The sequence below is a fragment of the Nerophis ophidion genome, linkage group LG15 (assembly GCF_033978795.1).
Source record: "Nerophis ophidion isolate RoL-2023_Sa linkage group LG15, RoL_Noph_v1.0, whole genome shotgun sequence".
NCBI lineage: Eukaryota > Metazoa > Chordata > Actinopteri > Syngnathiformes > Syngnathidae > Nerophis > Nerophis ophidion.
The window spans coordinates 17158405-17302583 of NC_084625.1; the positions used below are offsets into that span (position 1 = coordinate 17158405).

The following is a 144179-nucleotide window of genomic DNA, read 5'->3' on the forward strand; positions in this document are numbered from 1 at the left end:
CAATTAAATGCCTGCTACCATGACCTGTTTAACGTGGACCCTGACTTAAACGAGTTGAAAAACTTATTTGGGTGTTACCATTTAGTGGTCAATTTTACGGAATAAGTACTGTACTGTGCAATCTACTAATAAAAGTTTCAATCAATCAATCAATCAATCAAATGCTCAGTGGCCTTGTGGTTAGAGTGCCCGCCCTGAAATCGGTAGGTCGTGAGTTCAAACCCCGGCAGAGTCATACCAAACACTATACAAATAGGACCCATTACCTCCATGCTTGGCACTCAGCATCAAGGGTTGGAATTGGTGGTTTGATCACCAAACAGATTCCCGAGCGTGGCCACCGCTGCTGCTCACTGCTCCCCTCACTTCCCAGGAGGTGGAGCAAGGGGATGGGTCAAATGCATAGGTGGGTAGTAACGCGCTACCTTTACTCCGTTACACCTACTTGAGTAACTTTTGGGATAAATTGTACTTCTAAGAGTAGTTTTAATGCAACATACTTTTACTTTTACTCGAGTATATTTATAGAGAACAAACGCTACTTTTACTCCGCTCCATTTATCAACATTCAGCTCGCTGCTCGCTACTGATTTTTATCAATCTGTTAATGCGCACTTTGTTTGTTTTGATTTGTCAGACAAACCATCAAAGTAGGATCCATCACATGCCTGCGTTTCACCAATCAAATGCAGTCACTGGTGACGTTTGACTCCGTTTCACCAATCAAACAGAGCCAGGCGGTCACATGATTAACTGCTACACTTTTTTTCTTTTTCTTTTTTACAAACCTTTATTTATACATTTCAATATTTACAAACAGTTGAAAATAATATTCAAAATAAGTACAAAAACAACACAAAACAGCGCCAGGGGGTTGTAAATTCAAAGTAACTAAAATAGAATGCAAAAAAAAATATATATATATATAAATATAAAATAAACAAAGTGCAAAGCCATAGGCTCACTCAATCTCAGTAAATAACTTAAATTTGGAACACAGCATCATCGTTTTCACAGCTTTTTGGTTGTTAGAGGTAGAGTGTTTTAATGTAGAGTTCTAGATCTTTTTTAAAGGCACAAAAAACAGGTCGGGTATTGAAAATCTTACATTTATGAATATGAAACTTAGCCAATAGTATAATAAGGTTGCAAAGGTAAAATTCAATTTCCAATTTTTTTTCAATACGGCGTAAAACCAAATATATATTATTTAATATATATTATGCTTTTAGTTGCTTAAGAGATATTCCTGGCTGTGGATTTGTTCATTGCTATTTTTTTGTTTTTGTGCATTATTTGTTGCCGTCATCATTAAACGAACAGTTACTCATCAGTTACTCAGTACTTGAGTAGTTTTTTCACAACATACTTTTTACTTTTACTCAAGTAAATATTTGGGTGACTACTCCTTACTTTTACTTGAGTAATACATCTCTAAAGGAACAGTACTCTTACTTGGCTACTCTACCCACCTCTGGTCAAATGCAGAAGGGCTAATTTCACCACACCTAGTGTGTGTGAGACTATCAGTGGTGCTTTAACTATTTTTCTTTTTCTTTTAAGATACTAGCCTCCTTTCTTACACCCGTTCCGAAACGTTATTTCCTCCACCTTTGTCTAGCTTCCGTTCTTCTACTTGTGTCGAGCCAACGACCTTGTCTTAATTAAGCCGGTGTCCTTCTTCCCTGTGCCACCTGTGTCCATACCTCATTACCCCACTGGCTTATTTTTCCTTGCTCTTTTTTTGTTTCTTGCTCGTTATTTTTTCACACCTGTGTTTTTGCCCGCACTAGTTACAGTCTCTATCAAAAAAAAAAAAAGAAGAGTTTTGCAGCGTCTGTGTCGCTTCTCGTTAGCGGCAGCACTAATGCTTCGCAATCAGGGAATCCAACGCAGAATGTGGCTGATAAGAGGTCATGTCATCGCATTCGCATCGCGGATAAGAATCCTTATCAGTAATGAGTATGGATTATTGTTTTCTCAAGAGTCTAGTGATAATGTGTGTTGACGGCTAATGTTGTGGCGCGATTACACATTCAATGCACACAATGCTTATCAAGACGGATCGTATTTAATTTTATCTTTCTTTCGTCAACCTCGCCATCTTTTCACGCCTGCTGTCCCAAGGCCTGTTGGTTTAGAATATAGCCGTGGAACACGGCCAGCGCCACGTCAGAAGATTATGAATGGATTACAAGCTCTGGGACGATGTTAATTAACACCGGGTTGACTGGATGAATAATGTCAATAATGGCTCTTACCTTGCCCTGCTCACCTCTGTTCTGCAAGGCCGCTCTCGGTGTTGTGTTTCTTTTCCATGCTCATGGACCTTCGCGTTACTTGTCTTCAACGACAAAACTCAATGGAGCATGTTAGTCAACACGCTGTAAATGGAAAACAATTAGGGAAGCAAAGCGCTCCAATAAGTATATATTTTTTAAACACGTCATAACCTTGAATATTGTTCTGCAACATCATAATCATTCACATTGGTAACCATGCGCTTTGTTTAGTAGTTATTGACAGTGTTCATAAAGTCATTATTCATACTCATTACTTTCCCCAAAAAGTAATTGAATTACTCTTTTTAATAAAAGCAATTAATTTCAAGGGAAAGTAATTATTGTGTAACTTTTTTTATTAAAACAACTTAAACTGGCTGGTGTATGCAGTTGAAAGACGTTTCATGAAAGCAGAGTGTGTGCCTTTGAAAGGCGGGGCCTGTTGCTAGGCGACGTGTAACGTCAGCGAGTGAGACAAAACGAGGAACATTAGCTTAGGTGGTTTTGTTAGCTCTTGCGGGATAGTAGCTCCTCTAAATATTTTCACTGTGTTACTGTGTTCAAGGCCTACTGAAACCCACTACTACCGACCACGCAGCCTGATAGTTTATATATCAATGATGAAATATTAACATTGCAACACATGCCAATACGGCCTTTTTAGTTTACTAAATTGCAATTTTAAATTTCCCGCGAGGTGTCCTGTTGAAAACGTCGCGGAATGATGACGCTTATGTTGACGCGTGCTTGTGACGTTATTGGTTGGAGCGGAGATTTTATCCCAGCACCACTCACAGCTAAAAGTCGTCTGTTTTAATCGCATAATTACACAGTATTCTGGACATCTGTGTTGCTGAATCTTTTGCCTTTTGTTCAATTAATAATGGAGACTATAAAGAAGAACGCTGTTGGTGGAAAGCGGTGGATTGCAGCTGCCTTTAGCAACCAAAACACAGCCGGTGTTTCTTTGTTTGTTATGAAGCTTTAATATGGAACAGAGCGGTCAAGCGAACATGTTTCTCTACCACATGTCAACCGGCAGGTTTCGGGGAGAAAATTGTGGTAATAAGTCGGCTCTTACCGGAGACATGAGCGGAGCTTGTCGTTCTTCCTACAGCAGCTGTCAGAGGCAGCTCCGACTTTCAGGTATGACTTCATAGCTCACTAAAACACTAGTAACACAACAAGCAGATAAAGGATTTTTTTGAATTATCCTAGTAAATATGTCTAATAACATCTGAATCGCTCCCACTGCCGTCGCCTTTTTTTTTTCTTTTTTCTAGTGCATTCTCTCTAACTTTCCTCATCCACACATCTTTCATTCTCGCTCAAATTAATGGAGAAATTGTCGCTTTCTCGGTCCGAAACGCTCTTGCTGGTGGTGGCTATGATTAAAAACAATGTGAGGAGCCCTAAAACCCCTGACGTCACGCGCACATCTTCTGCTACTTCCGGTACGGGCAAGGCTTTTTTTATTAGCGACCAAAAGTTGCGAACTTTACCGTCGATGTTCTCTACTAAATCCTTTCCGCAAAAATATGGCAATTTCGCGAAATGATCAAGTATGACACATAGAATGGACCTGCTATCCCCGTTTGAATGAGAAAATCTTATTTCAGTAGGCTTTTAATAAACAGTAACACTATTTCATTGTGTTACTGTGTTAATAAAGAGATTGAATGTGGTTCTATGGCTGTCTTGTCTCCTTTTCGACAAACGAAGTAGAGTAGAAAAGGACGCTTTTCACTTTAATCGTTGATTTGTTGTTCTTTATGTCCACGTAGTAGTAGTAGTAGTAGTAGTAGTAGTAGTAGTAGTGTGTTGTTTTGTCAGGTTCAAACACTGATGACATCTATTAAACAGACAAGAAGCAAGGAACCATGCAGAGACAGAGTTCAATTTAGCTCATGAGGAGAACGCTTGGAGCTGCACACTTAGTCACAGTCTCGCACTACGCTGTGAGGTACAGCTCAGCAAGGGAGACAAACAGAGTAACATTAGCTTAGGTGGTTCTGTTAACTCTTGCGGGATGGTAACTCTTTTAAATCTTTCACTGGATTTTGTTACTGTGTTAATAAAGAGATTGAAAGTGCTTCTATGGCTGCCTTGTCTCGTTTTCGACAAAGGGGGCAGAGTAGAAATGGAGGCTTTTCACTTTAATCATTGATTTGTTGTTCGTTATGTCCACGTAGTAGTAGTAGTAGTTGTAGTGTGTTGTTTTTTCAGGTTCAAACACTGATGACATCTATTACACAGAAAAGAAGCAAGGAACCATGCAGAGACAGAGTTCAATTTAGCTCATGAGGAGAACGCATGGAGCTGCACACTTAGTCACAGTCTCGCCCTACGCTCTAAGGTACAGCTCAGCAAGGGAGACGAACGGAGTAAAATTAGCTTAGGTGGTTCTGTTAACTCTTGCGGGATGGTAACTCTTTTAAATATTTCACTTGATTTTGTTACTGTGTTAATAAAGAGATTGAATGTGCTTCTATGGCTGCCTTGTCTCGTTTTCGACAAAGGAGGCAGAGTAGAAATGGAGGCTTTTCACTTTAATCATTGATTTGTTGTTCGTTATGTCCATGTAGTAGTTGTAGTGTGTTGTTTTGTCAGGTTCAAACACTGATGACATCTATTAAACAGACAAGAAGCAAGGAACCATGCAGAGACAGAGTTCAATATAGCTCATGAGGAGAACGCATGGAGCTGCACACTTAGTCACAGTCTCGCACTACGCTGTAAGGTACAGCTCCCGCGTCCCTCGATTTATTCAGGAGTTTCACAGTCAACATCACTGAGGCCCCCTCTAAAAGGAGTGGTCACATAGATCATACAAAGCAGGTCCAGTACGCACAATACGTGACGGAATGTGCTGGGGCCTTGTGAATACCTTTTTTCTTCTTCGTCTGCGTGCTGTCATCTTATCTTTGTTGTCGTCCTTTTAAGTCCTTGGCTGTTAGCGGGCTAAAACAAAGATAACTTCTGCAGTTGAGGCCACCCCTCAGACAGTAAGTTTTGTCCTTGCACAGATAGAAAAAATGCAGCTTGAGCACAACAGCTAATAACTATAGCAACGGAATTCAAGCATACTAATGTTGTGTGATAATATATATACATGATTATTCTAGCATGTTTGCTATGTGATGTTTTTTATTCCTATTTAATATGTAGTTAATTTTCGTGTGGTGCTGGTTGTTGCTCTGTTTGAGTTAAAGTTTAACTTTAACTTTAACTTTTCATTAGTAAAAATTCCTTTTCTGCATTGAACTTGCTGTCATGTTGGTTAAAAAACACATAAAAAGTAGCGTGCCTTCTTAACATCAATGATATCTGTATCAGTATTTCACAAAACACAACAATTTTAACATGTAACATGCCTTTGACTAAGAAAAACTAACTTTTAGATAAGCAATATTGTTTGGAAAACAATAGAAACTACTACAAACAACTACAGTAGTTTTATGAAATAATGTAATAATAATGTAGCGTATTTACCTCTTCCAGCAGACTGATGTGGACTTTGAAATAATTTGGGGGGTTTTCTGATTGGCGTCTTGCCATTTCATTAGATCAAGCAAGTAAAATGAGCCAAGTCACAGAAGAGGGACAGCTAGTCGATAAGTGCGAGATAGCAGTTAGAAAAACTGTGTACTTAATTCCTGTACAGTACGCATTCAAAATGAAAGATAGGAAGTGTTTTCTCTGTAATCAAATACAAACCCCCTTTCCATATGAGTTGGGAAATCGTATCATCCGGACCAAAGGCTAAGCGAACCATCCAGACTGTTAACGATGCAAAGTTCAAAAGCCAGCATCTGTGATGGTATGGGGGTGCATTAGTGCCCAAGGCATGGGTAACTTACACATCTGTGAAGGCACCATTAATGCTGAAAGGTACATACGGGTTTTGGAACAACATATGGTGCCTTTTAAGCGCCATCTTTTTCATGGACGCCCCTGCTTATTTCAGCAAAACAATGCCAAGCCACATTCAGCACGTGTTACAACAGCGTGGCTTCGTAAAAAAAGAGTGCGGGTACTTTCCTGACGTGCCTACAGTCAAGACCTGTCTCCCATCGAAAATGTGTGACACATTATGAAGCGTAAAATACGACAGCGGAAACCTCGGACTGTTGAACGACTGAAGCGCTACATAAAACAAGAATGGGAAAGAATTCCACTTTCAAAGCTTCAACAATTTGTTTCCTCAGTTCCCAAACGTTTATTGAGTGATGTTTAAAGTAAAGTTGATGTAACACAGTGGTGAACATGCCCTTTCCCAACTACTTTGGCACGTGTTGCAGCCTTTGAAATTCTAAGTTAATTATTATTTGCAAAAAAAAATACAGTTTATGAGTTTGAACATCAAATATCTTGTCTTTGTAGTGCATTCAATTGAATATGGGTTGAAAAGAATTTGCTAATCACGGTGGAAGAGGGGTTAGTGCGTCTGCCTCACAATACGAAGGTCCTGCAGTCCTGGGTTCAAATCCAGCCTCGGGATCTTCCTGTGTGGAGTTTGCATGTTCTCCCCGTGAATGCCTGGGTTCCCTCCGGGTACTCCGGCTTCCTCCCACTTCCAAAGACATGCACCTGGGGATAGGTTGATTGGCAACACTAAATTGGCCCTAGTGTGTGAATGTGAGTGTGAAAGTTGTCTGTCTATTTGTGTTGGCCCTGCGATGAGGTGGCGACTTGTCCAGGGTGTACCCTGCCTTCCGCCCGATTGTAGCTAAGATAGGCGCCAGCGCCCCCCCGCTACCCCAAAAGGGAATAAGCGGTAAAAAAAAAAGGATGTATTCCGTTTATATTTACATCTAACATAATTTACCAACCCATATGGAAACGGGGTTTGTACAAAGTATTTGTCGCGGGAAAGGAGGTCCAGGAGGAGGAGGAGATCCGGTTTGCGGATGACATCCTGCCCCAAGTGGAGATGCTCCAAGTACCTTGGGGTCTTGTTCACGATTGCGGAAACAATGGCTCGTGAGACCAACAGACGGAATGGTGCGGCATCTGCATGCAGACTGTGCACCAATCCGCTGTGATAAAAAGGGAGCTAAGCCAGAAGGCAAAGCTCTAAATTTACTGGTCAATATGTTGGCCGTGTGATGAGGTGGCGACTTGTCCAGGGTGTACCCCCGCCGTCTGCCCAAATGCAGCTGGGATATGCTCCAGCCACCCTCGCGAACCCGAAAGGAACAACCAATAGAAAATGGATAGATGGATGGGATCTACACTCAAGCTCTGGGTTATGTCCTAGAGCAGTGGTCCCCAACCTTCTTGTATCTGCGGACCAGTCAACGCTTGATAATTTATTTATTTATTTATTTTTTTGTCATGAAAAAGGTAGTTTTTTGGGTTGGTGCACTAATTGTAAGTGTAGCTTGTGTTTTTTATATTGATTTATTAGGAAAAAAAAAAGCGACTTGTCCAGGGTGTACGCCGCCTTCCGCCCGATTGTAGCTGAGATAGGCGCCAGCGCCCTCCGCGACCCCAAAAGGGAATAAGCGGTAGAAAATGAATGGATGAATAAAAATAACAAAAAATTAAAAATAATAATTAATAAAAAGATATTCTGCGGCCCGGTACCAATCGAGCGGCCCAGTGGTTGGGGACCACTGTCCTAAAGGACAAGATCAATCAATCAATCAATGTTTATTTATATAGCCCCAAATCACAAATGTCTCAAAGGACTGCACAAATCATTACGACTACATCCTCGGAAGAACCCACAAAAGGGCAAGGAAAACTCACACCCAGTGGGCAGGGAGAATTCACATCCAGTGGGACGCCAGTGACAATGCTGACTATGAGAAACCTTGGAGAGGACCTCAGATCGTGTATACACGCGGCCATAATGCTCTTCCATATCGAGAGGAGCCAGATGAGGTGTCTCAAACATCTCCCATCCTGGGGAGGTGTTTCGGGCATACTTGCCAAACCTCCCGATTTTTCCGGGAGACTCCCAAATTTCAGTGCCCCTCCCAAAAATCCAGAATTTCTCCCGATTTTCACGGGTTCCACAGCGTCCTCTATAACCTGTTGTCGCGTCACCTTTTTCTCCGTATAAACAGTTACCAGTTACATGTAAGTGAATCTAAGGCATACTTGGTCAACAGCCACACAGGTCACACTGAGGGTGGCCGTATAAACAACTTTAAAGGGGAACAGTATCACAATTTCAAAAGGGTTAAAAACAATAAAAATCAGTTCCCTGTGGCTTGTTTTATTTTTCGAAGTTTTTTTCAAAATGTTACACCTCCAGGAATATCCCTAAAAAAAGCTTTAAAGTTCTTGATTTTTGCTATTTGCGATGCGACTGTCCATTTCCCTGTGACGTCATACAGGGCTGCCAATACAAACAACGTGGCGGATAGCACAGCAAGATACAGCGACATTAGCTTGGATTCAGACTCGGATTTCAGCGGTTTAAGCGATTCAACAGATTACGCATGTATTGAAACAGATTGTCGGACTATGGAGGCAGATAGCAAAAACGAAATTAAAGAAGAAACTGAAGCTATTGAGCGAATAGCTATTGACGCTATTCGGCCATAGCAGGGGTGTACCTAATGAAGTGGCCCATAGCATGGCTGCCTTATTAGTAGCATCGCCGGTAAAATGTGCGGACCAAACGATCAGGACTTTTGCATCTTGGGACACTGGAGCAACTTAAATCCGTCGATTGGTAGGTGTTTGTTTCGCATTAAATGTGGGTATCTAGTTTCAAATGTACATACAGCTAGCGTAAATAACATGTTAGCATCGATTAGCGTAGCATGTTAGCATTGATTAGCGTACCATGTTATCATCGATTAGCTGGCAGTCATGCTGCGACCAAATATGTCTGACTAGCACATTGGTCAACAACATCAACAAAACTCATCTTTGTGATTTCGTTGACTTAATCGTTGCAAATGCATCTGCAGGTTATCCATTCATCTCTGTGCCATGTCTGTCATCGCCGGTAAAATGTGCAGACACTCTGGCACATTCAATGGGGGTCTGGCGGCAGATTTCTTGCCAGTGGTGCAACTTGAATCCCTCCCTGTTAGTGTTTTTACACCCACAGACAACACACCGACGAGACAGGTTGTCTCCAAGGTTCCAAAAAATAGTTGAAAAAACGGAAAATAACAGAGCTGAGACCCGGTGTTTGTAATGTGAAAATTAAAATGGCTGTATTACTTCGGTGACGTCACATTCTGACGTCATCGCTACAAGACCGATAAACAGAAAGGCGTTTAATTCGCCAAAATTCACCCATTTAGAGTTCGTAAATCGGTTAAAAAAATACATGGTCTTTTTTCTGCACCATCAAGGTATATATTGACGCTTGCATAGGTTTGGTAATAATGTTCCCCTTTAACACTGTTACAAATAGGCACCAGACTGTGAACCCACACCAAAGAAGAATGACAAACACATTTCGGGAGAAACCTCTGCATCGTAACACAACAGAAACACAACAGAACAAATACCCAGAACCCCTAGCAGTCATAACTCTTCCGGGACGATACTATATACACCCCCGCTACCACCAAACCCTGCACCCCCTCTAAACCCGCTCACCTTATATAATCAGACAGTGGCTCAATTTTTATGGGCCCATTGCACTTAGTAGAAAAAACAATAACAGCAGATTTGTTTTTCCTCCACTTCTTTTAACATCTAGGCATTTATGTGTAAAATATTATTGAATTTCATTGCTATACGGCATGTGTTTAAGGGGAAATTACCCCGCTGGCCTAAAATTGACGCAAGCATATCTGGTTACATAAAGTGGACACTTCAGCCTCATGACATTGGAGGAGTGAACATACCACAAACGTCTCATGAGTTTCTATGAATCCGCCTGCATTATTAATGGGCTTAATTTAAATATTTCTCGCTGTTCTGTTTAATTAATGACGTGGTCCTCGGTGGAGGTGCCAACGTATGACATCTGATATCAAAGCGATGATAAAAGACGTGAATTATGTACACGGCGTCTGAAAAAGTTAACTTCATTTCAACTTTTGTCGCAAATAATAAGAACGGATTTTCCTTGGATGTGTTGCCACATTGATTCGAAGAAGCAATCAGGAGAGGTATCCATTTTTATTCATTGCTTACTGAGAGCTGCAGCTAATATTGTAACCATACTGCAGAAACTGAAATCTAAGTAAGATGATAAATATCTCAAAAAAGGGTGATATTTGCTTATTTTCTGTCTGATAAGATCATTCTTCTCATTAAGCAGATTTTATGTTGGAGTGTTATGCTTGTTTTAAGGGTTTGGGTCCTGAATTATGAGTGAGATATTACAGCTTGTTGCCGAGATTTTATGACCTATATTGAGTAAAACATGCTTGAAATTAGTGAAGTGAAGTGAAGTGAATTATATTTATATAGCGCTTTTCTCTAGTGACTCAAAGCGCTTTACATAGTGAAACCCAATATGTAAGTTACATTTAAACCAGTGTGGGTGGCACTGGGAGCAGGTGGGTAAAGTGTCTTGCCCAAGGACACAACGGCAGTGACTAGGTTGGCGGAAGCGGGAATCGAACCCGCAACCCTCAAGTTGCTGGCACGGCCGCTCTACCAACCGAGCTATGCCGCCCCAATTAGAATGTCAACTCTTTATCGGCCGATATATGCTTTAAAATGTGATATCGGAAATTATCGGTATCGGTTTCAAAAAGTTAAATCTATGACTTTTTAAAAAGCCGCTGTACGGAGTGATACACGAACGTAGGGAAAAGTACGGAGTGATACACGAACGTAGGGAAAAGTACGGAGTGATACACGAACGTAGGGAAAAGTACGGAGTGATACACGAACGTAGGGAAAAGTACGGAGTGATACACGAACGTAGGGAGAAGTACGGAGTGATACACAAACGTAGGAAGAAGTACGGAGTGATACACGAACGTAGGGAGAAGTACGGAGTGATACACGAACGTAGGGAAAAGTACGGAGTGATACACGAACGTAGGGAGAAGTACGGAGTGATACACGAATGTAGGAAGAAGTACGGAGTGATACACGAACGTAGGGAGAAGTACGGAGTGATACACGAATGTAGGAAGAAGTACGGAGTGATACACGAACGTAGGGAGAAGTATGGAGTGATACACGAACGTAGGAAGAAGTACGGAGTGATACACGAACGTAGGAAGAAGTACGGAGTGATACACGAACGTAGGGAGAAGTACGGAGTGATACACGAACGTAGGGAAAAGTACGGAGTGATACACGAACGTAGGGAGAAGTACGGAGTGATACACGAACGTAGGGAGAAGTACAGAGCGCCAATAAACCTAAAAGGCACTGCCATTGTGTGCCGGCCCAATCACAAAATATCTACGGCATTTCACACACATAAGTGAATGCAAGGCACACTTGCTCAACAGCCGTACAGGTCACACTGAGGGTGGGCGCATAAACAACTTTAACACTGCTACAAATATGCGCTACACTGTGAACCCACACCAAACAAGAATCCATCCATCCATCCATTTCCTACCGCTTATTCCCTTTGGGGTGGCGGTGGGGTGCTGCTGCCTATCTCAGCTACAATCGGGCAGAAGGCGGCGTATACCCTGGACAAGTCGCAGACCAAATCAAGAAGGACAAACACATTTCGGGAGAACATTCGCACCGTAACACAACATAAACACAACAGAACAAATACCCAGAACCCCTTGCAGCACTAACTCCTCCAGAACGCTGCAATATATACTCCCTCCCCCCCGCTACTTTTTTTCTACCAAGAAAAGTGCACTTGTTATTAGTAAGAATATACTTATTTTAAGGTATTTTTGGGTTCATTGAAGTTAGCTAATTTTAACTTGTTTTTGGAAAGTCTTGACGAGCTAAATTTTCTTGTTCTATTGGCAGATAATTTTGCTTAGTTCCAGTAAAATACCCCTCATTTTTGTATTTTTTTTTCTTCTTTTTGAACACTGACTTTTTCTAGTGCATACTGTATGTATATTTGCGGTGTACGTTGTTGTTTGCCTTGAACAAGAATGTGAGCGCAGAGACTTAGATCCAGCTGCTCGAAATAACGATTCACTTAAAAAAAACAGTAAGTATTCCCACTGGGTTTAAACATCTGATGTCAAGCGGCGTATGGATTCTCTGCTCCTGATGGCAGCAAAATTTGTGACTTTAATTAAAGTGAAGTGTATTCGGGAAGACTATACTTGGAGATCGAGGAACTATTTGTTTTAATGGTTCATGATGCTGGGAGATACTGTCACTGATCTGAAATACTGAACCATTTTTTCTCAGCATTCACACATCAAAAACATGGGGATGAAAACGGCACAGACAGCAGGGACGTTGTTTTATATATATATATATATATATATATATATATATATATATATATACACACAGACAATAGAATGGAGTGTGACTAATCCACGATATGTGTGGTGTGCGACTATGTGTGAAAATTAACTGTCATGTGTTACGGGTAGTGGGCTTCACGGTGGAAGAGGGGTTAGTGCATCTGCCTCACAATACGAAGGTCCTGCAGTCCTGGGTTCGAATCCAGGCTCGGGATCTTCCCTGCAGTCCCGGGTTCGAATCCAGGCTCGGGATCTTTCTGTGTGGAGTTTGCATGTTCTCCCCGTGAATGCGTGGGTTCCCTCCGGGTGCTCCGGCTTCCTCCCACCTCCAAAAGACGTGCACCTGTCTATCTGTGTTGACCCTGCGATGAGGTGGCGACTTGTCAAGGGTGTACCCCGCCTTCCGCCCGATTGTAGCTGAGATAGGCGCCAGCGCCCCCCGCGACCCCGAAAGGGAATAAGCGGTAGAAAATGGATGGATGGATGTTACCGGTAGTGTTGAGTGAGAGGCGAAAGTCCAAGAGGGGCAAGGCTGACTCAGAGGTCCATGAGCAGGCAGGAAGTTGGGGGCAATAGTCAAAAGTCTGTGTCCAGGCGGGAGGTCGAGATCCAAAAGGGGCAGTCAGAGAACCAGAATGCAACACAGGGAGATGAGACACACGGCTCGTAACGCGGGAACGGAGGAACGCTACTGGAAGACGAGAAGGAGGGCACGAGACCAATCAACACGGAGGGGGAGGAAAACAGAGAGTATGCACATAGCTTGGAGAAGTTTGGCTAACTTTACAGGAACAGGTCGTTACGTTCTGGCACAGGATAGCAGGTTGCGTATAGCTTAAAAGGCAGGAGAGCTCATCAGCGACAGGTGTATGGATTGCCGATTGGCGATTGAATACAGAGGTGCGCCCAGCGCAGTGCACATATGGATGCACACTAAGGTGCGCTCGGGCCGTGACAGAACACAGTTTTTTTTTTAAAAACATTTTACTCAACAGAACAGCAACAATGCAAAAAAAAAAAAAAAAGGAAAAACAATGTACGAGGGAATGACAGACAGAAATACCCATTTTTTGATATACATATATATATATCCATCCATCCATCCATTTTCTACCGCTTATTCCCTTTTGGGGTCACGGGGGGCGCTGGCGCCTATCTCAGCTACAATCGGGCGGAAGGCAGGGTACACCCTGGACAAGTCGCCACCTCATCGCAGGGCCAACACAGACAGACGGACAACATTCACACTCACATTCACACACTAGGGCCAATTTAGTGTTGCCAATCAACCTATCCCCAGGTGCATGTCTTTGGAGGTGGGAGGAAGCCGGAGTACCCGGAGGGAACCCACGCATTCACGGGGAGAACATGCAAACTCCACACAGAAAGATTCCGAGCCTGGATTTGAACCCAGGACTGCAGGAACTTCGTATTGTGAGGCAGACGCACTAACCCCTCTGCCACCGTGAAGCCCACATATATATATATATATAGATTTATTTATTAAAGGTAAATTGAGCAAATTGGCTATTTCTAGCAATTTATTTAAGTGTATCAAACTGGTAGCCCTTCGCATTAATCAGTACCCAAGAAGTAGCTTTTGATTTCAAAAATGTTGGTGACCCCTGTCCCCTGGTCTACTGAGTTTCATTTTTTTAAGGATCTTTGCTGGTGGTGTGCCTCCGGATTTTTTCAAAGAAAAACAATGCGCCTTGGCTCAAAAAACGTTGAAAAACACTGCCTGAGAATGTTTTTTATGTAATATTGATGAAATCCAATCCCTCAGCATAAAGCAGTGTTTTTCAACGTTTTTTGAGCCACGGCACATTTTTTGCGTTGAAAAAATCCGGAGGCACACCACCAGCAGAAATCATTAAAAAACGAAACTCAGTTGACAGTAAAATGTTGTCGCAATTGTTGGATATGACTTTAAAGCATAACCAAGCATGCATCACTATAGCCCTTGTCTCAAAGTAGGTGTACTGTCACCACATGTCACATCACACCCTGACTTATTTGGAATTTTTCGCTGTTTTCCAGTGTGTAGTGTTTTACTTCTTGTTTTGCGCTCCTATTTTGGTGGCTTTTTCTCTTTTTGTTGGTATTTCCCTGTGGCAGTTTCTTTTGAGCAATATTTCCCGTATCTGCTTTGTTTCAGCAATCAAGACTATTTAAGTTGTTTTTATCCTTCTTTGCGGGGACATTGTTGATTGTGATGTTCGGATGTAGATTGTGGACGCTGTCTTTGCTCCACAGTAAGTCTTTGCTGTCGTCCAGCATTCAGTTTTAGTTTCGTTCTGCATAGCCTTCCCTAAGCTTCAATGCCTTTTCCTAGGGGCATTAGACCCCTTTTTACCTGCACCGTGCCTCCCGCTGTATCCCACATTTACAAAGCAATTAGCTACCGGCTGCCACCTACTGATATGGAAGAGTATTACACGGTTACGCTACAGCAGGGGTCACCAACATGGTGCCCGCGGGCACCAGGTCGCCCATAAGGACCAGATGAGTCGCCCGCTGGCCTGTTCTAAAAATAGCTCAAATAGCAGCACTTATCAGTGAGCTGCCTCTATTTTGTTTAAATTTTATTTATTTACAAGCAAGCTGGTCTCTCTTTGCTCAACATTTTTAATTCTAAGAGGGACAAAACTCAAATAGTATTTGAAAATCCAAGAAAATATTTTAAAGACTTGGTCTTCACTTGTTTAAATAAATTCACTTTTTTTTTGTACTTTGCTTCTTATAACTTTTAAAAAGACAATTTTAGAGAAAAAATACAACCTTAAAAATTATTTTAGGATTTTTAAACACACATACCTTTTTACCTTTTAAATTCCTTCCTCTTCTTTCCTGACAATTTAAATCAATGTTCAAGTACATTTATTTTTTTTATTGTAAAGAATAATGAATACATTTTAATTGAATTCTTCATTTTAGCTTCTGTTTTTTCGACAAAGAATATTTGTGACATATTTCTTTAAACTTATTATGAATACAATTAAAAAAAAAAATCTTCTGGCAAATCTAAAAAATCTGTAGAATCAAATTTCAATATTATTTCAAAGTCTTTTGAATGTCTTTTAAAATTTCTGTTCTGGAAAATATAGAAGAAATAATGATTTGTCTTTGTTAGAAATATAGCTTGGTCCAATTTGTTATATATTCTAACAAAGTGAAGATTGGATTTTAACCTATTTAAAACATGTCATCAAAATTCTAAAATTAATCTTAATCAGGAAAAATTACTAATGATGTTCCATAAATTCTTTTTTTTATTTTTTCAAAAAGATTCGAATTAGCTAGTTTTTTCTCTTCTTTTTTTCGGTTGAATTTTGAACTTTTAAGAAACTATGTTTCAAAATTTTATTAAAATTTTTTCTCCTTTTTTAAACCGTTCATTTAAGTTTTTTTTCATCATTTATTCTCTGCAAAAAACCTTCTGTAGAAGGAAAAAAAATATACGACGGAATGACGGACAGAAATTGTCATGCCTGTGAATCAGGTCATGTTTGATCATGTTATGTTTAGTTTTTTGGACATTCAGCTTTACCTTTTTGCACATACTGGTTTGTTTTGTTACCATGACAACTCATTGATTTTCACCTTGCCCTCCTAGTTAGGCCCAGTCCCTGAGCTCTCACACCTGTTTGTAATTAGCACAGCCAGTACTTAAGTCATTTGTTTTCTATTCCTCGGCCTGGGAACTTTGCGATTGCATTTTGCCTTCATGCCTGCATGTTGCTTACTGCTTGCTGCACATCCTTCATGCCCTCCATCACCTGCCACGCACCTAGCTGTTCATGCCTCTTGTTTTTGTCACAGTAAGTGTTTTGTTTTAGTTATTTATAGCCATGCCATCATGCTGTTTTTGTTCATAGTTCATTCATGCCATCGTACAAGTGTTTTTGTTTCCTGTTTGTATTTTGTAGTCTAGTATTATACCTCCTTGTGAGCGCCCTTTGTTTAGTTTTTTGTATTTAGTGTATAAATAGATACCATGTACCTGAACTCACGCCTGGCTCATCCAGTATTCCCTCAGCGTCGAAGGAGCAAAACCAATCCATGTCACAGTCCTGACAGAAATACCTTTTTTAAAAATTTTTTTTTTAATTTATCTCTTTCTATGTATATTTATTGTGAGAAATCATTAAGATTTTAATTTAAAGATAATTATTAATTATTAGTAACATAGGATTAAAGGTAAATTGAGAAAAATTATTTTTGGCAATTTATTTAAGTGCGTATCAAACTGGTAGCCCTTCGCATGAATCAGTACCCAAGAAGTAGCTCTTGTTTTCAAAAAGGTTGGTGACCCCTGCTCTACAGAAACTCAACAACAACACTTAATTTGCAGACTATAATTACTGGTTTTCAAAAAATATTTTTAACCCAAATAGGTAAAAACATTGATAATCACCCACGGCACACCAGACTGAATCTCACGGAAAAATAGTGTGCCGCAGCACAGTGGTTGAAAAACACTGGCATAAAGCGCATTATGATTTGTGTCTAACCCAGGGGTCGGGAACCTTTTTGGCTGAGAGAGCCATGAAAGCCAAATATTTTAAAATGTATTTCCGTGAGAGCCGTATAATATTTTTCAACATTGAATACAACTAAATGCGTGCATTTTAAAGTAAGACCAACAGTATCATAAGTCTTGTATTCTATTTAATAACATTGTTATTCTGAAGCTAACCTATAATGAATAATCATTAATTACTGCGTCTTCTTGAACAAATGCGGTAGGAAATGGATGGATGGATTAAAATGCATGAGAATGTTTTCTATTTGGAACGTTATTTTTAGCACTGTGATTACCAGCGGAATTATTCATAATAATCGTGTTAAGCAATGTCAGCTAAGATTTATCGAAAAGCCAGATCATGGGTGTCAAATTCTGGCCCGCGGGCTAAATTTGGCCCGCCGTGTAATTTAATTTGGCCCTTGAGGCAATATCAAATTAACATTACAGCAGCGGTGCCGCTGTAAAACCGCAATTTCTCACACTTGCCAATCCTCTCGAAGTTCAGTGCACCTCCCGAAAATCTCCCGGGGGAAGCATTCTTCCGATTTTCACCCGGACAAAAATATTGAGGGCGTGCCTTAAAGGCACTGCCTTTAGCATTCTCTACAACCTGTCGTCACATCCGCATTTCCTCCATACAAACAGCGTGCAGGCCCACTCGCATCATATATGCGGCTATTACACACACATAAAAGTGAATGCAAGGCATGCTTGGTCAACAGCCATACAGGTCACACTGAGGGTGGCCGTATAAACTTTAACACTGTTACAAATATGCGCCACACTGTGAACTCACGCCAAACAAGAATGACAAACACATTTCGGGAGGACATCCGCACTGTAACATAACAGAAACACAACAAAACAAAGACCCAAAACCCCTTGCAGCACTAACTCTTTCGGGACGCTACAATATATTTTGATATTTACCTGAAGCTAACACATAATAAATGATTAATATGGGGCGGCATACCTCGGTTGGTAGAGTGGCCGTGCCAGCAACTTGAGGGTTGCAGGTTCGATTCCTGCTTGTGCCATCCTAGTTACTGCCGTTGTGTCCTTGGGCAAGACACTTTACCCACCTGCTCCCAGTGCCACCCACACTGGTTTAAATGTAACTTAGATATTGGGTGTCACTATGTAAAGCGCTTTAAGTCACTTGAGAAAAAGCGCTATATAAATGTAATTCACTTCACTTCACCTCAGAAGGCTGCAAATAGAAAAGAGGCATTACATTTGTATTTAAATTTTATTTGAAAAGCCATTGATATTTTTTAATTATTATTATTATTATTTGAAGCTCAATTTTGCATTTCACAATAAAGTTACTGTATATAATCCTTGGTCAACAGCCATACAGGTCACACTGAGGGTGGCCGTATAAACAACTTTAACACTGTTACAAATATGCGCCACACTGTGAACTCACACCAAACAAGAATGACAAACACATTTCGGGAGAACATCTGCACTGTAACATGACATAAACACAACAAAACAAATACCCAGAACCCCTTGCAGCACTAACGCTACAATATATTTTGATATTTACCTCAGAAGGCTGCAAATAGAAAAGAGGCATTGCATTTGCATTTAAATTTTATTTGAAAAGCCATTGATATTTTTTAATTATTATTATGTGAAGCTCAATTTTGCATGTCACAATAAATTTACTGTATATGAGCATTGCTTGTTCAATATTTAATGCAACACTTTTGTCCCACTCTGTATTTGAGTGGGACACCCATGAGCCAGATGCAGTCATCAGGGCATACTTGGTCAACAGCCATACAGGTCACACTGAGGGTGGCCGTACAAACAACTTTAACACTGTTACAAATATGCGCCACACTCTGAACCCAAACCAAACAAGAATGACAAACACATTTCGGGAGAACATTTGCACTGTAACATGACATAAACACAACAAAACAAATACCCAGAACCCCTTGCAGCACTAACGCTACAATATATTTTGATATTTACCTCAGAAGGCTGCAAATAGAAAAGAGGCATTACATTTGCATTTAAATTTTATTTGAAAAACCATTGATATTTTTTAATTATTATTTTTCGAAGCTCAATTTTGCATTTCACAATAAAGTTACTGTATATAAGCATTGCTTGTTCAATATTTAATGCAAAACTTTTGGCCCACTCTGTATTTGAGTTGGACACCCATGAGCCAGATGCAGTCATCAAGGCATACTTGGTCAACAGCCATACAGGTCACACTGAGGGTGGCCGTATAAACAACTTTAACACTGTTACAAATATGCGCCACAGTGTGAACTCACACCAAACAAGAATGACAAACACATTTCGGGAGAAGATCTGCACTGTAACATGACATAAACACAACAAAACAAATACCCAGAACCCCTTGCAGCACTAACGCTACAATATATTTTGATATTTACCTCAGGAGGCTGCAAATAGAAAAGAGGCATTGCATTTGCATTTAAATTTTATTTGAAAAGCCATTGATATTTTTTAATTATTATTATTTTTTGAAGCTCAATTTTGCATTTCACAATAAAGTTACTGTATATGAGCATTGCTTGTTCAATATTTAATGCAAAACTTTTGGCCCACTCTGTATTTGAGTTGGACACCCATGAGCCAGATGCAGTCATCAAGGCATACTTGGTCAACAGCCATACAGGTCACACTGAGGGTGGCCGTATAAACAACTTTAACACTGTTACAAATATGCGCCACACTGTGAACCCACACCAAACAAGAATGACAAACACATTTCGGGAGAACTTCTGCACAACAAAACAAATACCCAGAACCCCTTGCAGCACTAACGCTACAATATATTTTGATATTTACCTCAGAAGGCTGCAAATAGAAAAGAGGCATTACATTTGTATTTAAATTTTATTTGAAAAGCCATTGATATTTTTTAATTATTATTATGTGAAGCTCAATTTTGCATGTCACAGTAAAGTTACTGTATATAAGCAATTGCTTGTTCAATATTTAATGCAAAACTTGTTTGGGTCCCTATTAAAAGGTTAATTTGTTCAACATTAATTTATTCAGTTTTAAATTTTGGCCCACTCTCTATTTGAGTTTGACACCCCTGTCATCAAAAGAGCCACATCTAACCCTATTGTTTCTCAACAATAATGTTTTCACTCACAGACATAAAACTTAATGATTGTCTGTCAGTATTCTTGCTAAATGACAGGGATTAACTGTGATTGGAGTTGTCGGGCGCATGCGCAGACGCTGACGTGCTGCCCAGATGGGCACATTTCTCTCTCCGCGGCGCAGCGGGCGATAAAAGGGCAGACATGCGAGAGGGGAGCGCACCTCTCCTGCTGAGGAGCGCTCGGCGCAGGGTGGGCGGAACCGCCGTGACACCTGCGTGCTCCTCACCCACGCTCAGCTCCCCTCGTCGGCCGCAGACGCAACAATCCGCCTGCCGCCCGTGCGTAAAAGTCTGAGGAGGACGCGCGCCTTCCACCTCCCCCTCGCCGGATGGCTTGAGTGCGCGCTCCGGACAGCTCCGAGAGCCGAATGGTTCGGCTCCAAACTTGTCGGCATGATCGACTCCAACGTCAGCCTGAGCTGCGTACACTGTCCCGAGGGAGGAGCCGCCACCACGGTCAAGTACGAGGAGGTCTCCGGTTCCCTGCCGCCGCCCTCCCTCAGCCCCACCGGGCACCTGGTGGTGGCCGTGTGCCTGGGCTTCATCGGCACCGTGGGGTTCCTCTGCAACTTTGTGGTGCTGGCCATGTTCCTCCGGTACCGGGCCCTGCGCACGCCCATGAACCTCCTCCTGGTGAGCATCTCGGCCAGCGACCTGCTGGTGTGCGTGCTTGGGACACCCTTCAGCTTCGCGGCCAGCATCCAGGGACGCTGGCTGATCGGGCGGGCGGGCTGCGTCTGGTACGGCTTCGTTAACGCCTGTTTGGGTGAGTCCTCAGCACTTTTATATCACCCTTTTTTTTTTTTTTTAGAACAGGCATTGACATAACCAGGTTTCTACATGCAGGCAGGTGCAAGTGTTTTGCATGTAATCTCATCCAAATGTTGTCTTTACTGATTTTCCCTAAATCAAAGTGAGGCTCAGGGGCCATTTGAGTTGAGTTTGTGTTTATTTCGTAACATAATACATCACAATTTACAGTTTCTCTATTCCAGTGTTTCTCAACCACTGTGCCGCGGCACACTAGTGCAGCGGACCCCTGGGGGCAGGGACTCAAAGTCAGAAAAGGGCAGGACATTTTTTTTTGTTTGTTTTTTTTACACTGGTGGTCCCCAACCACCGTGCCGTGGCCCGATTGGTACCGGGCCGCGGAATAATTTCTTAATTCATTTTTATTTAAAAAAAAAAATATATATATATATTTTTTTTATCAAATCAACATAAAAAACCAAATATACACTTACAATTACTGCACCAACCACAAAAACCTCACTTTTTCATGACAAAAACTTCCCTTTTTCATGACAAAGAAAAAATAAAAATAAAAAAATATTATTGTAAACAATAATAATTACATTTTAATTTAATTCTTCATTTTAGCTTCTGTTTTTTCGACAAAGAATATTTGTGAAATATTTTGTTCAAACTTATTATGATTAAAATTCAAAAAAATTATTCCGGCAAATCTATAAAAACTGTAGAATCAAATTTAAATCCTATTTCAAAGTCTTTTGAATTTCTTTTAAAATTTTTGTTCTGGAAAATCTAGAAGAAATAATGATTTGTCTTTGTTAGAAATATAGCTTGGTCTAATTTGTTATATATTCTAACAAAGTGCAGATTGGATTTTAACCTATTTAAAACATGTCATTAAAATTCTAAAATTAATCTTAATCAGGAAAAATAACTAATGATGTTCCATAAATTATTTTTTAAATTTTTTCAAAAAGATTCGAATTAGCTGTTTTTTCTCTTCTTTTTTTTCGGTTAAATTTTGAACTTTTAAGAAACAATTTTTCAAAATTTAATTTTAATTTTTTCTCTTTTTTTAAAACGTTGAATTCAGTTGTTTTTTTTTCATAATTTTTCTCTGCAAAAAACCTTCTGTAGAAGGAAAAAAAATATACGACGGAATGACGGACAGAAATTGTCATGCCTGTGAAGCAGGTCTTATGTTTGATCATGTTATGTTTGGTTTTTTGGACATTCAGCTTTACCTTTTTGCACTTCCTGGTTTGTTTTGTTACCATGACAACTCATTGATTTTCACCTTGCCCTCCTAGTCACGCCCCGTCCCTCAGCTCTCACACCTGTTTGTAATTACCACAGCCAGTACTTAAGTCATTTGTTTTCTATTCCTCGGCCTGGGAACTTTGCGATTGCATTTTGCCTTCATGCCTGCATATTGCTTACTGCTTGCTGCACATCCTTCATGCTCTCGATCAGTGCAGTGGACCCCTGGGGGTACTTGAAGGTATGCCAAGGGGTACGTGAAATTAAAAAAAAAAATATTCCAAAATTAGCAACAATTCAAATATCGTTTATAAATATATTTATTGAATAATACGTCAACAAAATATGAATGTAAGTTCATAAACTGTGAAAAGAAATGCAACAATGCAATATTCAGTGTTGACAGCTAGATTTTTTTGTGGACATGTTCCATAAATATTTTTAAAGGCCTACTGAAAATGAGATTTTCTTATTTAAACGGGGATAGCAGGTCCATTCTACGTGTCATAGTTGATCATTTTGCGATATTTCCATATTTTTGCTGAAAGGATTTAGTAGAGAACATCCACGATAAAGTTCGTAACTTTTGGTCGCTAATAAAAAGAGCCTTGCCTGTACCGGAAGTAGCAGACGATGTGCGCGTGACGTCACGGGTTTGTAGGGCTTTTCACATCCTCACATTGTTTATAATTATAGCCACCAGCAGCAAGAGCGATTCGGACCGAGAAAGCGACAATTCCCCCGTTTATTTGAGCGAAGATGAAAGATTTGTGGATGAGGAAAGTTAGAGTGAAGCACTAGAGGAAAAAAAAAAAAGACAACGGCAGTGGGAGCGATTCAGATGTTATTAGACACATTTACTCGGATAATTCTGGAAAATCCCTTATCTGCTTATTGTGTTACTAGTGTTTTAGTGAGATTATTGGGACAGCGTGGCACAGTGGAAGAGTAGCCGTGCACAACCCGAGGGTCCCTGGTTCAATCCCCACCTAGTACCAACCTTGTCACGTCCGTTGTGTCCTGAGCAAGACACTTCACCCTTGCTCCCGATGGGTGCTGGTTAGCGACTTGCATGGCAGCTCCCTCCATCAGCGTGTGAATGTGTGTGTGAATGGGTAAATGTGGAAGTGAAGTGTGAAGTGAATTATATTTATATAGCGCTTTTCTCCAGTGACTCAAAGCGCTTTACATAGTGAAACCCAATATTTAAGTTACATTTAAACCAGTGTGGGTGGCACTGGGAGCAGGTGGGTAAAGTGTCTTGCCCAAGGACACAACGGCAGTGACTAGGATGGCGGAAGCGGGAATCGAACCTGCAACCCTCAAGTTGCTGGCACGGCCGCTCTACCAACCGAGCTATACCGCCCCACAGTATTACTGCACCAACCACAAAAACCTCCCCCCTTCATGACAAAAACGTCCCTTTTTCATGGTGGTTGGGGACCACTGTCTTACGTGAATGAGCTAAATAATATTATTTGATACTTTATGGCAACGTGTTAACAATTTCACACATAAATCGCTCCTGAGCAGAAGTCGCACCCCCGGCCAAACTATGAAAAAAACTGCGACCCATAGTCCGAAAAACACGGCACATTTAAGTTTGTGAATGGAGGTTCCGCTGTACGGGCACTTGTGGGAAATTATCCCGTAGGAGTCTGTATACTTTTAGAAGAGTTGAATGTTTTGGCGTTGCTTTCAAGTATGACTTTTGATCATCGGTGGAAGTAAACCGAGCCGACCGGGTCGCCGACGCGTCTTCTACGTTGGCTTGCGCGCCGTCTCGCAGGGGAGGGCATTCTCGCACCGGCAGCCGGGCCGGGTGGATCGGTCGTAGCAGCCCTGGCAGACGGCGACGCATCCCCTGAAGTAGTATCAAAGCGCTTTGAGTACCTTGAAGGTAGAAAAGCGCTATACAAGTATAACCCATCTATCATTGAACCCATTTATTATAAAGTCATACCCGAAAGTCGGAGGGCCGCGGTGACCGCCAGTGTCTCTGAGAGAAGCCAATGGAGGAGCCAAGATCACAGCTGCTGCAGGAGGAAGGACGCTAACTCAGCACAAGTCTCCAGTGAGAGCCGACTTAATATCACAATTTTTATCATCCAAAAACTTGCTGGTTGACATGTGGTAGAGAAACATGTTCGCCAAAGCTTCACAACAAACAAAGAAACACAGGCTGTGTTTGGGTTGCTAAAGGCAGCTGCAATCCACCGCTCTCCATTATTAATTGAACAAATTGCAAAAGATTCAGCAACACAGATGTCCAGAATACTGTGTAATTATGCGATGAAAAGAGACTATTTTTAGCCGTGTTTGGTGCTGGGCTAAAATGTCCCCTCCAACCAATAACGTCACAAACACGCGTCATCATTCCGCGACGTTTTCAACAAGAAACTCCGCAGGAAATTTAAAATTGCAATTTAGTAAACTAAAAAGGCCGTATTGGCATGTGTTGCAATGTTAATATTTCATCATTGATGTATAAACTATCAGACTGCGTGGTCGGTAGTAGTGGGTTTCAGTAGGCATTTAAAGATTTTTTTGGTGAAGAAATGTTTAGAATTAAGTTCATGAATCCAGATGGATCTCTATCACAATCCCCAAAGACGGCACTTCTATGTGTAGAAATCTTTATTTATGATTGAATCACTTGTTTGTTTTTCAACAAGTTTTTAGTTATTTTTTTCTTTTTTTCCCCAAATAGTTCAAGAAAGACCACTACAAATGAGCAATATTTTGCACTGTTATACAATTTAATAAATCAGAAACTGAGGACATAGTGCTGTATTTTACTTCTATATCTTTTTTTCAACCAAAAATGCTTTGCTCTGATTAGGGGGTACTTGAATTAAAAAAACGTTCACAGGGGGTACATCACTGAAAAAAGGTTGAGAACCATTGCAGTAGAGATAATGTTTGGTGTGCCATGGGACTGGTGTTGTGACGATACACATTTTTTGTTAGCGGTACCGGTACTAAAATTATTTCGATACTTTTCTAATTAAAGGGGACCACAAAAAATTTCATTATTGGCTTTATTTGAACAAAAAAAAAAAAAAAATAGGGTACTTATTGTTGTTAAGTCCGGAAATAAAATAGTGAACATACATGAGAACTTGTCTTTTAGTAGTAAGTAAACAAACAAAGGCTCCTAATTTAGCTGCTGACATATGCAGTCACATATTGTGTCATTTATCATTCTATTATTTTGTCAACATTATTAAGGACATGTGGTAGAAAATGAACTATTAATCTACTTGTTTACTCACTGTTAATATCTGCTTACTTTCTCTTTTAACATGTTCTATCTACACTTCTGGTAAAATGTAATAATCACTTATTCTTCTGTTGTCTGATACTTTACATTAGTTTTGGACGATACCACAAATTTGGGTATCAATCCGATACAGAGTAATTATAGGATTATACATTGGTCATAATCAAAGTCCTCGTGTGTCCAGGGACATATTTCTTGAGTTTATAAACATAATATATATTTCAATCAATCAATCAATGTTTACTTATATAGCCCTAAATCACTAGTGTCTCAAAGGGCTGCACAAACCACTACGACATCCTCGGTAGGCCCACATAAGGGCAAGGAAAAATTCACACCCAGTGGGACATCGGTGACAATAATGACCCAGTGGGACGTCGGTGACAATGATGACTATGAGAACCTTGGAGAGGAGGAAAGCAATGGATGTCGAGCGGGTCTAACATGATACTGTGAAAGTTCAATCTATAATGGATCCAACACAGTCGCGAGAGTCCAGTCCAAAGCGGATCCAACACAGCAGCGAGAGTCCCGTTCACAGCGGAGCCAGCAGGAAACCATCCCAAGCGGAGGCGGATCAGCAGCGCAGAGATGTCCCCAGCCGATACACAGGCAAGCAGTACATGGCCACCGGATCGGACCGGACCCCTTCCACAAAGGAGAGGGGGACATAGAAGAAAAATAAAAGAAACGGCTGATCAACTGGTCTAAAAAGGGAGTCTATTTAAAGGCTAGAGTATACAAATGAGTTTTAAGGTGATATATATTTAAGGTAATATATATTTAAAAAAAAACAAAAGATGTTGTGATGCCAAAAAATATCAACGTAATCATAGCAGTATCGACTAGATACGTGCTTGTACTTGATATCATTACAGTGGATGTTAAGTGCAGATCCCCCAATGAAGTTTGTTTACATTTTGACGCCGGTGAGCTACGGTGTGTAGTGAAGCATGTTTAGCTATTCCTCGTCCTGCAGGGATGAAACTTGTAAAAACCTTACTTTATTTGTCGCCATGGCGACCAGGATTAATAATTTAGAAGTGGCTAAAACACTGCTGACGGTGGATGGACGTTAGCCGCTAGCTAGCTCGCCATGTCTTAAAGCACCTCTTCCTGAGGGCGTTTCAGTGTTATAACTTCACCTTTATCTTTAGTTTTTAACCTAAAATGCGTCCGTTCTCCCTTTTCTGTTTACACACCGTGTCTGCTTGTAAGTACTCTGTGCGCTGCCGAAGATGCTCGTCTGCTCGTAAACCAGCAATGTGACTTCGATGCGGGCGCTGGGGAGGTGCGGGACCGGTACGTTTCAGAGACGGTATCGTACCGAAAAATTATTCATTAGTGTTGCGGTACTATACTAATACCGGTATACCGTACAACCCTACGTAATTTCACCTAATTGGGTTAAAAATATTTTATGCAAACCAGTAATTATAATCCGCAAATAATTTGCCGTTGTTGAGTGTCTGTACTGTCTAGAGCTCAGCATATCAGCAGGTAGCTAATTGCTTTGTAGATTCTGAGAACAAGGTTTGTTGCGATCACAGTATGCGGGAGGCAGCATACAGGCAAAAAGGTATCTAATGCTTTAACCAAAAATAAACAAAAGGCGAGTGCCGCTAAGAAAAGGCATTGAAGCTTAAGGATGGCTATGCAAAATGAAACTAAAACTGAACTGGCTGCGAAGTAAACAGAAACAGAATGCTGGACGACAGCAAAGACTTACAGCGGGTGGAGCAGATGGCGTCCACAAAGTACATCCGTACATGACAACCAACACTCAAAATAGGAGCGAAAGACAAGAACTAAAACACTACACACAGGAAAACGGCAAAAAACTCCAAATAAGTCACGGCGTGATGTGACAGGTCGTGATAGTACACCTACTTTGAGACAAGAGCTATAGTGACGCATGGTAGGTGATGGTTTGAATTACTATCCAACAATTGCGAGAACGACTTTTTATTGTCAATATCGGCTGCTGAGTTTCATTTTATTATGTTTTCTGCTGGCGGTGGGCCTCGGGATTTTTTTCAATAAAAAATTGTGCCCTGGCTCAGAAAAGGTTGAAAAACACTGCTCTAGTCAACATGTTCGAAAAGGAGTAGGAAGAAGCAGAGCTTATTTAATCCTACCCCTTTTCCTTTACATAGCAGTTGATCAAACTTTTGTTCACTTCCTGTTTTCAATTTATTCACAATAGACTCCATAACTAATATTATTAAACATAAATAAATAATCAGTGACGTAAGTTATATTTCATATGGTGAGATAAATACGATTACCGTATTTCCTTGAATTGCCGCAGGGCATATAGTGCGCGCCTGCCTTGAATTACTGCCGGGTCAAACTCTCTTCGCAAAATAATTAGCGCATGCTTAGTATTACCGCCTGGTCAAAAACTCGTCACGTCACGAGTGACACTTCCGCTGTCATCATTTTTAAAATGGAGGAGGCTGATTTCAATACCGGTAATGTGAAATCGCACAAAGGGAAGAAGATTAAGAACTATTCAGTAGGATTTAAAGTCCAAGCTTACATCACACTCAAATTTGTACTGCATGCCTTTGGTAAGTGCCGGAATGAGAAGAGGTTTTGAAATAATTTCCGCATGCTTACTTTTACCGCATGCCTTTGGTAAGCGCAGGAGTGAGAAGAGGTTTTAAATTAATTAGCGCCCCGGCGGCAATTCAAGGAAATACGGTATCTAGAAATGTTGTCGAAAAAAAAACAAAAAAAACATAAGAATTGATACATAATTGGGGGATATTTTGATATACATATGTATATCAAAACTTAGTGCCTGATTTGTTATGCGACAAATTGTATTATTATTAGTTATTTTCTGTCACTGGATGTATTAACTCATGCTCACGTCATCATTTTGCTCTTTGCTCTATTCACCGCTACACTATAATTTTAAAAGCTGTGCACATGTTATTTATTTAAGTGCTTGTTTGCATTTGTAGTTAATCAATTTTATTTATTGTTTTCATTGAAATAAGAGAGCGCAACTGAACAAGTTCTAGTTTATTAAACATATTTGGCCAGTCAAGCTGATTCTGATTAGTATTATTATCTTGACTGCACTTAAATGTAGAATATATGTAGAATATATTTATAGTATTCATATTTTATATATATCATATATGTTATATATTATACATTATTGTCTATTGTTAGTGAACTGTGGTGCTGAATTTCCCCAAGGTATCAATAAAGTACTTTATATTCTATTCTATTCTATTTTTTTTTGATTACATAAAATTATTTTGTTAATTTTTTTCTTTACATACCTACCCAAGCACCTGGACACCCCTGAAATTACTACAGATTGTACACTTTGTTACCTACAACACAACTCTAACACTAAGGTTTGTCTTTAAACTTATTTAATATCTTTTTCCAGCATTTTTTTAAAAGGGTAACATTATCACAATTTCAAAAGGGTTAAAAACAATAAAAATCAGTTCCAAGTGGCTTGTTTTATTTTTTGAAGTTTTTAAAAACATTTTTACCGGTCCCGGAATATCCCTAAATAAAGCTTTAAAGTGCCTTATTTTTGCTATCTTCGAAACCACTATCCATTTCCCTGTGACGTCATACAGTGCTGCCAATACAAACAACATGGCGGTTACCACAGCAAGATATAGCGACATTAGCTCGGATTCAGAATTGGATTTCAGCGGCTTAAGTATGGAGTATGGAGGCAGATAGCGAAAACGAAATTGAAGAAGAAATTGAAGCTATTGAGCGAATAGCTATTGACGCTATTCGGCCATAGCGTGGGTGTACCTAATGAAGTGGCCCATAGCATGGCTGCCTTATTAGCATCGCCGGTAAAATATGCAGACCAAACGATCAGGACTTTCGCATCTTGTGACACTGGAGCAATTTAAATCCGTCGATTGGTAAGTGTTTGTTTCGCATTAAATGTGGGTATCTAGTTTCAAATGTACATACAGCTAGCGTAAATAGCATGTTAGCATCGATTAGCGTAGCATGTTAGCATTGATTAGCTGGCAGTCATGGCGTGACCAAATATGTCTGATTAGCACATAAGTCAACAACATGAACAAAATTCACCTTTGTGATTTCGTTGACTTAATCGTTGCAAATGCATCTGCAGGTTATCCATACATCTCTGTGCCATGTCTGTCTTAGCATCGCCGGTCAAATGTGAAGACACTCTGGTACATTCAGTGGGGGTCTGGCGGCAGATTTCTTGCCAGTGGTGCAACTTGAATCCCTCCCTGTTAGTGTTGTTACACCCTCCGACAACACACCGACGAGGCATGATGTCTCAAAGGTTCCAAAAAATAGTCAAAAAACGGAAAATAACAGGGCTGAGACCCGGTGTTTGTAATGTGAAAATGAATATGGCGGGTGTGTTACCTCGGTGACGTCACGTTCTGACGTCATCGCTAAAAGATCGATAAACAGAAAGGCGTTTAATTTGCCAAAATTCACCCATTTAGAGTTCGGAAATCGGTTAAAAAAATACACGGTCTTTTTTCTGCAACATCAAGGTATATATTGACGCTTACATAGGTTTGATGATAATGTTCCCCTTTTAAATAAAAAAAATATACAAAAATGGGACCTGTATCCTAAAAGTTAAAGTTAAAGTAGCAATGATTGTCACACACACACTCGGTGTGGCGAAAAAATTCTCTGCTTTTGACCCATCACACTTGATCCCCTCTGAAGGGGTGAGGGGAGAAGTGGGCAGCAGCAGTGACTTTTCGTGATGCGGCCATTGGTGGAAAAAATGTTTGGACATCCCTTTCTGAAATGAAAAAGCAGCCGCCCTTATTATTGATGGGTCTTGGGTCACTTGAACTGAAAACAGACCGAAGGCACCGACCGTGTTAAAATGACAGCAAAAAGCATGCAGCATTTATGTAAGAGAAAATGCATTGGAACTGTGTGTGTGTGTGTGTGTGTGTGTGTGTGTGTGTCTTTAAAAGTCTATTTTACAAGCTATTTGTGAAATCTAACTTGGTGCGGTTTGCAAAATATAAAAATAAACTAAGTTTTCAATCCAAGAGATAGAATTTTGGTTCTGAATATTTAAATAATAAGTCAAAAAAAGCTCCTTCAAAATGTATTTTACACAGAGACCCTAAAGGGACATGGGGCAAAAAATTATTTGGGGGGAACATTTTTTTTTTTTTAAGATATTTTCTCGTGCGCACGAAATACATATCTAAAAAAAAAAAAAAAAAAAGTTCCCTCCCCAATTTTCTTCCCCCTCATGTCCCTTTAGGGCAAGGGTGTTAAACTCAAATACAGAGTGGGCCAAAATTTTAAACGGAACAAAGCTGCGGGCCAAGGTTGAACAAATTAACCTTTTAATAGGGACCCAAACAAGTTTTGCATTAAATATTGAACAAGCAAGGCTTATATAACTTTAGTGACATGCAAAATCCAGTTTCAAATAATAATAATAATAATGAAAAGAATATCAATGGCATATCCAATACAATTTAAATAAAAATGTTGTGTTTTTTTTTCTATTTGCAATCTTCTGAGGTAAATATCAAATTTTTTCCACAGGCAAATAATAAATTTGAAAATAAAATAACAATAATGAATGAACCAAACATTCAAGCCTTGAAGTAGCAAGAGAAAATTCATAAAGAAAACGTTAATTATTGGTCAGTTTGCTGGAAGTTTCCCGGAAGAGTTATTGCTGCAAGGGGTTCTGGGTATTTGTTCTGTTGTGTTACGGTGCAGATGTTCACCCGAAATGTGTTTGTCATTCTTGTTTGGTGTGGGTTCACAGTGTGGCGCATATTTGTAACAGTGTTAAAGTTGTTGAAACGGCCGCCCTCAGTGTCCCCTGTATGGCTGTTGACCATAAAAGCCACAAATATTATGTGACACGCTGTTAGTATGGAAGAAAAGCGGACGTGACGACAGGTTGTAGAGAACGCTAAAGGCAGTGCCTTAAAAGCACGCCCCCAATATAGTTGTCCAGGTGGAAATCGGGAGAAATTCGGGAGAATGGTTGCCCCGGGAGATTTTCGGGAGGGGCACTGAACTTCGGGAGTCTACCAGGAAAATTAGGAGGGTTGGCAAGTATGAGTATTAGCGGTGAATGCAGTGTTACAGCGGCACCGACGCTGTATAACACCGGCGGGCCAGCTCTAATGCTAAATTGATATTGCCTCAAGGGCCAAATTGAATTACACGGCGGGCCAGAGTTTGACACCCATGCCCTAAAGGGACATGGGGCAAAAAAAAATTTGGGGGGAACATTTTTTTTTTTTAAAGATATTTTCTCGTGCGCATGAAATACATATCTAAAAAAAAAAAATGTTACCCCCCAATTTTTCCCCCCCCCTCATGTCCCTTTAGGGCCTCAGTAGGTAAGGGACATTATGAAAATTTTTTGGGGGGGGGGGAACATTTTTTAGATATGTATCTCCTGCGCACGAGATACATTATAGGGACGGCGTGGCGCATTGGGAGAGTGGCCGTGCACAACCCGAGGGTCACTGGTTCAAATCCCACCTAGAACCAACCTCGTCACGTCTGTTGTGTCTTGAGCAAGACACTTCACCCTTGCTCCTGATGGGTGCTGGTTGGCGCCTTGCATGGCAGCTCCCTCCATCAGTGTGTGAATGGGTAAATGTGGAAGTAGTGTCAAAGCGCTTTGAGTACCTTGAAGGTAGAAAAGCGCTATACAAGCACAACCCATTTATTTATTATAGCTAAAAAAAAATAAAATAATGTTCCCCCCCAATTTTTATTTTCTTCATGTCCCTTCAGGGCCTCCGTAGGTAAGCCGCGTACAAAGTCAAAAAAGCTCTTTCAAAGTATAGTCTACAGTATTTTTCTGGAATCCAAACTGGTTAGTTTAACAGAATCTACAAAATAACCTGCATATTCAAACCACAAGACTGTATTTTGGTTCGGAATGAAGTGTATTATATTTATATAGCGCTTTTCTCAAGTGACTCAAAGCGCTTCACATAGTGAAACCCAATATCTAAGTTACATTTAAACCAGTGTGGGTGGCACTGGGAGCAGGTGGGTAAAGTGTCTTGCCCAAGGACACAACGACAGTAACTAGGATGGCACAAGCGGGAATCGAACCTGAAACCCTCAAGTTGCTGGCACGGCCACTCTACCAACCGAGCTATCCCGCCTCACCTCAATGACTGAGTTAAGCCACATAATAGGTCAAAGAAAGTCCTTTCAAAGGATATTTTAAAATATTGTTTTAATGAAATCCTAGCTGGTAAACATAGTACAATATAAAAAAGAACTTTTGTATTAAATCACGAAATATGTCAAAAAAGCCATTTCAAAGTAATTTTTTTAAAAACATTTTTTGTGAAATGTAAACTGGTAAATATAGTTCAAAAATAACCTGCGTACTCAACCCAATAGACAAAATTTTGGTTCGAAGTAATGGCTTTTTTCCCCGATAGTCCAACTCTTAATTACCGATATCAACCGATATCGATATATACAGTTGTGGAATTAACACATTATTATGCCTAATTTTGTTGTGATGCACCGCTGGATGCATTAAACAATTTAACAAGGTTTTCCAAAATAAATAAACCCAAGTTATGGAAAAAAAAAATGCCAACATGGCACTGCCATATTTATTATTGAAGTCACAAAGAGCATTCTTTTGTTTTAACATGCCTCAAAACAGCAGCTTGGAATTTAAGACATGCTCTGCCTGAGAGGGCATGAGGAGGTTGAGGTGGGCAGGATTGAGGTGGGGGTGGTAGCAGGGTGAGTGGGGTGTATATTGTAGCGTCCTGGAAGAGTTAGTGCTGCAAGGGGTTCGGGGTATTTGTTCTGTTGCGTTTATCAATCAATCAATCAATGTTTACTTATATAGCCCTAAATCACTAGTGTCTCAAAGGGCTGCACAAACCACTACAACATCCTCGGTAGGCCCACATAAGGGCAAAGAAAAATTCACACCCAGTGGGACGTCGGTGACAATGATGACTATGAGAACCTTGGAGAGGAGGAAAGCAATGGATGTCGAGCGGGTCTAACATGATACTGTGAAAGTTCAATCCATAATGTATCCAACACAGTCGCAAGAGTCCAGTCCAAAGCGGATCCAACACAGCAGCGAGAGTCCAGTTCACAGCGGACCCAGCAGGAAAACATCCCAAGCGGAGGCGGATCAGCAGCGCAGAGATGTCCCCAGCCGATACACAGGCAAGCAGTACATGGCCACCGGATCGGACAGGACCCCCTCCACAAGGGAGAGTGGGACATAGGAGAAAAAGAAAAGAAACGGCAGATCAACTGGTCTAAAAAGGGAGTCTATTTAAAGGCTAGAGTATACAAATGAGTTTTAAGGTGAGACTTAAATGCTTCTACTGAGGTGGCATCTCAAACTTTTACCGGGAGGGCATTCCAGAGTACTGGAGCCCGAAATAAAAACGCTTTATAGCCCGCAGACTTTTTTTGGGCTTTGGGAATCACTAATATGTCGTGTTACGGTGCGGATGTTCTGCCAAAATGTGTTTGTCATTCTTGTTTGGTGTGGGTTCACAGTGTGGCGCATATTTGCGACAGTGTTAAAGTTGTTTATACGGCCACCCTCGGTGTGACGCGTATCGCTGTTGACCAAGTATGCCTTGCATTCACTTGTGTGTGTGTGAAACACTGTGGATATTATTACGCAAAGGACGTGGCTTTAAGGTTTATTGGTGCTCTGTACTTCTCCCTACATCCGTTTACACAGCGGTGTTTTGAAAAGTTATACATTTTTTACTTTTTGAAACCGATACCGATAATTTCTATTACATTTTAAAGCATTTATCGTCCGATAATATTGGCAGTCCGATATTATCAGACATCTCTATAAATAATGTTTATATTTAACCAAGCAGGTGGCATTTTGGTTTGGAATATTTAGTTACGTCACGTCATATGTTACCAAAGCTGTCCATTTAAGTTGTTGGTTAATGTTCTGTACTGTACATCCCATATGTGGTTGCAAGCTCCGACTATTTTGAGTTGAAAATAGATGATAAAAGTGGTTAATTGTGGCACATTTATTGGACTTCTTTACCCTTTGGAAGCTCTTATAAGCCATTTTGGCCAACAACATGGGAGTGCAGGATAAATAATGAGCCTGCACACCCAAGGTAAGGCGTTAATGGATCGGAGCAAAGTGTTAGAGTGACGAGGATGATGATGATGATGATGTCGTCCATCTGCAGGCGGCTTGAAGCTGATAAAGGTCTAAAAGGTTGTAACCCGCCATCATTTTACCGCGCTTCATAAACCCTAAGCTTCTCCTGCGCCCTGTTTCTCGACGCCCCCCCCCCTCCCACTGGAATGGATTACGTCAGATTCTTGCTGCCGATTCTCGACCTTTATGTGATACCGTTCTCTCTGATTTAAACAAGTTTTTGATGCCAAACTGCAGAAAATAATCCCTCACAGGTTCAAAAAGTCAGCGCTGAATATATATATATATAGGGATGGTTTAGTTCTTTTTGGAACAGGCTTAAGAGTGCTACACCACATGTTTGCACATAAGAACCGGCTTAAAAAAGTAGATGTGTTTCTGTCAGGGGGGTTCATCTGTGGATAATTCCCTAAAATGTTCCAGTTCCTTTCACATGTTTAAAAAACACTTTAAGACCAACGTCTTGGAAAAATATGTCACTCTTGAATCAACACAGTAGTTAAAGGCCTACTGAAACCAACTATTACCCACCAGGCAGTCTGATAGTTTATATATCAATGATGAAATATTAACATTGCAACACATGCCAATACGGCCTTTTTAGTTTACTAAATTACAATTTTAAATTTCCCGGGAGTTTCGTCTTGGAAACGTCGTGTAACGATGACGTGTACGCAAGACGTCACGCGTTTTTAGGAAGTATGAGCACTACGCACACACACAGCTAAAAGTCATCTGCTCTAACGGCATAATTACACAGTATTTTGGAGATCTGTGTTGCTGAATCTTTTGCAATTTGTTCAATTAATATTGGAGAAGTCACAGTAGAAAGATGGAGTTGGGAAGCTTTAGCCTTTAGCCACACAAACACACGGTGATTCCTTGTTTAAAATTCCCGGAGGTGAAACTTTAGTATGGATCACAGCCAGAGGTGGGTAGTAATGCGCTACATTTACTCCGTTACATTTACTTGAGTAACTTTTGGGATAAATTGTACTTCTATGAGTAGTTTTTATGCAACATACTTTTACTTTTACTTGAGTATATTTATAGAGAAGAAACGCTACTTTTACCCCGTTCCATTTATCTACATTCAGCTCGCTACTCGCTACTTTTTTTTATCGATCTATTAATGTTTGTTTTGGATAATGACAGAGCTTCAAAGTAGAATCTACGCATGCCTGCGTTTCACCAATCACATGCAGTCACTGGTGACGTTGGACCAATCAAACAGAGCCAGGCGGTCACATGACCGTGATACGTAAAACCCGACATAAACATGTTGACAAACTTATTGGGGTGTTACCATTTAGTGGTCAATTGTACGGAATATGTACTGTACTGTGCAATCTACTAATAACATTTTAAATCAATCAATCAAAAGTGTAAAGGAAAAAAGACACTTTTTATTTCAACCGTACTTCCCGTCAAAAGCCTAAAGACTGATCGCACAGTTCCTGTCTTCACAATAAAAGTGCCGCTCCATCGCGCCTGCGTTAACAAAATAAGGGGATCTCCGAAAGCCAGCGCAAACAAGCTAGCAAGCTACGGAGTTTGCCGCCAATGTATTTCTTGTAAAGTGTATAAAAACAAATATGGAAGCTGGACAGTTAAGATGCCAAAAACCAACGACTTTCATGTGGTATTAGACAGAAAAGAGGAACTTTTTTTCTCCTCCATTTGAAAACGTGGACGTCTGATTCCAATCAATGCAAGTCATCAGAATCAGGTAATACACCAACTTATATTCTTGTCTTCATGAAAGATAGGAATCTATATGTTAAAGATGCATGTATATTCATTAAAACACCTTCAACATGTCAACAAAAACGGCAAAATAAATAAATATAAATTATATACTGTATATATAAATTTATGTATATATATATATATATATATATATTTATATATATATGATTATAATATTATATTATTTAATATATATTATTGTTTTAGTTGCTTAAGAGTTTTCCTGGCTCTGAATTTGCTCATTGCTATTTTTATGTTTTTGTGCATTATTTGTTGCCGTAATCAGGTTACTCATCAGTTACTCAGTACTTGAGTAGTTTTTTCACAACATACTTTTTACTTTTACTCAAGTAAATATTTGGGTGACTACTCCTTACTTTTACTTGAGTAATAAATCTCTAAAGTAACTGTACTCTTACTTGAGTACAATTTCTGGCTACTCTACCCACCTCTGATCACGGCGGACATGGATCCCGACCGAATGTCAACCAGAAGGTTTCGGTGAGAAAATTGTGGTTAAAAAGTCGCCACTTATTGGATATCAGCTGAGCTTGTGCCGTCCATACAGCTGCCTTCGACACCCGTGAGACATTGGCGTCAAGACAACTGTGGACAAACCCCTCTTTAAACTCACTAAAACACTAGCAACACAATAGAAAGATAAGGGATTTCCCAGAATTATCCTAGTAAATGTGATTAAAAACATCGGAATATGTCCCAATGCTATCGCGTTTTTTTTTTTTTTTTCTAATCCGTCGCTATCAATTTCCTCAAACACGAATCTTTCATCCTCGCTCAAATTAATGGGGAAATTGTTGTTTTCTCGGTCCGAATAACTGTCTTTGTTGGAGGCTCCCATTAAAATCAATGTGAATATGTGAGGAGCCCCCACACTTGCGACGTCATCGTCTGCGACTTCCTGCAAAGGCGAAGCTTTTGCAGGAAGTACCAAAAGTGGCGAACTTTATCGTCGATGTTCTCTACTAAATCCTTTCAGCAAAAATATGGCAATGCCGCGAAATGATCAAGTATGACACATGGAATGGACCTGCTATCCCCCTTTAAATAAGAAAATCTCATTTCAGTAGGCCTTTAATACTATGATCAATGTTAATTCAAAACCAAATGTGGGATATAAATAATAATGGAAGTATAATTGTTTGTATATAGTATATAATTGGTACAAAGGTTTAATTAATTTGTGTACATGGACATTTCACATGCCTTTACTGTGTATATAATTGAACAGTTTATGTTGTGTAAACGGTGTATACATAATATGTTGCACAAAGGAAATTTCATAATTTTTTGGAAGTTCATCTTGTATTTGACATTGTTTATAACAGGCTTGGGCAATTATTTGGGCCACATTTAGAGAAAAAACGTGTCTGGGGGTAGGTGTATATATACATGTTATATATATATATATTAGGGCTGCAAATCTTTGGGTGTCCCATGATTCGATTCAATATCGATTCTTGGGGTCGCGATTCCATAATATATCGATTTTTTGGGGGATTTTTTTAGATTCAACGCGATTCTCAATTCAAAAACGATATTTTTCCGATTCAAAACGACTTTGTATTCATTCAATACATCGGATTTCAGCAGGATCTACCCCAGTCTGCTGACATGCTAGCAAAGTAGTAGATTTAAAAAAAAAAAGCTTTTATAATTGTAAAGGACAATGTTTTATCAACTGATTGCAAAAATTTAAATTTGTTTTAACTATTAAACGAACCAAAAATACGACTTATTTTGTCTTTGTGAAAACATTGGACACAGTGTGTTGTCAAGCTTATGAGATGCGACGCAAGTGTAAGCCACTGTGACACTATTGTTCTTTATTATTATTTTTATAAATGTCTAATGATAATGTCAATGAGGGATTTTTAATCACTGCTATGCTGAAATTATAACTAATATTGATACTGTTGTTGATAATATTCATTTTTGTTTCACTACTTTTGGTTTGTTCTGTGTTGTGTTTGTGTCTCCTCTCAATTGCTCTGTTTATTGCAGTTCTGAGTGTTGCTGGGTCAGGTTTGGTTTTGGAATTGGATTGCATTGTTATGGTATTGCTGTGTATTGGTTTGTTGGATTGATTAAAAAAAAAAAAAAAAAAGAGAGAATAGATTCTGAATTGCACAACATGAGAATCGCGATTAGTATTGGAATCGATTTTTTCCCACGCCTCTAATATATATATATATATATATATACATATATATATATATATGTATATATATATATATATATATATATATATGTATATATGTATGTATGTAATCAATGGCTTTATCCTTTTAACATTGGGAACAGTACAATAATTCTGCCCAGGTTAATCCACATTAAACTGCCTCAAGTTGTTGCTCAGATTAAATAAAATGACCAAACTTATCTTCTACATCAGGGGTGCCCACACTTTTTCTGCAGGCGAGCTACTTTTCAATTGACCAACTCGAGGGGATCTACCTCATTTATATATATCATTTATATTTATTTATTTATGAAAGAGACATTTTTGTAAACAAGTTAAATGTGTTTAATGATAATACAAGCATGTGTAACACATATAGATGTCTTTCTTTCACCAAGACAAGAATATAAGTTGGTGTATTACCTGATTCTGATGACTTGCATTGATTGGAATCAGACAGTAATGATGATAACGCCCACATTTTCAAATGGAGGAGAAAAAAAGTTGTCCTTTCTGTACAATACCACATGAAAGTGGTTGTTTTTTGGCATCTAATTCATCCAGCTTCCATACACTTTACAAGAAAAACATTGGCGGCAAATTCCGTAGCTTGCTTGATTGACATTCACGGCACCCGAGGGTCTTGTGAGATGACGCTGGCTGCTGCCAGTTCATTATTATGAAAAAATGACTGAGAGGAAGGCGAGAAACACTTTTTATTTCAACAGACTTTCGCGCCGTCCCTTCCGTCAAAACTCTAAAGGCCGACTGCACATTTCCTATCTTCACAATAAAAGCCCTGCTTCATGCTGCCTGCGCTAACAAAATAAGAGTCTCGGAAAGCTGGCGTGCACAAGTGATGTGCACGCCAGCTTTCTGAGGGATCGCTTGTGCACGCCAGTTTTCCGAGACTCTGTATTTAGTTAGCGCAGGCAGCATGAAGCAGGGCTTTTATTGTGAAGATAGGAAATGTGCAGTCGGCCTTTAGAGTTTTGACGGAAGGTACGGCGCGAGAGTCTGTTGAAATAAAAAGTGTTTCTCGCCTTCCTCTCGGTCATATTTTAATAATAATGATCTTGCAGCAGCCAGCGTCATCTCACAAGACCCTCCGGTACCGTGAATGTCATTTAAGTGACGTCTTGGTGAAGATTGATGATCACTAATTTTTAGGTCTATTTTTTTTAAAAGCCTGGCTCGAGATCGACTGACACACCCCCCGCGGTCGACTGGTAGCTCGCGATCGACGTAATGGGCACCGCTGTTCTACATATACAAATTTCAACATTAAACAGTTTCAAGTCAACTCATCAGGCTTAATTTATTACAGCATTTGGGAAGCCTGTAGTTGACTTTTATTATGTAAATGTTATATTTTTATCAACATGTGATGGCAGGGTCCCTGCTATCACATTCGTTTATCTTTTAACAACAGCAAGGTATTACATGTAGCGCAGCATTTATATCACAGAGTGGAGGGGAACTTTTCCTCGATTCAATAAACACATAAAAAACAGTCTGATACTGTTACGGTAAATCAAACGTTAGTTCAATCACAACAGTAACACGCAAAATAGTGCAAAGCAATAACAATATATCAATAACTTAACGTTGCTGAAACGTTAACGTCACAATACACAACACACAAACATGTAAAGCTCACTTTATTAAGTTATACCTCATCCACGAGTCCCTCGTATTCTTCTTATTCCATCTTGCTTTGTTCCCTCGGAAACTCAGTTTACTTGGCGCAGGTCATCTTGATGCTTCCTCCGCTTCTGCACCATTGATTGGTTAACGTTAAATTCTCTCGCTGCCGCTCTAGTCCCGTGTTCTACTGTGTGACTGATCGCCTTGAGTTTAAACTGTGCGTCGTAAGCTTGTCTCTTAATAGGAACCATGTTGGGGTCTTTACATAAACACACAAATTGAAATGAAAAAGCACGCTTCGCGTAGTCATATATCCCAGCATGCACCACACGCTTCTTCTTGTACGGGGGAAAGTGAAGTCGGCGGCTTCTTACCGTAGTTACGAGACATGTTGTGGCTCAAAAGTGGTCCATATACAAACCCCGTTACCATATGAGTTGGGAAATTGTGTTGGATGTAAATATAAATGGAATACAATGATTTGCAAATACTTTTCAACCCATATTCAATTGAATGCACTACAAAGGTAAGATATTTGATGTTCAAACTCATAAACTTTGTTTTTTTTTTTGCAAATAATAATTCACTTAGAATTTCATGGCTGCAACACGTGCCAAAGTAGTTGGGAAAGGGCATGTTCACCACTGTGTTACATCACCTTTTCTTTTAACGTCACTCAATAAACGTTTGGGAACTGAGGAAACTAATTGTTGAAGCTTTGAAAGTGGAATTCTTTCCCATCATTGTTTTATTTAAAGCTTCAGTCGTTCAACAGTCCGGGGTCTCCGCTGTCGTATTTTACGCTTCAGACTGCAGGCGGGCCAGGAAAGTACCCGTACTCTTTTCTTTTTTATGAAGCCACGCTGTTGGAACACGTGCTGAATGTGGCTTGGCATTCTCTTGCTGAAATAAGCAAGGGCGTCCATGAAAAAAACAGCGCTTGGATGGCAGCCTATGTTGTTCCAAAACCTGTATGTACCTTTCAGCATTAATGGTGCCTTCACAGATGTGTAAGTTACCCATGCCTTGGGCAGTAATGCACCCCCATACCAGATGCTGGGTTTTGAACTTTGCGTCGATTACAGTCTGGATGGTTCGCTTCCCCTTTGGTCCGGATGACACGGTCGAATATTTCCAAAAACAATTTGAAATGTGGACTCGTCAGATCACAGAACATTTTTCCACTTTGCATCAGTCCATCGTAGAGGATCTCGGGCCCAAAGAAGCCGGCAGCGTTTCTGGATGTTGTTGATAAATGGCTTTCGCTTTGCATAGCAGAGCTTTAACTTGCACTTACAGATGTAGCGACAAACTATATTTAGTGACAGTGGTTTTCTGAAGTGTTCCTGAGCCCATGTGGTGATATCCTTTAGAGATTGATGCCGGTTTTTGATACAGTGCCGTCTGAGGGTTCGAAGGTCAGTCATTCAATGTTGGTTTCCGGCCATGACGTTTACGTGGGGGATTTCTCCAGATTCTCTGAACCTTTTTGATGATATTATTGACCGTAGATGTTAAAATCCCTAAATATCTTGCAATTGCATTTTGAGAAACGTTGTTCTTAAACTGTTTGACTATTTGCTCACGCAGTTGTGGACAAAGGGGTGTACCTCGCCCCATCCTTTTTTGTGAAAGACTGAGCATTTTTTGGGAATCTGTTTTTCTACTCAATAACGTTATCCACCTGTTCCCAATTCCCTGCACACTTGTGGGATGCTCCAAATAAGTGTTTGATGAGCATACCTCTACTTTATCAGTATTTATTGCCACCTTTCCCAACTTCTTTGTCGCGTGTTGCTGGCATCAAATTCTAAAGTTAATGATCATTTGCAAAAAAAAAAAAGTTTATCAATTTGAACATCAAAATGTTGTCTTTGTAGAATATTCAACTGAATATGGGTTGAAAATGTTTTGCAAATCATTGTATTCCGTTTATATTTACATCTAACACAATTTCCCAACTCAAATGGAAACGGGGTTTGTAGAAAGAAAATTGGAGGTTTTTAGGTGCGCCTTATAGTGCGGAAAATACGGTAACAAATGACAGCTGATAGATAATGATGTCATATATAAACCTATCATAAACACAATTTACTAATTTTAGCTCAGTTTTAGACTTCATTGCTCAATGCCTTCCATAATTTTACTCCGCATATTGACTCGGGGACATAAAATGCTTCTTCTGGAAATGTTAGTCTTTTTTTCTCCTTGTCCTACTGACTGATTGTATGCAGTATCGGTTTGGAAAGGATGCCAACTGTGAAAAAAGTGGAAGAAGATTGTTGGGCGGAGGAGTCGTACTGTAATGCTGACGTCAACCGAGCTGGCCTTTGTTACTATGAGGGGCTTAAACGCCACTTTCAGTTTCACTTCCTGGACGTGTGAATCCGTCCCAGTGCTGCGTTTGACCTTCAAGAACAGGCTGGTAGCAGGCTGATGAGACCCCGTGCGCTGCAATTAGTGTAAGCTAGCAATCAAGACTTATCGCCTTTTCCTCGCCAAAATGCTCACTCAAGAAGTCGGTCATTACGAGTCCTTCGGGGAGGTCATAAACACAAAATTCCTTTTGTACCTGGAATGTTTCCTTGAAGAATTCAGCTTCATTGCAGCATGCTGTTGCATAACCCACATCAGGGGTTCCCCAAACTTTTGCCTCCAAGGGCCGAAGTGAAAATGTGCGAATGGCCTGTGGGCCAAACACAGCTACAGTGGGCAAAAAAGTATTTAGTCAGCCACCGATTGTGCAAGTTCTCCCACTTAAAATGATGACAGAGGTCTGTAATTTTCATCATAGGTACACTTCAACTGTGAGAGACATGGCCCCATTCATTCTTTCCTTAACACGGATCAATCGTCCTGTCCCCTTAGCAGAAAAACAGCCCCAAAGCATGATGTTTCCACCCCCATGCTTCACAGTAGGTATGGTGTTCTTGGGATGCAACTCAGTATTCTTCTTCCTCCATACACGACGAGTTGAGTTTATACCAAAAAGTTCTATTTTGGTTTCATCTGACCACATGACATTCTCGCAATCCTGTGCTGTATCATCCATGTATCAATTTTGGTATAAACTCAACTCGTCGTGTTTGGAGGAAGAAGAATACTGAGTTGCATCCCAAGAACACCACACCTACTGTAACGCATGGGGGTGGAAACATCATGCTTAGGGGCTGTTTTTCTGCTAAGGTGACAGGACGATTGATCCGTGTTAAGGAAAGAATGAATGGGGCCATGTATCGTGAGATTTTGAGCCAAAACCTCCTTCCATCAGTGAGAGCTTTGAATGGTTGACCAAATACTTATTTTCCACCATAATTTACAAATCAATTCTTTAAAATTCCTACAATTTGAATTCCTGGATTTTTTTTTCACATTCTGTCTCTCACAGTTGAAGTGTACCTATGCTGAAAATTACAGACCTCTGTCATCTTTTTAAGTGGGAGAACTTGCACAATCGGTGGCTGACTAAATACTTTTTTGCCCCACTGTATTTTAACTAAGAAACATAAATAGCCAATAAGTCCCTCTATTTAGTACAAATAACAATGACAAATGGCAACTACAGTTAACTTTGTCAACATGCCATCAATGATTGTGAAAGCTTCAAGGCCGACCCAAACGTTTTCACTTTCGATGCAGTACTTAAATCATTTTGATCCGGTACGATATCAGCAGCATGCATACACATTTGTATTACTTTGTAGTGTGGAATGATAGAAAGCTTTGATCAAGTGAAAATAGTCAAACAGAGAACAATGTTATGTTTAAAAAAAAAAAAACTTGAAGTAATTGAGAGTTTATTGGAGGTAATTTAGAGGTTGACTGAAGTAAACACACTGCAGTACTGCTTGTAGTAAAACTAGTATTGGAAAGTTTAGATGCAAGTCGATATGATCTGATACTTGTATTTTCATGCTGATATTTGGACCGATATGTGATCTCATTATCCGATCAGGACACTCACAGTGAGCTTAAAAGGTCAGTATGAATTACATTTGTCAAGTCAACCTTTGGCGGTCAATATATATTATTACATTATATATATATATATATATATATATATATATATATATATATATTATATAAAAATGTATTTTGAAGTTTTCAGGTGTATACCAAAGCAACAGGTGGCGCTATAACTCTTGCTTAACGAGATATATGCTGATGATTATCACGCGCAAATTATTGTATAAATATTTGCAATATAAAACATGTAATAGGTTTTAAAGAGGTCGTCTTAAAGTCAACCTCTGGAGATTAATTAAATACAAATAAGTGAGTCAGAGCTTTTTTTTCTGTCACTCCCACAAGTGTTAGAAGACATTTAAATGAATATGTTTTGTATTTTATTTTCCTTGATTCTGTCCTAAAACATTTTTTTTCGCCAAAAAGAGTTTATGAAGAGAGCGAGGGCTGTCTTTTTAGTCAAGGTCAGTATATAGATACAAAATATATAGAATTATAAAAAATATATTTAGTAATATTTTATAAATATATTTAGGAATTTAATATAAGAAAATATCAAGGAAACACTCCAAAAGAAAACAAATTCTCCATAATAATATATATTATGAAATAGTTTATATTATGGATAGGAATGGGAATTGATATTTTTTTCCGGTTCCGATTCTACTTTCGATTCTGCTTAACAATTCGTTTTTTTTTTGTTTTTTTTTTATCGGTTCTCTTCTTGTTTATTTGTAAAAAGGAGAACAAAAAAGGTGGGTTAGCATCAACTTTATTTAGGTTAGAGGTAGCATGACCTTATAAAGCCAACAGTGAGGTTTGTAAGAGGCACAAAGCGTAGAAAAAAAACACTTTTTTGAAAATAAATATTAGAAATAAATATTCCTCTGTAGGATTTAACATTATAAAAATACATAAAAATTACACAAGAATGCAAGATTTAATAACATTTTTCAAGATTTTTAAGAATCTCCCTGTCAGGCTTGTCCCTGACAGTTTTGTTTTGTTTTTCCTCCGTGTGTGTCTTTGTTTCCTGTCAGCGCTCTTATTTTGTCTGTTTCCTGTTTTTCTCCCTGAGCTCTGTTTCCCCTCCAAATGCGGCTGATTGGCACCTGGCCACACCTGGTGTCAAGCAGCCCACTCCTATTTTTACCTGCTTTGTCCTCCAGTCAGTGCTGGAGTATTGTCGTGTCGTGTCGATGTCACCACAACCTGTCAATGTCATTATTACTTATCATTGTAGCTGTGTCTACTTCTGTTCACTCTGTTCATGCCATAGTTCCTTCGTGTTTTTGTTCATAGCCCAGTTTGTCCCCGCCTTTTGTTAGTACCCTTTTGTTCATTCTTGTTTTAGTGTTTGAATTAAATCATGTTTTCTTACTCAAAGCCTGCCTTTCTTCTCTGCATCTTGGGGTTCGTCACCAACATCATGTGACACTCCCGAGAAAATACTTTATATAGGTGAAACTGAAACAAATACAATATTGTGCAAAAGTTTGTGTAGCTTTACAAGCTGAAATTAATATATGGCAAGAGCTCTTAATATGCAACTGGACATATTTAAAAATTATTTTTGATATAATGTTGATGATTATAGCTTAAAAATGATAAAAACCTTAAATTGGAAATTTCTGAATATTCTAATTTGAAAACTGTTAGCCATGATCATCAAAATGATAAGAAATAAAGGCTCGCTATGTCTCACTTAGCATGCAATGAGTTTATAATCACATAAAAGTTTTACATTTGAAGTTACTGCTGACATAAATGGACCTTTGCATTTTCTGAGTTTCCACTGTACATAGTGCCTGCCTGGCTCCAAAAAGGAGTGAAAACAGATCCATTTTTTTCCACATGAATGCAGTAAGAAATCAATTTCATCTAACTAAGCAACATTTTTGGGTCATTCCTGGACGGGGGGGGGGGACGGTCCAGGTTTTACATTGACCGGTGCATTGTGACATGATTAAATTGACAGCTGCATCACAAGACAACAACAGCAGAGTAAACACACCATTCAGTTTGTCATTGGAGACAGTAATGACTACACACCTACTGTATCCCGTACATCATTCTCACTCACAGACCGCTCAGATGTATCGGGACACCTGTCATGACTGGTTACACCAGGCCGTGCCCTTTTGTTGGTGTTCTCCTGTGTTTTGTTTTTGGTCCATTTCCTGTGCTTTTCTTTAGGTGGCACTTCCTTTAGTAATGGTGTTCACAGAGCATTTCCCCTCACCTGTTTTCGGTTGGCAATCAGCTCTATTTAAGTTGAGTTTGACCCACCATCCCTTGTCGGGACTTTGGACATTCTTTCCCCCTGCCGTGAGTTTTGCTGTGTTCCAGCATTCTGTTTTGTTGTTTTGCACCTGTCAAGTTTTAGTTTGTTTTTTTTGAGCTATACTAAATACTTTTTACCTGCACTTTGCTTCCTCGATCTTCTGCATCTTGGGAACACGCCACTACTCGCCGTCATGCGACCCGAGTGTCACGACACCATCTCGTTTTGCTCGAAAATTGGGTTTTTCAGTTTTTCTGCCTCATTTCTTCATTTGTAGTATGACATGTCCTAGGTCGTCTTAGTTAAAGTTAAGTTAAAGTACCAATGATTGTCACGCACACACTAGGTGTGGTGAAATTTGTCCTCTGCATTTGACCCATCCCCATGATCACCCCCTGGGAGGTGAGGGGAGCAGTGGGCGGCATCGGTGCCGCGCCCGGGAGTCAAAGTCTGGAGATAAACACTAACAAGCAGTTGGCGCCCAGGCACTTCTGAGTTAGAGCTTTTTTTCCTGTCACTCACAAACACACAAGGGTAACTCATCATTAAAATGCTAGTTTTGTTTTACTTCATTTAGTTTAAAAAATATATTTGGTCAAAAAGAAGTCTTGAAAAGGAGGGATTGACTTTTCCTCTAGGTCGGTATATACTGTAGATAAAAAAAATATTTTTACCTATTAAAAATATATTATCTTTAAAAAAATTGTTTATTCAAAGTAAGCAAATAACAAGCAAAAACTCGGAAAGAAAACACATTCTGTAATAATGCTACATAATATGAAATAGTTTACAGCTGTTTTAACTGATCATAAATGTAAGAAAATCCCAAAATATTCATAAAATATCTATTTTAATTTGAAGTTTATTTTTTTTAAAAGCACATTCATTTATGGTAAGATTATAATTTTTAATTATAATAAACCATACCTATTTAACTTGATTTTTAAGCACACATTTATATTAAAACAATAAAAATATTCAATCGCAGAAATCGCATATTGATCATAGTTAACTCGTAATTAATCACAAATAGAATTTTTTTTTGTCTTTAATAAATGTACCATAAAAAAATATAAAGTTTTTTTATACTATTATTACTTGATACAGTTCATTTTGAATATTCATACAATGCAATTACAATGTAATGCGTCACATATTTCCAATTGTTTAATTACAGCTCGTCCAAAGAGGAGTAGGAAGAAGCAGAGTTTATTTAACTCTACTCCTTTTCATATCATAGCAGTTGTATCCCATTTCTTTGTTTTCTGTTTATAACAGGACAGTGAATAAAAAAATACATACGTATACCATAAATAAGCAAACCAATACATACATAAATACATTTTGGACACACAATTAAATATACAATATTTTAAATTCTCATAAATAAATGGTTAAGTAACTTATGGTTCACCAACGAGATGAATGAATATTATCTTTCTTTTAAAAAGGTTCAAGATGTCATAATTTTTCTTATTTGTACTTTGTGAACACTTGTAGTTTGAACAGTTTCTTAAACCGAATCATATTAGTGCTTTGTTTAATTTCTTTGTATAATCCATTCCATAATTTAATTCCACATACTGATATGCTAAAGGTCTTAAGTGTTGTGCGTGCATGAACATTTTTTTAAAGTAGAATTTCCTTATAAGGTTATTTTTCTCCTCTTTTGTGGAGAAGAATTGTTGCGCATTCTTGGGTAGCAGGTCATAGTTTGCTATTTATTTTAGCTGTTAGCAAATACACCAAGTCATTGAATTAAAACTTTTTAAATCAATAAATAAATGGTTTGTATGTTTTCCGTATCCAACATTATGTATTATTCTAATTGATCTTTTTTGTAACACCGTTACAGTTCTAGTCGTTTCCCCATTTCTACACAATAACTCAGAGATGGTTACACTAGTGAGCAGTAGGAGTGGACAATGTGCTTTCCTTGTACAGAATCAGAATGACTTTTTTTAATTCCAGAGGGGAAATTAGGATGTATTCAAGGTGTAATTCCCGGGCGTGGCACCGCTGCTGCCCACTGCTCCCCTCACCTCCTAGGGAGTGATCAAGGGTGATGGGTCAAATGCAGAGAATAATTTCGCCACATCTATTATGTGTGTGACAATCATTGGTACTTTAACTTTAACTTTAATTAGGATACAAATGTTTTTTTGTTTGTTTGTTTTTTGTCCTGTCCAGCTTCTCAGGCAAATCATATAGTTCAGGGGTGTCAAACTCAAATACAGAGTGGGCCAAAATTTAAAACTGAACAAAGCCGCGGGCCGAGGTTGAACAAATTAACCTTTTAATAGGGACTCAAACAAGTTATGCATTGAATATTGACATAGTAAGGCTTATATAACTTTATAGTGACATGCAAACTCCAGTTTCAAATAATAATAATTAAAAAATATCAATGGCATATCAAATAAGATAAAAACACAAATTTAATGCCTTTTTTCGGCGGTGGGTTTGAGTTGGGGCGGGGTTTGGTGGTAGCGGGGGTGTATATTGTAGCGTCCCGGAAGAGTTAGTGATGCAAGGGGTTCTGGATATTTGTCCGGTTGTGTTACGGTACGGATGTTCTCCCGAAATGTGTTTGTCATTCTTGTTTGCTGTGGGTTCACAGTGTGGCGCATATTTGTAACAGTGTTAACCTTGTTTATACGGCCACCCTCAGTGTGACCTGTATGGTTGTTGACTAGGTATGCGTGGCATACACTTGTGTGTGTGTATGAGCCGCTTATATTATGTGAGTGGGCCGGCACGCTGTTTTTATGGAAGAAAAGCGGACGTGGCGACATATAGAGAACGCCATAAGCAGTGCTTTTACGGCCCACCCCCAATATTATTGTCCGGGTGGAAATCGGGAGGAATTCGGGAGGGGCACTGAACTTCGGGAGTCTCCCGGGAAAATTGGGAGGGTTGACGAGTATGAGTATTAGCGGTGAATGTGGTGTTACGGCGGCGGGCCAGCTGTAATGTTAATTTGATATTGCCTCAAGGGCCAAATGAAATTACACGACGGGAACTAATTTGGACCGCGGGCCAGAGTTTGACACCCATGATATAGTTGGTGTAGATGCCCATATCGGCTGTTCAGATTTACTTTACAAAAGAGAAGTGTAGGATACTTCTCTTGTTGCCTTATTTGAATTTGACTTTATTAAATGTATTTATATTATCATTTGGTGCAGCCGGGCCGGAGCAGGAGGGGATAGAAAGAGGAAAAAAGGAAGACGGAGGGGGAAATTGGTGAGGATAAGTGGGGGATTAGACAGAGAGACAACAACAACAACAATAGAACAACACCAGCACATACGATATGTACAAGTATGATGGTAAAAGTGATAGCAAAGAAGCAGTTAGTGAAATAAATAATAATATAGAAATGACAATGAGCATGTTTACACTACAACTGGAGCAATACAAATACCAAAAGACAAAGCGCTATTGATCATGAACAATACCAATAGTTTACCTCTATTATCAACAATACAGTTGTTCAAATGCAACAATACGTATACATAATGATAACTAGAGAAAAAAGAAAAAGAAAAAAAAAGGAATACTGAAAGATGGAGGGGAAGAGAGAGAGGCAACCTATATTAATCTTGTAGATTGTTATAGGAACAATGGGTTAAGCTTTGTCAGTATGCCATGTGTTACCCAAATGTTTAATTCTGTTTTTAAACAGCTCAACACAAAATTGCCTTCTATGTATCAAGGTGTAAGAAAAATAAATTTTAACAATTTATATATATATATATATATATATATATACAAAAAAAAACAAAACTCAAGAACCGCTCTTTTTCAAAGGATAGGCAAACATTTGTTCCCACTTACCAACACTGCAAAATAAAATCGAAACAAACGGTGCATAGATTGTCCCAATTAGTTGTGTTTCTTTGCACTTTGGCAGTTGCTCAGAAAGACAAAGGCGCTCACATTTTCTTCAGCACCACATGTCCAGACAGGGAAAATGACCTTTCGCATGGCACTGATGTGGCAGGTGTTGCCAATACTTTTGTGCAACTCACTGCGTGCCCCTTCATGTTCAGACCCACCTCTGCTGGGAACAATCCTCGATGCCAGGCTCTGTCCCTTAACGCCAGAAAAACACGTTTCTTCATCCGGGCCAAATATGAGACCTGATTTTTTTTTTTTTTTGTTGACGGCTCAGACTTGGCTGGTTGTTCCGGATGTGTCGTTCCCTTCCTCTCCCTAAGGCAGTATTAAACGTCACACCCCAACCTTTGGGCAGCACTGTGGAACAGGGGTTAGTGCATGTGCCTCACAATACGAAAGTCCTGAGTAGTCCTGAGTTCAATCCCGGGCCTGGGATCTTTCTGTGTGGAGTTTGCATGTCCTCCCCGTGACTGCGTGGGTTCCCTCCGGGTACTCCGGCTTCCTCCCACTTGCAAAGACATGCACCTGGGGATAGGTTGATTGGCAACACTAAATTGGCCCTAGTGTGTGAATGTGAGTGTGAATGTTGTCTGTCTATCATGCTCTGGCTCTAACTCCAACTCCCACTCAACCCCGTCTCTCCTTCCGGCTGCTGCTTTATAACAGAGCGACAGGGGATTAGATAACCAGGCCCAGGTGGGCCATCCACGCACCTGTCGCTGATTTCGAGACAAGTCCTGGCACACCCGCTTCGCTGCAGGCCCGCAGGCCACGCCCCTTTCCACATTATATATATATATATATATATATATATATATATATATATATATATATATATATATATATATATATATATATATATAGAGAGAGAGAGAGTGGGGCAAAAAAGTATTTAGTCAGCCACCGATGATGCAAGTTCTCGCACTTAAAATGATGACAGAGGTCTGTAATTTTCATCATAGGTACACTTCAACTGTGAGAGACAGAATGTGAAAAAAAAAATTCAGGAATTCACATTGTAGGAATTTTAAATAATTTATTTGTAAATTATGGTGGAAAATAAGTATTTGGTCAACCATTCAAAGCTCTCACTGATGGAAGGAGGTTTTGGCTCAAAATCTCACGATACATGGCCCCATTCATTCTTTCCTTAACACGGATCAATCGTCCTGTCCCCTTAGCAGAAAAACAGCCCCAAAGCATGATGTTTCCACCCCCATGCTTCACAGTAGGTATGGTGTTCTTGGGATGCAACTCAGTATTCTTCTTCCTCCAAACACAACGAGGTGAGTTTATACCAAAAAGTTATATTTTGGTTCCATCTGACCACATGACATTCTCCCAATCCTCTGAGGTATCATCCATGTATCCATTTTGGTATAAACTGGATTTTTTTTTTCACATTCTGTCTCTCACAGTTGAAGTGTACCTATGATGAAAATTACAGACCTCTGTCAAGACATGCACCTGGGGATAGGCTAATTGGCAACACTAAATTGGCCCTAGTGTGTGAATGTCTGTTTATCTGTTTTGGCCCTGCGATGAGGCGGCGACTTGTCCAGTGTGTACTCCGCCTTCCGCCCGAATGCAGCTGAGATAGGCTCCAGCACCCCCCGCAAACCCAAAAGGGACAAGTGGTGGAAAATGGATGGATGGACCTCAACCCTTTTGTTAAGAAAGCGTTTTTTGGACACTGAATGTATCTCCCTGATTTTTTTTGCATCAAATGATGCTGGCTATTTCATTGATAAAATTGTGTGTGTTGAAAAATATGGTTTTTAAAAATTCAGTTAGGAAAAATTGTGACTGCAAACTTGACACCTCATTGGCTGGATCGTTTGCTTCAGTCTTAAAGGGGGAACATTATCACAATTTCAGAAGGGTTAAAACCAATTAAAATCAGTTCCCAGTGGCTTATTTTATTTTATTTTATTTTTTTCAAAATTTTACCCATCATAGAATAGCCCAAAAAAAGGCTTTAAAGTGCCTGATTTTCGCTATCTGTAAATCCACTTGTGACGTCATCTAGTCATGCCAACATGGCGGTTAGCACAGCAAGATAAAGCGACATTAGCTCGGATTCAGACTCGGATTTCAGCGGCTTAACCGATTCAACAGATTACGCATGTATTGAAACAGATGGTTGGAGTGTGGAGGCAGATAGCGAAAACGAAATTGAAGAAGAAACTCAATCAATCAATCAATGTTTATTTATATAGCCCTAAATCACAAATGTCTCAAAGGACTGCACAAACCATTACGACTACGACATCCTTGGAAGAACCCACAAAAGGGCAAGGAAAACTCACACCCAGTGGGCAGGGAGAATTCACATCCAGTGGGACGCCAGTGACCTTGCTGACTATGAGAAACCTTGGAGAGGACCTCAGAAGTGGGCAACCCCCCCCCCAGGGGACCGAAAGCAATGGATGTCGAGCGGGTCTAACATGATACTGTGAAAGTTCAATCCATAGTGGCTCCAACACAGCCGCGAGAGTTCAGTTCAAAGCGGATCCAAGACAGCAGCGAGAGTACCGTCCACAGGAAACAGTCCCAAGCGGAGGCGGATCAGCAGCGTAGAGATGTCCCCAACCGATACAGGCGAGCGGTCCATCCTGGGTCCCGACGAGCAGTCCATCCTGGGTCTTGACTCTTGACAGCCAGTACTTCATCCATGGTCATCGGACCGGACCGCCTCCACAAGGAAGGGGGGGACATAGGAGAAAAAGAAAAGAAGTGGCAGATCAAGTGGTCTAAAAAGGAGGTCTATTTAAAGGCTAGAGTATACAAATGAGTTTTAAGGTGAGACTTAAATGCTTCTACTGAGGTAGCATCTCGAACTGTTACCGGGAGGGCATTCCAGAGTACTGGAGCCCGAACGGAAAACGCTCTATAGTCCGCAGACTTTTTTTGGGCTTTAGGAATCACTAATAAGCCGGAGTCTTTTGAACGCAGATTTCTTGCCGGGACATATGGTACAATACAATCGGCAAGATAGGATGGAGCTAGACCGTGTAGTATTTTATACGTAAGTAGTAAAACCTTAAAGTCACATCTTAAGTGCACAGGAAGCCAGTGCAGGTGAGCCAGTGCAGGCGTAATGTGATCAAACTTTCTTGTTCTTGTCAAAAGTCTAGCAGCCGCATTTTGTACCAACTGTAATCTTTTAATGCTAGACATGGGGAGACCCGAAAATAATACGTTACAGTAATCGAGACGAGACGTAACAAACGCATGGATAATGATCTCGGCGTCTTTAGTGGACAAAATGGAGCGAATTTTAGCAATATTACGGAGATGAAAGAAGGCCGTTTTAGTAACGCTTTTAATGTGTGACTCAAAGGAGAGAGTTGGGTCGAAGATAATACCCAGATTCTTTACCGAGTCACCTTGTTTTATTATTTGGTTGTCAAATGTTAAAGTTGTATTGTTAAATAGAGGTCGGTGTCTAGCAGGACCGATAATCAGCATTTCCGTGTTTTTGGCGTTAAGTTGCAAAAAATTAGCGGACATCCATTGTTTGATTTCATTAAGACACGCTTCCAACTGACTGACGTGTTGGTCAGCTTTAGGGGCATGTAGAGTTGGGTGTCATCAGCATAACAGTGAAAGCTAATACCGTATTTGCGTATGATGTCACCTAGCGGCAGCATGTAGATGCTGAAGAGTGCAGGGCCAAGGACCGAACCCTGCGGAACTCCACACGTTACCTTAACATAGTCCGAGGTCATACTGTTATGGGAGACGCACTGCACCCTGTCAGTAAGATAAGAGTTAAACCAAGACAGGGCTAAGTCTGACATACCAATTCGTGTTTTGATACGCTCTAATAAAATATTATGATCGACGGTATCAAAAGCAGCGCTAAGATCGAGGAGCAGCAACATAGATGACGCATCAGAGTCCATCGTTAGCAATAGATCGTTAGTCATTTTTGCGAGGGCTGTCTCCGTGGAGTGATTTGCCCTGAAACCGGATTGAAAGGTTTCACATAGATTGTTAAACGCTAAGTGTTCATTTAGCTGCTCTGCAACAATTTTTTCGAGGATTTTTGAAATAAAGGGAAGGTGAGACACCGGTCGGTAGTTTACCATGAGGTCAGGATCGAGGTTAGGTCTTTTAAGGAGAGGATGAATAACCGCTTTTTTGAATGCTGGGGGAACAGTGACCGAGGAAAGTAATAGGTTTATAATATTTAGCACTGATGGACCTAATAATACAAAAAGCTCCTTGATAAGTTTCCCAGGAAGTGGGTCAATTAAACATGTTGTTTGTTTTATTCAATTTACACGTTGTAACAATTATTCTAATGTTATTTCATAGAAAAGGAGAGAAACTATTTTGGATATTGCAGTATCCGCCGTATATACAGTTGTATCTGTGTTAATAGAACCCGGTTGTAGCTGAGACGCATCGTTACGTAACTGAAGCTATTGAGCGAATAGCTATTGAAGCTATTCGGCGATCGCCTTCTAACCAACAATCGCATCTTTTGACCACTGGAGCAACTTAAATCCGTCGATTGGTAAGTGTTTGTTTGGCATTAAATGTGGGTGGAGGGAAAGGCTGGATGCAAATATAGCTACAAATATACATAAAGCTAGCCTAAATAGCATGTTAGCATCGATTAGCTGGCAGTCATGCCGCGACCAAATATGTCTGATTAGCACATAAGTCAATAACAACAAAACTCACCTTTGTGATTTCGTTGACTTTATCGTTGGGAATGCATCTGCTTTGAGTGTCGCAGGATATCCACACATTTCTCTGCGCAATGTCTGTCATAGCATCGCCGTACATACAGTACATACTGCCAGCCTAAATAGCATGTTAGCAATCGATGCACACTCCACGTAAATCAACTTGAATCCGTCCCTGATCGTGTTGTTACACCCTCCGACAACACACCGACGAGGCATGATGTCTCCAAGGTACGGAAAACAGTCGAAAAAACGGAAAATAACAGAGCTGATTTGACTTGGTGTTTGTAATGTGTTTGAGAAAATGGCGGATTGATTACCTATGTTCCGAGAGCGAATAATAGAAAGGCGTTTGATTTGTCAAAATTCACCCATTTAAGATGGTCTTTTTTCTGCAACATCAAGGTATATATTGACGCTTACATAGGTCTGGTGATAATGTTCCCCTTTAATGTGTGTCTTTATTACGAAAGCTTTGTTTGGACACTGAATTTACGTAACTGATTTTTTTTGTGTTTGAATTTTGTGGACTGTATTAAGTTTTCTTGAAATGATGCTGGTAATTTATTTCCCGCAATCAGTGTGTGAATGTGTGTGTGAATGGGTGAATGTGGAAATAGTGTCAAAAGCGCTTTGAGTTCCTTAAAAAAAGGTAGAAAAGCGCTATACAAGTAGAACCCATTTACCATATTTGAATAGGAAAATTGTGAGAAAAGTTGGTCTTTAAAAAGTGAGTGTTTAAAAAATCTGTTTTTTATAATTCAGTGTGTTAAACAAAAAATCAGTGTTTCAAAATTCAGTGTGTAAAAAAAAATCGGTGTTAAAAAAAAGCAGTGTTTTAAAATTAAGTATAAAAAAGTCAGTGTATAGAAAGTCAGTGTAAAATGTGAAGTGCAGAAAAATGTTGTGCAGAGGAATTCAATGTAACAAACTGGACTTACAACACAAGCTGTCAAGACTGGGACTCCGACTCGGATTGTTTCATCGACGCAAAGGAAAGGCCAGGCGAGAATGCAAGTACATTTTTATTTATTAAACACTATAACTAACAAAAGGTTAAACAAATGGCACGCACAATGGCGGAGAACAAACTTGACTAATGAAAAAACAAAAGACTAGCACAAAAGCTACAAACTATAAACATGAAACAAACACTTGCACTGTGGCATGAATAACAAAAACGTGGCATGGACAGCCTAATAAACAGAGTAGCATGGCATGAAGGTAGATGAGGAAAATGAAGTTGCCAGCCTGACTACCTTGTAACTGTGGCTTAAATAATAGCTATGATGATTACAAACAGGTTTGAGAACTGAGGACAGCGGCGTGACTTGAAGACAAGGTGGAAACTAATGAGTTGCTATGGAGATAAGAGAAACAAGGAAGTGCAAAAGCGGGAAATAGGTGTCCAAAAAAATAAACAAACATGACAAAAACGAAACATGATCTCATGGGCGTGACACAAGCAATGCCAAACTATTAATCGATTTAAACATTGGGTCTGCTTCAAATATAGAGATGAGGGTCTTTAATTTAGGGTCCGCCAGGCCCATTGCAAAAGGACTCCCTGTGGGAGTCCTTTTGCAATTGGCCAAAGGACCCTATAGAAACTGTAACGTTTTATTTAAACAAGTGAAGACCAAGTCTTTAAAATATTTTCTTGGATTTTCAAATTCTATTTGATTTTTGTCTCTCTTAGAATCAAAAATGTCGAGCAAAGCGAGACCAGCTTGCTGGTAAATAAATACAATTTAAAAAATGGAGGCAGCTCACTGGTAAGTGCTGCTATTTGAACTATTTTTAGAACAGGCCAGCGCGCGACTCATCTGGCCTGACGTTGGTGACCCCTGATTTAAGGACAAACCTGCGATAAATGACAATCAAAAATGAGCTGCAGTGCTCCAACACTGTCTCCGGCTTCTTTAGTTTCTCCAGCTCAGCTGCAGTGTTCTTGGTGACGGCGTTTGCTCGCTGAGCCAAGATATTGTGATTCCTCTGAACACTCTTGATCATCTTCAGGGCGATGTTCCATCCCATTGGCGTGTCTTTCTTGTGGCTTGTGCAGGCAATGTTCAATTTGCGTGAAATGGCCAACGACCTTTCTGCCATTAGTAAATGTGCTGTCAAATGGGCTGCTTTGTAGTGAAACTACGACCGCTCAATGGAGGCTACGTGCGAAGCCAAGGGTGCCTTTACACTGAGGGTAAATCCCACCTAACCTTATCCTGGTCCACACACACACAATGCCACCGTTTAGGACCTCCTCCGTCCTCCGTCCTCCGCCACATCGCGACCGAGTACACCTCATAGTCACCTCCAGTGTTGCTTTGTGTGCAAGTTCTTTAAATTAACTTATTTGAACAATATCCAGTGTTGTGGTATTTCAATTACCTGGAATCCAGTGTGCTGTTGGTCCCCTCTTGTAGTGAATCACACCTGAGACATCATAAATGAATCAAATCTTTAATGGTCGTGTGTAAGTAAATGTGATGAACATTTTACAACAATCAGTCTCGGGATCTAGATATCTGGTCAGGACACTACTCACTAGAGATGCGCAGTTTGCGGTCACAACCGCGGAGTCGGGCGGGTGACCTGATGAAAAAATAGATTTTAAATAGATTCGGGCGGGTGGCGGTTGAACCAATTCGGAAATATATATTGTAATAATCCCAGGAATGTAGGCTCATACAACTTCTTCGTAAGATGTAATACAACCACACAACAGCTCTCATGTCTCTAACGCTTTTCCCGGGACAACTCGAACTCTCACTTCCTGTCGAAAACGTCACTTCCCTATCTCTCCCGGAAGTCCCGCCCCCCAGCCAAAGTCATTGGCTAACACCCCGTAGCCAGCCGCTACATTATACATAGTTAAATATTATGTTGAAGAGGTTCATTTAGCCTACTGACGTGTATTTATAAATGGTTGATTTATATAGGCTAGTAGGTAAAGTGTTGTACCTGACAACTCTTGCTGGTACAATCCATGTAACACGTCACAGACGACGTCACGCTAACATCACGTGACACCTCTGATGAAGGCTGCAGAAACAAGGTAGCCCAAACTTGTCAGATACAACACTTTACCTTACTAACCTATATAAATCAACCATTTATAAATAGTTAAATGTTGTTACCCATTTACGAAAAATGAGCAGCACTCTTTGAAACAGTATGTGAGCATACTTTTATTTTGAAGTGTCTCGTTTGGTCTGTCAACGGATGTAAGGAAGCTACTTCCGGGTGTGGCCAACGAGGTATTTGTCATTTGTTGGTATTTTACTTGGTAAAATGTTTGATCCACATGCTGTGCATGTTATTATTTTTCGTTTGTAACATGCTTTATTTATTACAGTTTTCACGGTGAATTTGAAGGGAAAGTAAGCCTTCAAATAAATCAGTTCAAGAAAGCCATTGTGTCTGTGCTATTTGGAGGGAGTTACACTTTCTAACCTCACTAATGCCTTGCATCATCTATATTTGATATATAACAACGGGCGGGTGTGGCTTTGATGAAATGTTGGTTCGGGTGGGTGGCGGGTGGATGATGACTTTAGTGATGCGGTTGCGGATGGTATAATTGCCTATCCACGCATCTCTACTACTCACTATTTTGTCTTCACCTTCATGGTCCATTCTTGCAATCCGACCTGTGCTTGGAGGCTGAAATTGGCGGTTGACTCACTGACCGTTCGTTTGGCGGCTTCTTCATGACTTTACAGTAGTTAGGTAGTACAAAACTAGACGTTGAGTAATCGCTCGACTTACATGGCAGAAAATAACTGATACAGTCTGCTTTGCCAGTCCAAATGCATTCGCTGTTTTCCGAAGTCTTCCCTGGTCGGCCAAGTAATACAAAGAACACGCTACCTTTTTTAGCCCGCATTCTCGTTGATTCCCCTTCAGCGAATGAACAACATTTTTCGCTAAGTAGAATCACAACGGACCTGGACATTCGAAAGTTCTCTTGCCATTCCTCTGGCACAACACACTCGTCAAAAATATCCCACCAAGCTGCCCTTCTTCCAGGCATTATCCAAAACCGTCGCTCAACATTGCTATGTTGCCGTGAAGAAGTAGCTGAGCCGGAAGGCAAAGCTCTCAATTTACCGGTCGATCTACGTTCCCATCCTCACCTATGGTCTTGAGCTTTGGGTTATGGCCGAAAGGACAAGATCCCGGGTACAAGTGGCCGAAATGAATTTCCTTCGCCGGGTGCTGGGACTCTCCCTCAGAGATAGGGTGAGAAGCTTTGTCATCCAGGAAAAGCTCAAAGTAAAGCCGCTGCTCCTCCACATCGAGAGGAGCCAGATGGGGTGGTTCGGGCATCTGGTCAGGATGCCACCCGAACGCCTCCCTAGGACCCAGGACACGTTGGGAAGACTATCTCTCCCAGCTGGCCTGGGACGTCTTGGGAGCTGGCCGAAGTGGCTGGGGAGAGGGAAGTCTGGGCTTCCCTGCTTAGGCTGCTGCCCTACTGACACTTCCTGACTGTTATACACCCCGCGAGAACCAAACCCCCTCCCTGCGTGGTTGAGGTGGGTGGGGTTTGGTGCTCGCAGGGTGTATAACATAGTCTGGAGTATCATGGATGCAAAGGATTCTGGGTATTTGTTGTGTTGCGTTGATGTTGTGTTACTGTGAGGATTTTCTCCCGAAATGTGTTTGTCATTCTTCTTTTGTGTGGGTTCACAATGTGGCGCATATTAGTAGGAGTGTTAAAGTTGTTTATATCACAACCGTCAGTGTACTCTGTGTCACCCAGTATGCCTTCCAGCCGTGTGCGTGCATCTGCGGAAGCCTCTCACATCTTGCTGAACTGGCAAGCAGTTTGTACATGTTGTAGAAGGTGTTTAAGGCAATGGCTTCATAGCATGCCCCTATTCTTGTCATCTGGGTGACCACCAGCAGATATTGGCGAGAATAATTGCGGCTCTCATTGTCTTCCTCATTTTGTGAAACGGGTCGAAATGGCTCTTTGAGTGGTAAAGGTTGCCGACCCCTGTTCTAGTGGTTACCTCCGAGTGGAAACCGGTTGTTTTGATGCTGGCTGTGGCACGTTGTTCCGGACGTTACTTCCTCTCCAGACTCCGTTTATAAACGATCAATGAGTCCTTACCGAGCAAAGAGTCGGAGACTCAAGAAATAGACGGCGCACTGGCCCGTGTAAAAACATATCCAAGGAGGGGAAACTTAAACGATGGGTTAGTGGGGCTGACACGGGGTTAAGACTAAATAGTTATTCGTTCAAGGCAGACCGAATGCAGCCTGTCGAGCTTTTCAATCTGGCCCGCCGGACATTCCCAAATAATTGTTTTAGATCAACGGTCTCAAACACGCCCGTGATTTTGCGGCCCGCACCTTAATATGAAGATTTAATGTTTGTGCGGCCTGCAAGTTTTACATGAATGGCGCTTTACAGCGTTATACATGTATACCCTTAATATTTCCGTGAGACTCCCAATTTCCAGTGCCCCTCAAGGGGTAATCATTCTCCCGAATTTCACCGAATCAACAACATTAAGGGGGCACAATGGAGACACTGCCTTTAAGCGTCCTCTACAACCTGTACATACAGCCTGCCAGTACAGCCACATGTTGTATTTAGCTTCTGTAGACACAATAAGCGACTGCTAGACATAATTGATCAACAGCCACACAGGTCACACTGAGGGTGGCCGTATAAACAACTTTAACACTTTTGCAAATATGCGCCACACTGTGAACCCACACCAAACAAGATTGACAAACACATGGGAGAACATCCGCACCGTAACACAACATAAACACAACAGAACAAATACCCAGAATCCAATGCAGCCCTAACTTTTCCGGGCTACAATATACACCCCCGCCCCCTATTGTAGCCCGGAAAAGTTAGGGCTGCATTGGATTCTGGGTATTTTTTATGTTGTGTTTATGTTGTTACGGTGCGGATGTTCTCCCAAAATGTGTTTGTCATATTTGTAACAGTGATAAAGTTGTTTATACGGCCACCCTCAGTGTGACCTGTATGGCTGTTGATCAAGTATGTCTTGCAGCCACTTCCGTAGGTCTGCAGAAGCCTCATACAACATGTGACTGGACCGGCACACTGTCTGTCTGTATGACGGAAAAGCGGACGAGACGACAGGTAGCAGAGTACGCCAAAGGCATTGCCATCACGGCACGCCCTTAATATTGTTGTGCGGGTGAAAACCGGGAGAATGTCTGCCCCGGGAGATTGTCGGGAGGGTCACTGATATTCGGGTGTTTCCTGGAAAGATCGCGAGAGTTGGAAAGTATGTTGCGAGGGCGGAAAAGTCATTCAAAGAAGGTGAATTCATTAAAAAGTGCACGTTAGATTTTTTTAAGCAATCTTTACTTGCGGCCCAGCCTCAACCGGTTTCTGCATCCAGTGGCGCCCAGGTAAAGTTAGTTTGAGACCCCTGTTTAAGATGGAAAGGGTAGCTGCCGTTATGATGTGCAGTGATGTTTTCTAATGACCATAAGTCTTGAACTATATTAAGTCTTTCAATGGTTGGAATATGCACTTATGGATGATATACAGTACCGGTTATTATAGTCATCTAATTAGTTACTTTGGTCATCTTATTTATTACTATAGTAATCTGATGAGTTACTATGGTAATCTAATTAGTTACTATGGTCATCTAAGTAACAGCAGCTCAGACGAGGCACCAAGCAGTGTGGGCGGGAAGCGTTTCCACAGACGGGGAAGGAGATTTTACAACAAAGTTCTAAAGCTTTGTGATATATCAGATGTATCAGATTGCAGGTGGGTTTATTTTGTTGCAGTTTTGTTGCGTTTCACTTGATTGTAAAATGTGTCCATCGAAAGTAGGTTAGGCACGAGGCACCGTGTTTTGACTTTTCACTGGAAAAACAAGACTGAATTGTTACACACCTCAATTCAGTATGTCTTCTAAATCTGGAAGAGAGATAAGGGAAGACATATGGACGGGCTTCACCTTTGCCACGGTAGACAACAAGACACGTTGTAATCCCTGTCCTTTGATTTTTTTCTGGTAAAGATACAACTAACGTGAAGCGCCGTCTGCAGGCCAACCATCCAGACAGCAGCGCAACAGTAAGTACACTGCAAAAACTGAAATCTAAGTAAGATAAAATATCTCAAATATGCATACTTGCCAACCTTGAGACCTCCGATTTCGGGAGGTGGGGGTGAGGGGTGGGGTGGGGGGGGCGTAGTTAAGAGGAGTGGTATAATTTACCGACTCAAGTATTTCATATATATTTCATATATATATATATATATATATATATATATATATATATATATATGTATGTATGTATGTATGTATGTATGTATGTATGTATGTATGTATGTATGTATGAAATACTTGACTTTCAGTGAATTCTAGCTATATATATTTATTTTATTTATAAATAAAATAAATACTTGAATTTCAGACGGCACCTATCAAATACACAGTAATAAAAACACAGTTGATCTACTAACTGTACTGGGCTTGCTGGTTACTAAAAAACAACAACAACACTTACCTTTCACTATTTGAGTAACCTTTGTTCTGCCATTTGCGTATTGGCGAGCGATCTCCGAATCAAGGAACATCCTTCACGGATTTGTTGTAGACATCCGCAAATGAGAACGGGATGTTGCTTCCAGCTATCAGCATAGCCATCTTTGTCTCAGCATAAGATACACCATCGGGTCTCAATTTTGCGAGGTAGGCCATAATACTGGGTTGTGAATGATTCTGCGCTGCGGACGCTTTGTGCTTCGCTGACCATTCATGGCTGAATATCCATTCGGCCGCCGTGTTCAATGGAGAAGTCTGTTCTACAAAATTTACAAGCAACACCCCTTCCCCTTCGAACTCTCCTGGATAAACTGAAATTCTTGTTTCCAATCGGTCTGGAACTTGCAAGCGTATTTCTTAATTTTGCTCGTCGACGGTGTAATATATTGGGTTGGAGTCAATAACCAGGCGACGTGATGAATTTACGTCTCTTTACTGTGGGCTTCAGAACAGACTCCCTAATGCATGTTCCTTGACTGCACTTAAATGTAGATTATATTTACATTCTATGTACAATAGATGGCAGTATTGTCCTGTTTAAGAGGGTCACAACATTGAGTCAGGTCTGTCTGCATGGAGCTGGAGGGGGCGTGGCCTCCAGCTACGCTTGAATTTCGGGAGATTTTCGGGAGAAAATTTGTCCCTGGAGGTTTTCGGGACAGGCGCTGAACTTCGGGAGTCTCCCGGAAAATCCGGGAGGGTTGGCAAGTATGCAAATAGGGTGATATTTGCTTATTTTCTGTCTGATAAGATAATTCTTCTCACTAAGCAGATGTTTATGTTAGTGTTTTACTTGTTTTAAAGGTTTTGGTCCTAAATGATCTCAGTAAGATATTACAGCTTGTTGCTGATATTTGATGACCTATATTGAGTAAAACATGCTTGAAACTAGAATATCAAGTGTTGCAAAGCTGTGTGATCAACACTCACAAGTATAAAACTACTTTTTTAAAGTAATCATTTCTTACTTCAAGCATGTAAAAAAAAATTATGATTTTGACACACATGTGTGTTGTAATTAAAACCGCTGACAGCCTAATGGACTTTGCTGTTTTATCTTAAATGAAACAATAGAAAACACGTACTCATATAGTAGTACAGTAAAGGGACAGTTAATATTTAAACATTTAACATGTGACATTTCAAACAATTTTGAACAGAAATAGTTCATGCACATGTAGATAAATTCTTCAAAATTACAATTAAAAAAAAAAGAAATGTGCCGGGCTGAATATATGCGCACTAATTAACTGGAAGAGCATGCACATGGCACGATGATGTCATGTTATTGATGGAAAAATGCATTTTTAGACCAGATGATTTTTGCCTGAGCGGCTAGTAGACCCCGAGAGTAACAAGCGGTTGCCTTGTTGCCTTTCTATTAAGAAAAATACATTCGTTTTTAGTATAAGTTTGCTGGTTTCAAGAAATGTAATGCTGAGAGCATATCATTATGTCAAGATAATGGCACTAGCATTTACTTAATATAAGAATATTTTTCAACATATTGAGCAAAAAAGTCCCTTTTTTTTTCTACCAAAAAAAGTGCACTTGTTATTAATGAGAATATACTTGTTTTAAGGTATTTTGGGTTCATTGAGGTGAGCTAATTTTACTTGTTTTGCAAAGTCTTGACAAACCACATTTTCCTGTTCTAGTGGCAGATAAATTGTCTTAATTCAAATAAAATACCCCTCATATGTGTAATTTTTTTTCGCGTTTTTCAACTCTGACTCTCCAATATTTCAAACGGAATGAGGGTAGAGCAGGAGCAAGACAGCTTATTCTACCGCTACTTTTGTTGTACACCATGGGCGAGCGTTTCCGCTAATATGATAACCAAGATACCCGTACAGTGAAGTCAATTATATTTATATAGTGCTTTTCTCTAGAGACTCAAAGCTTTTTGCATAGTGAAACCCATTATTTATATCTTTAAGCTACATTTAAACCAGTGTGGGTGGCACTGGGAGCCATACTTTCCAACCCTCACGATTTTCCCGGGAGACTCCCAAATTTCAGTGCCCCTCCCGAAAATCTCCCGGGGCAACCATACTCACGAATTTCTTCCGGACAACAATATTGGGGGCGTGCCTTATAGGCACTGAGTATGTCGTTCTCTTCAAACTGAAGTGACGTACGCTTCTCCTCCATACAAACAGCGTGCCAGCACTGTCACATAATATATGCGGCCTTAACACACTAAGTGAATGCAAGCCATACTTGGTCAACAGCCATACATGTCACACTGAGGGTGGCCGTATAAACAACTTTAACGCTGTTACAAATGTGCGCCACACTGTGAACCTACACCAAAAAAGAATGACAAACACATTTCTGGAAAACATCTGCACCGTAACACAACAGAACAAATACCCAGAATCCCTTGCAGCACTAACTCTTCCGGGACGCGACAATATACACCCCCCCGCCCTTCTCCCGAATTCGGAGGTCTCAAGGTTGGCAAGTATGCTGGGAGCAGGTGGGTAAAGTATTTTGCCCAAGGACACAACGGCAGTGACTAGGATGGCGGTGTCAGAGTTACTTTGTGATGAACCCCAAGATGCAGAGATGGAGGCAGGCATAGAGTGAGAAAACATGATTTAATAAAACACTAAGACAAAAATAAAAACAAAAGGTAAAAGCAAAAAGGGCGCACGTGGGCGGATAACAAAAACAAAAAGGCTTAGCGTGGAAGCTAGCAGGTCTCGAGCAGGAAACCGAAGTCGTACATGTAATATGAAAAACAAACTTGGAAGCAGGGAACAAAAGGCAGTAAGCTAAAAACCGCAATCAAATAAAGCTTACCGCAACGCTGCATTGGCAAGACATGATACGACACGACAGGTAGCAGCGACAAGAGCGACATCGACATGACAATAATCCAGCACTCGACTGGAGGACAAAACAGGTTCAAATAGGAGCGGGCTGATTGACACCAGGTGTGGCCAGGTGCCAATCAGCCGCAGCTGAGGGAAAACAGCGCACAGGTAAAAAAACAGGAAATACTAAACACACACCGAGGATAAACTAAAACACAAACAGACTGTCAGTGGCAAGCCTGACAGGCGGAAGTGAGGCTTGAACCTGGATCTGGAATAGATTTTTTTAACTTCAACTTTAGCTTTATTTAAATAAGTGTTGATGTCAGCATGATGTTAAGTCACAGCGGCTGTCAAAGTCCACATGAGACTTGTTTGTCGTTGCCACTTTACTGCTGTTTATAAATAAAAGTAGATTAAAAAAGGACCTTTTTGAAAGTCCTGATTACAGGAAGCACGGTTCCTGTTTGTGTGATGTCTGAAATCAGAATCAAGTGACCCGCTAATTGACTCGCGCCGACAAAGTTGTGATTGTGATTGTCGCTGCATGTGGTGCAGAAAAGGCTTTTTTGGGGGAGAATTAGTGCCATAATGGACTTGAAAAGCAACGGACACTTTCGCCATGATTAGGCCTTCTGCTGACTCAGCTGAGGGGCCGCTTCATTCCGCCACCGGGAATAATCGGGCTTTAGGTGGCGGAGGCCATTAAAAATGGACGATCGCAACGAGACACGTTTGAATCCGTGCCAGCACCGCGGACACCAGCGCTTCCTTAGAGGCTGAACTGAAAAATGGAGGTCATTAGTACAAATGTGTACAAACTATTTCTTTAAAGAAAAAACTGGACTTTTAATGACCTCAAAAAACAGAGAGACGGATTACTCAAAACAGGCTCTTGGTTCCAGAAGCGGCAGAACCGTTTCAGTTGGCTCAGTGCCAGCTTCCTCTCTCAAAGTGTTCAATTAGAGCGTGACCGCACAACGGCATCATGGTGTTGCAGGAAGAAAAGACAACTAATTGCAGACTGACTGGCTAAAAATAGTACCGATGGCATAATTATTGAACAGAAACGCACACTGAGGGTGTTTATTTTAAAACACAGTATTTCCAATGTCTTCTGCTTGCTTGTGAACCTGGATATTCTTCCAGCATTGATCGATTCCAATAAGCCAGGGGTCGGCATCTATCTATCTATGTAGATAGATAGATAGATACAAACCCCGTTTCCATATGAGTTGGGAAATTGTTCTAGATGTAAATATAAACGGAATACAATGATTTGCAAATCATTTTCAACCCATATTAAGTTGAATATGCTACAAAGACAACATATTTGATGTTCAAACTGATAAACATTTTATTTTTTTGCAAATAATCATTAACTTTAGAATTTGATGCCAGCAACACATAACAAAAAAGATAGGAAAGGTGGCAATAAGTACTGATAAAGTTGAGGAATGCTCATCAAACACTTATGCGGAACATCCCACAGGTGTGCAGGCTAATTGGGAACAGGTGGGTGCCATGATTGGGTATAAAAACAGCTTCCGTGAAATGCTCAGTCATTCACAAACAAAGATGGGGCGAGGGTCACCTATTTGTAAGCAAATTGTCAAACAGTTTTAGAACAACATTTCTCAACGAGCTATTGCAAGGAATTCAGGGATTTCACCATCCACGGTCCGTAAAATCATCAAAAGGTTCAGAGAATCTGGAGAAATCACTTCACATAAGCCATGACATTACGGACCTTTTAATCCCTCAGGTGGTACTTTATAAAAAACCGACATCAGTGTGTAAAGGATATCACTACATGGGCTCAGGAACACTTCATAAAACCACTGTCAGTAACTACAGTTGGTCGTTACATCTGTAAGTGCAAGTTAAAACTCTACTATGCAAAGGGAAAGCCATTTATCAACAACACCCAGGAACGCCGCCGGCTTCGCTGGGCCCGAGCTCATCTAAGATGGACTGATGCAAAGTGAAAAAGTGTTCTGTGGTCTGACAAGTCCACATTTCAAATTATATTTTGAAATGGTGGATGTGGTGTCCTCAGGAACAAAGAGGAAAATAACCACCCGGATTGTTATAGGCGCAAAGTTGGAAAGCCAGCATCTGTGATGGTATGGGGGTGTATTAGTGCCCAAGGCATGGGTAACTTACACATCTGTGAAGGCACCATTAATGCTGAATGGTCCATACAGGTTTTGGAGCAACATATGTGGTCATCCAAGCAACGTTATCATGGACGCCCCCGCTTATTTCAGCAAGACAATGCCAAGCCACGTGTTACAACAGCGTGGCTTCGTAGTATAAGAGTGCGGGTACTTTCCTGGCCCGCCTGCAATTCAGACCTGTCTTCCATCCAAAATGTGTGGCGCATTATGAACCGTAAAATAGGACAACGGAGACCCTGGACTGTTGAACGACTGAAGCTCTACATAAAACAAGAATGGGAAATAATTCCACTTTCAAAGCTTCAACAGTTAGTTTCCTCAGTTCCCAAACGTTTATTGAGTGTTGTTAAAAGAAAAGGCGATGTAACACAGTGGTGAACATGCCCTTTCCCAACTACTTTGGCACGTGTTGCAGCCATGAAATTCTAAGTTAATTTTTATTTGCAAAAAAAAATAAAGTTTATGACTTTGAACATCAAATATGTTGTCTTTGTAGTGCATTCAACTGAATATGGGTTGAAAAGGATTTGCAAATCATTGTATTCCGTTTATATTTACATCTAACACAATTTCCCAACTCATATGGAAACGGGGTTTGTAGATGGATGTCTTTATTGTCATTGCACAAGTACAAACATTTGTACGACGAAACTGTGTTTTCAGCACAAACTCGTTCAAGATTAGACAAACAAACAGTGTACAGCAGGCCTGGGCAATTATTTTAACTCTGGGGCCACATTTAGAGAAAAAAAAGTGTCTGGGGGCCGGTATATCTATTTTTATGAACACTAATACAAAACCTCACAATAATGTTTGATTGAATGCTAAAAACGTTATGACAGACCGCCTTAAAAAACTTAATGGAATTTTACATTTTTCTATGAATATTGACAATATATGAACGTCACAAACCATTTTGATCGACACATTTTACAATCAAGTGAAACGCAAAAAACAGTGAAATATGAACGCGAAGGGTAAAAAATGAACCCACCTAAAATCTGATATATCTGATATATCACTAAGCTTTAGAACTTTGTTGTGAAAATATTCTTCCGCGTCTGTGGATACACTATCCACCCACACTGCTGGGTGCCTCGTCTGAGCTGCTGTGACGTAGATGACCATAGTAACTCATTAGATGACCATAGTAACTAATTAGATGACCATAGTAACTAGATTACTTTAGTAACTGGTATATCATCCATAAGTGCAGATTCCAACCAATGAAATACTTTGTATAGTTCAAGACTTACGGTCATTAGAAAACATGACTGCACAACATAATGGCAGCTACACTTTCCATCTTAAAGATCTAAAAAATATATTTGGGAATGTCCAGCGGGCCAGATTGAAAAGCTCAACGGGCCACAAGTGGCCCCCGGGCCTTAATTTGCCTAGGTCTGGTGTACAGGGTTACAGAACGGCGCCCCGTAAAAGATGGGGAAAAAGGTAAAACGCTGGGGAAGGATAAGTAAAAATATACAATCTAGACTGGGCTTCTAAGGGGGCCCAGTCTAGATTTGGAAAAAACCTCCACAGCAAAGCACATATACATATTACAACGTACATCTCGAGATATCTACTGACAGAGGTAAGGGAGAGCGGGGTTATGGCGGTAGGCCGCAGCTCTCAGGCGCTGACCATCCTTTCATGACCCTTATTGGATTTGCGTCGAGGGCGTTGAGTTGGGGGTGCAGGGGTGTGTATATGTGGCGCATATTTTTTGCATGCATGTTCGTGCGTAAGCTTGCAGTGTGTCTCTGTTCCACGGCCCTGATCTTGTGCAGTCGCTAGTCCAAAGTCAACAACAACAGGTGTGTGTCCATGAGAGACAAGAAGGGAGTTTGTTGTGTCTTCGTCGCACTGTCCTTCAGGAGAGTCTTGTAGTGGAATTTCTGACTTTATTTTGATTAATTTATACCATATTTTGTGTCTGTTGAAATCCAAAAGGAAGATCCGTCAAAAAGCTAAGAGGTCTGCTCTTTTCTTTTTTTTTTCTATTCAGAACCAAGGGATATACTGTATGGGGAAAAGTTCAGTTTGTGGCCACTCTGACCATTCTAAGAATTGTTATGACCCTTTGTCATGATTAGGAGATCTACAATTGTGCTGGTGCCAGCAGTGGCAAAAACAACTCGACCTTGACCCATGAGGAATCATATAAAAAAGCCAGTGGACCAAGAGAAGAGAGATGATTTGCATGTTTTTCGTTTGATTCTGCTTCCTCTAGAGCAGTGGTTCTCAACCTTTTTTCAGTGATGTACCCCCTGTGAACATTTTTTCAATTCAAGTACCCCCTAATCAGAGTAAAAATTTTTGGTTTAAAAAAAGAGATAAAGCATTAAAATACAGCACTATGTCATCAGTTTCTGATTTATTAAATTGGATAACAGTGCAAAATATTGCTCATTCGTAGTGGTCTTTCTTGAACTATTTGGGAAAAAAGATATACAAATAACTAAAAACTTGTTGAAAAATAAACAAGTGATTCAATTATAAATAAAGATTTCTACACATAGAAGTAATCATCAACTTAAAGTGCCCTCTTTGGGGATTGTAATAGAGATCCATCTGGATTCATGAACTTAATTCTAAACATTTTTTCACAAAAAAAGAAATATTTAACATCAATACTTATGGAACATGTCCACAAAAAATCTGGCTGTCAACACTGAATATTGCATTGTTGCATTTCTTTTCACAGTTTATGAACTTACATTCATATTTTTGTTGAAGTATTATTCAATAAATATATTTATAAAGGATTTTTGAATTGTTGCTATTTTTAGAATATTTTTTTTAAAATCTCACGTACCCCTTGGCATACCTTCAAGTACTCCCAGGGGTACGCGTACCCCTTTTTGAGAACCACTGCTCTCGAGGACGGTATCCGTCTGCATGGGCAATTTAATCCAACTTACACTATTTTGATTAATGGGTAAATAGACATTTTGTAATAAAACCACTTTGTCTCCAGTTGAGTTTCGGACCATCCCACCACAATCTCGAAGCCAGGGAAACAATCCAAGTTAGAATGTTTTGTACGCGAGTGAAAATACAATTTGCTTTTCACTCTAAATTGTCCAAGTCTGGTCCTGAAAAATCAAATTACAAATCACACAATGTGCCAACTTCACTGGTTTTGTAGAAATGAGTGTGAGTGAAAGAAAGGCTGAAGATGTGTCTAATAAATGCTTAAAACAGAGGGTCAGGGTTAGTGTTTTGCAACTTCCATACATACTGTCATTGATTCCAATCAAAAAGCGACTCCCAGGCGATCCACTTCACTAATTACCGCTGATTGGGCCTGATTTTGTCACTTCAGAACAACAGTTGAGCCTCGCAGGAGAACAATCAGCAGTGGCAGAAACAACGGCAGCATGGCTTTGGTGTCCCAATACTTTTGTCCCTCTCTCGTCCCCAGGCATCGTGTCGCTCATATCCCTCGCCGTCCTGTCCTACGAGCGCTACTGCACCATGATGGTGCCCAACATGGCCGACGGCAGAAACTTCCGCCCGGCGCTGGGCGGTATCTGCTTCTCGTGGCTCTACTCGGCGGCGTGGACCGTGCCCCCACTGCTGGGCTGGAGCCGCTACGGCCCCGAGGGTCCGGGCACCACGTGCTCGGTGGACTGGCGCACGCAGACGGCCAACAACGTCTCCTACGTGGTGTGCCTGTTCGCCTTCTGCCTGCTGCTGCCGTTCGGGGTCATCGTGTTCTCGTACGGCCGGCTGCTGTACGCCATCAGACAGGTAGGAGCACCAAGTGGCGTTCTGAGTGCTGGCGTTTCATTAGCGTGCGTAGGAAAGTATCTAGGTCTTCTTTTCACATTTAAAGGCCTACTGAAACCCACTACTACCGACCACGCAGTCTGATAGTTTATATTAGATTAGATTAGATTAGATTAGATTCGATAGTACTTTATTTATTCCGTCAGGAGAGTTCCTTCAGGAAAATTAAAATTTTCAGCACAATCCCATTCATGTTTAGACAAACATTACAGGGAGACAGAACAAGATCGCTGACGGGTCTGCCGGCTTCCAGCGCCCCTTACAAAAAAGATGAGATAAAGGTAAACAAACAGGGGGGATGGGAGAAAAAAATAGAATATTAAAATACAATAAAAAAATCGGTCTTAGCCTGGGCCCTGGAGAGGAGGTGCAGACTGAGGCCAAGGGAAAAAAAAAAATAATAATAAAAAAATATATATATATATATATCAATGATGAAATATCAACATTGCAACACATGCCAAAACGGCCGGTTTAGTTTACTAAATTACAATTTTAAATTTCCCGCGGAGTTTCTTGTTGAAAACGTTGCGGAATGATGACGCGTGTTTGTGACGTTATTGGTTGGAGTGGACATACTAGCTCTGCACCACTTAGGCTAAAAGTCGTCTCTTTTCATCGCATAATTACACAGTTATTTGGACGTCTGTGTTGCTGAATCTTTTGCAATTTGTTCAATTAATAATGGAGACTATAAAGAAGAATGCTGTTGGTGGAAAGCGGTGGATTGCAGCTGCCTTTAGCACAGACACACAGCCGGTGTTTCTTTGTTTGTCGTGAAGCTTTAACACAGAGCGGTCAAGCGAACATGTTTCTCTGCGTCAACCAGCATGTTTTTGGATGGGAAAATTGTGATATATATCTTACCGGAGACATCAGTGGATTATGCGTCCTCCTGCATTAGCTGTCAAAAAAGGCAGCTGTGAGCTTGGCTCCTCGGCTTCTCTCGGAGACACTGGCGTGTTCACCGCAGCCGTCCGACTTTCAGGTATGTCTTTACAATCTCACTAAAACACTATTAAAACAATAAGCAGATAAGGGATCTTCCAGAATTATCCTAGTAAATGTGTCTAATTACATCTGAAACACTCACACTGCCGCCGCCTTTTCTTTATTTTTCTTTTTTTTCTAGTCCTTCACTATCAATATCGTCATCCACGAATCTTTCATCCTCGCTCAAATTAATGGGGAAATTGTCGCTTTCTGAGTTTGAATTGCTCTTACTGCTGGTGGCTCCCATTATGCCGGTGTTTCTCTCTTTGTTGTGAAGCTTTAACATAGAGCGGTCAAGCGAACATGTTTCTCTACGTCAACCAGCAAGTTTTTGGATGGGAAAATTGTGATATTAAGTCGGCTCTTACCGGAGACATCAGTGAATTATACCTCCTCCTACTGCAGCTCAAAAAGGCAGCTGTGATCTTGGCTCCTCGGCTTCTCTCGGAGACACTGGCGTTCACCGCAGCCATCCGACTTTCAGGTTTGACTTTACAATCTCACTAAAACACTATTAAAACAATAAGCAGATAAGGGATTTTCCCGAATTATCCTAGTAAATGTGTCTAATTACATCTGAAACACTCACACTGCCGCCGCCTTTTCTTTATTTTTCTTTTTTTTTCTAATCCTTCACTTTAAATTTCCTCATCCACGAATATTTCATCCTCGCTCAAATTAATGGGGAAATTGTGGCTTTCTGGGTTTGAATTGCTCTTACTGCTGGTGGCTCCCATTATGCCGGTGTTTCTCTGTTTGTTGTGAAGCTTTAACATAGAGCAGTCAAGCGAACATGTTTCTCTACATCAACCAGCAAGTTTTTGGATGGGAAAATTGTGATATTAAGTCGCCTCTTACCGGAGACATCAGTGAATTATACCTCCTCCTACTGCAGCTCAAAAAGGCAGCTGTGATCTTGGCTCCTCGGCTTCTCTCGGAGACACTGGCGTTCACCGCAGCCATCCGACTTTCAGGTTTGACTTTACAATCTCACTAAAACACTATTAAAACAATAAGCAGATAAGGGATTTTCCCGAATTATCCTAGTAAATGTGTCTAATTACATCTGAAACACTCACACTGCCGCCGCCTTTTCTTTATTTTTCTTTTTTTTTCTAATCCTTCACTTTAAATTTCCTCATCCACGAATATTTCATCCTCGCTCAAATTAATGGGGAAATTGTGGCTTTCTGGGTTTGAATTGCTCTTACTGCTGGTGGCTCCCATTATGCCGGTGTTTCTCTGTTTGTTGTGAAGCTTTAACATAGAGCAGTCAAGCGAACATGTTTCTCTACATCAACCAGCAAGTTTTTGGATGGGAAAATTGTGATATTAAGTCGCCTCTTACCGGAGACATCAGTGAATTATACCTCCTCCTACTGCAGCTCAAAAAGGCAGCTGTGATCTTGGCTCCTCGGCTTCTCTCGGAGACACTGGCGTTCACCGCAGCCATCCGACTTTCAGGTTTGACTTTACAATCTCACTAAAACACTATTAAAACAATAAGCAGATAAGGGATTTTCCCGAATTATCCTAGTAAATGTGTCTAATTACATCTGAAACACTCACACTGCCGCCACCTTTTCTTTATTTTTCTTTTTTTTCTAGTCCTTCACTTTAAATTTCCTCATCCACGAATATTTCATCCTCGCTCAAATTAATGGGGAAATTGTGGCTTTCTGGGTTTGAATTGCTCTTACTGCTGGTGGCTCCCATTATGCCGGTGTTTCTTTGTTTGTTGTGAAGCTTTAACATAGAGCGGTCAAGCGAACATGTTTCTCTACGTCAACCATCAAGTTTTTGGATGGGAAAATTGTGATATTAAATCGGCTCTTCCCGGAGACATCAGTGGATTATACCTCCTACTACTGCAGCTCAAAAAGGCAGCTGTGATCTTGGCTCCTCGGCTTCTCTCGGAGACACTGGCGTTCACCGCAGCCATCCGACTTTCAGGTTTGACTTTACAATCTCACTAAAACACTATTAAAACAATAAGCAGATAAGGGATTTTCCAGAATTATCCTAGTAAATGTGTCTAATTACATCTGAAACACTCACACTGCCGCCGCCTTTTCTTTATTTTTCTTTTGTTTTCTAATCCTTCACTTTAAATTTCCTCATCCACGAATATTTCATCCTCGCTCAAATTAATGGGGAAATTGTGGCTTTCTGGGTTTGAATTGCTCTTACTGCTGGTGGCTCCCATTATGCCGGTGTTTCTCTGTTTGTTGTGAAGCTTTAACATAGAGCAGTCAAGCGAACATGTTTCTCTACATCAACCAGCAAGTTTTCGGATGGGAAAATTGTGATATTAAGTCGCCTCTTACCGGAGACATCAGTGGATTATACCTCCTCCTACTGCAGCTCAAAAAGGCAGCTGTGATCTTGGCTCCTCGGCTTCTCTCGGAGACACTGGCGTTCACCGCAGCCATCCGACTTTCAGGTTTGACTTTACAATCTCACTAAAACACTATTAAAACAATAAGCAGATAAGGGATTTTCCAGAATTATCCTAGTAAATGTGTCTAATTACATCTGAAACACTCACACTGCCGCCGCCTTTTCTTTATTTTTCTTTTTTTTTCTAGTCCTTCACTTTAAATTTCCTCATCCACAAATCTTTCATCCTCGCTCAAATTAATGGGTATATTGTCGCTTTCTCGGTCCGAATAGCTCTTGCTGCGGTGGCTATGATTATAAACAATGTGAGGATGTGAGGAGCCCTCACACCGGTGACGTCACGCGCACATCGTCTGCTATTTCCGATAAAGGCAAGGCTTTTTTATCATGGATCAAAAGTTGCGAACTTTATCGTGGATGTTCTCTACTAAATCCTTTCAGCAAAAATATGGCAATATCACGAAATGAGCAAGTATGACACATAGAATGGACCTGCTATCCCCGTTTACATAAGAAAATCTCATTTCAGTAGGCCTTTAAGTTAAAGCATTATTAGCATTAAACTACTTATTCGGTTCTCCTTTTGGTCTTTTTTGTGAATAAATAGGAATAAAAACAACAACCAATTTGAGTTATTTTTTGCTGTTAGCTTGCGTTAGCCGTTAAATAGCTATCTTCTTTTTGTTGCGTCCTTTGCCATGACATGCCATAAAGACTATATCATTATTTCTGCCTTTTTTTTTTTTTTTTTTTTTACACATATGTCAGTTTATGCTTCAAAAAAGGAGATACATGGGGCGGATTTCCAATTTGTGGTTCACACTTTGCTTGCTTAGCAAGATATGCTAATCCTCGCCGGTTAATCTTCTGTTGCCTCAACAAATACGTCCGACGAGTAAAGACTGTGTGGAAGCAGATTACAAAGGCTTTTGCAGTCTGGCCAACAAACTTCATTGCAAATATTTTAATATTTTGCGGCAATTTTAGCTATGGTGATGCTAGCTAGCGACTAACGCAAAATTATTGGGCGGAAAACGTTTGTCTACTGTAATTGACTGTAAGACTGTTTTGTACTTAAGTAAGTAGAAATAAATTTTCAATTCTGTTGTAACAAGATTAGATTTTTTGATTTAGCGAGTAATCAGGTAAAACACACTTTATCGTCTCAAGGCGTACGTTAGGGAAAATAGGTGAAATGAACCAATATTTTTCTGGTTGCCATAAATGTCAACAGTATTTACCTTCTATTTACTTTCTGTAACTTTTTTTAACCTTCTATTTTACCTGTCTTCATCTTAAATTTGACCTTCCTTTCCCTTCCATTTACACATTTTTAAACCTTTTTTTTAAATTTCTTTTACCTTTTTTGTTTATCTTCTAATTACCTTCTATTTCACCTTCTTTACATTTCGATAACTTGGTGACCTATTTTAACATTTTATTTACCTACCTTTCCTTTTTATGTACCTTCTTTTACCTGTTATTTACCTTCTTCTACCTGTCCTATTTTACCTTGTAATTAGCATTTACTTTTTTTAACCTTGTATTTTACGTTCATTTTCCTTCTTTACCATCTATTTACCGTCCTTTACCTTTTGTCCAACTTATTTTCACCTTCTTGTACCTATTTACCTTCTTTTATCTTCTATTTACGTTCTTTTATCTTTCATTGACCTTTTATTTACTGCGACGAGGTGGCGACTTGTCCAGGGTGTACTTTGCCTACCGCCCGAATGCAGCTGAGATAGGCTCCAGCAACCCCAAAAGGGACAAGCGGCAGGAAATAGATGGATGGATTACCTTTTATTTACCTTCTGTGTAGCTTATTTTACCTTCTATTTGCTGTCTTTCCCTGTTATTTACCTTCTTTTTGCCTTTTTTTGTTTTTTATTTTTACCTCATTTTACTGTCTATTTACCTTTCCTTAACCTTTTTTTTAGTCTTTTACCTTTTTACCTTCTATTTTACCTTCTTTATCTACCATTTACCTTTTTAGTTACTTTATTTTACCCTTTTAACTTTATTTTTACATTTTATTTACTTTCTATCTACCTTCTTTTACCTTTCGTTTATGTTCTGTTGGAGCTAAAATTCTTTATTTGTTTTTATTGTTTTTATTTTGTTTTCCCTAATTGATTGCTGGCCTCGGCTCATGCTGAATTTCCTTTTCGTCAGATTGCTCCGCCCACTTCCTGTTAAGAACCAGGAAGTTGTGAAAGGGATGGGACCGTTGCTATTGTGCGGTTGCCATAGTAGCCTTATTTAATTGGGAACAGGTGGTGGCACTGGGGGGGGGCGGTTGTATGGAGGACAAACAGTTTTTGACCATGTGTGGTCAAGGTCAGCGCACATAATGTTCTATAACCAACATTTGATTTATTTTTTAAATAGCTTGGAATAAATGGATTATCATGTCCAAACACATTTTTACAGTACTGGACATTCAATCATTTGCACGTGTCAAACTGATCAACACAGTCGCTTTAAGTATCAGCCCAAAGGTAAGCGCTGTACACGTTCCTTTACATTTTATCTACATTCTATTTACCTTATTTTGCCTTTTATTTGCCTTCTTTTACCTGTTGCTTACCTTATTTTACCTTCTATTTACCATCTTTTACCTGTTGCTTACTTCATTTTACTTGCCATTTACTTTATTTTAACTTTAATTTAATCTTACTTACCTTTACCCTCTATTTACCTTATTTATCTTCAATTTATCCTTTTTAACATTCTTGTTGTAACGCTTGCTTGGCATAGTGATGCCGGTTAGTTCTTCCGTGGATGCAGTCGGGCAATGGACCCAGTTGGGAGTGAAGAAATGAAGATTTATTTAACTAATAAAACAGACTATGAACTGAAAAACTGGCACAAGGGCACAAAAGGCAAAACAAAAACTACTAGCATGAGAGCTAGAGATAAACGAGGCGTAGCGCGAAAGCTAGCGAGTAGAAACATAGATTAGCAGTCGTCACTTGTTGTATGTAAAGCAAATTAGGATGCGAGTAAGAATGCAGAAAGAGGGCAGGCTTAAATAAGGAGGGTGATTAGCAACAACAGGTGTGCGTCGAAAGCGAGGGGCAGGTGAAACTAATAAGAAACCATGGTAACCAGATAAATCAGGAACTAAGGAAGTCAAACAACAGAATGTGATACAAAAACGGAACAAAACTAGAATATGGCATGATCCGGGCAGCGGATCATAACACTTGTACCGTTTTTATCTTCTTTTGACCTTTTTATTTACCTTCTTTTACATTTGTTTACCTTTTATTTACTTGTTTTATGTATTTTTTTTCATACCTTTCTCATTTATTTATTTATTTTGACCTTTCATTTACCCTATTCTACCTTGTATTCAACTTTTACTTTATTTTACCCTCTTTATTTAGGTCCGGACTTGATCAAGTTTTTATAGTTCTTACTGTAATAATTGTCCTTGTTTATGAGCATTTAATGTGAGGAAAATCAATCTCCTTCACTTGCTCGATCCACTTTTGAGACAAGAATTATGAAGAAGTGTGAAGCTGTGGCTTTTCGTGACATCACTAAGGGGAACAACTTCTCTCCGTACTGACATAAAACTGCCCTGTTATATTTGCACTTAATAGGGGACAGGCTTCGCTACACATCCTAAAATAAATGTCAATAGTTAAACCACACACAAAATTATATATGTCAGCTTTAAAAACCTGACAAGCCTGTGGACAAAATACAAGCTGACATCCGTCGTCTTATCAGTGTCAGGATCAACTCTAAACAGATTTTTACGCCGGATTCCAGCGACTACACATGAACATCTGTGGTCTCTTCTCATTCAAAGGTTATAGGTCCATTTGTCTTCCGTGTGCGCTTTCTGCTGTTTGCACAAGCGTTTCATTTGCCACACCATTTGCTGGCTCATGTGCCTTCACCCAGGGGTTTTCTCCCATGACCGCAAGACTCCGATGACATATTTAGCCCGAGTATTTCCTTAATGAACGTCTCTCATGGAAATGTAGGTTGGCATTTATAAAGACGTTTTTTTATGTAGCTGTAGCAATGTGATATACTTAAACAAGGGAAAGGGAAAGTGAAACAATAGGCCCAGAGAGGCAATAGGTTCCGTTTTGTTAGTCTAGTTATTTTTTCGGTGATTAACCAGTCCTTTGGAAATTTGGATATTTTCCCCAATATCTACTGTTTCTTTTTGTCAAATAATTACAGTATTTTCCCTACCATAGGGCGCACTGCCAATGAATGGTCTACAAACCCCGTTTCCATATGAGTTGGGAAATTGTACTAGATGTAAATATAAACGAAATACAATGATTTGCAAATCCTTTTCAACCCATATTTAGTTGAATGCTCTACAAAGACAACATATTTGATGTTCAAACTCATAAACATTTTCTTTTTTGCAAATAATCATTAACTTTAGAATTTCATGCCAGCAACACGTGACAAATAAGTTGGGAAAGGTGGCAATAAATACTGATAAAGTTGAGGAATGCTCATCCAACACTTATGTGGAACATCCTACAGGTGTGCAGGCTAATTGGGAACAGGTGGGTGCCATGATTGGGCATAAAAACAGCTTCCCAAAAACTGCTCAGTCTTTCACGAGAAAGGATTGGGGCGAGGTAAACCCCTTTGTCCACAACTGCGTGAGCAAATAGTCAAACAGTTTAAGAACAACGTTTCTCAAAGTGCAAATGCAAGAAATTTAGGGATTTCAACATCAACGGTCCATAATATCATCAAAAGGTCCAGAGAATATGGAGAAATCACTCCACGTAAGCGGCATGGCTGGAAACCAACATTGAATGACCGTGACCTTCGATTCCTCGGACGGCACTGTATCAAAAAACGACATCAATCTCTAAAGGATATCACCACATGGGCGGCTCAGGAACACTTCAGAAAATCACTGTCACTAAATACAGTTGGTCGCTACATCTGTAAGTGCAAGTTAAAGCTCTAGTATGCAAAGCGAAAGCCATTTATCAACAACATCCAGAAACGCCGCCGGCTTCTCTGGGCCCGAGATCATCTAAAATGGACTGATGCAAAGTAGAAAAGTATTCTGTGGTCTGACGAGTCCAGATTTCAAATTGGTTTTGGAAATATTTGACATCGTGTCATCTGGACCAAAGGGGAAGCGGACCATCCAGACTGTTATCGACGCAAAGTTCAAAAGCCAGCAGCTGTGATGGTATGGGGGTGCATTAGTGCCCAAGGCATGGGTAACTTACACATCTGTGAAGGCACCATTAATGCTGAAAGGTACATACAGGTTTTGGAACAACATATGCTGCCATCTAAGCGCTGTCTTTTTCATGGACGCCCCTGCTTATTTCAGCAAGACAATGCCAAGCCACATTCAGCACGTGTTACAAAAGCGTGGCTTCATAAAAAATGAGTGCGGGTACTTTCCTGGCCTGCCTGCAGTCCAGACCTGTCTCCCATGGAAAATGTGTGGCGCATTATGAAGCGTAAAATACGACAGCGGAGACCCCGGACTGTTGAACGACTGATGCTCTACATAAAACAAGAATGGGAAAGAATTCCACTTTCAAAGCTTCAACAATTAGTTTCCTCAGTTCCCAAACGTTTATTGGGTGTTGTTAAAGAAAAGGTGATTTAAAACAGTGGTGAACATGCCCTTTCCCAACTACTTTGGCACGTGTTGCAGCCATGAAGTTCTAAGTTAATTATTATTTGCAAAAAAAAAAATGAAGTTAATGATTTTAAACATCAAATATCTTGTCTTTGTAGTGCATTGAATTGAATATGGGTTGAAAAGGATTTGCAAATCATTGTATTCCATTAATATTTAAATCTAACACAATTTTCCAACTCATATGGAAACGGGGTTTATATTTTCAATATTTATATATATATATTGTGCACCGGATTATAGGGCACATTACCTCTAAAGACCTTAGTGGCCACATGCGTGGACAGCACCTTTTAGCTCCTATTTCCAAAATTGTGTACACTACTGAATTGGTGTCTTATGCCGACATATGTACACTTATACTTATATATCTGCTGGTGTCAGAAGAGTATAACATAGAATGGAATTTGGAGGGGAAAAAGTGTAAAAATAAATATTTGCATGTCACTACAATGAAGTACACACTTGTGCACTTATGGACTAAGTACATCATATCAAAAGATGATTTTTAGTTTTTATTTTAATTAGGGTCCAATAAGCCCAAATAGCAAAGAGAAATCAAAAAAAGCATGTAAACAAACAGTTTGGGCCATAAGAGGTTAAAAGAAGTCTTTTGTTTTTTCTCTAAATGTAAAACACTTCCTTGTGGTCTGCATAACATGTAGTGGTGGTTCTTTGGTCAAAATGTTGCATGGATTATGTTTTACAGATCATCTTCAAGTCGCTTTCTGACAGTCGTTTCAGGATGCGTTGTTTTGTGGGCGGTCTTATTTACGTGGCTCACCTTCGACAGGGTCTTCTCCCTGTCATCTTTGTTGTAGCGGTGTAGCGTGCAAGGACGGGAGTGGAAGAAGTGTGGAAAAAATGGAGCTAACGGTTTTAATGACATTCAGACTTTACTTAAATCCATAACGGAGTAGCATCTCCTCATCCGGAAACAACAACAAAAAAACGTCCGACCGGAACTCTCTAATAACTAAAGTTCCTTGGGTAAATAATGTTAACTCACTACACCGGTATGTTTTAACCTTTCATGGTGAGTTTACTAACAGATATAAGTAAGAGCTTTACACAAATTTATATTAGAAATGGCAACAGTGGGGGATGAATGTCACATAACAAGAAGATAGAGAAAAAGAAGAAGCTTATCGACTACGGTGTCGGCACGGACTCAAAGCAAACGCCCGCAATTTTTTAAGGATTTATGCAGATCCCAAATACAGATCAGCAGGTACCAGAAGGTAAGAAAAGTTGCTTTTGCATAATATTGCGAAACAAAACGCCAGATAATATCTTACCTTGTACACACACCGTTAAAATACTCCTATGTTTAATGCGTCAACAATCCATGAAGCGGTGTGGCTTCATAGCTTACCAAATTCGTACTAAAAATGTTGATAGATTTTTGAGCGCCATGTGTAATGTTCTATATTTTCAATGGAACATATACAAGGTTGGTGTTGTTCACTTGAGTCGTATTTCCATCAATTGCAGTCTACACATTTCTCTTATGTTTGACTGTCATTTACTGATCACACTTATCATCACAACATGTACCAAATAAAATTGCTGCAAGGTCGGTAAGCAAAACCAGAATTATTCCGCACAAGATTTTAAGGCTCACTTATAATTTTGAGGAAGTAAATGGATTTTAAGTGTATCGATAAAACGTCATCATGACTACACAGTTTGAATGAATCTTAAATTAGTTGGTGCAACCAAGCTAATACTGTAGCCAAGCTAGTCCTGGTTGACCAGCTAATGATTTTGATTATTTGTTGTATTTGTATGTATACCTTCCTTTGATGGCAGATTAAATGAATGAAAATTCCAAAGATTATTTGGAACTGGTCAACTTTTTGTTGTGCCGGGCCGAAGCTACTTTGCTGTAGTCTAGTTACTAGGACAACCTGCTTGGTATTGGCCTGAGGTCGGCAACCCAAAATGTTTTAAGAGCTATTGGACCAAAAATACAAAAAACAAATCTGTCTACAGCTGCAGAAAATTAGAATCTGTATATAATGAAGGCAACACAGGACGTAAGTGTCTATTTTAGCTATATTATCCTCCCATCAAAATGAATGTGTCACAGGCTGACGCAAATCTTTGTTGACAGAAATGTTGAAATGTAATATTTATTCTACACATTTTTACAACATTAGAAACCATTAGTAAATCAGATGCTACTCACAAGGTGAGATAACTAATGGAAATTACTGGATTTTAATGGCCAAAGGTATAGATGTGCGTGTCCAAGTAAAAGGAAACGGCAGGCTGTCTTCTTTTAATAGGTTTATTACAATCTTAATGTTTGCTGTGGTCTGGAACAACATGGCGCACAAACAACTATCTGAAATGCAGCCAATATTACATACAGATAATGTGTCATGAGACATATAAAACTAAATTATATGCAAAGAGGATAAAAGTAAAGGATATTAAATGAGCTCAAATATACCTACAAATGAGGCACAATGATGCTCGTACATACAGCTAGCCTAAATAGCATGTTAGCATTGATTAGCTTGCAGTCATGCACTGACCAAATATGGCTGATCAGCCCTCCAACAAGTCGATAACATCAACAAAGCGCACCTTTGTGAATTCACGCACAGTATAAAAAGTTTGGTGGACAAAAGGAGACAAAGAAGGAGTGGAAAATTTTACATGTAAACAAACTGTTGCGTCCCTGTCCACACTATGATCAGTTCAAAAACCGCCAAAATTAGTTGGACAAAACAAAGTTCACCAAATACTTTCATCAGTGAAGCATACACACAAACATTAAACTGTGGGCTTTCAAACAATTGGGAATGTTTGTGTCATTTTTGTCCTCAAACAAAAAACATGCTAAAAAAATATATATATTTTTTCCCCCCCTTTTTCTATTTTCAAGCCTTTTTTAAAAATGCTCCAGGGAGCCACTAGGTTGGCACTAAAGAGCCCCATGCTTCTCGAGAGCCGTGGGTTGCGGGAATCAATTGGAAACTACTATAAGATACTCTTGAACGAAAGTTGTGGCTCTCGAGTCGTTAAGGGGGTCTCTGACCAGGTTAGTGACTCCTAGCTCGGTAGGGAAAGTCATGTGACAGCAGTGCAACGACCTATGTATGGTGTTGGAGTTGTCCGACTGTTTTTGTGGCCGTGAATGCATCACTGGCTAAGCCGAGTGTGTCTGTCTTTGGGCGCGAATGAAAGACAGGGGCTGCTTTGTTTTGGTGGGATTACGACAGAAAGCGAGCCGTTTTATTCGAGGGTAGTTTTGTTGATGATGTTGTTTTGGTGCGGTTGTCATTTTTTTCCTCAATAAAAAGATTTTCGATGCAGACCCCCTCCTTCTCCCCTTTAAAACGTCTCATTGTTTTTTCTGTGGTCACACCGCTTGCTGAAAATGGTACATTATAAATGTTTTATTTTGTTTAGAGTTTAGGTTGGATTTGGGATTTGGATTTTGTGCACTGCATAGAATATTATGTGCGCGGAGGACATCTGGAGCCGTGCCCAACTGCACAGGCACGCACTTTAGAGGGAACATTGGTGTGGACCAAAAGGGGCCAAAGGGGTTACTGAAATGATTAAAATTAGAACATTGTCTGACTTGTGGCTTTGTTTTAATTTGATTTCATTCTCATTAATAGTTCAGTGTATGCATAATCCTTTCGTCATAGAGCATGGGTGTCCAACTCTGGCCCGCGGGCCAAATGTGGCCCGCAGTGTAATTTCATTTGGCCCTTGAGGTAATATATCAAATTAAGATTAGAGCTGGCCTGCCGGTATTATACAGCGGCGATGCCTCTGTAACACTGCATTCACCACTGATACTCATACTTGCCAACCCTCACGATTTTACCGGGAGACTCCTAAAGTTCAGTGCCCCTCCCAAAAATCTCCCTGGGCAACCATTCTTCCGGATTTCTCCCGATTTCCACCCGGACAACCATATTGGGGGCGTGCCTTGAAGGTATTGCCTTTAGCGTCCTCTACAGCCTGTCGTCACGTCCGCTTTTCCGCCATACAAACAAAGTATAAATAATACACGCGGCTCTAACACACACAAGTGAATGCAAGGCATACTTGATCAATAGCCATAAGGGTCACACTGAGGGTGGCCGTATAAACAACTTTAACATTTCTACAAATATGCGCCACACTGTGAAGCCACACCAAACAAGAATGACAAACACATTTCAGGAGAACATCCGCACCGTAGCACAACATAAACACAACAGAAGAAATACCCAGAATCCCTTGCAGCACTAACTCTTCCGGGACGCTACAATATACATCCCCGCTACCACCAAACACTGCCCTCCCCAATTTTTATTTAAATTTTATTTGATATACCATTGATATTTTTTTAATTATTATTATTATAATTTTAAACTCGATTTTACATGTGACTATAAAGTTATATAAGCCTTGCTAGTTCAATATTCAATGCAAAACTTGTTTGGGTCCCTATTAAAAGGTTAATTTGTTCAACCTTGGCGCGCGGCTTTGTTCTGTTTTAAATTTTGGCCCACTCTGTATTTGAGTTTGACACCCCAGTCATAGAGGCCACTGGGCTATGTGTGGGCCCTTAGAATTGTCATCACCTTTACCCGCTATTCGATGGCCCAGGTGACAGCTGACAACAAACGGCTATCCTGCTACAGTTCGCATACATGTGGAGAATGCAAATATTTTTAAGCGATCTTTCTTTATTCATAGTAATGTTTAAAGCAGTGTACACTTTGTGCTTTCCCCTTTTTGTTCGCTAGTAAACTCTGTGCTTTACCTTGAAGGCGCTGGAATTTGTATAGGGAGTACAAACCCTGTTTCCATATGAGTTGGGAAATTGTGTTAGATGTAAATATAAACGGAATACAATGATTTGCAAATCCTTTTCAACCCATATTCAGTTGAATGCACTACAAAGACAAGATGTTTGATGTTCAAACTCATACATTTAAATATTTTTTTTGCAAATAATAATTAACTTACAATTTCACGGCTGCAACACGTGCCAAAGTAATTGGGAAAGGGCATGTTCACCACTGGGTTACATCACCTTTTCTTTTAACAACACTCAATAAATGTTTGGGAACTGAGAAAACTAATTGTTGAAGCTTTGAAAGTGGAATTCTTTCCCATTCTTGTTTTATGTACAGCTTCAGTTGTTCAACAGTCCGGGGTCTCCGCTGTCGTGTTCTACGCTTCATAATGCGCCACACATTTTCGATGGGAGACAGGTCTGGACTGCAGGCGGGCCAGGAAAGTACCACGCTGTTGTAACACTTGTCTTGCTGAAATAAGCAGGGGCGTCCATGATAACGTTGCTTGGATGACAGCATATGTTGCTCCAAAACCTGTATGTACCTTTCAGCATTAACGGTGCCTTCACAGATGTGTAAGTTACCCATGCCTTGGGCACTAATACACCCCCATACCATCACAGATGCTGGCTTTTGAACTCTTCGTCTATAAAAATCCGAATGGTTATTTTCCTCTTTGTTCTGGAGGGCACCATGTCCTCTGTTTGCAAATATAAGTTGAAATGTGGACTCGTCAAACCACAGAACACCTTTCCACTTTGCATCAGTCCATCTTAGGTGAGCTCGGGCCCAGCCAAGCCGGCGGCGTTTCAGGATATTGTTGATAAGTGGGTTTGGCTTTGCATAGTAGAGTTTTAACTTGCACTTACAGATGTAGCGACCAACTGTAGTTACTGACAGTGGTTTTATGAAGTGTTCCTAAACCCATGTGGTGATATCATTTACACACTGATGTCGGTTTTTGATGCAGTATCGCCTGAGGGGTCAAAGGTCCGTAATATCATTGCTTACTTGCAGCGATTTCTCCAGATTCTCTGAACTTTTTGATGATTTTATGGACCAAAGATGGTAAAATCCCTAAATTCCTTGCAATAGCTTGTTGAGAAATGTTGTTCCAAAACTGTTCGACAATTTCTTACAAAGTGGTGACCCTCGCACCATCCTTGTTTGTGAATTACTTAGCATTTCATGGAAGCTGCTTTTATACCCAATCATGGCACCCACCTGTTCCCAATTAGCCTGCACACCTGTGGGATGTTCCATATAAGTGTTTGATGAGCATTCCTCAACTTTATCAGTATTTTTTGCCACCTTTTCCCAACTTCTTTGTCACGTGTTGCTGGCATCAAATTCTAAAGTTAATGAATACGTTGTCTTCGTAGCATATTCAACTGAATGTGGGTTGAAAATGATTTGCAAATCATTGTATTCCGTTCATATTTACATCTAACACAATTTCCCAACTCATATGGAAACGGCGTTTGTATATAGACTTAAAAAAGCATTTGATACAGTCAATTATGACATTTTAATTTCAAAACTAACTAAAATATTCAAACAGTCATTGTCCTGGTTTGAGTCATATCTAAAGGGCCGTGAACAATGTGTCACCATTAATAATTTGAGATCTTCCTTCCAAAAAATTGAAACAGGGATACCTCAGGGTAGTGTCTTCTGACCGATACTATTCAGTCTACTGGTATACATCAATGACCTACCAGATGTCTGCACAGATATAGATCTACAGATGTATGCGGATGACACAGTCATATATACATCAAGTAAGACCTGTACTCTAGTTGCTGAGAAGTTAAATGCTAAATTAGACAAAATGGCACCATGGCTGGCATCATCCTGTTTAACCCTAAACACTAAAAAGACTAACTCTGTCTGCTTCTTCATGAAAAAGCTACCTCAAACAAACCTGAATATAAGGAGCTCATTGAACCAGTACCTGAAGTAAAATATTTGGTCATTATCATAGACTATCAGCTGAATTTAAAGAGTCACATTAAAAAAATGTGTAAAACCCTGAAGGCATACCTAGGCTGTTTTAAGATGATACGAAACTGCTTAACTCTTATGAATCCAATGATTTTTTCACACATATCTTATGGCTTAACTGCCGTATTTTTCGGACTATAAGTCACAGTTTCTTCCATAGTTTGGTCGGGGGTGCGACATATACTCCGGAGCGACTTATGTGTGAAATTATTAACACATTACCGTAAAATATCAAATAATATAATTTATCTAATTTGCTGAAGAGACTAAGAAAATGTCAGGAATCGTCACAAACACGTCAACCACTAAGAATTCGGCGGGGTAGGGTCATGGCAGAAGTGCATTGTGGGTCATGGAATGCTAACTGCTATATGCTATATGCTACTGCCGTAGCTATTAAAATGGATCATTTCATCGCTATAAAAACTAAGAAGGGCCGAACAAAAATGGTACCGAAAAGGAAACCATGTACTGCAGATTACAAGCTAGATGTCGTGAAATATGCAGCAGAAAACGACAAGAGGAAGCGGCGTATACCTTTTGGAGTTGGCAGAGTTGTTTAGAAGCGACATCAAGGAAGAAGATTTCATGGGATTTATCGATTAGGAGTGACAGATTGTTAGTTTGGTAAACGTATAGCATGTTCTATATGTTATAGTTATTTGAATGACTCTTACCATAATATGTTACGTTAACATACCAGGCACCTTCTCAGTTGGTTATTTATGCGTCATATAACATACACTTATTCAGCCTGTTGTTCACTATTATTTATTTGTTTTAAATTGCCTTTCAAATGTATATTCTTGGTGATGGGTTTTATCAAATAAATTTCCCCCAAAAATGCGACTTATACTCCAGTGCGACTTATATATGTTTTTTTCCTTCTTTATTATGCATTTTCGGCAGGTGCGATGTATACTCCGGAGCGATTTATAATCCGAAAAATACGGTACTTGGTCCCAGGCACACCAGTCATCAATCAAAGACCATTGAGTGTCTTTATAACTGCGCCTTGAAAGTCCTAGACAAGAAGAATATACGATATTATCATTGCCAAATTTTAACCAAATACAATATTTTAAGTTTTACCAATTTTATTTTGTTACATACAGTCAAACTGGTTTTTACAAGCTTGGATAACTCTGCTCCCCAATTGCTCTGCAAGGCAATTACAAGACTGCAAAGTGGTACCAGATCTACCACCCGAGCAATGTCAAAAGGCAACTGTTGCGTTCCATTCCGGAGAACATCTTTTGCCTTTTCAATAAAATGACCACAACTATGGAACTCTCTACATGATACTTTGAAAAGTATACCTGCACTCGTCACTTTCAAAAAACAGACAAAATTGTGGCAAGGTCAGCAACAATCGTGATCCCATGTTTAGTTTTTACTAATTTTTACGACCGGTAATTGTTTTTTATCTAGTCAAAGTTAAAGTACCAATGATAGTCACACACACACGAGGTGTGGTGAAATTTGTCCTCTGCATTTGACCCATCCCCTTGATCACCCCCTGGGAAGTGAGGGGGCAGTGAGCAGCAGCGGTGGACACGCCCTGGAATCATTTATGGTGATTTAACCCCCAACTCCAACCCTTGATGGAGGGAGGCAATGGGTCCCATTTTTATAGTCTTTGGTATGACTTGGTCTGGGTTTGAACTCCCAACCTACCGATCTCAGGGCGGACACTCTAACCACTAGTCCACGGAGTAGGTCTGCACTTTGTCTGTGTTATTATTATTATTATTATTATTGGCTTTTATCTAGTTTTCACTTTGTCTGTATTAATACTATTGTCATTATTATCGACTCATCTTTGCCTTATTCTTTTTATTTTACTGTTTGAATGATGTTGGATCTGTGTTTTTTTTTTTTTTTGTAAATTAGCTTTGGCTACAAAGACTATGAGGCATACATTGGCGCGGCATAGCTCGGTTGGTAGAGTGGCCATGCCAACAACTTGAGGGTTGCAGGTTCGATTCCCGCTTGTGCCATCCTAGTTACTGCCGTTGTGTCCTTGGGCAAGACACTTTACCCACCTGCTCCCAGTGCCACCCACACTGGTTTAAGTGTAACTTAGATATTGGGTGTCACTATGTAAAGCACTTTGAGTCATTTGAGAAAAGCGCTATATAAATATAATTCACTTCACTTCAACTGTTTCAGATGTCTGTCTGGAGCTTTCCCTATTTCAAATAAACTTTTTTATAATGTACTTCCTTTTTTTACCTTATCAGTTTAGAACAAAAAGGCTGTACATTATAACATCTTTTATTCAGAAAGTATACATTAGGACAAATGAAGATAGAATCATATTAACCGCAACATGGAAGTTTAAAAAAACATTATGATTTGTAAATTTTCAGTGTTTTTTCTATTTTTTAACAAAGAAAACAATCTAAAGTTGTCTTCACTTTTAAGTTATCTTGTCATTATTTTACCATTTCGGCCCACTTGGGAAAAGATTTTCCTCTTAACGGAGCCTGATGTATATCATGGGTTCCACTATGTAAAGCACTTAGAGTCTTTAGAGAGAAAGCACTATATAAATGTAATTACTTTACTTCACAATTCTTTACTTTGGTTAGAAATTGGTTATTGGTATCAATTGTTTTTTTTTGTAACAACAGAATCTTAAGGTTATGAAACCTTTTTTTGTTGTTGTTGCAAATCTTTAGTTTGGTTACAAATCAGGTTATTTTGGCTAAATATCTTTTCTTGGTTACAAATATTTTTTATGTTTAGGTTGATTGGCAACACTAAATTGGCCCTAGTGTTTGAATGTGAGTGTGAATGTTGTCTGTCTATCTGTGTTGGCCCTGCGATGAAGTGGCGACTTGTCCAGGGTGTACCCCGCCTTCCGCCCGATTGTAGCTGAGATAGGCACCAGCGCCCCACGCTATCCCAAAGGGAATAAGCGGTAGAAAATGAATGGTTGGATGTTTACAAATAGTTTTTGGGGGGGTGAAAAATAGTTTTTTGGGGTGACAAATAGTGTTTTTTTAGTTGCAGATCTTTCTTTTTTGGTTCCAAATCTTTATTACCGAATCTGTCCTTTCGCTACCAAGCTTTTTTTTTTGTCTACAAAAAATATTTGGTGATAGAGCCTTTTTTGGTTGCAAATCATGTTTTTTTTACTGTATTTTACGGAGTATAAGTCGCACCTGCCGAAAATGCATAATAAAAAACATATTAAAGTCGCATTGGACTACAAGTCGCATTTTTGGGGGAAATGTATTTGATAAAACCCAACACCAAGAATAGATATTTGAAAGGCAATTTAAAATAAATAAAGAATAGTGAACAACAGGCTGAATAAGTGTACGTTATATGAGGCATAAATAACCAACTGAGAAGGTGCCTGGTATGTTAACGTAACATATTATGGTAAGAGTCATTCAAATAACTATAACATATAGAACATGCTATACGTTTACCAAACAATCTGTCACTCCTAATCAATAAATCTGATGAAATCTTATACGTCTAGTCTCTTACGTGAATGAGCTAAATAATATTATTTGATATTTTACGGTAATTTGTTAATAATTTCACACATAAGTCGCACCCGAGTATAAGTCGCACGATGAACTATGAACAAAACTGCGACTTATAGTCCGAAAAATACGGTAGTTAAAAAGTTTTGGGGTGGACTGGATACAAATCTTTTTTTTCTGATCCAAATCTTTACTTTGGTTCCGAGTCGGTTTTTTGGCTGCAAATCATTTTTTGGTTACGATTAATATTTTTTTGCGACAAAACCATTTTTGGGTTGCATATAATTTTTGTGCTTGAACTAACACGTTGTTCAGAGGAGGCCACGCCCACAAGTTTGCAGTGGTACAAAAAAGAGAATTTGCAACCACAAAAAAAGTAATCGAAAATGAAAAGAATTGCAAACAAAAAATGTCTTGAAAAACTAGAACATGTATGACGGGGTGGAGAGGCAGTCGAAGCGGGTCGACAAGACCGCCCACAAAACCTCCAAAGCTGCTGGAAGATGGTCTGTAAAACATAATCCATGCAACATTTCGACCAAAGAACCACCATTACATGTTATGTAGACCACAAGGAAGTGTTTTAAATGTAAAAAATATATAAAATATAAACCTTTTGACATATTTTTTTTCATTTTTTTCATTTGAAAGGCAAATATTTTACTGAATCCTCGGCAACCCATCTAGGCAGCTAAACAGGTCTGAATTAAAACAATCTCCAGTGTTTACAATAACGTAAAACACAATCTGACTAAGACTATTAATGACATATCTACGCTGGTTTCAGTTCAGAGTATGAAGCTTTTTTTGTCTTTAAATATAAAGCGACCATAAACGTTGTGTGTGTGTGTGTGTGTGTGTGTGTGTGTGTGTGTGTGTGTGTGTCTGTCTGCATTAGCATAGTTCTATGATTGCCTTCGGGGAAGAGATAATCTCAAGTGTACACAACATGGCATTTTCTCCCTAAATACATCCTGTCTACGTGCGTGTGTGTGTGTGTGTGTGTGTGTGTGTGTGTGTGTGTGTGTGTGTGTGTGTGTGTGTGTGCGTAATTCATACTTTCCAATATTTGAATAATGAACTCTCATTTGCAAGCTGCTCAAATCAACTACTACCACTACAAATAATCGGAATAATAGCTCTAAAAATTAATAGAAATATCAATAATATAGTGGTGATGGGGTGGTAATTTGGGGAAACGGTAAAAATTAACATCCAGATAAACAAACAAACAAAAAAAATATATATATATATCCATCCATCCATCCATCATCTTCCGCTTATCCGAGGTCGGGTCGCGGGGGCAGCAGCCTAAGCAGGGAAGCCCAGACTTCCCTATCTCCAGCCACTTCGTCTAGCTCTTCCCGGGGGATCCCGAGGCGTTCCCAGGCCAGCCGGGAGACATAGTCTTCCCAACGTGTCCTGGGTCTTCCCCGTGGCCTCCTACCAGCTGGACGTGCCCTAAACACATCCCTAGGGAGGCGTTCGGGTGGCATCCTGACCAGATGCCCGAACCACCTCATCTGGCTCCTCTCAATGTGGAGGAGCAGCGGCTTTACGTTGAGCTCCTCCCGGATGGCAGAGCTTCTCACCCTATCTCTAAGGGAGAGCCCCGCCACCCGGCGGAGGAAACTCATTTCGGACGCTTGTACCCGTGATCTTATCCTTTCGGTCATGACCCAAAGCTCATGACCATAGGTGAGGATGGGAACGTAGATCGACCGGTAAATTGAGAGCTTTGCCTTCCGGCTCAGCTCCTTCTTCACCACAACGGATCGATACAACGTCCGCATTACTGAAGACGCCGCACCGATCCGCCTGTCGATCTCACGATCCACTCTTCCCCCACTCGTGAACAAGACTCCTAGGTACTTGAACTCCTCCACTTGGGGCAGGGTCTCCTCCCCAACCCGGAGATGGCACTCCACCCTTTTCCGGGCGAGAACCATGGACTCGGACTTGGAGGTGCTGATTCTCATTCCGGTCGCTTCACACTCGGCTACGAACCGATCCAGTGAGAGCTGAAGATCCCGGCCAGATGAAGCCATCAGGACTACATCATCTGCAAAAAGCAGAGACCTAATCCCGTGGCCACCAAACCGGAACCCCTCAACGCCTTGGCTGCGCCTAGAAATTCTGTCCATAAAAGTTATGAACAGAATCGGTGACAAAGGACAGCCTTGGCGGAGTCCAACCTTCACTGGAAACGTGTCCGACTTACTGCCAGCAATGCGGACCAAGCTCTGACACTGATCATACAGGGAGCGGACTGCCAGAATAAGACATTCCGATACCCCATACTCTCTGAGCACTCCCCACAGGACTTCCCGAGGGACACGGTCGAATGCCTTCTCCAAGTCCACAAAGCACATGTAGACTGGTTGGGCAAACTCCCATGCACCCTCAAGAACCCTGCCGAGAGTATAGAGCTGGTCCACAGTTCCACGACCAGGACGAAAACCACACTGTTCCTCCTGAATCCGAGGTTCGACTATCCGGCGAAGCCTCCTCTCCAGTACACCTGAATAAACCTTACCGGGAAGGCTGAGGAGTGTGATCCCACGATAGTTGGAACACACCCTCCGGTCCCCCTTCTTAAAGAGAGGGACCACCACCCCGGTCTGCCAATCCAGAGGTACCGCCCCCGATGTCCACGCGATGCTGCAGAGTCTTGTCAACCAAGACAGCCCCACAGCATCCAGAGCCTTAAGGAACTCCGGGCGGATCTCATCCACCCCCGGGGCCTTGCCGCCGAGGAGCTTTTTAACTACCTCAGCGACCTCAGCCCCAGAAATAGGAGAGTCCACTACAGATTCCCCAGGCACCGCTTCCTCAAAGAAAGATGTGTTGGTGGGATTGAGGAGGTCTTCGAAGTATTCCCTCCACCGATCCACAACATCCGCAGTCGAAGTCAGCAGAACACCATCCGCACCATCCTCTCTGAGCTGCTACCTTACCGTGGTAGAGGAGTTTGCGTGTCCCAATGATCCTAGGAGCTATGTTGTCTGGGGGTTTTCATGCCCCCTGGTAGGGTCTCCCAAGACAAACAGGTCCTAGGTGAGTGATCAGACAAAGAGCAGCTCAAAGACTTCTATGGAATTACAACGAAATGAACCCAGATTTCCCTCGCCCGGACGTGGGTCACCGGGGCCCCGCTCTGGAGCCAGGCCCGGAGTTGGGGCACGATGGCGAGCGCCTGGTGGTCGGGCCTGTTCCCATGGGGCCCGGCCGGGCACAGCCCGAAGAGGCAACGTGGGTCATCCCTCAAATGGGCTCACCACTCATAGGAGGGGCCATAGAGGTCGGGTGCATTGTGAGCTGGGCGGCAGCCGAAGGCAGGGCACTTGGAGGTCCGATCCTCGGCTACAGAAGCTATATATATATATATGTATATAAATAAATACAATAAATGTCACCCCTTTACCATTTTTAACAGTGCATTTCATTTTCCTGCAGTTTGTGATGTGAATAATATGATATAGGATGATAAAAAATGTTTCAAAGGATTTCACACAAATAAATTAAACTCCATTAAAAAAATGAATAAATAAAATAACAAAGTTTTTTCTGAACTATTATGTATTTTGAGGATTTTTTTTATAAAAAAAATAATTAAAAAAAGGTATACAAAAGGTCAGATACCTTTTTTTAAAGGTATTTGACGTTTAGTTCTATTTATTCCTATAAACAATATCCAAATGAAGTGTGTAACTAAACCAAAATTTATATATGTGCGACTATGTGTAGTTATTATATGTTGAGTGTTACTTCCAAAGACATGCACCTGGGGATAGGTTGATTGGCAACACTAAATTGGCCCTAGTGTGTGAATGTGAGTGTGAATGTTGTCTGTCTATCTGTGTTGGCCCTGCGATGAGGTGGCGACTTGTCCAGGGTGTACCCTGCCTTCCGCCCGATTGTAGCTGAGATAGGCGCCAACGCCCCTCGCGACCCCATAAGGGAATAAGCGGTAGAAAAAAAAATGGATGAATGGTGTTACCGGGAGTTAAAAATAAACAAAATAAAAAAAATACGTTTTTTGTGAGCTATTATGTATTTTAAAGATTTTTTTTAATTAAAAAACAAAAAAGTATACACCATTTTTTTTTTTATACAACGGTTTTGTGTAGTTAATCCATCCATCCATCCATTTTCTGCCGCTTATGCCCTTTGGGGTAGCGGGGCGCTGGTGCCTATCTCAGCTACAATCGGGCGGAAGGCGGCGTACACCCTGGACAAGTCGCCACCTCCAAGCAGGGCCAACACAGATAGACAGACAACATTCACACTCACATTCACACACTAGGGCCAATTTAGTGTTGCCAATCAACTTATCCCCAGGTGCATGTCTTTGGAGGTGGGAGGAAGCCGGAGTACCCGGAGGGAACCCACGCATTCACGGGGAGAACATGCAAACTCCACACAGAAAGATCCCGAGCCCGGGATTGAACCCAGGACTACTCAGGCCTTTGTATTGTGAGGCAGACGCACTAACCCCTCCTGTTATAAATTTTGAGCTTCAGTTAAAATGAAGTTCCCAGTTAAACAATTTCTTTTGTAGATATACAGTGGGGCAAAAAAGTATTTAGTTAGTCACCGATTGTGCAAGTTCTCCCACTTAAAATGATGACAGAGGTCTGTAATTTTCATCATAGGTACACTTCAACTGTGAGAGACAGAATGTGAAAAAAAAATCCAAGAATTCACATTGTAGAAATTTTAAAGAATTTATTTGTAAATTATGGTGGAAATAAGTATTTGGTCAACCATTCAAAGCTCTCACTGATGGAAGGAGGTTTTGGCTCAAAATCTCACGATACATGGCCCCATTCATTCTTTCCTTAACACGGATCAATCGTCATGTCCCCTTAGCAGAAAAACAGCCCCAAAGCATGATGTTTCCACCCCCATGCTTCACAGTAGGCGTGGTGTTCTTGGGATGCAACTCAGTATTCTTCTTCCTCCAAACACGACGAGTGGAGTTTATACCAAAAAGTTCTATTTTGGTTTCATCTGACCACATGACATTCTCCCAATCCTCTGCTGTATCATCCATGTATCCATTTTAGTATAAACTTAACTCGTCGTGTTTGGAGGAAGAAGAATACTGAGTTGCATCCCAAGAACACCATACCTACTGTGAAGCATGGGGGTGGAAACATCATGCTTTGGGGCTGTTTTTCTGCTAAGGGGACAGGACGATTGATCCGTGTTAAGGAAAGAATGAATGGGGCCATGTATCGTGAGATTTTGAGCCAAAACCTCCTTCCATCAGTGAGAGCTTTGAATGGTTGACCAAATACTTATTTTCCTCCATAATTTACAAATAAATTCTTTAACATTCCTACAATGTGAATTCCTGGATTTTTTTCCACATTCTGTCTCTCACAGTTGAAGTGTACCTATGCTGAAAATTACAGACCTCTGTCATCATTTTAAGTGGGAGAACTTGCACAATCGGTGGCTGACTAAATACTTTTTTGCCCCACTGTAAATTATAGTATAATTTTGATCCTTTGTTATTTTTGTCTTTCCCTTGATGGCCCAGACAAAAACCTCCAAAACCCATTGAGCGCCTTTTGTTGTTTCCCCGCAGCTGCTGTGTACTTTTGGTTTCTCTCCTTTCAGTTTTGAATCCAACTCCTAAAGAGGTGACTTGAAATTATCCGCCGCTACTTTGCAATCGGCCGCACTTACAGTAACTATTATTTCAAATGAAATTGTGTGGGTCGCTGAATAAACAGACGTGTGCTGACGAGCGTGTAATTAGCCACACTCAGCTGTTTACTTTGCTCGGGCACCTGCTTATTTCAACCACTGACGTCGCCTGTTACTGCCGTCGCCATGGCGACCGAGCCCCATGCGTCACTTTTAAGAGGACAGGCCTATTCTTATGTTAATGATTGTAGTCAATTTTTGACATTTTTGTCGCTCCATCAGAGCATACCCTGACATATTCCGCTGACGACCTCCAGCTGGGGTCTTACCTGTTGCTTTGTGTGCATTTTTTTTTTTCAAAAGTCGATTGTTCTCCGAGTAGGGAACATTTTTGGAGCAGTGAAGTGATGCATGCATAAATCCAGACTTTATAAGTCCACACAATCAGCCCCCCAGACCTTCAAAATGGAATATTTATGATGGCAGGCTTGATTGTTTACACCGCAGCCTCTTTTTCTTCTTTTTATGGGTCCATCTGATGATCCCCTCGCTCGGACTTGGAATGATGTCCGTGACCGTTTCATCGGATTCATCATAGGCCCCCATTTAAGTGGACTTCCGCGGAACGTTTCTAGACAAATTAACCGGAGCGGCAACTGACTGCAAATGGGATCATCCAGATGGAAAACATGGAGGCTGAGGTGCACGAACTGTAAGGTTCTGCTAGCTTAGTCGTGCCGCTTGCCATCTTTACTGATTGCTAAGCTAATGTTCCACATGCGACGCAATACATATTCGCCATATCAGCTGAATTTATATAAATGCGTATTATTTTTGAAGGTATCTGACGTCGTTTAACTTCATTTGTTCATATAAGCAATATCCAAATGAGGCGTGTAACAGAACCAAAATGTTCAAACCCCGTTGCCATATTAGTTGGGAAATTGTGTTAGATGTAGATATAAACGGAATACATTATTTGCAAATCCCATATTCAGTTGAATGCACTACAAAGACAAGATATTTGATGTTCAAACTCATAAACTTTTTTTTTTTTTGCAAATAATAATTAACTTAGAATTTCATTGCTGTAACACGTGCCAAAGTAGTTGGGAAAGGGCATGTTCATCAGTGTTACATCACCTTTTCTTTTAAATACACTCAATAAATGTTTGGGAACTGAGGAAACTAATTGTTGAAGCTTTGAAAGTGGAATTCTTTCCCATTCTCTTTTTATGTAGAGCTTCAGTCGTTCAACAGTCCGGGGTCTCCACTGTCGTATTTTACTCTTCATAATGCGGGCCAGGAAAGTACCCGCCCTATTTTTTTACAAAGCCACACTGTTGTAACACTTGTCTTGATGAAATAAGCAGGGGTGTCCATGATAACGTTGCTTGGATGACAACATATGTTGTTCCAAAACCTGTATGTACCTTTCAGCATTAATGGTGCCTTCACAGATGTGTAAGTTACCCATGCCTTGGGCACTAATACACCCCCATACCATCACAGAGGCTGGCTTTTGAACTTTGCGCCTATAACAATCCGAATGGTTATTTTCCTCTTTGGTGCTGGACGACTCCACGTCATCTGTTTCCAAATATAATTTGAAATGCGGACTCGTCAGACCACAGAACACTTTTCCACTTTGTATCAATCCATCTTAGATGAGCTCGGGCCCAGCGAAGCCGGCGGCGTTCCTGGGTGTTGTTCATAAATGGCTTTTGCGTTGCATAGTAGAGTTTTAACTTGCACTTACAGATGTAGCAACTAACTCTAGTTACTGACAGTGGTTTTATGAAGTGTTCCTGAGCCCATGTAGTAGTATCCTTTACACACTGATGTCGGTTTTTGATGCAGTACCGCCTGAGGGATCAAAGGTCCGTAATATATTGGCTTACGTGCAGTGATTTCTCCAGATTCTTTGAACCTTTTGAAAATTGTATGGACCGTAGATGGTAAAATCCCTAAATTCCTTGCAATAGCTTGTTGAGCAATGTTGTTCTAAAACTGTTTGACAATTTGCTTACAAATTGGTGACCCTCGCCCCATCTTTTTTGTGAAAGTCTGAACATTTTTTGGGACGCTGTTTTTATACCCAATCATGGCACCCACCTGTTCCCAACTAGCCTGCACACCTGTGGAATGTTCCAAATAAGTGTTTGATGAGCATTCCTCAACTTTATCAGTATTTTTTGCCACCTTTCCCAACTTTTTTGTCACGTGTTGCTGGCACCAAATTCTAAAGTTAATGATTATTTGCAAAAAAATAAAGGTTTATCAGTTTGAACATCAAATATGTTGTCTTTGTAGCATATTCAACTGAATATGGGTTGAAAATGATTTGCAAATCATTGTATTCCGTTTATATTTACATCTAACACAATTTCCCAACTCATATGGAAACAGGGTTTGTATTACATTAAGAACAAAAAATGATGATTACATTTTTTTTTTGCAAGTCGGGTGGCATGCACACGCAGAGCAGGCAATTGCGTCGTCCAAACGAACGGTTCTCAACTCAGAATCAAATGTCATCATTTGTCTAAAAGAGCCATTCAAAAGAATTGATTCTTTCGCCAACATCACATCTCTCAGAAGTGCCGAGTTACAGTGTTAAAAGAGGAATCAGTGGGCAAGCGTGACTATAGCACAGGGGCAGGGAACCTGTGGCTATTTTGATGACTGCATCTGGCTCTCGGATAAATCTGAGCTGACATTGCTTAACACGATAAGTAATGAATAATTCCACTTGTAATCACAGTGTTAAAAATAACGTTCAAAATATAAAACATGCTCATGCATTTTTAATCCATCCATCCGTTCCTACCGCACCTGTTCAAGAAGTTGCGTTAAGGGTAAGAAGTCATTTATTGATTAATGGTTAGTGTAGGGCTTGCCCTCCTGGGGGTTCTTCAGACCACCAAGCACCGACATGAGAGCCAGTTTCAGGGTTACAATATTTTTTTATTTTGCAATAAGTCTCTCAGTTGCTTTCCAGCAATTGTCTTTTTCTCTTTCGTTCTCGCTCGCACTCTGGCTCCAGCCCCAATTCCATCTCTTTTCCTGGCTGCTGCTTATAAACAGAAGGACAGGCGATTAGATAACAAGGCCCAGGTGGGCCATCTACGCACCTGATTTCGAGGCCGGTCCTGGCAACACCCCGTTTCGCTGCGGGCCCGCAGGCCACGCCCCCTCAACAGTTAGAATCAGAATAACAAAGTTATTACAAAGAATAAGAGACCTATTATACTCTAGAATTGTTGGTCAATATTAATAAAGCAAGCGTTTAGTTGTGTTCAGTGTTAAAAAAATATATTATATGGCTCTTACAGAAATACATTTTAAAATATTTGGCTTTTTTGGTTCTCTCAGCCAAAAAGGTTCCCGACACCTGCTGTAACATCTCATTCGCATTAAATCTAGAGACTAATCCAAGATGATTGTTATGATATTCAACTGCTACTAAATTTCTGAAGTCGATGGGTTTATTTCATCTTTCATCTTTGTTTTAATACATTTTAATTAATGTTCTTCATCTTAAGTCTTATTATGCTCTATTGTTAAATTAATATGATTCTATGCGAAGGTGTTCATCTGCTGATGACGTTGATTTCTCAAGTGATCACTGTGATATTGACTCGATGTGAAGTGCTATGCATTGCCTCTCTGCTTCTTTTCAATGATTTTGTTTTGTAAAGCACCTTAAAGGCCTACTGAAATGAGATTTTCTTATTTAAACGGGGATAGCAGGTCCATTCTATGTGTCATACTTGATCATTTTGCGATATTGCCATATTTTGGCTGAAATGATTTAGTAGAGAACATCGACAATAAAGTTCACAACTTTTGGTCCTGATAAAAATGCCTCGCCTTTACGGGAAGTCGCAGACGATAACGTCACAAGGGGGAGGGCTCCTCACATCCTCACATTGTTTATAATGGGAGCCTCCAACAGCAAGAGCTATTCGGACAGAGAAAACGACAATTCCCCCATTCATTTGAGCGAGGATGAAAGATTTGTGGATGATGATATTGAAAGCGAAGGACTAGAAAATAAAATAAAAAGCGGCGGCAGTGTGAGCGTTTCAGATGTAATTAGACACATTTACTAGGATAATTCTGGAAGATCCCTTATCTGCTTATTGTTTTAATAGTGTCTTAGTGAGATTGTAAAGACATACCTGGAGGTCGGATGGCTGCGGTGAACACGCAGTGTCTCTGAGAGAAGCCGAGGAGCCAAGCTCACAGCTGCCTTTTAGACAGCTACTGCAGGAGGACCGATAATCCAATGATGTCTCCGGTAAGATATATATATCACAATTTTCCCTTCCAAAAACATGCTGGTTGACGTAGAGAAACATGTTCGCTTGACCGCTCTGTGTTAAAAACTAAGAAACACCGGCTGTGTCTCGGTGCTAAAGGCAGCTGCAATCCACCGCTTTCCACCAACAGCATTCTTCTTTATAGTCTCCATTATTAATTGAACAAATTGCAAAAGATTCAGCAACACAGACGTCCAAATTACTGTGTAATTATGCGATGAAAAGAGATGAGTTTTAGCCGTAAGTGGTATTGAGCTAATATTTCCTGACAGTCCGCGACATTTTCAACAAGAAACTCCGCGGGAAATTTAAAATTGCAATTTAGTAAACTAAACCGGCCGTATTGGCATGTGTTGCAATGTTAATATTTCATCATTGATATATAAACTATTAGACTGCGTGGTCGGTAGTAGTGGGTTTCAGTAGGCCTTTAAATCGCCTCGGTGTATGAAATGTGCTATATAAATAGAATTTGACTTGACTTGATGAACAAATAGACTTCACAATGTTGGTGACGCTGCTTTTCTTTTAGGTGCGCAGCACCAGTTCGGTTGTGACGCGGCGGCGGGAGCAGCGGGTGCTGGTGATGGTGGTCACCATGGTGCTGTGCTACCTGGTCTGCTGGTTGCCCTACGGCGTGGTGGCGCTGCTGGCGACCTTCGGCCCGCAAGACATTCTCACCCCGGAGGCGACCATCATGCCGTCGCTGCTCGCCAAGTCGTCCACGGTGGTCAACCCCTTCCTCTACATCTTCATGAACAAACAGGTGGGCTTTGATGGCGACCTCTTTGGTTAGCTTATTTTTACCCTAGTAAATATATATAATAAATTTGATTTGATTCACATTCAATTCAAAATCTATTTTTAATAACATTAGGTGCCGGTTCTATGATTAACTACATTCCTCCATGAAATAGATAAGCCCTGATAAATTTCTGTATTACTTAACAAACTGGTCTTGTTTAATAAAATTCTACCCAAACATTTAATAAAGTCAAATACAAAAATAAGGCCACAAGAGAAGTAACACTTCGCTTTTCTAAAGAAAATCTGTAGAGCAGATATGATCATCTACATCAGGGGTCTCCAAACTATAAATCCGGCCCGCCAGCAACCAAAATCCGGCACGCAGTAAGTCCGAAGTTTAAAAAAAATAAAATTTCTAGAAATTATTGGATACTCAAGACAGCATTGACATCATCTTCTTTACAAGTGTATGGAAACAAAAACAATATGTGTGTGTGTGTGTGTGTGTGTGTGTGTGTGTGTGCGTGTGTGTGTGTGTGTGTGTGTGTGCGAATGTGTGTGTGTGTGTGTGTGTGTGTGTGTGTGTGTGTGTGTGTGTGTGTGTGTGTGTGTGTGTGTGTGCGTGCGTGTATAAATGTGTATGTATATATATATATATATATGTATGTATATATATATATATATATGTATGTATATATGTATATATATATATATATATGGATATATAGATATGTATGTATGTATGTATGTATATGTACAAACCCCGTTTCCATATGAGTTGGGAAATTGTGTTAGATGTAAATATAAACGGAATACAATGATTTGCAAATCCTTTTCAACCCATATTCGATTGAATGCACTACAAAGACAAGATATTTGATGTTCAAACTCATAAACTTTATTTTTTATTTTTGCAAATAATTAATTCAGAATTCCATGGCTGCGACACGTGCCAAAGTAGTTGGGAAAGGGCATGTTCACCACTGTGTTACATCACCTTTTCTTTTAACAACACTCAATAAACGTTTGGGAACTGAGAAAATTGTTGAGCTTTGAAAGTGGAATTCTTTCCCATTCTTTCTTTTATATAGAGCTTCAGTCGTTCAACTGTCCGGGATCTCCGCTGTCATATTTTACGCTTCATAATGCGCCACACATTTTACGATGGGAGACAGGTCTGGACTGCAGGCAGGCCAGGAAAGTACCCACACTCTTTTTTTTTTTTACAAAGCCACACTGTTGTAACACGTGCTGAATGTGGCTTGGCATTTTCTTGCTGAAATAAGCAGGGGCGTCCATGAAAAAGACGGCGCTTAGATGGCAGCATATGTTGTTCCAAAACCTGTATGTACCTTTCAGCATTAATGTTGCCTTCACAGATGTGTAAGTTACCCATGCTTTGGGCACTAATACACCCCCATACCATCACAGAGGCTGGCTTTTGAACTTTGCGTTGATAACAGTCTGGCTAGTTCGCTTCCCATTTGGCCCGGATGACACGATGTCAAATATTTCCAAAAACAATTTGAAATGTGGACTCGTCAGACCACAGAACACTTTTCCACTTTGCATCAGTCCATCTTAGATGATCTCGGGCCCAGAGAAGCCGGCGGCGTTTCTGGAACTCTACTTGCACTTACAGATGTAGCAACAAACTGTATTTAGTGACAGTGATTTTCTGAAGTGTTCCTGAGCCCGTGTGGTGATATCCTTTTGAGATTGATGTCGGTTTTTGATACAGTGGCGTCTGAGGGATCGAACGTCACGGTCATTCAATGTTGGTTTCCAGCCTTGCCGCTTACGTGGAGTGATTTCTCCAGATTCTCTGAACCTTTTGATGATAATATGGACCGTAGATGTTGAAATCCCTAAATTTCTTGCAATTGCACTTTGAGAAACGTTGTTCTTAAACTGTTTGACTATTTGCTCACGCAGTTGTGGACAAAGGAGTGTACCTCGCCCCATCCTTTCTTGTGAAAGACTGAGCATATTTTGGGAAGCGGTTTTTATACCCAAACATGGCACTCACCTGTTCCCAATTAGCCTGCACACCTATGGGATGTTCCAAATAAGTGTTTGATGAGCATTTCTCAACTTTTTCAGTATTCATTGCCACCTTTCCCAACTTCTTTGTCACGTGTTGCTGGCATCAAATTCTAAAACTCATGATTATTCGCAAAAATAAAGTTTATCAGTTTGAACATCAAATATGTTGTCTTTGTAGCATATTCAACTGAATATGGGTTGAAAATGATTTGCAAATCATTGTATTCCGTTTATATTTACATCTAACACAATTTCCCAACTCATATGGAAATGGGTTTTGTATATATATATATACGTATGTATATATGTGTATATATTTGTGTATCCATCCATCCATCCATTTTCTACCACTCATTCCCTTTTGGGGTCACGGGGGGCGCTGGCGCCTATCTCAGCTACAATCGGGCGGAAGGCGGTGTACACCCTGGACAAGTCGCCACCTCATTGCATGGCCAACACAGATAGACAGACAACATTCACACACTAGGGCAAATTTAGTGTTGCCAATCAACCCATCCCCAGGTCCATGTCTTTGGAGGTGGGAGGAAGCCGGAGTACCCGAAGGGAACCCACGCATTCACGGGGAGAACATGCAAACTCCACACAGAAAGATCCCTAGCCTGGGATTGAACCCAGGACTGCAGGAACTTCGTATTGTGAGGCAAACGCACTAACCCCTCTTCCACCGTGAAGCTATTTGTATATATATATATATACGTGTATACATATATTTGTGTGCGTATATATATTATATGCGTGTGTGTGTATGTATGTATGTATATGTATGTACGTATGTGTATTTATATATATATATATATATATGTATGTATTAGATGTATATCTATATATGTATATGTGTATATTTATGTATATGTATATATGTACATGTGTATTTGTATATGTATATATGTATGTATATGTATATATGTATATATATATGTATATATATGTATGTATATATATATATATATGTATATATATATATGTATATATATATATGTATATATGTATATATATATATATGTATATGTATATATATATGTATGTGTATATATATATATGTATATATATATATATATATATATATATATATATACATACAGACCGGCACCCAACCATATTTTTCTAACCCAGTGTGGCCCCCGAGTCAAAACGTTTGGGAACCCTTGATGTAACTCAACAATATGATTTGCCTGAGTAGCTAGACAAGGCAGATTAAATAAATGTGAAAACATTATTTTTGACACCGTTAAATTATAAATGTCTCCAATCCACATTCTCATGCACTCTGAGTCATTATTAAGATAAGAAAAAAAAAATGTTCCGCAGAATTGCTCACATTATGGCCTTCTAAATAAAAGCCCTATCCAGATTTACATCAACTCCAAAAGAGCAATTTTGTTTCCAAATCCAATCTTGCCAGCAAGTCGCTCGGCCACATTAAACTGTCAACAGCAAGCCATTTGGCGACGGAGGCAAGGAAAAACCCCATGAAACAAGCGCTAGTTATTGTCATTAGACGCTGCGCTTCACGTCCATCAAATAAGATTTAAAAGGAACGCGATAAAATGTTGGCATCATTTATCATCCTTTAAGTGTTCAAATCTTGCAAATTTCCCCTAAGACGACAGGCACACTTGACACGAGAAGAACGCTTACGGCAATTTTATCCACATTTTGCACACTGCGCTAACATATGCCCGAATTCCATGAGCTGGGGAATCAGCGCTTACGTCGGAATAAAAAATAGTCGGTCTTATCCACATTTGAACAAATCACCTTTTCTGGCAGCTGCAGGTGAGTGTCACCTGACCCTCAACAACAATGTGTGTCCAATTATCTCTCCTGCCTTCCTTCAAAGGCTCACCAGGGCTCATGATGAACTCATAGAGGGTGCTTTAATGCACAAAAAGAACAGGCAGACATTTGATGCTTCCTTTTCCGAGAGACGGTTGCCAGATGTGCGCAGCCCCCATTCCCCACATGGAGGCTGGCACTTGAATGCAACATTAATAGACGCGTAATTAACAGACACCCGTTAATTAGCAGCCTACCCTCAGTCCTTCTGTTTTGGTGCAGTCAAGCTGAATGAATTATTTTTCGGATTAAGAACTCTGACATTCTTTTTTGGTCTTTTTTCTGTTTTTCTTTTTTCATCACTCTGCCAGCAGCTGCAATCAATGGATGCTTTCACTTTTGTCTGACGGGGCGGAATTAATTTAATGTTCAGTTTTGTTTTGGCTCCTGTTTGTCTCCATTATGCAACATTGGTTTCTTTGTATGCAAGCATCTTTTGTTTTTCTTTTATTTATATACGCCGGGTGCATGGTCTGAAATCAGTCCCCAAACACTGGCTTTCTAGGACGCCACCTGATGGCAGTAGCTGCGTTTGAAGAGAGTTTGACGTCCTGCAACTTTATTTACCTTTGCATGCGCTTTAAAATGTTGCTACTCCTCCACTCTTTGTGGTGATGATGTGTCACGCTTGTCGCACTGTTTTCAATGAATTCAGTGCCACTAACCCTTGTGCAAGCTTAAAGTACCAGTAGAGTTGAAAACAAGTTGCCTCTCTATAAGAGGTGTCCAAACTGCGGCCTGCGGGCCATCGACATCTTCAATTTGGCCCGCGAAATGTCATGAGTTAAATAAGGAATCTTATCCACCAAGAGATTGCATTCATTTTCACAGTCTGAAAAATGTAATGCCATTGTTACGTTGCAGCATTTAGATCTATGACCCAATGCAAACAACCTTCCTTAGTCATGGTGCAACAAAAATATATATAAAATGTCAACGGACATGGTCACACATAACAAAAACTCCTCACTGAACTTTAACATTTTTTAAATCACATCCATTTAAATTCATTACAAGGCATGATGGGAAAAATGCAAAACACTTGCCACACTTATCCATGTTTGGTGCATTTTAGCTGCTTGGTTATTCTGAATAATTACACAACTTTAAGGAGGTCGTCACGGAAGTAAACACGGTAGAAGTCGAACTTTCACAGACTCTTAAATATCCAGTTATATTAATTAATATGTATATATATATATATATATATATATATATATATATATATATATATATATATATATGATGAAAATTACAGACCTTTGGGAGAACTTGCACAATCGGCGGCTGACTAAATACTTTTTTGCCCCACTGTACTGTATATATATATGTATATATGTATATATATATATATATATATATATATATATATATATATATTGCCTCCCAGTGTGTTTTCCAGACCACCAATCACCGACATGAGAACAGGATTCAGGTTCACAACTTAGGTTTATTTTCTCCACAAGTCTCTCGGGTGCTTTTCAGCAATTGTCTTTTCCTCTCTCGCTCACATTCTGGCTCTAGCTCCAACTCCCACTCCACCCCGGCTTTCGTCCCGGCTGCTGCTTTATAACAGAGCGACAAGGGGATTAGATAACCAGGCCTAGGTGGGCCTTCTACGCACCTGTCGCTGACTTCGAGGCCGGTCCTGGCACACCCCACTTTGCTGCAGGCCCGCAGGCCACGCATACAGTACATATATATATGTACTGTATGTGTTTATATATATGTATGTGTATATATATATATATATATATATATATATATATTGGAAGACATGGTCCTGGGGATAGGTTAATTGGCAACACTAAATTGGCCCTAGTGTGTGAATGTCTGTTTATCTGTGTTGGCCATGTGATGAGGCGGCAACTTGTCCAGGGTGTACTCCGCCTTCCGCCCGTATGCAGTTGAGATAGACTCCAGCACCCCCCGAGACCCAAAAAGGGACAATCGTTAGAAAATGGATGGATGGATGGATATTATGTGTGTGTGTGTGTGTGTGTTTGTGTGTGTGTGTGTGTGTGTGTGTGTATATATATATATAGTATAGGCCAAAAGTTTCGACACGCCTTCTCATTCAATAGGTTTTCTTTATTTTCATGACTATTTACATTGTAGATTGTCACTGAAGGCGTCAAAACTGTGAATGAACACATGTAGAGTCATGTGCTTAACAAAAAAAGGTGGCATCACTGAAAACATGTTTATATTCTAGTTTCTTCAAAATAGCCACCCTTCGCTCTGATAACTATTATGCACACTCTTTTGCACAGCCTATCTGTTGACTCAATGGTTAGCTATTAATTTATTTATGATTTACCAATGCATAAAAAAGCCAAGCATGTGTTTTTGTGAATGACTGATCTGATCATACGGTCAGAGTGCAGAATTGTTACTCCGGTGATGTAGAATCTACGGATATTGCGGAAGATATTCATAGTGGAACATTCAAAAAGGCTGACTGAATTTGTTATGTTTAGACAGTATTTTTACATTCTTTTTGGATTGTGACTACAATTGGATGTGGTTTAATGGATACAATGAAACACAATTAAGCTTATAGTCTTAATACTGTAGCCTTGAATAGATCAATAATTCATGACAACATTGATTTTGAAAAAATAGACAGGTAGACAATATTTGTAGTGCCTACTGAGCTAGAATGAGAAAAAAATCATGCAGTACTTGGCTGAGTGTATAGAGTCCACAGGCGTATTTTATGTAAATCTGCCATGGTGCACATGACTGCCTAAAATCATATTTATTGCATTTCAGGAGCTTAACGGCAGTTTAACTCATTTACGCTTATTAAAGCTCTAAAAAAAATGCCCATGGTTTCTGGCACCAATTACACTGAAACAGTATGTTCTTGTTTGTAGATCAGCAAGAATGAAATTTATTCGGCAGTCCGATATTATCCTTAGTTATGAATCAACCAACATTGAGTTAGCATAATTCTACTTTTGGGTTAAATAATTTAACCCAATAGTTTGGTTGGGAATAACCCAAAATTAAGTTATCATAACTCAACTTTTTGGTTCAATAATTCAACGCAAAAGTTGGGTTAAAAATACTAACCCAAAAATGTTGAGTTAAAATAACTCAAATAAGGGTTTCGTACTTTTCTAAACCAGCAGTTGGGTTAAAATTGGGTTATTTTTTAACCCAACATTTTTTAGTGTGTCTTCTCCTTAGTCCGAGTCCATGGTTCTTGCCCGGAAAAAGGTGGCGTGCCATCTCCGGGTTGGGGAGGAGACCCTGCCCCAAGTGGAAGAGTTCAAGTACCTCGGAGTTTTCTTCACGAGTGAGGGATAAGTGGATCGTGAGATCGATCCGGCGTCTTCAGTAATGCGGACGCTGTATCGATCTGTTGTGGTGAAGAAGGAGCTGAGCCGGAAGGCAAAGCTCTCAATTTACCGGTCGATCTACGTTCCCATCCTCACCTATGGTCATGAGCTTTGGGTTATGACCGAAAGGACAAGATCACGGGTACAAGCGGCCGAAATGAGTTTCCTCCGCCGGGTGGCGGGGCTCTCCCTTGGAGATAGGGTGAGAAGCTCTGCCATCCGGCCGCTTGTACCCGTGATCTTGTCCTTTTGGTCATAACCCAAAGTTTATGACCAAAGGTGAGAATGGGAACATAGATCGACCGGTAAATTGAGAGCTTTGCCTTCCGGCTCAGCTCCTTCTTCACCACTACGGAACGATACAGCGTCCACATTACTGAAGACGCCGCACTGATCCGCTTTTTGATGTCACGATCCACTCTTCCTTCACTCGTGAACAAGACTCCGAGGTACTTGAACTCCTCCACTTGGGGCAAGATCTCCTCCCCAACCCGGAGATGGCATTCCACCCTTTTCTGGGTGAGAACCATGGACTCGGACTTTGAGGTGCTGATTCTCATCCCAGTCGCTTCACACTCGGCTGCGAACCAATCCATTGAGAGCTGGAAATCCTGGCCAAATGAAGCCATCAGTGTTATGATCCGCTGCTCGGATCATTCCATATTCTACTTTTGCTCCATTTTTGTATTACATTCTGTTGTTTGACTTCCTCAGTTCCTGTTTGTTCTGGCACCATGGTTGCTTATTAGTTTCACCTGCCCCTTGCTTTCGATGCACACCTGTTTTTGCTAAATACTCTCCTTATTTAAGCCTGCCCCTTTTGTTCAATCTTCCCTGCATCCTAATTTGCTTACACGCAACAAGTGACGTCTGCTATTCCATGTTTTCTACTCGCTAGCTTTCGCGCTACGCCTTGTTTTTCTCTAGCTCTCACGCTAGTAGTTTTTGTTTTGCCTTTTGCGCCCTTGTGCAAGTTTGTCGGCTATTTCCCTAGCTCCCATACTAGCGCTTTTGTTTTTTTCTGCCTAGTACAAGTTTTTCTGTTTCTTAGTCTTTTTTACTTATTAATAAATCTTAATTTCTTACTGTAACCTGTGTTCTTGCCCGACTGCATCCATGCCAGCCAATCGTCACCATCAGGACCACATCATCTGCAAAAAGCAGAGACCTAACCCTGCAGCCACCAAATCGGATCCCCTCAACGCCTTGACTACGCCTACAAAATTCTGTCCATAAAAGTTATGAACATAATTGGTGACAAAGGGCAGCCCTGGCGGAGTCCGACCCTCACTGGAAACGTGTCCGACTTACTGCCGGCAAGGCGGACCAAGCTCCGACACTCATATGGCACGTCGGAACGATAGTTAAAGTTAAAAGTTAAAGTACCAATGATTGTCACATACATATTAGATGTGGCGAAACTATTGTCTGCATTTGACCCATTACCCTTGATCACCCCCTGGGAGGTGAGGGGAGCAGTGGGAAGCAGCGGTGCCACGCCCGGGAATCATTTATGGTGATTTAATCCCCAATTCCAAACCTTAATGCTGAGTGCCAAGCAGGGAGGTAATGGGTCCCATTTTTATAGTCTTTGGTATGACTCGGCCGGGATTTGAACTCACGACCTACCGATCTCAGGGCGGACACTCTAACCGCTAGGTTACGGAGTAGGAGGCCACGGGGAAGACCCAAGACATGTTGGGAAGACTATGTCTCCCGGCTGGCCTGGTAACGCCTCTGGATCCCCTAGGAAGAGCTGGACCCTTTGGCTGGGGAGAGGAAAGTCTGGGCTTCCCTGCTTAGGCTGCTGCCCCCGCGACCCGACCTCAGATAAGCGGAAGAAGATGGATGGATGGATGGATGGTATTCTCCTTACTGGATTTGTTCTGTTGCCCCAATAGATAAAAAAAAAAAAGGTGATTTTAGAGCTGAGTTTGCAAAGTCACATAAAATGGTCAAAAGGGGAAATTGCAAAGTCTTGTCAAGAAAAGAAGTAGTAGCAATAAAAATGCCCCTAAAAGGGCAGACAGGAAGTGAAAGGAAGTAAATGGATAAAGAGGAGGACATGAAGATGAAAGCAAGGCGATGACTTTTCTTTTTATCTCCAAAGAGCGAATGTCGGTGGTGACCTTTCCGCCCTGGCACTTTCAAACACTTGATTGTTCCTCACTTGATCTCACAACTTCTGCTCTTCCCTGCGAGGCGCCAACAAAAATTCCCCGCGCGGGGGAGAGGCGCAAGACGGAGACGCACACTCGACCGCGTGGCGCTTTCAGTCTTCAGTTCCTCCCAGCCCATCAATGCGGCCGCCGTGTGTTGAGGCGAGTTGAAGGCTTAAATCGCCGCGCGGGCCGCCGACACTCGCTACCAGCTGACAGCCACCAGGGGAGTTGTGGGAACGCTGTTTCTAATACATTGTCACGGTTGGGAATCATACTGGCTGGGAAAGAAGTCACCAGGAGGGACACGTGGCTCCGTGGAAGACTGCGGGCCATTTGTGTGGGCCAAAAAGGAAAGTTGGAGAAGATCATCGCGTTATAGATTATGCTTTGTATTCACTTTTACATTACTTTTTTATATTCACTTTTGGGGGTCTTCCTTTTTTTTTTTGTTGAAATGCGTCCAACGTCTGTGATGAGGTGGCGACTTGTCCAGGGTGTATAACGCCTTCTATTCGATTGTAGCTGAGATAGGCACCAGCAACCCCTAAAGGGGAATACGCGGTAGAACATGGATTGATGGATGGATGCGTCTAACGTAATAATTATAATATTGTTAATCCTATTTATGATTAGATTAATACAATGATACATTAAATGATAAATGGGTTGTACTTGTATAGCGCTTTTCTACCATCAAGGTACTCAAAGCGCTTTGACACTACTTCCACATTCACCCATTCACTCACACGTTCACACACTGATGGAGGGAGCTGCCATGCAAGGCGCTAACCAGCACCCATCAGGAGCAAGGGTGAAGTGCCTTGCTCAGGACACAACGGACGTGACGAGGTTGGTATTAGAAGGGGATTGAACCAGGGACCCTCGGGTTGCGCACGGCCACTGCGCCACGCCGTCCCATTAAAAACTATTTTACATAAGAGTTTGAACAAGTAGCCCTATAAACCCAATTGATAATTCAAATAATAAAAATCAATCAATCAATCAATGTTTACTTATATAGCCCTAAATCACTAGTGTCTCAAAGGGCTGCACAAACCACAACACAAACCACTACGACATCCTCGGTAGGCCCACATACAATAAAAATTAACAATATAGAAAATTAAAAAAACAACCTTACACTGTAATGTTGTATTTACCTTCATTTAATACTTAAATGGGGTGCTGCATTCGGGCGTAAGGCGGCGTACACCCTGGACAAGTCGCCACTTCATCACAGGGCCAACACAGATACAATGTTATCACTTGGATTGGACATTAAAAATGCATTAAAAATATGTGCATCAACCTCATTTAAAGGCCTACTGAAACCCACTACTACCCACCACGCAGTCTGATAGTTTATATATCAATGATGAAATATTAACATTGCAACACATGCCAATACGGCCTTTTAAGTGATTAAATTGCAATTTAAAATTTCCCGCGAGGTATCCTGTTGAAAATGTTGCGGTATGATGACGCGTGCGTTTGACGTCTCGGATTGTAGCGGACATTATTTTCCTGTCCGATCCAAGCTATAAGCAGTCTGCTTTAATCGGATAATTACACAGTATTCTGGACATCTGTGTTGCTGAATATTTTGAAATTTGTTCAATTAATAATGAAGAAGTCAAAGTAGAAAGATGGAGGTGGGAAGCGGTGTATTGCAGCTGCCTTTAGCAACACAAACATAGCCGGTGTTTCCTTGTTTACACTCCCGGAGGTGAAGCTTTACTATGGAACAGAGCGGTCAAGAGAACATTGTTCCCGACCTCATGTCAACCGGCAGGTTTCGGTGAGAAAATTGTGCTAATAAGTCGGCTCTTACCGTAGACATGAGCGGAGCTTGCGTCCTCCTGCAGCTGCGGACTATTATCTCCTCCCACCGGCGATACTGGCGGTCACCACACCTGTGACCACACCCCTCTGACTTTCAGGTACCATATAATCTCACTAAAACACTAGTAACACAATAAGCAGATAAGGTATTTCCCAGAATTATCGTAGTAAGTGTGTCTAACAACATCTGAATCGCTCTCACTGCCCTTGCCTTTTTTTTTTTGTAACTTTTTTTTTTCTTTTAAGTCCTTCACTCTCACTATCCACATCCACGAATCTTTCATCCTCGCTTAAATTAATGGGGAAATTGTCGCTTTCTCGGTCCGAATCGTTCTAGCTGCTGGTGACTGTGATTATAAACAATGTGAGGATGTGAGGAGCCCTACAACCTGTGACGTCACGCGCACATCGTCTGCTACTTCCGGTAAAGGCAAGGCTTTTTTATTAGCGACCAGAAGTTGCGATCTTTATCGTCGATGTTCTCTACTAAATCCTTTCAGCAAAAATAGGGCAATATCGCGAAATGATCAAGTATGACACATAGAATGGACCTGCTATCCCCGTTTAAATAAGAAAATCTCATTTCAGTAGGACTTTAATAATGTGATGACATGTGTGGTATTTAAAACTAAATTAAGTCTTAATTGACAAATAAATGGGTTGTACTTGTATAGCGCTTTTCTACCTTCAAGGTACTTAAAGCGCTTTTGACACTACTTCCACATTTACCCATTCACACACACATTCACACACTGATGGAGGGAGCTGCCATGCAAGGCGCCAACCAGCACCCATCAGGAGCAAGGGTGAAGTGTCTTGCTCAGGACACAACGGATGTGACGAGGTTGGTACTAGGTGGGATTTGAACCAGGGACCCTCGGGTTGCGCACGGCCACTCTTCCACTGCGCCACGCCGTTGATAACTGCATTAACTTGCTTAACACAGAACAATAAATGCAACAAAAATAATAAATTAAGGAGACATTTCTGCTGTACTTACATTTGAATATCAACTTTAATGTTTTATGAAACACTTGAGCAATACAGTAACATTTTTGAAATTTTTGGTCACAATTATTATTTGTGTTCATACAAGCTCTTTGTCGTTATTTTAACGCAATCTTAACGACTGCAGTGTTCCAGTTTCCCATGCGGCCCCTTGGGGAAATGTAGTAGACTTAAAGTATACGTGTGGAATGGGAGAGTATACTAAGTACACTACGTTTATCCAAGGCAGCTGTCCTGCCAACAAGGAGACCACTTAAGTGAACTTTTATGGTATAAAACAGGTCCCCTAAAGGGAAACCTTTTTAAATGATAGTCAGATCAATTCTGAAGATGCCTAAGTGATTTTTAAGCTTTGGCCCATAAAACATGTTTACTGGTTGTCAGCGCGTGGACGATGGTGCGTTTTTTTTTCCTGTGGTGCAAAACGACTGGACCGGACATGGCGTGAAGGTAATGAAATTTTTTAATTTTAAATTGAAAAATACAAACAAAACAAAGGGTATAAACAAAAGGCGCTCTCAGAGGAGGTACAAAATTTGGCTATGAAACAAAACTATTACTACAACGTAAACTATGGACATAAAACAAAACTTGCAAACTATGGCATGAATAATAAAACTTACGGGGAATGAGAAAAGAGCATGGATCATCAGCATGGAGCAAGGGTGCGTCGAGGGTGGGAGAGGGTGATGTCACCAGCCTGACTGCCTGGCAGCTACAGGCTTAAATAGGTGCAGTGATGACAGGTGCGTGAGTCCAGACAAGTTAGGTGCGTGAGTCGTGAACACACAACAGGTGAAAACTGATGGGTTGGCATGGTGACAAAACAAACAACAGTGCCCGATTAATCCAAAACAAAACAGAACGTGACCACAAAACATGTTTACTGGTTATTTTGAGTGTGAGACATTTCCACAGCAGCCCCTTCATCGGGCTGTAGCTGGTACATTTAAGTGGTGAAACTTCCTATAGGACAGGGGTCTCAAACTCAATTCACCTGGGGGCCACTGGATGCTGAGTCTGGGTGAGGCTATGCCGCAAGAAAAACATTCTTAAACATTGTTTTGCTTACTCCTCAGCATGTTTAGTTGTATAATGACGTTTCAAATTGTATCCCTTGTGCACCGCAACTTTCTCTGTGCAAATAAAACACGTGGGGGTGCCCCTGTGCTCAACAAAGAAATATTTACATTTTCCTGAGGGAACTCCCATGGAGGAATCAACAAAGTAATATCTATCCATCTATTGCATGGGTGTCAAACTCTGGCCCGCGGGCCAAATTTGGCCCGCCGTTTAATTTCATTTGGCCCTTGAGGCAATATCAAATTAACATTAGAGCTGGCCCGCCGGTAACACCACATTCACCGCTAATACTCATACTTGCCAACCCTCCCGATTTTCCCAGGAGACTCCTGAAGTTTAGTGCCCTTCCCGAAAATCTTCCTGAGCAACCATTCTTCCGATTTCCACCCCGACAACAATATTGGGAGCGTGCCTTAAAGGCACTGCCTTTAGCGTCCTCTACAACATGTCGTCACTTCCTCTTTTCCTCCATATAAACAGCGTGCTGGCCAAGTCCCATAATATATGCGGCTTTCACAAACACATACTTGGTCAACAGCCATACAGGTCACACTGAGGGTGGCCGTATAAAAAAACTTTAACATTGTTACAAATATGCGCCACACTGTGAACCCACACCAAACAAGAAAGACAAAACACATTTCGGGAGAACACCCGCACCGTAACACAACATAAACACAACAGAACAAATACCCAGAATCCGTTGATGCACTAACTCTTCCGGAATGCTACAATATACACCACCCCCCCCCGCTACTACCAAACCCCGACCACCTCGTTTTTATTTTATTTTTGAGTTTATTAGCCTGTGGAAAAAGTTAATGTTGATATTTACCTCAGAAGGCTGCAAATAGAAAAGAGGCATTACTTTTTTAAATTATATTTTATTTAATATACCACTGATGTTTTTTGAAAGTTGATTTTGCACTATTACGTTATATAAGCTCTGCCTGTTCCATGGGAGGAAGCCCAAATACCCGGAGGGAACCCACGCAGTCCCGGGGAGAACATACAAACTCCACACAGAAAGATCCCGAGCCCGGGATTGAATCCAGGATTACTTCGGACCTTCGTATTGTGAGGCAGATGCACTAACGCCTGTTCCACCGTGCTGCCCTATTTAAGCCTTGCTTGTTCAATATTCATTGCAAAACTTGTTTGGGTCCCTGTTAAAAGGTTAATTTGTTCAACCTTGGCCCGCAGCTTTGTTCAGTTTTAAATTTTGGCCCACTCTGTATTTGAGTTTGACACCCCTGATCTATTGCATCTCCCACTTCTCCTAGAATTGTCTTTGCTCATCACTAACCTTTCTCTTCACTGCAGGCTTTGAAAAAGACATGTTTGGGGTTGTGGAATATATTTGTATTCAGCTGACGCACGGGGAATCATTTTATTTCCACAATATGTGTCCTTCCGCTTTTTCTCCCCACAGCAACATGGCGGTCGGCGGATAATAGCCGGGAAAGTACCGGGATAGCGAGCGCAAAAAAGTGACGGCTCCCGTAGTGTTATCCGGCGTCATATAGAAATATATGCTGTGTTCATCGTGTGAGGCAATGCAAATTGTGAAGTGAATTATATTTAACAATAAAACAAATTAAACAATAAAAAAAACAAATAACGGTTTGAATTGGTCCAGGTTATCGGGAACTGTTATTACTGACGGACAGGTGTCGCGGTGTGACTGCAGCCAGGTACAAAAGAAAACCCTCGTCTCTATGGCAATGTACGTCTCTGTCACTTTCACTCATTTTCTGCTTTTCCACTAATGCAGGGGTAGGCAACCCAGAACGTTGAAAGAGCCATTTTGGACCCAAATAACACAACGCTGTCAAGCGCCATTCCTATAAAACTCACTGGCCGCACTAACATTACAGTTTCATATTAAGGTGGGGGCCGCAAAATAACGTCTTGTGGGCTGCAGTTGGCCCGCGGGACGCGTTTCTGAGACCCCTGCTATAAGAGGACAGCTGTAGCGCTGTATTCTGAGGATCATGTCATATTTAATTTGAAGTTGTTGTTTTTTTAAAATGGTCCTCAGTAGTCACATACAAATTTGTGTGAATAATGCTAAATTATTTAAATTTGGTCCCCATGAACCCAGTGACGTGCTGTCAGAGAAGGTAAGTGAGGCAGTGCCTCACCTGCCACCAGGTGGCTTAACCAAGAGATGTTCCAAAACGAAGTAATAAAATAAAATATGTTGTAATATTTCTCTTTTGGTTCATGCTTTCTATGTGATTTTGGTGTGGTTCTTGTATATTTTGATCATTTTCATCGTCAAAATCGCGGAAATCCCATGTTTCCGGATCAAAATAATGCAGCAGATGAGAAGTGAGGCAGAAACAGGCGGTGCCTCCACGGCTACACACAGTGTGTATTGGGCGTGCGTGCGAGGGGGCTCATGCTTCTTGCCAGGTCTTGAGGCAGCAAGTATCTCTGCCTCAGGGTAGGGGGCAATAAGTATGTCTGCCTCACCTGGTGTTTAGTTCATCGCACGTCGCTGCATGAACCATATTAACTCTTTTTCCCCAGGGTCCCCAGTAAGAATGATCAGCACATTACTTCATCAATCCAGACATTTAAAGACGTGTATAAGCTAACTGGGCAGTGGCCATTTTACCTCGGTTTTTTTTATGCCTCCACAACCTGTAGAAAGGGTGGTCCCCACAAGTGATGATCAAAAACTTGGTCCCCATTCCAAATGATAACCTGTGTGTGTGTGTGTGTGTGTGTGTGTGTGTGTGTGTGTGTGTGTGTGTGTGTGTGTGTGTGTTTGTAGTTCTACCGCTGTTTCAGGGCCTTCCTGAGATGCACCACCCCTGAGCGAGGATCCACCCTCAAGACCTTTTCCAGGATGACCAAAACCCATCGCATTGTCCGCCCAGAGAGGGACCCCCACGTGTCCGCCGCCGGCCCCTCCTCGGCCCAGCCCTCTCCGGACTCCATCCACAGATCCTGCAATGGAGCTCAGAGGGCGTCAGCTCCACCGTTGGCCGCGTCCTCTGTAAACTGTCCCCTGCGCAAAGTGACTCTGGTTGCCCGCTACACGGAATGACAGCACAAACTGGTTTGACTCTCGTTTCTACTCGGTGTAAGCACGTCCATCGTCATCAAGAGCACAATTGTTCCTGTAAAGATCTCCTGTTAGCTCAAATGAAGGATGAAATGTAATAAACTTAGTTGTTTTGGTGTCGTTTTTCTGGACAATCCTCTTCATCCAGGTCACTTGAGTCTGTGAATCAAATCCTTTCCCTTGAGTCTGCTGACTCGATTTAGTGAATCGATCAAAATGAATCTTCCTTTCAGATGTGTTTCAAGCCAGTGAATCAATTCAAGTGAATCATCCGAGTCTGTGGTGTTTTTGCAATTAATCTGCTCATTTCAGTGAGTGAATCAATTGGAGTCAGCAAGTCTTTGAATCAATTGAAGTGAATCTTTTGAGTAATCATTGAATGCACTGAGTCTGTTAATGTGAATCAGTATTAACGAATGTGAGGTGTGTTTTTTGTGACACAGATGACTCAAATTAGTGAAACAATTCAAACGAATCGTCAAGTCAGCGAGGTCTCAAGTACTTGAATCAATTGGAACAGATTTTCAGAGCGAGTGAATCAGTTTGAGTGAATCGTCTGAGTGCGTTGTGTTGAAAGTGACTCATCTGACTCAAGTTGGCGAATCAATTCTAATGAATCATTGGAGTCAGCGAGGTTTCAAGTAACTGAATCAATTGAAACAAATTTTCAGAGTCAGTGAATCAGTTTGAATGAATCGTCTGAGTGCGTTGTGACTCGAATCTGTGAATCAATTCAAATGACTCAAAGTCAGTTTTGCTTTCAGTAAGTTCTCTGACTCGAGTCAGTAAATCAACTGAAATCAATCGTCTGAGTGAGCGATAAATCCGATAATTGGAGTCAGTGAATCAGTTGAAATGACTCATATGAGTGTGTGGTGATTCTTGTGAATCAATTACATGAGTCATTGGAGTTAAAAGTGTTTCCGGTTAGTGCGCTGACTCGAATTGGTGAATCAATTCAAATGAATCAATGGAGTCTGCAGTGGTTCTGGTAAGACCACTGACTGGAGTCATTGAATCAATGACAATGGATCTTTTGAGTTTGTAAATCGGTTTCAATGAGTCCTATCTAAGTGTGTGATGATTCTAGTAAATCAGCTGACTCCAATTAGCGAATTAAATTTAACCAGTCTTCTGAGTCGGTGACTCATTTTAAATGGTTCATAAATCTTCTGACTCGAATTGGTTAGTCAGTTCAAATGACTCATTGGAGCCGGTCGTGTTTCTGGAAAGTTTGCTAACTCGAGTCATTGAATCAATTTAAATGAATCTTCCGAGTGAGCAATGAGTCTGCTAATTTGAACTAAAACATCCGAGTGTCTGGTGTTTCTAGCAAATCAGCTGACTCGAATTGGTGAATCAATTCAAATGAATCATTGGAGTTAACGGTGTTTCTGTTTAGTGCACTGACGCGAGTCATTGAATCAATTGGAATGAATTTTTGGAGTCAGTCAATCAGTTTAAATGAATCCTTTGAGTGTGTTGGGTCTAGGGTTGCAAAATTCCGGGAATGTTCAGAGTTGGAAACTTTCCATGGGAATTAATGGGAATAAACATTGAATGCAACATGCTGGCTTTTGCAGCATGATTATTAGCTAAAACAACTTGATTTAATGCGAATTCAGTAGAATTTCAAGCCTTTCTGTGCATTCCTCCATCAATCAATCAATCAATCAATCAATGTTTATTTATATAGCCCCAAATCACAAATGTCTCAAAGGACTGCACAAATCATTATGACTACAACATCCTCGGAAGAACCCACAAAAGGGCAAGGAAAACTCACACCCAGTGGGCAGGGAGAATTCACATTCAGTGGGACGCCAGCGACAATGCTGACTATGAGAAACCTTGGAGAGGACCTCAGATGTGGGCAACCCCCCCCCCCCCTCTAGGGGGGGGTTGCCCATCACATGTGCAGTGCATTCTTCCATCACATGCACAGATAATTCCCAGCATGCTACACACTACAGCAGGGCTATTGAGGCCACATCAGTTTTTGAGCCCAAGGACTTCATCCAGTCAGGTAAGTTTTGATGATATTACTGGGGTAAATATATTTGATCGATGGTATTTAAGTTTAATAGAGGTGTATTTGCTTGTTACTTTATGACTGTAGACTACTCCAGCAAACTTCCACTCAAGCTAACTAGCTGTTCCTGTACTTGTTAAAGGATTTCGGGTCCAATATCTCTAACTAGCTAGGTTTATGTACCACGACCAGTCTCATAATAAACCAAAATTTTTTCTCCGTTAGCCGTAATGCTAATTTTCCCTATGTTAAATCCCATTCATTTATGCTAACGATGTTAGCGATCCGCATTTACCTTTTTTGTGATCTGTGAAATTCAACTATCCATCCATCCATCCATCATCTTCCGCTTATCCGAGGTCGGGTCGCAGGGGCAACAGCCTAAGCAGGGAAACCCAGACTTCCCTCTCCCCAGCCACTTCGTCTAGCTCTTCCCGGGGGATCCCGAGGCGTTCCCAGGCCAGCCGGGAGACATAGTCTTCCCAACGTGTCCTGGGTCTTCCCCGTGGCCTCCTACCGGTTGGACGTGCCCTAAACACCTCCCTAGGGAGGCGTTCGGGTGGCATCCTGACCAGATGCCCGAACCACCTCATCTGGCTCCTCTCGATGTGAAGGAGCAGCGGCTTTACTTTGAGTTCCTCCCGGATGGCAGAGCTTCTCACCCTATCTCTAAGGGAGAGCCCCGCCACACGGCGGAGGACACTCATTTCGGCCGCTTGTACCCGTGATCTTATCCTTTCGGTCATGACCCAAAGCTCATGACCATAGGTGAGGATGGGAACGTAGATCGACCGGTAAATTGAGAGCTTTGCCTTCCGGCTCAGCTCCTTCTTTACCACAACGGATCGGTACAACGTCCGCATTACTGAAGACGCCGCACCGATCCGCCTGTCGATCTCACGATCCACTCTTCCCTCACTCGTGAACAAGACTCCTAGGTACTTGAACTCCTCCACTTGGGGCAGGGTCTTCTCCCCAACCCGGAGATGGCATTCCACCCTTTTCCGGGAGAGAACCATGGACTCGGACTTGGAGGTGCTGATTCTCATTCCGGTCGCTTCACACTCGGCTGCGAACCGATCCAGCGAGAGCTGAAGATCCCGGTCAGATGAGGCCATCAGGACCACATCATCTGCAAAAAGCAGAGACCTAATCCTGCGGTTACCAAACCGGAACCCCTCAACGCCTTGACTGCGCCTAAAAATTATGTCCATAAAAGTTATGAACAGAATCGGTGACAAAGGACAGCCTTGGCGGAGTCCAACCCTCACTGGAAATGTGTCCGACTTACTGCCGGCAATGCGGACCAAGCTCTGGCACTGATCGTACAGGGAACGGACCGCCACAATAAGACAGTCCGATACCCCATACTCTCTGAGCACTCCCCACAGGACTTCCCGAAGTTCAACTAGAAAATACTCAATCAAAACGTGTAGTTTCCTCTGCCTTCTGCTCTGCTAGCCATTCTGTTGTCAAACAAGAATGTAGGTTATAGTTTGATTTAGCATGCTGATCGAGTGTTCATTTATTCATCTAGCCTATTTCTATTCATTTGTCCATCAGTGAAATATTTTTAAAGACTACTCCAATTGTTTATCTGACTATTTATATCAGTCTGTGGCATTGCAATAGTGTTTTATAAGAATAAATAAATACAAACAGAATAATGCTATGTACACCATCTGATGTGTGGCGACATTTCCCCCCCCAACCAATATAGGCAGAAGTGTGTACATTTGCAATACTGTGCAAAGAACTACGTCAAATAGGCCACAAAGATGCAGCAGCATATAGACAAGTGTCCAATAATATATCATTATTGTAATTTCCCATAAATTCCCATATATTCCCTTTCATTCCCGTGGATGGTGTCCAACTTTGAATAATACAAAAATGGTCAATATTTCCAAACTACCCGAACTTAACTTCCCGTGGTAAATTTCCAGAAAGTTTCACCCCTTTGCACCCCTAGTTGGGTCGCTGGTGACTCAAATTGGTGAATCAATTCAAATGAATCAGTGGAGTCTGCAGTGTTGCTGGTAAATCCACTGACCGGAGTCACTGAGTCATTTGAAATGAATCTTTTGAGTCTGTCAATCATCTTAAGTATGTGATGGTTCTAGTGCAGGGGTCACCAACGCGGTGCCCGCGGGCACCAGGTAGCCCGTAAGGACCAGATGAGTAGCCCGGTGGCCTGTTCTAAAAATAGCTCAAATAGCAGCACTTACCAGTGAGCTGCCTCTATTTTTTTAAATTGTATTTATTTACTAGCAATATTTGTGAAATATTTCTTCAAACTGATTATGATTAAAATTCCCAAAAAATATTCTGGCAAATCTAGAAAGTCTGTAGAATCAAATTTAAATCTTATTTGAAAGTCTTTTGAATTCCATTTAAAATTCTTGTTCTGTAAAATCTACAAGAAATATTGAATAATTTGAAATATAGCTTGGTCCTATTTTTTATATATTCTAACAAAGTGCAGATTGGATGTTAACCTATTTAAAACATGTCATCAAAATTAAAAAATTAATCATAATCAGGAAAAATTACTAATGATGTTCCATAAATTCTTTTTTAAATTTTTTCCAAAAGATTCGAATTAGCTTGTTTTTCTCTTCATTTGAATTTGAATTTTGAATTTTAAAGAGTCGAAATTGAAGATAAACTATGTTTCAAAATTAAGTTTTCATTTTTTTCGGGTATTCTCCTCTTTTAAACCATTCAATTAATTGTTTTTTTCATCTTTTATTCTCTACAAAAAACCTTCCGTAAAAGGAAAAAAAATTTTAGACGGAATGACAGACAGAAATACCCATTTTTTTATATGCATAGATTTATTTATTAAAGGTAAATTGAGCAAATTGGCTATTTCTGGCAATTTATTTAAGTGTGTATCAAACTGGTAGCCCTTCGCATTAATCAGTACCCAAGAAGTAGCTCTTGGTGTCAAAAAGGTTGGTGACCCCTGTTCTAGTGAATTAGCTAACTCTAAATAGTGAATTCTTTCAAACGAATCATCTGAGTCAATGACTCAGTTTAAATGATTCATCTTTGTATTGTGTTTCTTGTGAATCAGATGCCTACAATTAGTGAATCATTAGAATGAATCGTTGTGAGTCCACGCTGCTTCTAGTGATAACAGTAAGTGAACAGATTAAAATGAATATATTGTTTTCCTTTTTTGTTTTTTAGCTGTTTAAAAAACAGCATAATGTTAAAAAACGCATTTACCCGTCTGCCTCACAATACGAAGGTCCTGCAGTCCTGGGTTCAAATCCAGGCTCTGGATCTTTCTGTGTGGAGTTTGCATGTTCTCCACGTGAATGCGTGGGTTCCCTCCGGGTACTCCGGCTTCCTCCCACTTCCAAAGACATGCACCTGGGGATAGGTTGATTGGCAACACTAAATTGGCCCTAGTGTGTGAATGTGAGTGTGAATGTTGTCTGTCTATCTGTGTTGGCCCTGCGATGTGGTGGCGACTTGTCCAGGGTGTACCCCGCCTTCCGCCCGATTGTAGCTGAGATAGGCGCCAGCGCCCCCCGCGACCCCGAAAGGGAATAAGCGGTAGAAAATGGATGGATGGATGGATTAATGCAAATTATTTGTCCAGTCATGCTGTTTAAAACTTGGAAGTTATCCGTCAAGGGTACACTTATTGATGAAGAAAATGTATATTTATCTTTAGTTAGTCGCAAATAATTTTTTGGGGGGGTAAAACTATAATACATCTTTTTGTGGCAGCATATGAGAAAGTTATGTAGAAGTTTCACTTTTGCATTGCATTAACCATAACTGTAGTGCATTCAAGGACCCTTGATGAAAGTTCCCAGCACAGTCGTCACTCGGAATAACGATTATTTCCCTGCAATGAGGTGGCGACTTGTCCAGGGTGTACTCCGCCTTCCGTCCGATTGTAGCTGAGATAGGCACCAGGCGACCCCAAAGGGAATAAGCGGTAGAAAATGGATGGGATGGATGGATAAATTCATATTCAATTCGTATATGGGGCAGTATAGCTCGGTTGGTAGAGCGGTCGTGCCAGCAACTTGAGGGTTGCAGGTTCAATCCCCGCATCTGCCATACTAGTCACTGCTGTTGTGTCCTCGGGCAAGACACTTTACCCACCTGCTCCCAGTGCCGCCCACACCGGTTTAAAAATGTAACTTAGATATTGGGTTTCACTATGTAAAAGCGCTTTGAGTCACTGGAGAAAAGTGCAATATATAAATATAATTCACTTCACATATCACTACCACTTTATATTGAATTTGTACGGGGTCCTAGTCTCACTACAACCGGGGCTCTCGGATGTAAAAAAAAAACATTCCGGCTGACAGTAATGTCGTGTTAAAAAGATGACCACATTAATCCACAGCTTCTTCATGATGGCGCCTAAAAGTCTTCTTTCGGTACAATCATCCAATTGAAAGTCATTTGCAGTTTTACTGTTCTACTTTGCAACATTTGTGACGGAATATTACTTTCCGATTAAAAAGTTGGTCTTTGATCGTCTGCCAAGACGTTACAGATGTCTTCTTTTTGCCCTCAGCTCATTATTCAGTCATGGTATTAATATTCCCTTCCATGTCGCCAAAACGCCGCTTGTTTTCCGCCGCCATTTAGGAGGCTAATCTGCTTCGCCTCCTGTGAATAATGTCTGAGTTAATGAGTGATGGATTCATCATTGGAGAGTGAAATGTGGCCCACTTTCTGACAGGAGGATGAGTTAGTCCTGCGATTCAAAGATTGTTTATTTGTAGAGATGTCCGATAATGGCTTTTTTGTCGATATTGTCCAACTCTTAATTACCAATTCCGATATCAACCGATACCGATATTTACAGTTGTGGAATTAACACATTATTATGCCTAATTTTGTTGTGATGCCCCGCTGGATGCCTTAAACAATGTAACTGTTTTCCAAAATAAATCAACTCAAGTAATGGAAAAAAAATGCCAACATGGCACTGCCATATTTGTTATTGAAGTCACAAAGTGCATTTTTTTTTTAATATGCCTCAAAAGAGCAGCTTGGAATTTGAGACATGCTCTCATTGAGAGAGCATGAGGAGGTTGAGGTGGGTGGCGTAGGGGAGGGGGTGTATATTATAGCGTCCTGGAAGAGTTAGTGCTGCAAGGGGGTCCGAGTTTTTGTTCTGTTGTGTTACAGTGCGGATGTTCTCCCGAAATGTGTTTGTCATTCTTGTTTGGTGTGGGTTCACAGTGTGGCGCATATTCATAACAGTGTTAAAGTTGTTTATACGGCCACCCTCAGTGTGACCTGTATGGCTGTTGACCAAGTATGCATTGCATTCACTTGTGTGTGTGAAAAGTCGTAGATATTATGTGATTGGGCCGGCACGCAAAGGCAGTGCCTTTTAAGGTTTACTGGCGCTCTGTACTTCTCCGTACGTCTGTGTTTTAAAAAGTCATAAATTTTACTTTTTGAAACCGATACCGATAATTTACGATATTACATTTTAAAGCATTTATCGGCCGATAATATCGGACATCTCTATTTATTTGCAAAATCTTTGCCCCAACATGGCTTCCAATATACCATATGATGCTAACAGGCTAGCCCACATGCTAATCCTTGAGCTCATACCTGCACCTGTTCTGTCAAATGATTCATTTGATAGGATTTACTGATTCGAGGGGACTACCCAACAACATAGCGTACTCCGATTCAGGTTACTTGACGCCACGTAAATTATTACTTTGAACTTAGTCACTGGAGGCAGCATGAACGATTCAAATAGTTTGAACTGATCCACTCATTGGAGTCAGCTGATTCACTGGAAATACAACATTGGTTTCCATTTATTCATTGACTTGACTTACCAGAAACAATGTAGGACTCTATTGATTCATTTAAATTGATTCACTAATTGGAATCAGCTGATTCACTCTCAACACAACACACTCAGATGATGCATTCTAACTGATTCGCTGACTCCGAAGATTCTTTTAAATGGATTCGATGACTCTAGTCAGTGGACTAACCGGAAACACTGTTAACTCCAATGATTCATGTGAATGGAATCACTAATTTGAGTCATATGATTCACAAGAAACACCACACACTCAGATGATTCATTTTGACTGATTCACTGACTCAAATTAGCGGACTTATCGCTCACTCAGAAGATTGATTTCAATTGATTCAATGACTCGAGTCAGAGGATTTACCGGACACACTGTGTAACTCTATTGATTCAATTGAATTGATTCACTAATTCAAATCACTCTCAGCGCGATACACTCAGGTGATGCATTCAAACTGATTCACTGACTCAGAAGATTCTTTTAACTTGAAGCAATAATTTAAATCAGTTGACTTAATTTGTTAATTTTAGTCTGATAACCCACCGTTATCACTAGATGCAGCGTGGACTCAAATGAGTCATTTGAATGATTCATTAATTGTAGTTACACAATTGACTCACAAGGAACACAATACATTATAATCAATCATTTAAACTGAGTCACTGACTCAGATGATTCATTTTAATCAATTCACTAGAATCCTTAGCACCATCACATACTTAGATGATTCATTTAAACTGATATACAGACTCAAAAGATTAATTTCAATTGATTCAATGACTCCAGTCAGTGAATACTACAGACTCCACTGATTCATTTGAATTGATTCACCAATTTGAGTCACCAGCAACACATCACAATCAGAGGATTCATTCAAACTGATTCGCGGACTCCAAAGATTAATTTAGATTTTTTTAATGACTCTAGTCAGCGGACTGACCGGAAACACTGTTAACTCAATGATTCATGTGAAGTGATTCACTAATTTGAATCATATGATTCACAAGAAACACCACACACTCAGATGATTCATTTCAACTGATTCACTGACTAAAAATAGCAGATTTATCGCTCACTCTGAGGATTAATTTCAATTGATTCAATGACTCGACTCAGTAAACTTACCGGGAACACAACTGACTTCAATGAATCATTAGAATTGAGTCACCAATCCCAGTCAGCTGATTCACTATCAACACAACACACTAAGACGGTTTATTTAAACTGAGTTACCGACTCATAAGATTTTTTTTAATTCATTCACCAATTCGAGTCAGCTATTAATCAATCAATCAATGTTTATTTATATATCCCTAAATCACGAATGTTTCAAAGCACTGTACAAACCACTACGACTACGACATCCTCGGAAGAACCCACATAAGGGCAAGGAAAATTCACACCCTGTGGGCAAGGAGAACTCACACCCAGTGGGACGCCAGTGACAATGATGACTATGAGAACCTTGGAGAGGACCTCATATGTGGGCAACCCCAGCCCCCTAGGGGACCGAAAGCAATGGATGTCGAGCGGGTCTAACACGATACTGCGAAAGTTCAATCCATAGTGGCTCCAACATAGCCGCGAGAGTTTAGTTCAAAGCGGATCCAAGACAGTAGCGAGAGTCCCTTCCACAGGAAACCATCCCAAGCGGAGTTGGATCACCATCGTAGAGATGTCCCCAACCGATACACAGGCGAGCGGTCCATCCTGGGTCCCGACTCTGGACAGCCAGTACTTCATCCATGGTCATCGAACCGGACCCCCTCCTCAAGGGAGGGGGAGGACAGAGGAGAAAAAGAAAAGAAGCGGCAGATCAACTGTTCTAAAAAGGAGGTTTATTTAAAGGCTAGAGTATACATAGAGTATAGGCTATTTGACTTGAAGCATCACACACTTCGATGACTCATTTCAACTGTTTTACAGACACTTTTAAAGAGAATTTACCCTGCAGTGTGTTGGTTTCTTGCCGGATTTTGTAGGAATACAGAATTTGTATTCCTGCTTTAGGAGCACTTGCATTCAGAGAAGGAGCTACGCCATCTTTAGATACCAGCTTTGCGCATTAATAACGCAAAATATAAATTGGTACGATCACACTCTTATCGTCAAAGATGTTTGTGAGTGTAATCTGTGATAGTTCTATCTGAATAAAAGCTTCTGATATTCTTTACATTACATGATGCACAAGTTATTGGTCTTCATATTGCTGCATTGCAATGTTTGAACCTTCTCCATTTATTATTTAAAATGTAATTTTCCGCCTGCTAAATATTCTGCAATTGAGGACTGGACTAGAACATGCTATTAAAATATTTACACAATAATTCAGCCAGACAGAAAATAAATGTTTCATTTTATTCAAGCAACCTTATCATTGAACATTTATATTCATTTTATCATAACATTTATTATTATAGCTAGCCACGGAGGAGTCTGAAATATTTTTTGATTCACAGAAGTGCTTATTTTACATTTTCTCATAGCCTTCTATTGTGGGATTTAATTTTTTTTTTTTTTAACCAGTACGAGACAAAAAAAGATGCCTTCTACTCTTGTTGATGTGTTAAATAAATAATCATCTTTATGTCACGGCCTTTTACATCATTCTGAGTTTGTTAGTGTTTTCCTGTGGTTAGTGCTTTAGTTCCTGTCACATGCTTTTATTTTGGTGGCGCTTACGGTTTTGTGTTTCCCCGCAGCTACTTGACCTCTGAGCACTATTCCCCGCACCTGTTTTCAGTTATCAATCAAGTTGTGTGGTCGCTGTCTTTTGTTGCCGGGACATGGTCACCTTTTGGAAGACGTCTCTGCTCCGCAAGTATCGTAAGTCTTTGCTGTTGTCCAGCATTCTGTGTTCGTTTATTTTCTGTCCTGTTGAGTTTAGTTTATGTCGTGCATAATATACAACCCTACTGTGGTTGCGATAACAACAATTTGGTACTGGTACCGGCACCAAAATGTAGATCGATACTTTTCTATAATTTTCCAAATAAGGGGGACTCCGAAAAATGTAAATATTGTTTTTTTTTATCAGAAAATCTTACAATACAATAAACATGTTTGGTACTACACTCAAAGAAGAATTTTTCAAGGTTAAAATACAACTTAAAGGGCATTAAAGACATTGGGCTTTTCCTGTTGCACTCAAAGAACAATTTACAATTTCCCATATTACATATAGTCTGTCATAATTAAGGGTTAGATTAGCAAATTAAAAAACAGCTTTATTGACGATAAATTAAATGCTTCATGATTTATGGTTGCCAATCCTGGCATGTGCTTTAAGAAAAATTTACAATTATTAGTAACTACTAAAAACAAAACTAAGGGTAAATGTACCCAGATAAGTCATGTAGCAGCTAAAATGCACAATTTTTTAAAGATGAAGCACAAATTGTATCAATTTGTTACAAAACTCAGTCATTTTACTTGCATTAGTTGACGCTAAATGGGCAGTTTTAACTCTGCTAATATTTGGCATTAATCCAAGGAGCTCTATGCGCGTCTACGTATCTAAATGTTACAGTATGTACCAACATGTTATGGACCTACACAATATGCACCTACATTTTTTGTATTGACATGTTATGTATCTACATGTTATGCACAACAGAGGAGCTGGTTAACTTATGAAAGTAGCGTATGTTTGTTTGGGAGAATGGCGACGTGTTGGCTGAGTGACGTCAGTGAGTGAGTGAGTAAGTAAAGGGAGAGAAAGGGAGCGCGTGCACTGCGCAGTAGAAGGATGAACCGGTCTAATGATGTCCTTCAAAACTAATAATAAAGCAATCAAATTGTCACAAATCGGCGGTCTCGTTGTTCTGGCCCGAAAGCAGAGCATAGCAGACCCATTGGCGGGTAAAGTGAATGATGTTACCCCCGTGGAAAACACCCACCCTGGAAGGAACGTCTGCTCTGTGCTCCTTGACTACAGTCTGCACCGGAGCTGAACAGCAGGACACGTGTCACAACTACATTATTCATAACTCCTTGTGCAAATATGAATGCTTATTATTTAGATGTGCAAGGTGCAAGCAAAGGTGGGAATACTAATAGCCACATTTGGCGAGGCGTGTTTTAAAGAAACACTTATCCCCTCTGTTTAAAACGTCATCTTTATTGTCAGTTTTGAAACCCAAATATCTCCATATTGTGCTTCACCACCCTCTTTATTAACCAGTAGAATTGTGTTTTTTTTACCATTCTTCCTCTCCAAGATGTTTGACACACTCAACATCATGCGCCTCGGCTCTGTAGCCACGCCGCAGTACCGGTAGTTTTTAAAGGTAGTGTAGTACCGATTTCAACCAATTAGTATCGCTGTACTTTATTAGTACCGGTATACCGTACAACCTTATTTCAAAGCCCTTCCCAGTTGCGCCCACCTTTTTGTTTGTTTAGTTGTTGAATTCCTTTTTACCTGCACACTGCCTTCTCGACTTTCTGCATTTTTAAATTCCTGCAAGCCATCGTCGTTTTAAACGACGCGTTGCAGACACTTTGTGATTAACACATGGTTTCATATCATTTGACAAGGTTGTAAACTGTAAGGTTAGAAATAATTATTGAATAGGATTAAAATCAAGAGTAAAATGACTAATTCAGCGTTTTTTTTGTTTTGTTTTTTGTTTTGTTTTTTTGTGTGTTTTTTTTTAGTTTTTTCCAAAGATGGCGCCACTGTAGTAGCTGCTGGTGGCAGGAGCTCTGTGCGCTTGTATCATGTGTTTCTGATGTTTCCCTCTTGTTTTCATGTGGGGTTTTTATTTATTTTTTTAATTTTTGCCTTTTTGGTTCGGGACCCTTCGGGACTTTGCGACAAGGGGTGGCACTTTTGTGTCTGGAGGATGAAGCTGATAACATAGAAGATCTCAATTAAGCACTGAATGCTGTTTGATTGTCAAGTAAAGAAGTAAAGTGTGTGAAAATTCCGACACCAGAAGAAAAACCAATCAGCATTTCCAGGAACAAAAAGTCCTTCATAGAAGAAAAATAGATTTTTTGTGAACTTTGGAATTTCCCTTTCGGGAAGCCTTTTGGCCATGGAGACCAGCTGCTGGGTCTCTGCTACACCAGAGTCCGTTTGGAGAGACTGGAGGAGATGCGGATGAAGAGACAGGGCTTCACAGTTTCTTGGCTGAATGAGCAGGTATCGGACACCTCAGTCTCCTTCGACGTATCTTCGCTCATCCATGCGGACTGGACACTGGCCGAGAGTTAGTGGGCAGCCGAGGGTGGAGTCGGCTATCTTGGTTGCTTTGTTGGGTCTGCTTCTGTCTCTGGCCATGCTCCCCCCACCCCAGCAGTTGACGGTGTGGAACACCGCAGAGGCCACCACAGTGTATATGTTTTGTTTTGTTATTGTTTTACTTTAGTAGCTGTGTGTAGAAGTGACTAGTTGAGTCAGCTCAGCTCTTGTATTGTCTTTAATGTTAATGTTCTTTGATGTTTCCCTCTTACACACATGCTTAGATTAGATCAGATTAGATATTACTTTATTTATTCCTTCAGGAAAATGAAAAATTTCAGCACAATCCCATTCAAGATCAGACACACATTACAGGGAGACAGAACAGGATCGCTGACCAATCTGCCAGCTTCCAGCGCCCCTTACAAAAAAGATGAGATACAGGTAAACAAGGGGGGGGGGGAATGAGATAAAAAAAATAGAAGATTAAAATAAAATAAAATAAAATAAAATAAAATAAAATAAAAAATTAAGAAAAATGGGTCTAAGCCTGGGCCCTGGAGAGGGGGTCCGGACTGAGGGAAAAGGAAAAAACAAAAAACAAAAACAACAACAACTCATAGCCATAGTACACATACATCCCTCTTACATGTGTGTAAGAGGGAAACATCAAACATCAAAGAACACAAAATACATTAAAGCAGCGGATACAACCAGCCACTTCTACATACAGCTATGAATAAAAAGTAAAATAAACATATACACTGTGGTGGCCTCTGCGCTGTTCCACGCCATCGTCCGCTGGGGTGGAGGGAGCATGGCCAGAGACAGGAGCTTATGTGTGCTATGGCTATGATTCCCCCCTCCCCCCATATCGAGGGACCCAGGCTTGGACTGATTTTTTTTTATTTCTCACCCCCCACCCCAGTGTTTACCTGTTTCTCACCTTTTTTGTAATGGTGCCGGAAGTTGGCAGACCTGTCAGCGATCCCGTTCTTTCTCCCTGTAATGTTTGTCTGCTCTTGAATGAAATTGTGCTAAAAATCTTAATTTCCCATCCATCCATTTTTTCTACCGCTTATTCCCTTTGGGGTCGCGGGGGGCGCTGGTGCCTCTCTCAGCTCCAATCGGCCGGAAGGCGGTGTACGCCCTAGACAAGTCGCCACCTCATCGCAGGGCCAACACATATAGACAGACAACATTCACACTCACATTCACACACTAGGGACCATTTAGTGTTGCTAATCAACCTATCCCCAGGTGCATGTCTTTGGAGGTGGGAGGAAGCCGGAGTACCCGGAGAGAACCCACGCATTCATGGGGAGAACATGCAAACTCCACACAGAAAGATCCCGAGCCCGGGATTGAACCCAGGACTACTCAGGACCTCCGTATTGCGAGGCAGACGCACTAACCCCTCTTCCACCGTGAAGCCCAACACTGAACTAAAACGACCAAATTGTGTTTATGAGGGGTTGATATATGATATCAATATCTATCAGCTGTCATATGTTACCGTACTTTCTGCACTATAAGGCGCACCTAAAAACTTCCAATTTTCTCAGAAGCTGACAGTGCGCCTTGTAATCCGGTGCGCCTTATATATGGACCAATATTGAGCCACAACAGGTCTCGCAACTACGTTAAGCAGCCGCCGACTTCACTTTCCCCCGTAGAAGAAGCGCGCGGTGCATGCTGGGATATAAAGTATTTCTGATTTTGATTATGATTTAATAATTAAGCAGAGCCCCGGTGCCGTTTGTAGTGGAAAAATGGTTAAGAATCCCTGTTTAGACCACAACCCATAGTGAACGCCACAAAATCTATCATGACTTAAAATGAGCCATTTTTTTTTTGATTGGACTTCCGAATGTAGATTTCTTCATTGCCACATTTTCATCACTTTCCTCGCTCCCATTTGTTTTATTCTCATGTTTCATGTCATCCAATCATCATCAAGTCATGCACATGTTGGATTCCGCCCCGTCAGCCTGAGTGATTTACGTGAGGCGTTCCAGCGACGATTACAAAAAACAGACCCCATGCGCGCTTCCAGAGCGCCATCACGGAGGTTGATGTTTCCATGATTATGGAGGCACAAAGTGGCGCGATGATTTAATAAATGGCGCCAAAAAAAAAAAGAAGCAGCTATTCTTTTAGTTCTCCTTGGATACATGATTAAATCTGGCCTCGTTGTCATCATTGAAGGCATCTTATAACACACACACACACACACACACACACAGACCTGAGGCCATGCTTCAATGTCAAAAAGACACTGCAGCTGTTTTGATACACACACACACACACACACACACTGTGCAATATCTCAACGTGTATGTTCTGTTCTTCCACATTATTAGGGCGGACTTAGTCACGCTCCACTTCTGAGGGGCCTTTTCCGATTGAATTTCCCAAGTGTCATAATTCAATTTGGGACAGAGGAGCGCGCAAATGGAGCAAGTTTGGCCACTACAGCGAACACACGTCCGTGGTTGGAAAAAGGGGAGATGAATGTTTAATCGGACGCGGGGTAAGTGAGGGGCGTGGCGTGATGGATGAGCGCTCGCGGCCAAGGATGGCAAGATGAACAGTTCTAAGTCAAGACGACACGACAGCGAGGTGGCGGCGCAGGGAGTGCGGAGAATGGATGGGGTTCCTCCCACATTAAGGTTGCCATGCGGCCCGTCTCCAAGGCGACCGCTTCCTCCGCCTTACCTCTTTTGATACCCGGGCAGCATGGACCATATGCTAGCCCCTCATATCTCTTCTTCATTAAGCAGACATTATTATGCTAATTAACTATGAAATAATTACATGTTCTGTGTGCTTTGTGTGGATAAATGTTCCCAATAAACATAGTATGCACCAGAAGTATAGTTGAAGTATTGTATTGTTTTAGCTGCTTTTTTGGTGGGTGGCAATACCTGTTTGAAGGTGCTTGGATGAGTTTGGTGCAGAAGAACAAGCCTATAGGTTTAAAATTGATGCCCTTTGACCTCGCAAATGAACATGAACTCCCCACGTTGATTTTATCCTTGGTTGTTTTATTGTTATCCTTTCTAATCATTTTATCTGTAAACAGTAAAGTGTCCTTGGATTTTTTTGAAAGGTGCTTATTAAGTAAATGTATTAATTTGATCACTATTATTGTCCAAATGTATATTTAATTGTATATATTTTGTATTAAAGTTAAAGGCCTACTGAAATGAGATTTTCTTATTCAAACGGTCCATTCTATGTGTCATACTTGATCATTTCGCGATATTGCCATATTTTTGCTGAAAGGATTTAGTAGAGAACATCGACGATAAAGTTCACAACTTTTGGTCGCTAATAAAAAAGCCTTGCCTTTACCGGAAGTAGCAGAAGATGTGCGCGTGATGTCACGGGTTGTAGGGCTCCTCACATCCTCACATTGTTTACAATCATAGCCAGCAGCAGCTAGAGCTATTTGGACCAAGAAAGCGACAATTTCCCCATTAATTTGAGCGAGGGTGAAAGATTCGTGGATGAGGAAATTTAAAGTGAAGGACTAGAAAAAAAAAGAGAAAAAAAAGTGTGAGCGTTTCAGATGTAATTATACACATTTACTGGGATAATTCTGGAAAATCCCTCATCTGCTTATTGTTTTAATAGTGTTTTTAGTGAGATTGTAAAGTCAAACCTGAAAGTCGGATGGCTGCGGTGAACGCCAGTGTCTCCGAGAGAAGCCGAGGAGCCAAGATCACAGCTGCCTTTTTGAGCTGGAGTAGGAGGAGGTATAATCCACTGATGTGTCCGGTAAGAGCCGACTTAATATCACAATTTTCCCATTCAAAAACTTGCTGGTTGACGTAGAGAAACATTTTCGCTTGACCGCTCTATGTTAAAGCTTCACAACAAACAAAGAAACACCGGCTGTGTTTCGGTGCTAAAGGCAGCTGCAATCCACCGCTTTCCACCAACAGCATTCTTCTTTATAGTCTCCATTATTAATTGAACAAATTGCAAAAGATTCAGCAACACAGATGTCCAAATTACTGTGTAATTATGCGATGAAAAGAGACGACTTTTGGCAGTGTGTGGTGCGGGCCTAATATGTCTGCTACAACCCGAGACGTCGCAAACACGCGTCATCATTCCGCGACGTTTTCAACAAGAAACTCTGCAGGAAATTTAACATTGCAATTTAGTCAACTAAACCGGCCGTATTGGCATGTGTTGCATTGTTAATATTTCATCATTGATATATAAACTATCAGACTGCGTGGTCGGTAGTAGTGGGTTTCAGTAGGCCTTTAAAGTACCACTAATAGTTACACACACTAGGTGGGGTGAAATTACCCTCTGCATTTGACCCATCCCCTTGTTCCACCCACTGGGAGGTGAGGGGAGTAGTGAGCAGCAGCGGTGGCCACCCTCGGGAACCATTTTGGTGATTTAACCCCCAATTCCAAGGTTTGATGCTGAGTGCCAAGCAGGGAGGTAACGCGTCCCATTTTTATAGTCTTTGGTATGACTCGGCCGGGGTTTGAACTCACGACCTACCGATCTCAGGGCGGACACTCTAATCACAAGGCCACTGAACAAATTTTTATAATAATTTATAATGATTACTTTTCTTTGCTTGCTTTCGTACAATGTATTTCACTCTATAGCCGTCTTGGCCCCGCCTCTTCCTCCTGTCCCAGCCAATAAGCTCCCTGCCATTCCTCACCACTTTATTAGCTTTTAAAACTGCAATTTTCCAGTATTTTCCAACAATTCTGAATACTTTTCAGTGATCCCACATCGGAGTAATATCCATCCATCCATCCATCCATCCGTCCATTTTGTACCGCTTGTCCTTCTCGATCAATATCAACTAGATAAAGCAGGAACTGTGCATAGTATCACAATAAGTGGAAGAAGAGGTCAGTCAGACAAGAGTCGTCAGCAGTTTTTGGGGCGAGAAAAAGAGGGAGACTTGGCGATCTGCCTGCCCGCAGGATTAGGGCCGCTGATGGTCCACAATGTTAATGCGTTAGCTTTATAATAGCCATTATTTGTGTCCGCCCCCTGCAGATCATTAGCATCATGACTTTGGCGCTCTCTTCATACCTCCACCACTTACTCTGCAAGTTACTTTCACTTTCTCCTGACATATTCTTGCCCCAGGGACGACTCTGTGCTTATTTACCCCCAAAATAAAGTTTGTCTGCTTTGTGTGACAGAATCTGGTGTCTTAATGGAGCAGCCGAAATCCGATTCCCAGACAATTCGATTCTATTATTGCATATAGTGAGCTCTGCTTTGTGTTACCAGTCTGGAATGTTCTACTGTACCTAAAAGGGACCGTCTAACATCCGGCAGTAAAATGTTTCCCTTCAAACCGCCTGTTTAGGACCTACAAACCTGGTAATAACATTCGCCTCTGACCAACCCCGAGGTACAAACCCCGTTTCCATTTGAGTTGGGAAATTGTGTTAGATGTAAATATAAACAGAATACAATGATTTGCAAATCATTTCCAACCCATATTCAGTTGAATATGCTACAAAGACAACATATTTGATGTTCAAACTGATTAACATTTTTTTTTTTGGCATATAATCATTAACTTTAGATTTTGATGCCAGCAACACGTGACAAAGAAGTTGGGAAAGGTGGCAATAAATACTGCTAAAGTTGAGGAATGCTCATCAAACACATATTTGGAACATTCCACAGGTGTGCAGGCTAATTGGGAACAGGTGGGTGCCATGATTGGGTATAAAAGAAGCTTCCATGAAATGTTCAGTCTTTCACAAACAAGGATGGGGTGAGGGTCACCAATCTGTAAGCAAATTGTCGAACAGTTTTAGAACAACATTTCTCAACAAGCTGTTGCAAGGAATTTAGGGATTTTACCATCTACGGTCCGTAATATCATCAAAAAGTTCAGAGAATCTGGAGAAATCACTGCACGTAAGCGATGATATTATGAACTTTTGATCGCTCAGGCGGTACTGCATCAAAAATCGACATCTGTATGTAAAGAATATCACCACATGGGCTCAGGAACACTTCAGAAAACCACTGTCAGTAACTACAGTTGGTCGCTACATCTGTAAGTGCAAGTTAAAACTCTACTATACCAACCGAGCGGTATAGCTCGGTTGGTAGAGTGGCCGTGCCAGCAACTTGAGGGTTGCAGGTTCGATTCCCGCTTCCGCCATCCTAGTCAATGCCGTTGTGTCCTTGAGCAAGACACTTTACCCACCTGCTCCCAGTGCCACCCACACTGGTTTAAATGTAACTTAGATATTGGGTTTCACTATGTAAAGCGCTTTGAGTCACTAGAGAAAAGCGCTATATAAATATCATTCACTTCACTTCACTTCACTATGCAAAGCCAAACCCATTTATCAACAATATCCTGAAACGCCGCTGGCTTGGCCGGGCCCGAGCTCACCTAAGATGGACTGATGCAAAGTGGAAAGATGTTCTGTGGTCTGACGAGTCCACATTTCAAATTATATTTTGAAAAAGGTGGACCATCCGGATTGTTATAGGCGCATCCGGATTGTTATAGGCGTAAAGTTCAAAAGCCAGCATCTGTGATGGTATTGGGGTGTATTAGTGCCCAAGGCATGGGTAACTTACACATCTGTGAAGGCACCATTAATGCTGAATGGTCCATACAGGTTTTGGAGCAACATATGTTGTCATCCAAGCAACGTTATCATGGACGCCCCTGCTTATTTCAGCAAGACAATGCCAAGCCACGTGTTACAACAGCGTGGTTTTGTAAAAAAAAGAGTGCGGGTACTTTCCTGGCCCACCTGAAGTCCAGACCTGTCTCCCGTCGAAAATGTGTGGCGCATTATAAAGCGTAAAATACGACAGCGGAGACCCCGGACTGTTGAACGACTAAAGTTCTACATAAAACAACAATGGAAAAGAATTCCACTTTCAAAGTTTCAACAATTAGTTTTTCCTCAGTTTTCAAACGTTTATTGAGTGTTGTTAAAAGAAAAGGGGATGTAACACATTGGTGAACATGCCCTTTCCCAACTACTATGGGACGTGTTGCAGCCATGAAATTCTAAGTTAATTATTATTTGCAAAAAAAATAATTAAGTTTCTGAGTTTGAACATCAAATATCTTGTCTTTGTAGTGCATTCAACTGAATATGGGTTGAAAATGATTTGCAAATCATTGTATTCCGTTTATATTTACATCTAACATGATTTCCCAACTCATATGGAAACGGCGTTTGTAGTTTGTTTAAAAGACAGAACTATCTGGTGGCCATTTTGTATCCATCTATTCAACACTATGTACATGAGCCTGTGTATAGTGCCGCCACTTCATGGAGGACAGCGTTGTATTTTTTTAACACGGTAAAAAAAAAAAGGCTTCGCTACACGCCTTAAAACATCCATCCATTTTCAACCGCTTGTTCCTTTCGGGGTCGCGGGGGGCGCTGGAGCCTATCTCAGCTACAATCGGACACAGTCGCCACCTCATCACAGGGTCCGCCTTAAAACAAAAAACATATTTTATCCATCCTTCCATTTTCTGCCGCTTGTCCCTGTACAGAATTCTCAAACAAATTACTAAAGGTTCCCCTTTGAAACAAAAGAAGGATAAGAACATCAGGTTTCGCTGCACATCTTAAAAATAGATCACTGTATCTGCTACTCCCTTCGGCTTTTTTTTTTAGTACCGCTGTTTTAAAAAATGTGAGTTTAATGGTAGAACTTTAGCAATGTTTGTGTTGCACCTTCTATTGTGCCGGACAAGAGTGAAATAGTTAATTTACAAAACATCTGATTATTCTTATTCGGACTGAATAAGAATACTGAATAAGACACACTTAAAGGCCTACTGAAACCCACTACTACCGACCATGCAGTCTGATAGTTTATATATCAATGATGAAATATTAACATTGCAACACATGCCAATACGGCCTTTTTAGTTTACTAAATTGCAATTTTAAATTTCCCGCGAAGTGTCGTGTTGAAAAAGTCGCGGAATGATGACGCGTACGATGACGTGTGCGTTTGACCTCTCGGGTTGTAGCGGAAATTATTTTCCAGCCCGATCCAAGCCATAAGTAGTCTGCTTTAATGGCATACTTACACAGTATTCTGGAAATCTGTGTTGCTGAATCTTTTGCAATTTGTTCAGTTAATAATATTAGAGAAGTAAAAATAGAAAGATGTATGTGGAAAGCTTTTAGCCTTTAGCCACACAAACACATGGTGTTTCCTTGTTTAAAATTCCCGAAGGTGAAGCTTTACTATGGAACAGAGCGGTCAAGCAAACATGGATCCCGACTGCATGTCAACCGACAGTTTTCGGTGAGAAAAATGTGGTAATAAGTCGGCTCTTACCGGAGACATCAGCGGAGCTTGCGTCCTGCTGCAGCTGCGTGACTTCCCTCAGAGACACTGGCGGTCATCACATCTCTAGCCACACCGCTCCGACCTTCAGGTACCTTTTAATCTCACTAAAACACTAGCAACACAATAGGCAGATAAGGAATTTTCCAGAGTTATCCTAGTAAATGTGTCTAATAACATCTGAATCGCTCCCACTGCCTTCGCCTTTTTTTTTCTTCTAGTGCTTCACTCTTTCCTCACCCAAAATCGTTCATCCTCGCTCAAATTAATGGGGCAATCGTCGCTTTCCCGGTCCGAATCTCTCTTGTTGCTGGTGGCTATGATTGTGAACAATGAGGATGTGAGGAGCCCTACAACCCGTGACGTCACGTGCACATCGTCTGCTACTTCCGGTAAAAGAAAGGCTTTTTTATTAGAAACCAAAAGTTGCGAACTTTATTGTCGATGTTCTCTACTAAATCCTTTCAGGAAAAATATGGCAATATCGCGAAATGATCAAGTATGACACATAGAATGGATCTGCTGTCCCCGTTTAAATAAGAAAACCTCATTTCAGTAGGCCTTTAAAATCCTTTCACAGTGCGCCTCCTAGCCCTAATGTACGGAATAATACTGGTTGTGCTTACCGATCTCGAAGCAATCTTATTTGCTACATGGTGCATTGATATGTTTGACCAGTAGATAGCAGTCACACAAAAGAGATACGTATGGACTGCAGGTTGCCGCATGTTCAATAAGGGACTCTAAAGCCCAAAACATTGATGTTTCATAGAGAATATAGAACTTTACACACAACCCTCAAAAATCTGTCGAAATGTTTTAGTACGACTTTGGTAAGCCAAAGTTGCACCGCTGTGCTTCAATATTCAGGCAATGTTATGGTGTGTGTACAAGGATCCCAAAAAAACACCTTTTAAGCAGACATGTTATCTGGCGTTTTGTTTTGAAATATAATTCAAAACCAGCTTTTGTTACCTATTGGTTCCTGCTGATGGGATCTGCATAAGTGCCGAAAATGTGCACGCCTTTGCCATTGTGGCCTGCGCTGTAGTCAAGAAGCTTGTTTTTTCTCTCTCTCCTCTTGTTGTGAGGCGTTCATCCTCCGCTGTTGCCATTGCTGATATAAAGTAGCGTACAATTCAAACTTTTGCCGGTCAGAATAACTTAAAAAACTACCGGTACAACAAAGATGACGAGGAGAAGACACTGTCGAAGTGGAGGCATGTAAATAAGGCCACCCACAAAAAGGTGCATCCTGACAGTCAGTAAGAGGCTTAAAGATGCAGGGCTACTTCGAGAGTGCCAGGATACCTGTGGTGGTGGGGGCGTTGTTATGGGCGTGGCCACCATAAGGTCATCATATAATTTCCAAAATGTGCAATGATGATATGATTCTCTTTTAAAAGGTTAAAAACATGCATACAAACCCCATTTCCATATGAGTTGGGAAATTGTGTTAGATGTAAATATAAACGGAATACAATGATTTGCAAATCCTTTTCAACCCATATTCAGTTGAATATGCTACAAAGAAAATATATTTGATGTTCAAACTCATAAACTTAATTTTTTTTTAGCAAATAATATATAACTTAGAATTTCATGGCTGCAACACATGCCAAAGTAGTTGGGAAAGGGCATGTTCACCACTGTGTTACATCACCTTTTCTTTTAACAACACTCAATAAACGTTTGGGAACTGAGGAAACTAATTGTTGAAGCTTTAAAAGTGGAATTCTTTCCCATTCTTGTTTTATGTAGAGCTTCAGTCGTTCAACAGTCCGGGGTTTCCGCTGTCGTATTTTACGCTTCATAATGCGCCACACATTTTCAATGGGAGACAGGTCCGGACTGCATGCGGGCCAGGAAAGTACCCGCACTCTTTTACTACGAAACCACGCTGTTGTAACACGTGGCTTGGCATTGTCTTGCTGAAATAAGCAGGGGCGTCCATGATAACGTTGCTTGGATGACAACATAAGTTGCTTCAAAACCTGTATGGACCATTCAGCATTAATGGTGCCTTCACAGATGTGTAAGTTACCCATGCCTTGGGCACTAATACACCCCCATACCATCACAGATGCTGGCTTTTGAACTTTGCGCCTATAACAATCCGGAGGGTTATTTTCCTCTTTGTTCTGGAGGACACCACGTCCTCTATTTCCAAATATAATTTGAAATGTGGACTCGTTAGACCACAGAACACTTTTCCACTTTGCATCAGTCCATCTTAAATGGGTTCGGGCCCAGCGAAGCCAGCGGCGTTCCTTGGTGTTGTTGATAAATGGGTTTTGCTTTGCATAGTAGAGTTTTAACTTGCACTTACAGATGTAGCAACCAACTGTTCCAGAGCCCATGTGGTGATATCCTTTACACATTGATGTCTGTTTTTGGATGCAGTACAGCCTGAGGGATCAAAAGTCCGTAATATCATTGCTTACGGACCGTAGATGGTAAAATCCCTAAATTCCTTGCAATAGCTCGTTGAGAAACGTTGTTCTAAAACTGTTTGACGATTTGCTTCCAAATTGATGACCCTCGCCCCATCTTTGTTTGTGAAAGACTGAACATTTTTTGGGAAGCTGTTTTTATACCCAATCATGGCACCCACCTGTTCCCAATTTGCCTGAACACATGTGGGATTTTCCAAATAAGTGTTTGATGAGCATTCCTCAAGTTTATCAGTATTTATTGCCACTTTTCCCAACTTCTTCGTCACGTATTTCTGTCATCAAATTCTAAAGTTAATGATTATTTGCAACAAAAAAAATATTAATCAGTTTGAACATCAAATATGTTGTCTTTGTAGCATATTCAACTGAATATGGGTTGAAAATGATTTGCAAATCATTGTATTTCGTTTATATTTACATCTAACACAATTTCCCAACTCATATGGAAACGGGTTTTGTACATTACATACATTTAAAAACAAATGTATTAGTATTATTATATATTTTTGTGTTGTATAGTTTTTCTATATTTTCAAGTGCTGCTTATTGTACAACCTTCTTTATTGAAAGTTTTTCAGGTAGATTTTAGTGACTTTTTATTCCTTTTTTTTTCAAATGACCAGCAACAAATCTAGCCTCGTTTTCTAATCTTGTTATAAAATCTACTCGTGTTTAGAGACGTCTGTCCCTCGATTACCCAGACGAAAAGTGGCCTGCAGAGAGCAGGATGTCATTCTTGCTTTGCGCTGTTGCTCCAGTTGGACTTTTTCTCCTTAAAAGCTGTCCTCTTATATTTGCACATTTTGTAGATTGCTGTCCGTCGATATATCTGGGATACATTAAAGTTACGTCCACATTGCAGACATGCTGACTCCAGACAATCGCGTGCATCTAGTTTACTTCATCACAACATCCGGTTTCGGCAGTGCTGTTTTTGCTGGTCAGTCTTTTTTCGCTTGTCAAATTTTTTGGTGCATAACTTGTCAATGTCAGGCTTGTCCCTGACAGTTTGACTATGTTTCAGTTTATTCCTGTGCATTTGTCTTTGTTTCCTCTGTGTGTGTAGTGTTTCCTGTCAGCGCTCTTATTTTGTCGGTTTCCTGTCTTTCTCCCTGAGTGCTGTGTCCCCTCAGCTGCGGCTGATTGGCACCTGGCCACACCTGGTGTCAATCAGCCCGATTCCTATTCAGACCTGTTTTCTCCTCCAGTCTGTGTTGGATTACTGTCTCTTCTGTATTGTCGCTCCTGTCGTGTCATGTCATGTCGCTTCTGTATTGTATTGTCGCTCCTGTCGTGTCGTGTCGTGTCATGTCGTTGCAGCGTAGCGGTAAGCTATATTTGGTAGCTTACTGTCTTTTGTTCCCTGCCTCCAGTTTTGTTTCTTCACAGCCTAGTGTGTTATCCGCCTCGTGCGCGCCTTTTTGTTAGTACCCTTTTGTTTGTTCTTATTCTATTATTTTAATTAAATCATGTTTTCTTATTCAATGCCTGCCTCCTTCTCTGCATCTTGGGGTTTGTCACAAACTAACTCTGACAGTCAATAGTGCAAGGGGTGTCTAACTCATTTTAGATCGGGGGGGAGGGGGGGGGGGGGGGCACATGGAGAAATATCTACTCCCAAGTGGGCCGGACTGGTAAAATCACGGCACGATAACCTAAATATAAAGACAACTTCAGATTGTTTTCTTTGTTTAAGAATAGAAAAGGCACAAATGCACAAATCATAGTTTTGTTTGGTTTTGTTTACACTTACATGTTGCGGTTAATAATTTATTTCGGAATAAATTATGTGACAATGTTCATCAGTCAAGTCATTGGTGTTCATTTTCAATCTATCAAGACAAAACAAATTACATGAAAATCAAATTACAGGATGTTATTTATGTAGTTTCATCATTTTCCTTGAGTGATGTACTAACATCATGTGGTTTATTTTGTACATATGTAGCATCATCTCCAAAGATACAACGCATTGCTATTTTGACATCCAGTGGACACATTTAGACATGCTGTTTCTTTCATTCAGAAATTTCAGGTTCATTTTTACACTTTGCAAAATTATCCCACAGGCTTGATAAAACCTGTTTGCGGGCCTGATCCGGCCCTCAAGCTGTACATTTGAAACCCCTGCTATAGTGCATAAATACTTGGATATCCATTCATACTGTAAGGACTTGCAGGTG

General features: G+C 40.6%; 1 protein-coding gene across 1 annotated transcript; it reads left to right on the top strand.

Moving 5' to 3' along the window:
- The first annotated feature begins 20414 nt into the window (after nucleotides 1-20414).
- On the top strand, nucleotides 20415-118286 carry tmtopsb (teleost multiple tissue opsin b). Its single transcript, XM_061921566.1, has 4 exons — nucleotides 20415-21079; nucleotides 71243-71571; nucleotides 101499-101732; nucleotides 117841-118286. Exons 1-4 carry the CDS (start codon nucleotides 20707-20709, stop codon nucleotides 118114-118116), a joined length of 1212 nt encoding a protein of 403 aa, XP_061777550.1. The 5' UTR covers nucleotides 20415-20706; the 3' UTR covers nucleotides 118117-118286.
- The last annotated feature ends 25893 nt before the right edge of the window (nucleotides 118287-144179 follow it).

Bases quoted from the DNA above. Each gene is read 5' to 3' on its own strand.
- tmtopsb (XM_061921566.1), top strand. From the start codon at position 20,707: ATGATCGACTCCAACGTCAGCCTGAGCTGCGTACACTGTCCCGAGGGA. The intron at 21,080-71,242 runs GTGAGTCCTCAG...TCTCGTCCCCAG, and splicing joins CTTCGTTAACGCCTGTTTGG to GCATCGTGTCGCTCATATCC. The intron at 71,572-101,498 runs GTAGGAGCACCA...CTTTTCTTTTAG, and splicing joins TGCTGTACGCCATCAGACAG to GTGCGCAGCACCAGTTCGGT.